The 144,179-nt window shown below is 43.3% G+C and overlaps 3 protein-coding genes and 1 pseudogene across 6 annotated transcripts in view; 1 reads left to right on the top strand and 3 right to left on the bottom strand.

Annotated features, from left to right (window-relative positions):
* LOC135548735 (teneurin-2-like) overlaps window positions 1–30,855 on the top strand; it is a 217,506-nt gene extending 186,651 nt beyond the window's left edge. The window contains exons 9-31 of the mRNA XM_064978616.1: window positions 59–264; window positions 548–743; window positions 2,514–2,615; window positions 2,929–3,123; window positions 9,306–9,506; window positions 9,829–10,014; window positions 13,403–13,549; window positions 15,381–15,591; window positions 16,087–16,206; window positions 16,388–16,649; window positions 16,992–17,259; window positions 17,771–17,914; window positions 18,573–18,825; window positions 18,938–18,958; window positions 21,405–21,637; window positions 22,243–22,397; window positions 22,817–23,691; window positions 24,047–24,222; window positions 25,283–25,518; window positions 25,885–26,181; window positions 26,353–27,973; window positions 28,092–28,222; window positions 28,355–30,855. Of these exons, the coding sequence (XP_064834688.1) occupies window positions 59–264; window positions 548–743; window positions 2,514–2,615; window positions 2,929–3,123; window positions 9,306–9,506; window positions 9,829–10,014; window positions 13,403–13,549; window positions 15,381–15,591; window positions 16,087–16,206; window positions 16,388–16,649; window positions 16,992–17,259; window positions 17,771–17,914; window positions 18,573–18,825; window positions 18,938–18,958; window positions 21,405–21,637; window positions 22,243–22,397; window positions 22,817–23,691; window positions 24,047–24,222; window positions 25,283–25,518; window positions 25,885–26,181; window positions 26,353–27,973; window positions 28,092–28,222; window positions 28,355–29,092 (6,974 nt within the window). The 3' untranslated portion in view covers window positions 29,093–30,855. The remainder of the gene's footprint in view (window positions 1–58; window positions 265–547; window positions 744–2,513; window positions 2,616–2,928; window positions 3,124–9,305; window positions 9,507–9,828; window positions 10,015–13,402; window positions 13,550–15,380; window positions 15,592–16,086; window positions 16,207–16,387; window positions 16,650–16,991; window positions 17,260–17,770; window positions 17,915–18,572; window positions 18,826–18,937; window positions 18,959–21,404; window positions 21,638–22,242; window positions 22,398–22,816; window positions 23,692–24,046; window positions 24,223–25,282; window positions 25,519–25,884; window positions 26,182–26,352; window positions 27,974–28,091; window positions 28,223–28,354) is intronic.
* Window positions 30,856–31,936: 1,081 nt separating this feature from the next.
* Window positions 31,937–40,899, bottom strand: LOC135547987 (cysteine-rich and transmembrane domain-containing protein 1-like). The gene is made up of 3 exons (XM_064977186.1): window positions 40,702–40,899; window positions 39,685–40,036; window positions 31,937–33,098 (listed from the first exon to the last, which is right to left on the bottom strand). Exons 2-3 carry the CDS (start codon window positions 40,010–40,012, stop codon window positions 32,986–32,988), a joined length of 441 nt encoding a protein of 146 aa, XP_064833258.1. The 5' UTR covers window positions 40,013–40,036; window positions 40,702–40,899; the 3' UTR covers window positions 31,937–32,985.
* Window positions 40,900–69,454: 28,555 nt separating this feature from the next.
* On the bottom strand, window positions 69,455–75,428 carry LOC135547986 (eukaryotic translation initiation factor 4E-binding protein 3-like; annotated as a pseudogene).
* A 953-nt stretch (window positions 75,429–76,381) lies between these two features.
* LOC135548734 (ankyrin repeat and KH domain-containing protein 1-like) lies at window positions 76,382–129,937 on the bottom strand. 4 transcript variants are annotated; one of them, XM_064978612.1, is made up of 34 exons: window positions 129,505–129,937; window positions 118,145–118,298; window positions 115,131–115,287; window positions 114,530–114,692; window positions 110,642–110,789; window positions 109,473–109,706; window positions 109,188–109,282; window positions 108,837–109,074; window positions 107,530–107,721; window positions 107,282–107,391; window positions 106,919–107,006; window positions 106,620–106,747; window positions 106,250–106,393; window positions 106,026–106,128; window positions 104,946–105,839; window positions 103,671–103,801; window positions 103,461–103,572; window positions 103,154–103,299; window positions 102,713–102,855; window positions 100,195–100,408; window positions 99,893–100,068; window positions 99,633–99,795; window positions 99,301–99,396; window positions 99,057–99,173; window positions 83,250–83,415; window positions 81,837–82,347; window positions 81,465–81,620; window positions 80,779–80,928; window positions 79,061–80,670; window positions 78,224–78,397; window positions 77,723–77,977; window positions 77,340–77,539; window positions 77,058–77,222; window positions 76,382–76,960 (listed from the first exon to the last, which is right to left on the bottom strand). In XM_064978612.1, exons 1-34 carry the CDS (start codon window positions 129,769–129,771, stop codon window positions 76,901–76,903), a joined length of 7,860 nt encoding a protein of 2,619 aa, XP_064834684.1. In that variant the 5' UTR covers window positions 129,772–129,937; the 3' UTR covers window positions 76,382–76,900. The 4 variants fall into 4 exon arrangements, with proteins under 4 accessions (XP_064834684.1, XP_064834685.1, XP_064834686.1 ...); XM_064978613.1 differs by having other exon boundaries at window positions 103,671–103,798; XM_064978614.1 differs by having other exon boundaries at window positions 114,530–114,677.
* Between the last annotated feature and the right edge of the window lie 14,242 nt (window positions 129,938–144,179).

Here is a 144,179-nt window from a genome sequence, read left to right as displayed (position 1 = left end):
CTTTCTCTCTCTCTCTTTCTCTCTCCCATCCCCATTCCCTCCTCCGTCTCTCTTTCAGGACCATGGGTGTACAGGAACAGTAGTATAAGTACAGGTGAGCTGGAGGTAGGTCGGCGGGTGAGCCAGGACATCCCCCCAGGAGTGTTTTGGCGCTCCTTACTACACCTCCGCCAGCCCCTGTTCCTCAAGTTCAACATCTCCCTGGGCAAAGATGCACTCTTTGGGGTGTACATCCGCAAGGGTCTGCCCCCCTCCCATGCACAGGTACCCAGCAATGGCCGTCTATATTGTTTTAGACCTAGATAGGTCATGTTTTAGACCTGGATAGGTCATGTTTTAGACCTGGATAGCTCATGTTTTAGACCTGGATAGGTCATATTCTAGACCTGGATATAGCTATCATAGAAGTATATTACATATGTCACAGATATGTTATAGACCTTGACATTAATTCCACCTGAATTTAATAAACCGGGTTTATTAAGCAGAATTGACTACTTCCTGCCGTGCCCCTTCCTTCCTGACTAACCCTGTTCTCTCTGTTCAGTATGACTACATGGAGCGTCTGGACGGGAAGGAGAAGTGGAGTGTGGTGGAGTCTCCTCGGGAACGCCGCAGCATCCACACGGTGGTTCTGAACGAGGCCATCTTTGTTCAATACCTGGACCCTGGCACCTGGCATCTGGCCTTCTACAATGACGGCAAGGACAAGGAGTCTGTCTCCTTCAGCACCGTGGCTCTAGGTGGGTGCTGTTATTGTATTTCCCTGCTCTATATCTCTGTTTTCTCTTCGTAAAGGCAGGGAAACCATTTTTGGATTCTGGTAGCGAGTAACACCTCTGAGTGAGTTCTACAAATGCACCATTCCAGGTTTGCAGTCCTGTTGGCCAGTTTGGGTTAGACTGATATTAGTAGTGAACTCTGAATGTGTTGGCAAGGTTGAGTGGGAGAGATTGAGTTGTAAAAGATGTATGCCTGTGGAGTTCTATCCGTCTGTAAGCTGCATTTAAAAAATCTATAATCAAGTCAGTGAAGAACAAATTCTTATTTACAATGACTGCCTACCAAGGAACAGTGGGTTAACTGCCTTGTTCAGGGGGAGAATGACAAATTTCTACCATGTCAGCTCGGGGATTTGATCCAGCAACCTTTCGGTTACTGGCCCAACGCTCTAACCACTAAGCTACCTGCCGCAGCTGTCACACAGTTCACCATCGCTTAACAGTAAACAAGCGTGCAACAGCTGAGAACAAAACAAGAAAAGAAAAAAACAAATTATTTTCGCACTTGCTTTGGTTTTGAAGTTTTCATGACTGTCAGGAGCTCCCCCAAAGGAAAAACACTATCTCTACACAGCACACAGGCAGGCTCTGCTGCAGTAAAGGCATGAAACAACATCTCTTGATTTAGAGATGAGTTGAAATGATAACCAGTGATGAGAAAGACTGGTCTGAAGGATGATGCTACTGAAAGGAGAACAAAGGGCAACAGAACAGGGCGGGGGCTTAAACTTGACTAAAAGGGAGGGGAACGGGAGCTGAGACGAATGGGTTGGCTTGGCTACTGGCTACATTGATATGCACAAGGTCAAAGTGGAGCTTTTGTCTTCAACAGTAGACTCTCTTAGTACATGAATACACATCTGCTCATTATTCATTTGCCTTATATGCTTCCATGAACCTCTAATCCTCCGTGGGGAGGCACACAGGACATGCAACAGTGGCAGCAACATACAGTGGTGGAGTATCCTCTGCCACTGGCGTACTGCCGTAGGGACACTGAGTGATTGAGGCAATTATATTACAGTAATTGTACTTAACTGAGCAGTGGGGATGAGTAATGTTGTAATGGGGGAGGTTTTTACTTGTGGCAGGGGGTGGGGGGGGTGGAGGAGGGAGGGTTGTTTGAGGACATTTGGGGTGTGCTAAAAAATAGTTTTGGCGCTGAATCGTTTGAATAATGCGTTAAGACGTCGCGCCACAGAGGCGTTTTTGATTGATCTGCTGATGGATATTTACAGAGATTTCTTTTCATAAGAAATGACCGACTCGCAAAAGCTCATCTGTCTTCACCTGTCCTCTTACTACTGAGCTGTAGTCTTTGCATGACGCTGTACAGTATACGTTGCCATGCCCCCAGGAGCTGCCCCCTTTTCTCGAGTAATGTCAATGTGTTCGCACCATTCTAGGTGCTTCGTTGTATTCTTCCATCAAACACTTGACGTTCTGCATTCAACTCTTATTGGCACAGACTATTATATTAGCTATAGAAAGAGTCGCAGGTTCACAGCCACCAGTGGAACGTTAATGACTGTTAATTATTTAGACGCATCTAATTATGAATGGTAAGGAGGGAAGAGGTGATGAGGGAGGAGGTCTGCCTAATCAAAACAGGAGAGGGATCAAACAGAGGGAGGTGAGAGGAGTGAGAACAATCGCATCCTGTATCATATCATATCTCATATTTTGGTTGTAATTACTTGTCTGTTTTCAATGATTTCTGTTCGATCATAGATTCAGTGCAAGAATGCCCGCAGAATTGCCATGGAAACGGAGAGTGCATGTCGGGCGTGTGCCACTGCTTTCCAGGATTCCATGGCATGGATTGTGCCAAAGGTATGTACTTTGGTATCACTGCGCTCGGCTGTCAAGTTGTGTATTCTGTAGGTATATTTCACCCCTATCTTGAAAATCGTCATCGTTTTGAGACATGATATATTAAAATGAAGCATCACTCAAATGTATATTGTGGAATATTTTACCCCTACCTTGATCCTCGTAACAAGAGCCACCATGACTTGTTTGAGTCTAATCTCAACATAAGTTATTATCTACTGAAATAAAATGGAGCATGACTCAAATAGGACCTAAAGCCCATGTCTTTCACCTTGTCTCCCTTGCTGTATCTCATTCCTCCCACGTTGTCTAGCTGCCTGCCCGGTCCTGTGTAGTGGCAATGGCCAGTATGACAAGGGCTCGTGTATCTGCTACAGCGGATGGAAGGGTTCAGAGTGTGACGTTCCAGTGGGCCAGTGTATTGACCCAGTTTGTAACGGCCGTGGCACCTGCTCCGAGGGCTCCTGCACGTGCTCTGCAGGTTACCGCGGCGACACCTGCGAGGAAGGTAGGGTGTACAGCGCTGTAGATCACGCGCACACTTGTTCACTCTCAGACAAACACACGCACACACACACACACCTGCCTTCAGGGAGATTCACAATATTAGGTTTCAAAAAGTATGAGACTGCAGTGATATACACTGAGTGGACAAACCATTAGGAACACTTGCTCATTCCGTGACATAGACTGACCAGCAGAATCCAGGTGAAAGATATAATGCCTTAATGATGTCACTTGTTAAATCCACTTCAGTCCGTGTAGATGAAGGGGAGGAGACAGGTTGAAGAAGGATTTTTAAACTTTGAGACAATTGGGGTGGCAGGGTAGTCTAGTGGTTAGAGCGGTGCAACCGGAAGGTTGCAAGTTCAAATCCCTGAGCGGACAAGTTACAAATCTGTCGTTCTGCCCCTGAACAGGTAGTTCACCCACTGTTCCTAGGCTGTCATTGAAAATAAGAATTTGTTTGTAACTGACTTACCTCGTTAAATAAAGGTAAAATAAAAAAATAAACAAGGATTGTGTATGTGTGCCATTCAGAGGGTGAATGGACAAGACTAAATATTTAAGTGCCTTTGAACGGGTTATCACTAGGTTCCTGGCGCACCGGTTTGAGTGTGTCAAGAACGGCAACACTGCTGGGTTTTTCACGCTCAACAGTTTCCTGTGTGTATTACATTTACATTTACATTTAAGTCATTTAGCAGACGCTCTTATCCAGAGCGACTTACAAATTGGTGAATTCACCTTCTGACATCCAGTGGAACAGCCACTTTACAATAGTGCATCTAAATCATTAAGGGGGGGGGTGAGAAGGATTACTTATCTTATCCTAGGTATTCCTTGAAGAGGTGGGGTTTCAGGTGTCTCCGGAAGGTGGTGATTGACTCCGCTGTCCTGGCGTCGTGAGGGAGTTTGTTCCATTGGGGGGCCAGAGCAGCGAACAGTTTTGACTGGGCTGAGCGGGAACTGTACTTCCTCAATGGTAGGGAGGCGAGCAGGCCAGAGGTGGATGAACGCAGTGCCCTTGCTTGGGTGTAGGGCCTGATCAGAGCCTGGAGGTACTGCGGTGCCGTTCCCCTCACAGCTCCGTAGGCAAGCACCATGGTCTTGTAGCGGATGCGAGCTTCAACTGGAAGCCAGTGGAGAGAGCGGAGGAGCGGGGTGACGTGAGAGAACTTGGGAAGGTTGAACACCAGACGGGCTGCGGCGTTCTGGATGAGTTGTAGGGGTTTAATGGCACAGGCAGGGAGCCCAGCCAACAGCGAGTTGCAGTAATCCAGACGGGAGATGACAAGTGCCTGGATTAGGACCTGCGCCGCTTCCTGTGTGAGGCAGGGTCATACTCTGCGGATGTTGTAGAGCATGAACCTACAGGAACGGGCCACCGCCATGATGTTGGTTGAGAACGACAGGGTGTTGTCCAGGATCACGCCAAGGTTCTTAGCGCTCTGGGAGGAGGACACAATGGAGTTGTCAACCGTGATGGCGAGATCATGGAACGGGCAGTCCTTCCCCGGGAGGAAGAGCAGCTCCGTCTTGCCGAGGTTCAGCTTGAGGTGGTGATCCGTCATCCACACTGATATGTCTGCCAGACATGCAGAGATGCGATTCGCCACCTGGTCATCAGAAAGGGGAAAGGAGAAGATTAATTGTGTGTCGTCTGCATAGCAATGATAGGAGAGACCATGTGAGGTTATGACAGAGCCAAGTGACTTGGTGTATAGCGAGAATAGGAGAGGGCCTAGAACAGAGCCCTGGGGGACACCAGTGGTGAGAGCGCGTGGCGAGGAGACAGATTCTCGCCACGCCACCTGGTAGGAGCGACCTGTCAGGTAGGACGCAATCCAAGCGTGGGCCGCGCCGGAGATGCCCAACTCGGAGAGGGTGGAGAGGAGGATCTGATGGTTCACAGTATCGAAGGCAGCCGATAGGTCTAGAAGGATGAGAGCAGAGGAGAGAGAGTTAGCTTTAGCAGTGCGGAGCGCCTCCGTGATACAGAGAAGAGCAGTCTCAGTTGAATGACTAGTCTTGAAACCTGACTGATTTGGATCAAGAAGGTCATTCTGAGAGAGATAGTGGGAGAGCTGGCCAAGGACGGCACGTTCAAGAGTTTTGGAGAGAAAAGAAAGAAGGGATACTGGTCTGTAGTTGTTGACATCGGAGGGATCGAGTGTAGGTTTTTTCAGAAGGGGTGCAACTCTCGCTCTCTTGAAGACGGAAGGGACGTAGCCAGCGGTCAGGGATGAGTTGATGAGCGAGGTGAGGTAAGGAGAAGGTCCCCGGAAATGGTCTGGAGAAGAGAGGAGGGGATAGGGTCAAGCGGGCAGGTTGTTGGGCGGCCGGCCGTCACAAGAAGCGAGATTTCATCTGGAGAGAGAGGGGAGAAAGAGGTCAGAGCACAGGGTAGGGCAGTGTGAGCAGAACCAGCGGTGTCGTTTGACTTAGCAAACGAGGATCGGATGTCGTCGACCTTCTTTTCAAAATGGTTGACGAAGTCATCTGCAGAGAGGGAGGAGGGGGGGGGGAGGAGGATTCAGGAGGGAGGAGAAGGTGGCAAAGAGCTTCCTAGGGTTAGAGGCAGATGCTTGGAATTTAGAGTGGTAGAAAGTGGCTTTAGCAGCAGAGACAGAGGAGGAAAATGTAGAGAGGAGGGAGTGAAAGGATGCCAGGTCCGCAGGGAGGCGAGTTTTCCTCCATTTCCGCTCGGCTGCCCGGAGCTCTGTTCTGTGAGCTCGCAATGAGTCATCGAGCCACGGAGCGGGAGGGGAGGACCGAGCCGGCCTGGAGGATAGGGGACATAGAGAGTCAAAGGATGCAGAAAGGGAAGAGAGGAGGGTTGAGGAGGCAGACTCAGGAGAAAGGTTGGAGAAGGTATGAGCAGAGGGAAGAGATGATAGGATGGAAGAGGAGAGAGTAGCGGGGGAGAGAGAGCGAAGGTTGGGACGGCGCGATACCATCCGAGTAGGGGCAGTGTGGGAAGTGTTGGATGAGAGCGAGAGGGAAAAGGATACAAGGTAGTGGTCGGAGACTTGGAGGGGAGTTGCAATGAGGTTAGTGGAAGAACAGCATCTAGTAAAGATGAGGTCGAGCGTATTGCCTGCCTTGTGAGTAGGGGGGAAGGTGAGAGGGTGAGGTCAAAAGAGGAGAGGAGTGGAAAGAAGGAGGCAGAGAGGAATGAGTCAAAGGTAGACGTGGGGAGGTTAAAGTCGCCCAGGACTGTGAGAGGTGAGCCGTCCTCAGGAAAGGAGCTTATCAAGGCATCAAGCTCATTGATGAACTCTCCGAGGGAACCTGGAGGGCGATAAATGATAAGGATGTTAAGCTTGAAAGGGCTGGTAACTGTGACAGCATGGAATTCAAAGGAGGCGATAGATAGATGGGTAAGGGGAGAGAGAGAGAATGACCACTTGGGAGAGATGAGGATCCCGGTGCCACCACCCCGCTGACCAGAAGCTCTCGGGGTGTGCGAGAACACGTGGGCGGACGAAGAGAGAGCAGTAGGAGTAGCAGTGTTATCTGTGGTGATCCATGTTTCCGTCAGTGCCAGGAAGTCGAGGGACTGGAGGGAGGCATAGGCTGAGATGAACTCTGCCTTGTTGGCCGCAGATCGGCAGTTCCAGAGGCTACCGGAGACCAGGAACTCCACGTGGGTCGTGCGCGCTGGGACCACCAGATTAGGGTGGCCGCGGCCACGCGGTGTGGAGCGTTTGTATGGTCTGTGCAGAGAGGAGAGAACAGGGATAGATAGACACATAGTTGACAGGGTACAGAAGAGGCTACGCTAATGCAAAGGAGATTGGAATGACAAGTGGACTACACGTCTCGAATGTTCAGAAAGTTAAGCTTACGTAGCAAGAATCTTATAGACTAAAATGATTGAAATGATACAGTACTGCTGGAGTAGGCTAGCTGGTAGTGGCTGCGATGTAGCTAACCTAGAAAATCGCTCTAGGCTAAACAATTGACTTAGATACAAAGACGGCTGTGTAGCTAGCTAGGATCAAACAAAACAAACCGTTGTACTGTAATAGTTACTACAGTGCTGCTATTCGGGGGCTAGCTGGCTAGCTACGTTAAGAGAACGACAATAGCTGGCCAGCTAACCTAGAAAATCGCTCTAGGCTACACAATTGTCTTAGATACAAAGACGGCTATGTAGCTACGATCAAACAAAACAAACCGTTGTACTGTAATAGTTACTACAGTGCTGCTATTCGGGGGCTAGCTGGCTAGCTACGTTGAAAGACCGACAATAGCTGGCCAGCTAACCTAGAAAATCGCTCTAGACTACACAATTGTCTTAGATACAAAGACGGCTATGTAGCTGGCTAGCTACGATCAAACAAATCAAATCGTTGTACAGTAATGAAGTGAAATGAAAAATGTGATACTACCTGTGGAGCGACGGAATGTTGACCGGGTAGTTGGAGTTCAATTCGGTAGAGGTTGGCTAGCTGTTGGCTAGCTAGCTAGCAGCATTTCCTACGTTAAGGACGACAAATAGCTGGCTAGCTAACCTCGGTAAATTAAGATAATCACTCTAAGTCTACACACTCTAAACTGCACAATTATCTTGGATACGAAGACAGCGAAGACAACTATGTAGCTAGCTGACACTATGCTAATCGAGTCGTTCAGTTGAGTGTAATAGTTTCTACAGTGCTAGTGGACAGTGGATGTTAGCTAGCTGCTTAGCTAGCTGCTGGGTAGATACGTTAGGACGACGAAATACGATGATATGCAATTGTCGTTGATACAAAGACGGCTATGTAGCTAGCTAAGAAGAAATTGCTAAGATAAGACAAATCAAACCGTTGTACTATAACGAAATGTAATGAAATGTAATGAAAAGTTATACTACCTGCGGACCGAAGTGTAGATGTGTAGATGCGACCGCTCGCTCCACCATCCAAAGGACATCCACCCAACTGTGGGAAGCATTTGGGTCAAAAATGGGCCAGCATCCCTGTGGAACACGTTTGACACCTTGTAGAGTACACTCTCTGACAAATTGAGGCTGCTCTGAGGGCAAAGGGGATGCAACTCAAGATTAGGAAGGTGTTCCTAATGTTTTGTGCACTCAGTGTACACAGTGGGGTCTGAAATGATTGACACCCTTGATAATGATGAGCAAGTATTGTCTGTATAAAATAAATAGTTCAAATACAGTAGCTTTTTGTAATCATGTCATCAGACCAAAGCTCCAGTTCTAATCCAAGAGCTCTTTGGCCATGTACACCAGGGGTGGGTTTGGCGTCCAAATGAGAACACATGATCAGAAAATAATATTTGATGATATGGGGCTATTTTGCTGCCGCTGGTCTTTGGGGGGCTCTTATTAAGGTCAACGGCATCATGAACTTCATGTACCAGGATATTTTAGTCAAAAACCTTCAAAAAGGAAATGGTTAATTGGCGGACTTGAAAGCCATTAAAAACCTGCTGTTTTGAATTGAACAGGGCAGTTCGAAGGATATCGGTGATCTAGAATTCTGGATTCTGTGGGATTCTGTATGGAGGAATGGTCAAGGGTCGCTCCCGGTGTGTTCTCCAATCTCATAAAACATTTTAGAAAAAGACACTTTTATCCTCACCACCTGAAGTGTTGAAAACAGGTTGTGTCAATCATTTTGACCCCCTACCTTTTTGAGAATTGTTTTGAAATGAGTTGTTCAACAAAAACCTCTTTCTCTGAGCAGTTCTGTTCGTATAAAAATAATATAATATACTTTGCATACAATATAGCTCAGTATTTAAATGATTTATTTTACACGGTCATTTTTGCTCAACTTTGTCACGGTCGTCAATCATTTCAGACCCCCCCCCCCCCACTGTACATCAGAAAGGTTATTACGGGAATGGAATCTCTTCTATTGATCCCGCTTTTAAATAATTGCCCTGGAGCTGATTCATTCACTTATGTTCTGATGGGTTTTCTGCTCATCTGGGATGAAGTGGAGTTGGAGCCAAAAGTAGGGTAAGTAGAGAAGCGAGATGTGTGATGGCAGAGTAGAGAGAGTTCTAGTTATACGAAGGGACTGAGAATACATCAGAAATGGCCATTTTGCCTCCTTTCTTTCAGAATATTTCCTACTTTAAGTATATTCACTATTCACTACTACTGCTACTACGTTTTTGTTAGGTGCATTGACGTCATGCCTCTGTTTCTCTCTATCTGTGTATCAGTGGACTGTCTTGACCCAGGCTGCTCTGACCATGGTACCTGTGTGAGTGGGCAGTGCCACTGTAAGCCAGGCTGGACCGGGCCGCTCTGTGAGCATCCCAGGGCCCAGTGCCCAGACCAGTGCCACGGACACGGTGCCTTCATACCCGACACAGGCATCTGTAGCTGCGACCCAAACTGGATGGGACCAGACTGCTCCATGGGTAGGTAATACCACACACACCTTCCCCTCTGTAAGCTCAGTTGGTAGCGCATGGTGCTTGCAATGCCAAGATGGTGGGTTCAATACCCGGGACCACGCATGCATGTCTGTTGCTTTGGATAGAACGTCTGCTAAATGGCATATATTATACTACTTCTCTCACTAGTCTCTACAACTTAGAAAGACACTCAACACACGCCATGGCCACATCTCTTTGTGACTACCTCCTCTGTGAAACCCATCCATTTCCCTGTGTCCGTCTACTGTACTGCTTTCATCTCCTGTTACTGTGCTCATGTGCCTACATGTGTGTTTCTCCACAGAGGTGTGCTCGTCGGACTGTGGCGCCCACGGCCTGTGTGTTGGCGGTGTGTGTCGCTGTGAGGAGGGCTGGACAGGCGCCGGGTGTGACCAGCGTGTCTGCAACCCGCTGTGTGTGAAGCACGGGACATGCCGGGATGGGAAGTGTCAGTGCCAACAGGGCTGGAACGGAGAGCACTGCACCATCGGTATGCATCCGGCCAGCCAGCCAGCCAATCAGCCAACACCCTGGCACGCTAACACACACAGCGGTATCATGCTTCTATGTTCCCACCATACTAACTCTCAGCCAAAGAGTGGAACTGTCACTACCCCCACATGTTTAAAAGTTGCATCCTTTATGCTGTCTTAACCATATACCTTGGTTGGATTATGAGGAGGTACCGGCAGTCCATAGCCGCGGGAAATAAAAACATATATATATATATATATATATATACTTTTTTCTGTTATAATTTTTTTATTAGTGAACTCGGCCTTTATTAATTCTGTATGAGCGGGGAAAAATACTTGTCAGCAGAGCGGAGAAAAATACTCCTCAGCACCAAACCCTAACCCCTCGACAGCACCCCTAACACAAAACATCTTCCCGTGGCCATGTCCAATGTGTCTCTTTCTATGATTATATAAAGAGCATTCTAAACTGGGTGGTTCGAGTCCTGAATGCGATGTTGTTTGGTGCTTGAGAACAGCCCTTAGCGGTGGTATATTGGCCGTATACCACACACCCCTCTGGCCTTATTGCTGAAGTATAGCACTCAGCAGCAGATACTTCCACCAATGCTGATGAGTGCCCTCCTTTCCTGCTCTGCTCCTTCATGCCATTAAGAAGCTCTCCCATTCATTTGGAATGGTTTCTCCACTACAGTGCAAATGTTTCATCCATGACCAAAGCCACATCTATTTGCAGCCTCGCCCCTCCAGCCTAGTCACCCACTCTCCGGTGGAGAAGGCTGGGCAGCAGGCCTCCTGGTGCTCCCTTAAGGCGTCTGCATGCTTTCCATCCAAACCAGTTCGGAACAGATTGTGCATTTTTGTGACGTTTTTGTTCTTTTTGGTCTTCGTCAAGGGTTTTTCCTGCTTCGTGCGCACTTTTCTTTTGGCTCAAGGCAAGCCCAATTTTGGTAGCTGAAGTCTACGCCCCTTCGTCGGTCATTGGTCAACAGTAGGGATTCTTCCATGAAGGGTTTATTGTCATTCTACGATAGATTATTATTTTTCATGCACATTTTTTCACTTGAGAAATACTGCACCAGACATCTTAGTTTGATGTTAAATGCCGGGACTAAGAGTTAATCAACAAGAACATCAAAATGAATGACAGATTTCATGAGTTATCTTAGATTAATTCGGACTATTTTGAGGACGTGTATACTGGCTACGGCTTCTCAAGATGGACAAACAGTACTATTGCATCTTTTTTTCTTGTTTTTCAAGCAAACGTCTTTTAAGGGAGTATGCCAGCACACTCATTTGATTTGCCTAGCCTAGTTCGGCTAGGTGCCAGCCGAACTGAAGCATGTGGAAGCCTTAAGACCCACTCAGCCTCCCTGGGAGCCAACAGAGAGGGACAGCCACTCTGCCCCCTCATTCTCCCCCAGAGTGCTCTTGAGTGCCAGAGGGCTTTATTTTCCTATTTTCCTCTCTTTATCTTCCTCCCATCTGATGAGAAAAACACCTCCCTGGGGCTCCACTGTGGGCTGTGTTGTTAGAGCTGTGCTAGCTCCCATTCTCTGTTCATTATGTGTCTCTCTCTTAGTGTTGGACAGTTGAGTTTGAAGGAGATTTATCTCTCCTATTTACCTGTGATGAACCACGCCATGTTAAGAATCCCACTTTGTCCTCCACACATGAGTAACGTATCAAACCTGCCTATTTTGGTTTCTTGCAGACTTTTGGGAAAGCTTGGAACAAGGTATTGTATTTGGACAAGAGGTGATCTGATGTGTGCAGTTAGTTCCTCACACCTCAAACAGACCACTCTCTTGTGTAGAAGAGGGATGTAGAGGGTTCCTTTAGTATTGTGAAGTGTTGAGTAGTGTTTGTATTCAATGTCTTAGTGGTAGCTGGTGTTTTAGAGTTCCAGTAGAGTGATGCAAACTCCCTAGTATCCCCAATCCCTATTGGTCCCTCATATTGGGATATTCAGCTAGTGCACCCTTTCTACCACTTCCTAATATTGGTTAACCCAGATGGTCAGATGGTACCATTTATATGTTTAACTAGTCTGTCCACTACAGATGAACCAAAACCTCATAGACTTAACATTTGGATCCATTACCTTGATTTCTCTCTTGTGCTTTGTTAAGCATAGGACTATTGTGTGTCAGTTTGTTCCTCCTGTGTTAGTTTGCGACTGTCGGCCTGTCAGTCCATCTATCTGTCTATCAACGTCTTGTTGTAGACACACAGTTAGCTGGAAGTGTACGTTAGCGTTGCTACTCCATGTTAAGTGGGCTCAATGGAGACCGATCGGCAGCTATTTCTGCTGCAGCAGTCTACTCCCTCCATGGGAATATTAATGGCCTTGGCCTTCTAGCTGCATCTGCCCAGCAGTAGGTAGAATACTAATAGATGAGTTGGACCAGTGAAGCTGCATGCTCATCCCTGCTGGGAGAATACTAATGACTGTGCTGCTCCACATCGGGACAGGACGGCGGACATGTTGTTAGGAGGCTGGCTTAAATGAAAGGTTAATATGGTTTAATGAGATTTTAGTCTGTTCGGGGGGAGTCTTAATGTTAATCTTGACGTTTCCTAATTTGACGAAAGTGTCTGATTTTCTAAATGCAGTTTATGGATTCATATTTATCACTTCTTCATATATATATTTTTTTTCAGTGAGGTTTGCTCTTTTGGTGATGGTAATTCGTGGGTACACCATCGGCGAGTTTACAGTCCAATACCTCCGACTGCCAGGTCCCATACGTCTGGTCTCCTGTACAGACTGTACTACACCACTGAGACAGATGTCCCAGCAGCATTCATCATGTCCTCTTCATTAACCTAGCCTGGGAGAATATTACATCTGCTGAGGAGGACTGCAGTCATCAGTGATGTGTAGCATCTCTCCTGTTGCATCCCTCCCTGTTTTCAAAGTCTAGGTGGCTTGTAATCTCATCAGTTTTGCCTAATCAAATTCTCTCATGAGGCAGCATTACAACCCAGCCAGCCACCAGAGGCAAATCAACCACTGCAAATGAATTGGCTGTGAACTTGTGTACTTTCTTTTATTGAATACTTTTAGCTATGAATGGATATTGAACAAAACAATTTACCGCATGCCAAAACCCTCCCTTTTGCCTCTAGGGTATATATTGTAGCAGTATGAAATCCACATCCACAAGAAGAGAATTGTTGTGATGAGATGCAATCCCCTTGCCATGTAATCAATCGTTTAAAAAAATATTTGTATGCCCTTGTTGTGTGATGCAATGGTAGACAGAGACTAAATATATGAAGTTGGTGTGCTGCTCTCCCTTAGCTGGCACAAGTTACTATGTCACTATTACTGATCAGTCCTCTCCTCGGGTCCCTGTCCACTCCTCCTCTATTTCCCTCCTCCCTCTCTCTCAGACGGGTGCCCGGGCCTCTGTAACGGGAATGGCCAATGCACCCTGGGACAGAACAACTGGCACTGTGAATGCCACACTGGCTGGAGAGGACCTGGCTGCAGCGTTGCCATGGAGATCTCCTGTGCTGACAACAAGGACAACGAAGGAGGTGAGTGTGTTGAAGAGGTGAAGGATCCAAGCACAGGATGGCAGGCTGAGCTTTGTAGATTTGCCTATGAAAAATTATACCCTGATTTTGAACCAGCTGTGGCGGAGTTACAGTATTTGTGCAACTGTACTGTTGATTTGGTCTAGATTTTGAGTCAGTTTATTTCCTAATAATAGCAGTGTCTCTCAGGCGTGACAATTACTTGATTCTCCCTGATGAGCAGCAGTCAGCCAGACAGCCAGACGCCTGCCCAGGTTTCTCTGAGAGGTTTCCTCCCAGTGAGTGTTTTTAGCGGATCAAAGAGGTGTGATTGCGGGGCTAGTGCTATCAGGTCTGAATGGCCCCATTATGGCATCCTTCTGTCGGTGTGAGCTAGCACTGAGAGGGCTGGGGAGAGAGGAGAGGCTGGTTGAATCAATGCCTCCTCCTCCTCCTAAGAGCATGTGGGGATCAGTGACCTAGAGTTTGCTGAGATGGATGCCCATATTATTTCCTCTCCCTCCCTCCCTGGTGGGAGATGGAGTGACCCCCTCCTGTGACCATTTGTGAGAGGATCAAAGAGGCCTCGGCAATAGATGCTTTTCACAGGGCAAGCAGCAGCTCTGAGCAGTCAGCCCGTCAGCCTCAGTCAGCATGTCAGGGCAGGGTTATCTAACATGAAAATGATACCCAGGTGTATTTTCCCTTGATTAACGGCTAAGTAGTTTGCAGAGGCCAGAGCTGTGTCAATTTTAAAGAGCGCTTTCTCTGTGGCATGTCATGCAATTGAGGATGCCTGTCGCCAAGGAAACGGGTGGTGATTGAACAGGTGTCTTAATGCAGCCCCTGGAAGCCTTTAATCTTTCATCTCCCCCGTCTGCGTCTGAGCAATAAGGTCATGGGCTCCGAGGACAATGGGTTTTTAAACATGGCTCACTTGAACAGCCCTCCATTACCAGACTGGCTCAGTGCATGTTTCAATGTGTGACTGGCTGGCTGCCTGGCTGCCTAATTGGCTGGCTGAGATGGTTAATCCAATCGTCTTCCTTCTTCCATGGAGATGTTGTGTCATACTTCCAAGTCGCGTCCTTAATCCGTAACACTCTCGCTGTGTATGTATGTCTGTCTGTGTGTTTGTCAGTCTCCCTCCCTCTCTATTTGTCTCTGTCTGGGTTTTATTTCACCAAATAATACCTGAAAGATCAAACGGAAAATGTGTACAAAGTCTCTGAAAGTAGTTGGCAGTGTTTGTTTTGGCAGGTCTGAAGCGGATGGGAGGTGAAAGGGAGGGAAGGAAAATAGAGGCGGGTGAGTGCACGCGCGTGCTTGTGTCGGGCGCGTAAAGAGAGATGAAAAAGAGGAGACTCCCCCCCACAGGGTTGTGCGTTATGTCCCGTTTGACTTTGATGCCAGTGTTATTGGGTTTGATTAAAAGGAGGACATGCAGGCACTGTGCCGGGGAGCAGGCTGCAGAGCACCACTTCTAAAGGAGAACCTGGAGAAAATACAACACCACACAACCGTCCTAATGAAAATAGAGCGTTAGATGAAGAGCTCAATTATAACTGTCTCATGAAACAATCAGGAGAAGAATGGAAAGGGATTATACATTTTGAATCATGCACACGTTGTGGTTCACATGGACACAGTGTAGAGGGCACCCCGAATGCTAAACATGCGTGCCATGTCTTTGAATATTACATTCCATTTCGACTGTCGTTTCTTCGTGGCACTGTTTTATCAGCTCTGCTCCTGCGTGAGCAATCATCTTGTTCTGTTCTGCCCAACTACAAGAGGAACAATTTGACATAAATAATGCCAGATGATATTTCTGTGTGTTTCCTCCTTGCAGACGGACTGACAGACTGCATGGATCCCGACTGCTGCACTCAGAGTCTGTGCCTGACCAATCCACTGTGTCTGGGAGCAAGGGATCCACTGCAGATCATCCATCAAAGTCAATCACCATCCCTGAAAGTCCAGTCATTCTATGACAGGGTCAAGCTACTGGTGGGGAGGGATGGCACCCACATCATCCCTGGAAACAACCCCTTCAACTCAAGGTAGTGTACCCATCTGTCCATTTCACTTCCTTTGATGGAACCAACTAGCTATGCAATAGATATCAGCATTTGTAAACTGGGTGGTTCGAGCCCTGAATTCTAATTGGCTGACAGCCGTAGTATATCAGACCGTGTACCACGGGTATGACGAAACATTTATTTGAACTGCTCTAATTACGTTCTGCTGCTGTAGTGAAGTGGTATCATATTCTGCTGCTGTAGTGAAGTGGTATCATATTGTCACTCTCCCAAATTGGATTTTCAAACAACAAAAAGTGTTGGAAACACATATACCACACCCACCCCGGGTCTTATTGCTTAAATATATATGAGAGTTTCAAATATATCCAAAAGTGTATTTTTCTGTCACTAAGTAATTACCACTGACTTTGACAGCAATTCATTGAGATTTTAGGATCACTTGCTGTTACATCATCTTCATGCCTTGGCAGTCAGTTAGGAAGCAACTGTATCTTCTTTCACCTCCTCTTGCAGCCTGGCATCGTTGATCAGAGGCCAGGTCCTGACCACGGACGGGACTCCCCTGGTAGGGGTCAACGTGACGTTTGTCAAGTACCCTCACTATGGTTACACCCTGACTCGACAGGACGGCACGTGAGTGACCGTTTGGGTTTTGAATATGACAATAACTCCCATTTTTGTTCTTTTTTTGTTGTTGTATTAATGGATTTACTGTATGTCCCTTAGTTCCCCCATGAATTACAAACATCTTAGAGTGAAAGGAGGACCGTGTGGATCAATGTCTTTATAACACCCTGTCTTTGTTCCTCTGTAGATTTGACCTGGTGGCCAATGGGGGTGCGTCTCTGACCCTGCACTTCGAGCGAGCGCCGTTCTTGAGCCAAGAGCGCACGGTTTGGCTGCCCTGGAACCGGTTCTATGCCATGGACACGCTGGTACTGAAGACGGAGGAGAACACCATCCCAGCCTGTGACCTCAGTGGCTACGTCCACCCTGACCCCGTGGTGGTGGCCTCACCCCTCTCCTCCTTCTTCAGCTCCCATCCTGCAGAGAGGCACATCATCCCTGAGACTCAGGTACTTACTGTACCTACATTCAGTAGCTCTCCCTCTAGCTGTCTCTGTCTGTTACTTTCTTCTCGCTCTCTTTCTCTGTCTCTCTCTCTCTCTCTGCTTACAACTTTCCACCTGAGAACAGGGAAGAATCCCTGCTTCCAACCTTGCCACTGTTTCTAGTATTTGCCTGTCTCCCTATCTCATGTCATTACTGTCTGAATAAAGTATCAAACCACAATTTAAAAAATATATATATATATATTAGCATACTCTCTCTCTCTCTCTCCCTCCCTCTAGCTGTCTTTGTCTGTTACTTTCTTCTCTCTCTCTTCCACTAACTCCCTCTCTCCCTCCTCCTCCTAGGTGGTTCATGAGCAGCTAGAGATCCCAGGTACAGGTCTGAAGCTGTGCTACCTGAGCTCTCGTGCTTCGGGGTACCACGCCCTGCTGAAGGTGACCATGACTCAGACCCTGGTGCCCCTCTCCCTGATCAAGGTGCACCTGATGGTGGCCGTGGAGGGACACCTCTTCCAGAAGTGGTTCCACGCCTCTCCTAACCTGGCCTACTCCTACATCTGGGACAAGACGGACGCCTACAGGCAGAGGGTCTATGGGCTGACCCAGGCTGCTGGTGAGTGGCAGTGTGAGATTCTGTAGCGTTTGGATTATGTTTTGTCGGTTATGTTAGATGTCACTGTGTATCTCTATCTGTCAAGACACAGGACCGTGCCATCTATTACCGCAACAGGCTGGCCAAACTTCTGTTGTGGCTTCCTGACAAAAGAAAGCCACAACACAAGCGTTTAAGTTGACACCTACACAGTAAGATACTGTGTGGTGCTGTGTAGGTGTGAACCATGCATTGACAGAAACACTATGTGATCACACAGCATACGTTTCTCCCTACGTCCACGTCTCATTAAATCTCACTCGCTTGATTAACATTCTTGTGGAAGCAGGCTCAACCTGATGCGTTCGTCCACACGTATGTGTATTGCATTTGATGCCTGTGGTCATTGAGAGTACATTTAATGCATTCAGTGACTGTACGCGCTATGTAGTGTGATGACGCCATGTGTAACTTTGAGATGGTGCTAAAGTGTGGATGGGGAGGAAAAGTTATATTCTCTATTTTTCTACAGTGTCAGTGGGGTTTGAGTATGAGACGTGTCCCAGTCTGATCCTATGGGAGAAGAGGACAGCGTCGCTGCAGGGTTACGAGCTGCTACCGTCCAACCTGGGGGGCTGGTCCCTGGACAAACACCACGCCCTCAACATTGCCAGTGGTACGACCTACAGCCTTTTAAAACGCACTTAGAACATTTTAGAACGAACCTCACTCACAGCAGGACAGATCATTTACAGGTGTGTGTGTAATCTTTTGTTAGTGTAGAGAAATGTTTTTTTTTCTTTTTTAAAGGTATAACTACATTAAATGGTCACTGAAACCAGACAACGTCTTGGAAAGCATGAATGAATGTTCAACATCCAAGTAGTCGTATCTTTTTCTTGTCTCGCATCTGTATGTCAATGCAGTGCCACTGAGGATCTCCTAAAACAGTGTTCTTTCGCCTCCATGTTTGACAGCACCCCGTTTCCACTCAATGGAATAGTCCTGTCCCCAGGCAGTGACAGACAGGGGGACAAGCAGGGGGTCAATAAGATGAAAAGCACTAATAGTATACCTCTTTGACTCTCACACCTTCACACTCACTCAGTTTCTATAGCAACAGTTTGAACAGTATTATTGGATTACTTTATTGTTTTATTTTTAGGTACACAGGGAATTGAAAAGTCTAAAATGATAAGTAAGTCAATATTAAGATAGAGGCTGATTAAAAAGTGACACCGGGTCTTTGTTCCCTAGCTCTCTTCACGGCGTAGATGTAAAGTTTAGGATCTAAAAGGATATTGTTTTGAATCGGAATGCCTCTACTGTTTCAGGGATCCTGCATAAGGGCAGTGGGGAGAACGTGTTTGTATCAGAGCAGCAGCCTCCAGTCATCAACAGCATCATGGGGAATGGGCGCAGGCGCAGTATCTCTTGCCCCAGCTGCAGTGGTTTGGCTGAAGGCAACAAGCTGCTGGCCCCCATGGCGCTGGCCTGTGGGGGGGACGGCAGCCTGTATGTGGGAGACCTCAACTTCGTCCGCCGGGTCTACCCCACTCTGAACACCACAGCCGTGCTGGAGCTCAGGTAGGTTGGCAGACATGACGGATGGACAGAGGCTATCATTGGGGGAGGGGATGAGTAACATGATAGGTGGAAACTAACAAGGTTGTTTTCTTTTGTTTTTGTTTTTCTCCAGAAATAAAGACTTGAGGCATGGGTAAGTTATGTTTGTGTGTCCTCTAGGGCTGACCCCATTTAGTCGACTGGTCGATTGTTTGGTCGATAGGCTGTTGGTCAACCGAGATTTCTTTAGTCGGACAGCAGCAAACAAAAATAAAAAAAATTATGTCGTACAAGACACCTGTCTGAGTGGACTAATCTATTGTGGAGGCCGCGGGGATGACACAGTCCATCACTCTAAGACATGTGCTGCTGAAAATATATATGGTTGTATTAAGTAAGAACAATGTTGCAACACTAATAAAAATGATATTATTTTATAACAATTCTCCGGCTTGGGTAGCGGTCGCTGTCCGCGGTTCTGAAATACATCACTGCGCTGTTGAATTGGTGCCTTTTCCTAGACCATGTTGCTATGTGTGAACAATAGCAAAGTTAACCAGCATATTGGTGTTGAGAACAATGGGCGGAGACAGCAGGGGAGTTAGGAGAGGAGAAAACAGCCCTTGCCTTTGTTGTCTAACGTGAGAGGAAACCCCAACTTTATTAGGTCTATAATCAATAGCGTAACTGTTAAATGTGCCTAGCTTTATAAATCATCAATATATTGTACATTTTTACAGTGAATTCGGTAAGTATTCAGACCCCTTAACCTTTTCCACATTTAGTTATGTTACAGCCTTTATTCTAAAATTGATTGAAGAAACATATTTCCTCATCAGTCTACACACCCCCCCCCCCCAAAAAAAAAATTGAGCTCAGGTGCATCCTGTTTCCATTGATCATCCTTGAGATGTTTCTACAACCTGATTGGAGTCCACCTGTGAGAAATTCAATTGACTGGACACGATTTGGAAATGTGATGCATGTCAGAGCAAAACCCAAGCCATGAGGTCGACGGAATTGTCCTTAGACCTCAGAGAAAAGATTGTAGATGCACAGAACTGGGGAAGGCTACCAACAAATTTCTGCAACATTGAACGTCCCCAAAAATATAGTGGCCTCCATCATTCTTAAATGGAAGAAGTTAGGAACCACCAAGACTCTCCCGAGAGCTGGCTGCTTGGCCAAACTGAGCAATTGGGATTGAAGGGCCTTGGTCAGGGAGGTGACCAATTTACTTATGTAAATGTGATATTTTATTTTTTTATTTAAAAAATTTCTCAACCTGTTTTTGCTTCGTCATTATGGGGTATTGTGTGTAGATTGATGAGTGAAAAAAACGATTTAATCAATTTTAGAATAAGGCTGCATTTTTTGCAAAGTAAAAAAAAACATGACATGTTTTTCAACAAAAGTTGACACCTACTCATTCAAGGGCTTGTCTTTATTTTTACTATTTTCACCATTGTAGAATAATAGTGAAGACATCAACACTATGGATTAACACATATGGAATCATGGAACCAAAAAGTGTTAAACAAATAAAAAATATATTATAGATTCTTCAAAGTAGCCACCCTTTGCCTTGATAACAGCTTTGCACACTCTTTGCATACTCTCAACTATCTTCATGAGGTAGTCACCTGGAATGCATTTCAATTAACAGGTGTGCCTTGTCAAAAGTTATTTTGTGGAATTTCTTTCCTTCTTGATGCTTCTGAGCCAGTTGTGTTGTGACAAGGTAGTGGTGGTATACAGAAGATAGCCCTATTTGGTCAAATACCAAGTCCATATTATGGAAAGAACAACTCAAATAAGCAAAGAGAAACGACAGTCCATCATTACTTTAAGACATGAAGGTCAGTCAATCCGGACAATTTCAACATTTCAAGAACTTTAAAAGTTTCCACTCGGGAGCCGCAGACGTCGTCTGCAGAGTGAAGAAAAAGCTGCCAACAAGTGCTCAGCATAATATGCTGAGCACTTGTTGGTTGCTCTGTTCCACTTGTTAGCTGCTTTTTCTTCACTCTGCGGTCAAACTAATCCCAAACAACCTCAACTGGGTTGAGGTCGGGTGTGTGCCTTATGTGTGTAACCAGCAAAGCACCCCCACACCATCACATACATGTGAGAACTTTTTCAAGACTGTTGGAAATGCATTCCAGGTGACTACATCATGAAGCTGGTTGAGAGAATGCCAAGAATGTGCAAAGCTGTCATCAAGGCAAAGGGTGGCTACTTTGAAGAATCTATAATATTTTTTATTTGTTTAACACTTTTTGGGTTACTACATGATTCCATATGTGTTAATCCATAGTGTTGATGTCTTCACTATTATTCTACAATAGTGAAAATAGTAAAAATAAAGACAAACCCTTGAATGAGTAGGTGTGTCCAAACCTGGTACTGTAAGTACTCAGACCCTTTACTCAGTACTTTGTTGAAGCACTTTTGGTATCCTCCAGCTTGGTAACATTGCCTGACATACAGCTTTAGCAAAAGTGATGGTTACCTGTATGTCATCTCTCTTGTATTCCTATAGTCTCAGTCCTTTGAGGGATTATCTATCTAGAATATTCTCTAATTTCCTACCTACCTAGGAACAACCCAACACACAAGTACTACCTAGCGGTGGACCCGCTGTCTGGGTCGGTCTTTCTCTCGGACACCAACTCTCGACAGATCTACCGCGTGCGCTCACTGACCGGCGGGCGGCAGTTGTTGGACAATGCCCAGGTGGTGGCTGGGACCGGCGAGCAATGTGTCCCCTTCGACGAGGCCCGCTGTGGGGACGGGGGCAAGGCGGCGGAGGCCACACTCATGAGCCCTAGGGGTGAGTTCTAGGGGCATAGTGTATCAACTCTTACTGTGGAGGTGACAGTGACTGAAGCCTTTCCTTATTTTAGGGATGCTCTGCTCCACACATTCCATATAAAATCAGATCCACACATCTAATTTCCATCAGGATTATTTAGTTATATCTGACTGTTACCCACAGTCTGTCACTTATACCCCCTTGTAGGAAACACTCATATTGTGTGATTTTACACATGTTCACCTGCTATTCTTTTGGGGTCTTTAGCTGTCACTCAGTATCTATCTAGTGGTGTCCTCAGGAGGGAGGTTGTATGTAAACGAGTGATTTGCAATCTGTTTGTTCAGAGCAGTGTCCTGGAACAGAAACAGCGGGTCTTCGTGACACCAAACTGCCAGGCGGAGTGTTAACACTGTCACTTGGTGTCACAGCAGAGGTGACACTCTAACAAAGAGACATTCTGATGTCAGGATGAGGTTACAACCCTGCAGAATGCCTGATGAGCCCAACTTTGACAGTGTTTTGACTGTTTGTGTTAGCAGCCCCAGATGTAAAGTAGAACTGGTTTTGATATGTCAGAATGTTATGATTTCTAACTCTGTCTCCATCTTTCTGTCTGTCAGGGATCGCGGTGGATAAGAACGGCCTAATGTACTTTGTTGACGCCACCATGATCCGTAGGGTGGACCAAAACGGCATCATCTCTACCGTGATCAAGACCAATGACCTCACAGCGGTCCGTCCACTCAGCTGTGACTCCAGCATGGACGTCAGTCAGGTGGGGAGAAAAACTGGGGGACAAAAGAATTGTCCTTTGGGTCAGGAAACCTGTGTAGTGCTGAGGCTATATGTTTTTCTTAATAGCCAGGTGGGAAGAGAGTCTGCAGTCGAAATGATATCCCCATCTGTCCTATTTTTTTCCCCCTCTGCCTTATGGCCAAATACGCTAAGCATGGACCACTACAGAGACTTTTCTTTAGAGGGATATATCTACTACTGTCCAACATAAGAGGGCTGCCTCTTTGCTGTCATCAATTGACAGTATTTATACCCACCTATCCAAGCTATCCTAGCTGTGCTCTCTTCTGAATAGTGTGTGAGAGAGAGGAATTTGGGTAAAGACTTGGAGATCTAAAGAGCACTGGGGAGTTCCAGTGGATTTGTGATTACTCATGTGTTGTGTAACTGTTCATCCAGGTGCGTCTGGAGTGGCCCACAGACCTGGCGGTGAACCCCACAGACAACTCCCTGTACGTGCTAGAGAACAACGTGATCCTCCGCATCACAGAGAACCACCAGGTCAGCATCGTCGCTGGGAGGCCCATGCACTGCCAGGTCCCGGGCATCGACTACTCCCTGAGCAAGCTCGCCATCCACTCTGCCCTGGAGAGCGCCACGGCCATCGCCATCTCCCACACCGGTGTGCTCTACATCGCCGAGACGGACGAGAAGAAGATCAACCGCGTGCGGCAGGTCAGCGCCTCCGGAGAGACCTCTCTGCTGGCCGGCGCAACCTCCGAGTGCGACTGCAAGAATGACGTCAACTGCCAGTGCTTCTCTGGCGACGAGGGCTACGCCACGGACGCCGGGCTCAACGCCCCCACCTCGCTCGCTGTTTCTCCCGATGGCACGCTGTTCATCGCTGACCTCAACAACATCCGTGTGCGGGCAGTGCGGTGCGACAGGCCCGTGGCCACGCCAGTGGGGCTATATGAGGTGGGGTCACCCCGGGAGCAGGAGCTGTATGTGTTCAGTAGAGATGGGCTCCACAGACAGACAGTCAGTCTGATCACCGGGGAACCTCTCTATAACTTCACCTACGGGCCGGACATGGAGCTGGCTGCTGTTGCTGATAACTGTAACAACACCCTGAGGGTGAGGAGAGACGGATCTGGCCAGCTGAGGCTGGTGCTGTTGCCTGAGAACCAGGTGGTCACCCTGGGGTTGGACCCTGCAGGTGGCCTGCGCTCCGTATCTGCCCTCAACCAGGAGGTGGCGGTGATGAGCTATGCTGCGAACACGGGCCTGCTGGCCTCCAAGGCTGATGAGACTGGATGGACCAACTTTTATGAGTATGTGGGAATTAACTAGTGTATGTGTGACTGTAAATTAGCCTAACGTATTCAGTGGTATAGCTCACAGTGCAGTGTATTAATATTAGGTGAAGAAGAGGAGCAATAGCCATTTATTGGTGTGGAAGTAATGCATTAGTCAGAGAGAAAAAGAAGTCTGGATTCCGTCAGGCCACTCGGAGTCAAATCAACAGTATGTGTCATGTCATATTGTCACCATCTGGTGTCTGACCCTGGTACTGCTCTGAGTGCTAGACGACATCTGTTGGTCTCACGTTTGACAAACATTCCAGCACATGTAGGATTTTTCCTCCATGGCCCCTCGACTCAGCTCCATCCTACTCTTCCCATGCAGGTATGACAGTGAGGGGCGTCTGACTAACGTCACCTACCCCACGGGAGTGGTGACCAGCCTGCACCGGGAGATAGACCTGTCAATCAACATTGCCATGGAGAGCTCCAACAGGGATGGTGATGTCACCGTCATCACCAACCTGTCCTCTGCGGAGGCGTCCTACACTGTGGTGCAAGGTAGCAAACATGTCACCTAAAAGGATCCTTCTCATATATAAACTACAGTACTATAATCCCCTACCCAGCTCGCTCTCTGTCTCCCCAACTCTGTAACACCCTAGGGTACCTGACACTTGTTACAGTCCTATGACAAATGCGATTAAGGAGAAATTCATTACCTAGGACACAGTAAATCTTCATCTGTGTCTGTGGGCGCCATAGGAGGTGGCTGCTGCCCAACAAGAAGGCCCCTGATCCCAGAGCTTATTTCAGCTGTTTAACAGTGTGGAGGAAAGAGCAGGAGAGAGTATAGATTTCCCTACTGACCCATGGGGGTGTGACAGAAAATAAATGCAATCTCATCTGTACGTCTGGAAACTACTGGAGCCGCGAGAATAAGAATTGAAGAGATTTATATGAAAGTGTGCCCTGGGGGGCTCATAAAAGAGGGAAAGCGACTTGGCTACCTTAAACTGCACACTTTATTTCAATCTAATGCGGGAGTTCTGACTGAAATGGACTCTACAAAGTAAATCTGTCTATAAAGGCTTCCAAAGTTTGCTTCTACTGTTTCAGGGAGATAAATTGAGTTTGAAAGCCGTTAAAAGCTGGTTTTGAGTACTCTAGTCTGGTTAGACGTGTTCGGGAAGTTTCCTTCGCATTAAGCTCCATGGATTATTTTGCTTCCAGGTACCTTTCCTCCTCAAATGTAGTACATGATCTCATTACTGCATGTAAAATGGAATAAAAAGCTTGTGTTCTGCATTTTGCTGAAAGACTTAAAACCCTCTTATCTTTGGTCATGTCATTATGAGAGAGGATACTTGTTATTGTCTGGTAGAAAAGTACACAGATCCAGCCCCAGAGACTGCATTTCCCCTAATGCAGAGCATTCAATCAGATCAAATGTAATGTCTTCTCTGTAATAAAACGTGCCCTCAGTTTCTCACTTCTAATCCAACCTGTGTGTGTGTGTGTGTGTGTGTGTGTGTGTGTGTGTGTGTGTGTGTGTGTGTGTGTGTGTGTGTGTGTGTGTGTGTGTGTGTGTGTGTGCCTGTGTCTGCTGCTCCCCCTGCAGACCAAGTACGGAACAACTACCAGTTCTGTTACAATGGTACTCTAAGAGTATCGTATGCCAATGGCATGGGCCTCAGCTTCCACACAGAGCCCCATATTCTAGCCGGCTCAGTCAGCCCTACCATTGGTCAGCGCAACATCAGCCTACCCACTGACAGCGGGCTGAACTCTATCGAGTGGAGGATGAGGAAGGAACTCATCAAGAGCAAAGTGACCGTCTATGGCAGGAAGCTGAGAGTAAGCTGGACACAATGCACTTAAAGTGCTCAGTCTCTAATGTCAATCCATTTCTGGAGGGTTTTTAATCAATGCAGCTTGCTCTCTGTCAAACTGAAGTCCCTCTCTATCACTGAGAAGGACAATAGAGCTACAATATAGGATTTGTAGAGTAATGTTGTGTTTAACTATATATGATACACAGCCAGCTCTGAGCAAAAGAGAGAAAATGTAGTTTTTGACCCATAAAAACATTTGATTTTATCAGAATGCAGATGATTATACAGGCTTAGGATGTCTTCCTCTCATGTTTCATGTACAGTCAGGTGCCAATAATTTTTGACCTAGCTATGACTAATGAAATGTCCTCCCTCACACTCTGCACAGGCCCATGGCAGGAACCTCCTCTCCATTGATTTTGACCGCAACACTCGCACAGAGAAGATCTATGACGACCACCGTAAGTTCACACTGAGGATCATGTATGACCAGCAGGGCCGTCCAGCCACCTGGCTTCCCAGCAGCAGCCTGGCTGTGGTCAACGTGTCCTACTCCCCCACTGGACGCCTAGTGGGCCTGCAGAGAGGCAGCATGAGCCAGAGGAGCGAGTTTGACACCTTCGGACGCATCCTCTCACGCACCTTTGTGGACGGCAAGGTGTGGAGCTTCAGCTATCTGGACAGGGTGAGGCATTCTGATACACTACTGGATGTGACTGTCTGCCTGTCTGCCTGTCTGCCTGTCTGCCTGTCTGCCTTGCGTGCTGTAAGCTGCAAGGGAACAGTGTTTTTACTCTTGCCTGTCCCTGAATACAAATGGATGTACCTTTTTTGTTTTCTCTATCTTCCTCCCCAGTCCATGGTGCTGCACCTCCAGCAGAGTCAGAGGCAGTATGTGTTTGAGTTTGACACCTCGGGGCGTATCATCTCTGTCACCATGCCCAGCATGGCCAGACACACCATGTCCACCCACGTGTCCATCGGCTACATCCGCAACATCTACAACCCTCCCGAGAGCAACGCCACAGTCATCCACGACTTCAGCGAAGACGGGCGACCCCGCGCCACCTTTTACCTAGGCACGGGTCGACGCGTCATCTATAAGTATGGCAAGTTGGCCAAGCTGTCTGAGGTTCTGTACGACGCCACAGCTGTGACGTTCGGCTACGACGAGACAGCCGGAGTGTTGAAGATGGTTAACCTGCAGAGTGGGGGATTCTCCTGCACCATCCGCTACCGTAAAGTTGGCCCCCTAGTGGACAAACAGATGTACCGCTTCTCTGAGGAGGGCATGGTTAACGCCCGCTTTGATTACACCTACCACGACAACAGCTTCCGTGTGGCCAGCATCAAGCCTGTGATCGGCGAGACGCCCCTGCCCGTGGACCTCTACCGCTACGATGAGATCTCAGGCAAGGTGGAGCACTTTGGCAAGTTTGGCATTATCTACTATGACGTCAACCAGATAATCACAACGGCAGTGATGACCCTCAGTAAGCACTTTGACGCCCACGGCCGCATCAAAGAGGTGCAGTACGAGATCTTCCGCTCGCTCATGTACTGGATGACGGTACAGTATGACAGCATGGGCCGGGTCATTAAGAGAGAGCTGAAGATCGGGCCATATGCTAACACGACACAGTACCGCTATGAATATGACGGTGACGGCCAGCTTGTCGGGGTCAAAGTCAACGACTGGTCCACCTGGCGTTACAGTTACGACCTGAACGGCAACTTGCACCTGCTGAACCCTGGGAACAGCGCGCGCCTGCTACCGCTGCGCTACGACCTGCGCGACCGCATCACCCGCCTGGGCGACATGCAGTACCGCGTGGATGAGGACGGCGTCCTGAGCCAGCGCGGCGCTGACGTCTTCCTCTACAACTCCAACGGGCTGCTGGAGCAGGCGTACAGCCGTACGCCCAGGGGGTGGAACGTACGTTACCGCTATGATGGCCTGGGCCGCCGCATCTCCAGGAAGACCAATGAGGGAGAGCACCTGCAGTTCTTCTACGCAGATCTCAACTACCCCGGCAGGATAACCCACGTGTACAACCACTCTGGAGGGGAGATCACCTCTTTCTACTACGACCTGCAGGGCCATCTGTTTGCCATGGAGGTGACCGGCGGGGAGGAGTATTACATCGCCTCGGACAACACGGGCACGCCGCTCGCCGTGTTCAGCAGCAACGGACAGATGGTCAAGCAGCTCCAGTACACTGCCTACGGGGAGGTGTACCACGACTCCAACCCTGACTTCAACATGGCGGTGGGCTTCCACGGAGGGCTCTACGACCCCCTCACTAAGCTGGTGCACTTTGGCCAGAGAGACTACGATGTGCTGGCAGGCAGATGGACTGCTCCAGACCATAAACTCCTACCTAAGATTGGCAAGGAGCCATCCCCGTTCAATCTGTACATGTTCAAGAACAACAACCCACTCAGTGACATGATAGACGTCAAGAGCTATGTGACAGGTGAGGATGATTTGAGTTTGCTTTTTCTTATGGAAAAAGATCCATCAAGTGTGCTAAGTATGTTGTTATGACATATTGACATGTTTTAATTCATTAATACTCTTGCCCTATTTTGTAGATGTGAAGAGCTGGCTGGTGATGTTCGGTTTCCAGCTCAGTAACATCATACCAGGCTTCCCCAGACACCCCATGTATTTTGTTGAGCCGCCTTATGAACTACTAGCAAGCCAGGACTGTGAGACTGCTCAGGTGAGTTATGTATCAAATACATATTTGAGCTACTGATTACTGAGACTACACAGGCAAATCTCCATGTTTTTTATGTTTATTAACTTAAACAAAATAATCAAGTGACTGGCCGACCCTCCGCTCTGTCTCCAGCGGATCACAGGGGTGCAGCATGCAGCGGAGCGCTATAACCAGGCCTTCATGGCCCTGGAGGGGAGGTTGCTCAACAAGGAGCACCGGACCAAACGGGACAAGCCTGGGTACTGGTTCGGCACCAAGATCCCCATCGTGGGCCGGGGCATGATGCTAGCCATCAAGGAGGGCCATGTGGTGACGGGAGTGTCCGGCCTGGCCAGCGAGGACAGCCGTAAGGTGGCCCAAGTCCTGAACAACGCCATCTATCTGGAGGGAACCCACTACACCGTAGACGGGAAGGACTGCCACTTCTTTGTGAAGCTGGGCCTGGCTGACAGTGACCTGCTGTCTCTAGGACTGAGCAGCGGGAGGAAAGCCCTGGAGAATGGCGTCAACGTGACCGTAAGCGGCCGCTCTCGTCGGGGCGTCACCGTGGAGATCCACACGGTAGCGTTGTCCCTGAGTGTACGTTACGGCCTGGCGGCTGACGTGCTGGAGAAGGAACGGGGTCGCCTGCTAGAGCAGGCCCACCAGAGGGCCCTGTCGGGGGCCTGGATGAGGGAGCAGCAGTGTCTGAGAGAAAGCAGAGAGGGTGGGAGGCTGTGGGCAGAGGGAGAGAGGCAGCAGCTCCTAGCAGCAGGGAAGGTGCCAGGTTACGATGGGTACTATGTGCTGCCTGTGGAGCAGTACCCAGAACTGGCAGACAGCAGCAGCAACATCCAGTTCCTCAGACAGAAGGAGATGGGCAAGAGGTAACAGAGTACAATACAACACAGCCCCTCTGACACTTCATCTCCTAGGGAGAGTAAACATGGGGTTTGCCTGGCAGTGCTGCAGGGGCATCTGAGAGGACACAATCTCACAAAACAGATGTCTTGCTGAAGGCAAAAACAACGCCTGAATGAGTTCAGACTATGAATTAAAAAAGCACCCTTAACTACTGATGATATGAACTGTACAGACTTTTTTATGTGGAAAAAAAATTGAAAATATTTTTCACTCTTTTTTTGAGGGACTGGTATTGATGCCAGTGAGGTTAACTGCTATTCCAACAGCTTATCAGACGTATCCGACCCAACGCAGACAATGACAACACAGTCGAGGCTTTTATTTCTGGCTAAAGAACTCTTGAACTGTCTCAGGCCACCATCTGAAGAACATAGAGCCATCACTTGCCAACATCATCATAACCATGAGCAATGTTTAAGGACGCTCAATTGTTCTTCATTCAGAGTACATCGTAAACTATGGTTTAATTTAACAACAACCGAGATTGAGGATATGACATATATGTAGATTTGTATGTTCCTGTGCTGTAGACTTTGAAACAAGACATTCACTTGGGCACTCCTGTTGACTTATCCAAGATATGTCAGGATAACTCTTCTCACAATTTCAAGAAAAATACAAATGGAATCACAGGATAGTTGTTTTTTTCTTGCTCTTTTTGTTTGCACTATATGACAATCATGAAGAATTTGTATTGAGGATGAAATACATGTCTTTTAAAAAATATATATATATATATATATATTAAAGTTTTCTCAATACATATTTGAATTTGCAGCCCAAGACCATGCTACAGATCAAATATGGTAACACTTGATAGCCAGAATCATAACACGTTATTACACGGTCAGAACCATGTCATAACATCTGACATAACGTGTCACAACCCATTATAATATGGTCATAACACTGTCATGACACATATATTTAGACCTGTTGTGACATAAGGTGCATTATTCTATGGCTGGTTATGACACCTACATAAGTGTCAAAACCCACCAAACATACCACACAAGGCAAAACATTCCATTACACCATAGCCTATGTGTCAACAGTATGCTTGTTATATAAAAATACAAAAAATGAATTGACCATATTAAATTATCATTGTAATTGTGCACACGTTGATGTCAGACATGCACCTACGCTAGTGCTCTGTTGCTGATGACTGGGAATGCAGGAGCAGGACAAGACACATGACAGTGTTATGACCATATTATGACAGGTTATAACCGTGTCAATGTGTTATGACACTGGGTGTCAAGTAAAGGTCTACCTAAATGATGGTGTATGTTGTGTTTTTATATTGTTTACTTTTTTTGTCTTTACAACTGTGAAACATGTTTCCCTATACATTACCAATTAAATGTGTACATTCACATTCATTCAGCAACAGAGATCCATGTCCTGAAAGCTGTCTAATTTGTAAATTTCTCAAAGGTGGTTTAACTATAGTTCTGTGAAGATCCATAGAAAAGGGGTTTACATACTGATATTTGACTGATTTGATTGCCAAAACTCAAACATCCCCTTTAAACTGGAGATTTTAATTCATTTTTTACCTAGTGGTTTCTCTGTAACCAACCATATCTGTAAAAAGTATCTTTTCACTGTGAAGAACCACAGTACGGATGTCAATATGTACATGAATAGGTATCATGAAACATTCTTTACACTAGGACGAGGATTATGTGGAAGGTTTATCAGAATAAACGTGTTTTTTCATGTTGCATGAAGTTCTTTTTCCACTTTCAGCAAGCAGCTGTGGATCGACGTGCTTTCCTGAGGGTCATTTGGGAGACTATTAACTACCTACCCTCAACTTCCATTGAGCACTTACAGTATTTTTGTCATTAGCGTAAAATTAGCAAATTGTGAATAAATCAAAGCAATTTAATCTGTCAAATACTGATTGACAGGTCAAATTGGCTTACTTTGTACTACTGAGGTAAATGTATATTAAAAGCAGGTATTGTATCATTCAAATTGAGATCATTGGAGGCAAACCTCTTCCTGTCAGCTGCAGTGGATTCTCATGGCTCCCAGGTTATTTTTACCATTTTAATTAGCACCTGCCAGAAGCATCTTTGACCCCCGGCACTAACGTATATGAAAGACTGGAGTACTGCAGTGAAGTGTGAGGTTGGGACTCCAAGCTAACAAGCAGATTTAATCATTAACATCTCAATTGACATACAGTAGGACTGAGCCCCCTCCATGCCGTAGAATCATCTACCTTTATAGAACAGCGGTAAGCAGAGATACTCAGCAGTCAGGACAGTTCTGAACGAGTTGCAGCTATTTTGCAGATCAAACTCACTGCACCCTGTCCAAAGCCCTGTTTATACCCTGGTGCGATGTGTCCTGATCTTGTTCACATTCTGATTGGGCCCAGATTTTTAGACAGGTGTAGATGATTAAAATAACTGATGGTGATTCGAATGTGGACAAGATCCGTACGTAAACATGTTAGCACCAGGTATAAACAGGGCTTAAATCTTGACCTTTCCGAAATAGAATCAGAGACCTCCCTGGCCCCACACTCAACCCACATGAGAGCTTTAAGCCAGAGGGGTGAGAAGCACTGCCCAAAATAAGTTGTGCAAATATAGTCACCTGACTAAGACACACAGCTAAAATGTGCATATTTAAATGTGAATAGCTCTAGCTGTAAACCATTGGAGGCTGCTGATGGGAGGACGGCTCTTAATAATGTCTGGAACGGAATGAATGGAATGGTATCAAACACTTGGAAACCAATTTCAACAATTTTACTGAGTTACAGTTCAAATAAGGAAATCAGTCAATTGAAATAAATTCATTAGGCCTTAATCTATGGATTTCACATGACTGGGCAGGGGCGCACTGGGGATCCAGGCCCAGCCAATCAGAATGAGTTTTTCCCCACAAAAGTGCTTTATTACAGACAGAAATACTCAGTTTCATCAGCTGTCTGGGTGGCTGGTCTCAGATGATCCTGCAGGTGAAGAAACCAGATGTGGAGGTCCTGGGCTGCAGTGATTACACGTGGTCTGTGGTTGTGAGGCCAGTCGGACATACTGCCAAATTCTCTAAAACAATGTTGGGATGAGGTTTATGGTAGAGAAATGAATCAGTTCTCTGGCAACAGCTCTGGTTGACAAAACTTGAGACATCTGTGGCATTGTGTTGTGTGACAAAACTGTACATTTTAGAGTGGCCTTTTATTGTCCCCAGCACAAGGTGCAGCTGTGTAATGATCAGGCTGTTTAATCATCTTCTTGATATGCCACAACTGTCAGGTGGATGGATTATCTTGGCCAGGATATAAACACATTTGTGGACAAAATTTGAGAAATAAGCTTTTTGTGTGTATGGAAAATTTTTGGGATATTTTATTTCAGCTCATGAAACATGGGACCAACACTTTACATGTTGCGTTTATATTTTTGTTCAGTCTAGTTTTCTTTACCATAAAAAGCAAATATTTAAAGGTGGTGATGAAAGATAAAAGTATGTTTCCAACGTCTCTAATATGAAAAAAACTAAAAATATAATTAAATATAAACTGTTAATTATTAAGACCGATTATTCAACATTGATTTATATATTTCTCTTCGGTGAAGATGTGTCAATATTTCTATATTTTAAAAAAGTTAGCTTTAGTACTTTGAGTGTTCAGGCTAGGTTTTTAGTTGCCGTATGATGTACAAAGTCACATGTGCAACAATTTAGCGAGCATAATAAAGTTACAACAAATAAGACAAAGAGACAGGAAGTAAAAGATCAGTTAACTTCCTGACGGTTTTACACCGTGGTAGATTTCTCTGGGGAGGACATGGTGAGGTAACAGTGAGGTCTCGTCTCGCCATGTTCAGTGATCAGGTCATCATGTCCCACAAACAGCAGCAGCAAAGGGCCGTCCAACAGGCTGTGAGACAGACGTGCTCCCCTCCGCCTCCGCCATCTCGACTCCTGTCCTCCACCACATACACTGATAGAGACAAAGACAAAGAGAAGTTATTCAATGCTGTATTCCCAGTCCCTCTTATCTACACACATCACGGGAGGTTGGTGGCACCTTAATTGGGGAGGACGGGCTCGTGGTAATGACTGGAGCGGAATCGGTGGAAAGGTATTAAATACATCAAACCCATTCCATTAATTCCATTCCAGCCATTATTATGAGCCTTCCTCCCCTCAGCAGCCTCCACTGACACACATGCATGTTGATAATATTGGAAAAATAAAAGGCTTGTATCCATTATTTAGACACATATACTAGTAATTGGCCAAAGCTAGGCCACTCCATGTTACGACACTCGTTAGCTATCAGGCATTAATTCGCATTACTAGTAATGTCAATGTGTGCTAAGGGAATGAGGGCAGATTCACAAAACCTCACTTCCGGCAAGAGCAAGATGGGTTTAGACTGGGAGCTGGAATTGGATGCCCCTGGGGTCTGATCAGACTCTCACTGAGTGGAACTCCATTGATTAGGTGTGACCACTGTCAGAAGCAGGGACCGAAGGAAAGTGGATCAAGCCAGCAGTTCTGCCATTAGTGTCATGTCTCTTCAATGGGTAGCGAGGTTAAGTTGAATTTCATTCCTATGAGCGTTCAAATCCATTTAATCACTTTGGCCTCGTCACAGAGCCAGAGATTGCCTGGCCCAGACTGTCTCCATGCTGGGAAAATTATATATTAGTGTTCATTGAGTTGTACTGGCCTACTCTACAAATATCACTGACAATTCTGCACCTCAACTAGTCATCAAGAATCCTTTCTATAAAAAGGTAAAATAGTTGATTTATGCATATACTGTATGTACAGGCAGTGGTTAAGTTGTGCCTCAGCTTCACAGAACCTGGCTCCTGCACCTTGGGTCAAAGACAGGGTTTTTCTGCATGGAAAAGTATTGGGCAGGCTGCCAATATTTATTTTATGGGCCACCAAAATCCAAACATTCAAAAAAAGACTAGAAATTATTTAATATTTTTCAGGATGGAAAAACTTTTCAGTGTAAACTTAAACTAAAATAAAAATATACACGGAATATACCAAACATTAGGAACACCTTCCTAATATTGAGATGCACCCCCTTTTTCCCTCAGAACAGGCTCAATTCGTCGGGGCATGGACTCTACAAGATGTCGAAAGCATGTTGACTCCAATGCTTCCAACAGTTGTGTCAAATTGGCTGGATGTCCTTTGGGTGGTGAACCATTCTTGATACACAGGGGAAACTGTTGAGAGTGAAAAACCCAGCAGCGTTGCAGTTCTTGGCACAAACCAGTGCATCTGGCACCTACTACCATACCATGTTGAAAGACACTTACAATTCATCCTCTGAACAGTACAATTGTGGGCAAACGTTTTGAGAATGACACAAATATTAATTTTCACAAAATTTGCTGCTTTAGAGTCTAGATATTTTTGTCAGACTTTGGAATACTGAAGTATAATTACAAGCATTTCATAAGTGTCAAAGGCTTTTATTGACAATTACATGAAGTTGATGCAAAGAGTCAATATTTGCAGTGTTGACCCTTCTTTTTCAAGACTTCTGCAATCCGCCCTGGCATGCTGTCAATTCACTTCTGGGCCCTGACTGATGGCTGCCCATTCCTGCATAATCTATGCATGGAGTTTGTCAGAATTAGTTGGTTTTTGTTTGCCCACCCGCCTCTTGAGGATTGACCACAAGTTCTCAATGGGATTAAGGTCTGGGGAGTTTCCTGGCCATGGACCCAAAATATCGATGTTTTGTTCCCCGAGCCACTTAGTTATCCCTTTTGCATTATGGCAAGGTGCGCCATCATGCTGGAAAATGCATTGTTCCGTCACCAAACTGTTCCTGGATGGTTGGGAGAAGTTGCTCTCGGGGGATGTGTTGGTACCATTCTTTATTCATGGCTGCGTTCTTCGGCAAAATTGTGAGTGAGCCCACTCCCTTGGCTGAGAAGCAGCCCCACACATGAATGGTCTCAGGATGCTTTACTGTTGGCATGACACAGGACTTATGGTAGCGCTCACCTTGTCTTCTCCGGACAAGCTTTTTCCAGATGCCCCAAACAATCGGAACAATTCATCCGAGAAAATGACTTTACCCCAGTCCTCAGCAGTCCAATCCCTGTACCTTTTGCAGAATATCAGTCTGTCCCTGATGTTTTTCCTGGAGAGAAGTGGATTCTTTGCTGCCCTTCTTGACACCAGGCCATCCTCCAAAAGTCTTTGCCTCACTGTGCGTGCAGATGCACTCACACCTGCCTGCTGCCATTCCTGAGCAAGCTATGTACTGGTGGTGCCCCAATCCCGCAGCTGAATCAACTTTAGGAGATGGTCCTGGCACTTGCTGGACTTTCTTGGGCGCCATGAAGCCTTCTTCACAATAATTGAACCGCTCTCCTTGAAGTTCTTGATGATCCGATAATGGTTGATTTAAGTGCAATCTTAGTGGCAGCAATATCCTTGCCTGTGAAGCTCTTTTTGTGCAAAGCAATGATGACGGCACGTGTTTCCTTGCAGGTAACCATGGTTGACAGAGGAAGAACAATGATTCCAAGCACCACCCTCATTTTGAAGCTTCCAGTCTGTTATTCGAACTGAATCAGCATGACAGAGTGATCTCCAGCCTTCCTCACACCGGTGTTAACGAGAGAATCACTGACATGATGTCAGCTGGTCCTTTTGTGGCAGGGCTGAAATGCAGTTTATGCAAATTGCCATCATACAAACTGAGGCCGCAGACTTTGTGAAACATTCAAAACTTTTGGCCATGACTGTACACACACACACACAATCCATGTCTCGCTTGTCTTTTAAGGCTTAAAAATCATTCTTTAACCTGGCTCCTCCCTTTCATCTACTCTGATTGAAGTGGATACTACACTGATTAACAAGTGACATCAATAAGGGAGCATAGCTTTCACCTGAATTCACCTGGTCTGTCTCTGTCATGGAAAGACCAGGTGTTCCTAATGTTTTGTACACTCAGTGTAAAGTATGTAGAGAAGATTATGAGCCTATATACTTTTTTTATGACCAAAATCACCAAATTCACTAACAATCACCAAAATAAAAGCTAGACAGTCTAACATTTCCAAACATCATGCATTCAGGATCATTTTTGTCATGGTATGGGCCCCGGGAGCTGATGAGTTGGACGTCGATAAAGTCAGCTCCCACACCAATCTGATTCAGAGGGGTTGGGTTAAATGCGGAAGAAACATTTGGTTGAATGCATTCAGTTGTGCAATTGACGAGGTATACCCTTTCCCTTTATTGATTTTGTTATCATGTTTGAGTCACTCAGATAGCATAAATCATGGAAAAATGTGTAAAATGTAAGGAAATTACACTAAATGACCAAATGTATGTGGACACCTGCTCGTCGAACATCTCATTCCAAAATCATGAGCATTAACATAGAGTTGGTCCCCCCATTGATGCTACAACAGCCTCTTCTGGGAAGGCTTTCCACTAGATATTGGAACATTGCTGAGGGGACTTGCTTCCATTCAGCCACAAGAGCATTAGTGAGGTTGGGCACTGATGTTGAGCGATTAAGCTTAGCTCGCAGTCAGCTTTCCAAATCATCCCAAAGGTGTTCGATGGAGTTGAGGTCAGGTCTCTTTGCAGCCAAGTCAAGTTCTTCCACACTGATCTCGACAAACCATTTCTGTATGGACCTTGCTTTGTGCATGGGGGCATTGTCTTGCTGAAACAGGAAAGAGCCTTCCCCAAACTGTTGCCACAAAGTTGAAAGCACAGAATTGTCTAGAATGTCATTGTATGCTGTAGTGATTAAGATTTGCCTTCACTTGAAGTTAGGAGCCCGAACCATGAAAAACAGCCCCAGACCATTGTTACTCCTCCACTACAATTTACATTCGGCACTATGCATTCGGGCAGATAGCGTTTTCCTGGCATCCGTTAAACCCAGATTTGTTTGTCGGACTGCCAGATGATGAAGCGTGATTCACCACTCCAGAGAACTGCTCCAGAGTCCAATGGTGGCGACCTTTACACCACTCCAGCCGACGCTTGGCATTGCGCATGGTGATCTTAGGCTTGTGTGTAGCTGTTCAGCCATGGAAACCCATTTCATGAAGCTCCTGACGAACAGTTCTTGTGCTGTCGTTGCTTCCAGAGGCAGTTTGGATCTCGGTAGTGAGTGTTGCAACCAAGGACAGACCATTTTTACGCACTTCAGCACTTGCCAGTCCCGTTCTGTGAGCTTGTGTGGCCTACCACTTCGCAGATGAGTCATTGTTGCTCACTTCACAATAACAGTTGACCGGGGCAGCTCGAGCAGGGAAGAAATTTGACAAACTGACTTGTTGGAACGGTGGCATCCTATGACGGTGTCACATTGAAAGTCACTGAGCTCTTCAGTAAGGCCATTCTACTGCCAATGTTTTTCTATGGTGACTGCATGGCTGTGTGCTTGATTTTATACACCGGTCAGCAACGGGTGTGGCTGAAATAGCCGAATCCACTAATTTGAAGTGGTATCCACATACTTTTGTAAATATAATGTTGGTTTAAAACTTCAAATGTTCTCTCAGCCCCATGGAAAGCTGTGTGGAATTACAGGAAATTAGCTTTAAAACTGTACTTTCAAAAAATCTCAGACCCCATTGTAAAATGTATAGAATTGCAGGAAATTAGCTTTACAACAGCAATATTTGGTCACTGTGGCCAACAGGAGGGCCTCAAACATTTTTGGTTGGAGGTGATGCCATTGGCCACGCCCACTGTCACACCCACCACCATTTTGATTCAGAAAAAAGCTCCAGCACCCTAAGCGGTCCAAATAGAAATGTAGAATAAGATATTTTTTTTAAAGGTTAGGGTTAAACTAACCCTTGTATCCACCACAGGATGCAACAGAATATAATTACCCAACAGGATAAGAAATAATTTCAACTGTGATATACAACTGTATCTACAAGCAAGCTGAAAGCTACAACTTACAACATGAGGCTTCAATTGGGTGCAACAGCACCAAGAGTGGAAGGTCTCTGTTTCGAACATCCATCTCACTGATGGTTGATAGGTATGTACAAGGTTCACGGTATGCTCACTTACTGTATCTGGGTTGAGAGAGTGTTTCCCCATAACACACAAAAAGCTGATCTGTTTACTAACAGTTCTTGTTACAGCAAGATAGGCACTCAATGCCCTAACTGGGCAAAGTGTATGCAACTCACGACTCTCCTGTGAGGAGTAGGGAGGCAGGTGAAATGCTGCTATGATTAAGGGCTGGTTAACATGTGATGATGGAAGGACCTTAGGTAAGAATGTTGAATTTGGCCAAAGCACTGCCGTAGATCCATCTTCAGCTAAAGTGAGGCATGAATGTTGGGTAAAAAGCGCATGTACTGTAATTCTCTAACACGCTTGGCTGAAACCATAGCCAATAGAATGGCAGTCTTGACTGAGAGCTCCCATAGCTCAAGTGAAGACAGTGGCTCAAATGGTGGAGTCATAAATGATCGTAGGACAACATCTAACTCCCATGAGGGTACTGAAGGAGCCTTGGGTGGCCGTAGTCTGAGGGCATGAATGGTGATACTAGAGGGTGTGCCCGTAGTAATGCATCCACAATCTGGTCATGACCCATAGAGATGGCTGCCATACACACTTTCAATGGAGATGGAACTTCCCTGCAGCCATAAGCTCCTAGAGGAAAGCTAATCAAATGGCTACCCAGACTATTTGCATTGACACCCCCCTTTTTACACTGCTGCTACTCACTGTTTATTATCTATGCATAGTCACTTTACCCCTACCTACATGTACATATTACCTCAATTGCCTCGACTAACCTGGACCCCCGCACATTGACTCGGTACTGGTACCCCCTGTATATAGATCCTCGTTATTGTTATTTTATTTGTTGCTCCTTTATTTTTTTACTTTCGTTTATTTAGTTAATATTTTCTTAACTCTTATTTTTCTTCAAACTGCATTGCTGGTTAAGGGCTTGTCAAGCATTTCATGGTAAGGTCTACACCTGTCGTATTTGGCACATGTGACAAATAAAATGTTCTTTGATTTGACTAGATGAACATCAACTACTCACAGCACCTCCGAATTGTTGAAGAATTGTAATTCCGTAAGGAAGTAATCCTAAAGGGATTAATAGCAATCTCGTAATGTAAAACACAAACGTGAGTGAAGAAAGACAGAATGTCACACCGCACTGCCTTTTATAGTGACAGGTCACGTGGGTACAGTAAGGGTGTGGCGTGACTGCAAACATCTTTGATATTAAGTATCTCAATCACATCGCGTGAAGGGGAAAGAGTTATCAGAGGTCATTTGGCAATCCATTACGAAGACTAAAAAGAACCCTAACACCAATTTTGGCCTATTATCTATCTCTAACCCTTAGTCTTAAAGTCAACCCTGGCTTAACCTAACCCGGCCAAAATAGGGCTCCTCCACCTCTGAATTCCACATTTAACCCCTGTATACAATAATCTATTCAGATACACAGCCAGACAAAAGTGGGTCAGTGGGTTATTCTATGTATTAATTTCCATAGCTGCTTCATAATTCCAAGATCTCACCTGTGTTCTTAGGGGCTTCTCCATACATTTGTGCACCAGGGGGTGTATCCTGCCATCCTAACTGTGGCTGAGGCGGAATCTGGTAACCCTGGTAACCTGGCTGCCCTTGGTATAAACCTGGGGGTCCTGGGGGGAAGTTAGGGTCGGATGGATATGTGGGTGGATAACCCGTAGCAGGGTATCCCTGGGCTGGATATCCCTGATCTGGGAACCCTTGGGGTTGGTACACAGGGGCCATGGGGGTTGGATACCCAGGTGCTGTAGGGGCAGGGTATCCTGGGGCAGAGGGGCCAGGGCCCCCATAAGGAGGCGGCTGATCAAAATTCATCTGTGGACAGCAAGACGAATCCGCCTGGGAATGTGGGTAATCACAAAACAACAAAAGCATAAATATGGCATGTGACAAGTAATGTCTCTGACCAAATGTCAGAAACAGAATGAGAAAGACACGACAATTGACTGTCAGAATCCCTTGTCTTGTAATTGGAGTGGAGAATGTGCATGTTGCTTAAGTTGAACTGAAAACAGTCCAACCTAGTGAATGAGAGCTTTGTTGCCTTGCTGCTGCATCGAGTGGGGTGATGTCAGCCCTGTGACTGACTGTGAAAGACTGACTCAGTCTGAGAGGTGACATTCCACTCTGGAGGCACAACTATTTTAACAGTGTAATGATAATGAGTGAACAAGGCCAGGGTCTGAATTTAATTATAGGCAATACTTTCCACTTCCACAGTTAATCAGAAGAAGTATGTGGATCATATGGCCAAGAGCCCATTCAGTAGCTGGCTATTCCAATCCATAAAATACTATTCTAGGGTAATTTGTTCAGTTATTGACGTTTAAGAAAAGTTCAACTATAGTGTAGGCAGCTTTAGCACCAAAGTTATATTCAAACTTTCCTTAGTTTACTTAGACAGATTCTAGACATTCAAGAATAAATCAATCATGCAGACCATTTCTACTCTTCCCTTGTTAAAATGACCTATAATATGTCTGAGTGAATAATGTCAGTATTACCTCGGGTTGAATGAACTGTAATCTGTAATGTGCTTTCTTTCTCTCTTCTTGGTTCGGATTGGCATCAACACAGCCTTTTTCTTGATTTACTTTGTATAATCCATTGAGTGTTGCTTGCTGGTGCGCTCCTCCGTTTTCACTGGCAGCAACTAGCTGATGGGTGCCTTGATGTCTTAGAGACAGCTGAGCCGGTCGGCTGATTTTGGCCTACTATCATCTGACTCGGTTATCCCCCCACCTCTTATAACCTTACGTCACATCCATGAGTAATTTCACGCTGCTGATCACACTCACATTTGAACTTTACATTGGTGGCATTTCATTGTAATACTACTAGGGTAGTAGGGGGTAACTAGCCCCCTGGGGTAATACATATAAAGACCACAAGATGTCAACAAATTCTTTTTCCAACACTTTTTCTAGCTGCATTTGCTCTGCTCAACAAAACATGTCCAATGTGTCATCACAACTTTTGGAGATATTTCAACAAAATGATTTTGTGGTAAGTTGTAGATATATTCCAATGAAGTTAGATCTATAATTGTTTAAAAAATATATAAAAGTAAATAATCCACTTGTTTAGAGAGGAAAATGTAGATACTTTTTTTGTAAAGTAGTATAGTTAGCTAACGCTCTTTTTGTACATTGCGCTGTAACGTACAATTGAACTTATTTTAGCACCCAAAAAACGTAATACTCCCAGGTCAACTGGAATATGAACACCATTGTAAAGCACAATTTCTCCCCTTTCCAGCAAAATCAATGACAAGGCCTTCATGCTGCCTGTCTCTGCATAATTGAAGAAGGCAATGATCTCCGTCTGGTCTTTTTAAAAATGGCAGGTGGGGAAGCGAAACCTACTGCCTGATAGGGAAAGGGGGAGATAAGCCGTGTGGGGAAACTGCTTTTTTCACTCGATCTGTCCAACTTGTCACCTCTAAAATATAAATAAAACACTATAAAGAGTTTATAGAATATGTCATTACATACCTATTTGAAGGTTTGTGTCGAATTTGAATCGGGTTATTAGGGCGGCGCTAAAGTCATCTTCAGAAGTAAACAGCGGCTGTAGCGGATTTTGAGAGTCATGCATTCAGTTTTACAATTGACTAGGTATCCCCTTTACCCTGTCCCTTCCTTGTTTTTAATCTCTGAGAGAAGTGCAACACCTGACACAGAATGAGTTGCATTATGTGTGCTGTACGTTCCGTCATGACACATCACAATTTAACATACAGTTTCAAAGGGGTCAGTTTTTTTTACTTTCCTCCAATACTATTGGGCCATTGCCATGTGCCAAAGCTTGAATAGAAAAGTAGTTCACACGTGCCAACACAGTCGCTACAGTCCCATTCGTTTTCATTGCAGCCTTGTTTGAATGTCGCGGTTGCGCAAATTTGTACGGAATGGGGTGAGTCAACAGTAATATGTTGGATGAGTGTGTTGGGGGCAACTCGCCCCCACACTAAGGGGTAGCTGGCCCCTGGGGGCTAAGTTATCCCTTTGTTGTTGTGTTTCTACCTATCATTTAGACAATGACGAGCCCAGTTAGCGCTAGTTTATGCTAACTTGCCGGCTAGCATAAGCTGCTAGCAACCTTACTACCAGATCATCTGAGGTAAAACACATTAAAATGGTAACTTAATTGTTTTCACTAGTGACTGAAATTTTTACAGTTAATGTCACTTTATAGCCTTTTAGCTATTTTACACAGCATTTTATGTTATTTTGCTGGATAGATAGCTACGGCAGAGTAGCCTAGTGTTTGTTCTTAACTGACTTACCTGGTTAAAAACAAAAAAGTTTCTAAGGGATAACTTTTCAATTGGCATCTCTCCTCATGTTTTTAGTCACAGGTGTGGTGTGAGCGGTGCAGGTGGGCTCATAAATTGTGCTCCAATTTTACTGGGGATAGCTTTATTTGTGACCTATGTACAAATTAGAATTGTGCAATAGCAGAGCATAAGAGATCTGCCATATCAAGTTAATTAGTTAAGTTATTAAATGTTATATTCCTATGTTTTTTAGTGTTATTAGATATACAATGCTTTCAGAAAGAATTTAGACCCGTTGACTTTTTCCACATTTTGTTACATTACAGCCTTATTCTAAAATTTATTAAATTGTTTTTTTCCCTTCATCAAATCAACACACAATACACCATAAAACAAGGTAAAAACTTTTTTTATTTTTATTCTTTTATTAATGTAAAAAAAAAACGGAAAAATCACATTTAGATTAGTATTCAGCCTCTTTACTCAGTACTTTGTTGAAGCACCTTTGGCAGCGATTACAGCCTTGAGTCATCTTGGGTATGATGCTACAAGCTTAGCACACCTGTACTTGGGGAGTTTCTCCCATTCTCCTCTGCAGATCCTCTCAAGCTCTGTCAGGTTGCATGGGCAGTGTCGCTGAACAGCTATTTTCAGGTCTCTCCAGAGATTTTCGATCGGGTTCAAGTCCGGGCTCTCTGGCTGTGCCACTCAAGGACATTCAGAGACTTGTACCGAAGCCACTCCAGCATTGTCTTTGCTGGGTGCTTAGGGTCATTGTCCTGTTGGAAGGTGAACCTTCATCCCAGTCTGAGGTCCTGAGAGCTCTGGAGCAGGTTTTCATGAAGGATCTCTGTGTATGTTGCTCCGTTCATCTTTCCCTAGATCCTGACTAGTCTCCCTGTCCCTGCCGCTGAAAAACTTCGCCACGGCATGATGCTGCCTCCACCATACTTCACCGTAGGGATGGTGCCAGGTTTCCTCCAGACGTGATGCTTGGCATTCAGGCCAAAGTGTTCAATCTTGATTGCAGCAGACCAGAGAATCTTGTTGTTCATGGGCTGAGAGTTCTTTAGGTGCCATTTGGCAAACTCCAAGCGGGCAATCATGGGCCTTTTACTGAAGAGTGGCTTCCGTCTGGCCACTCTACCATAAAGGCCTGATTGGTGGAGTGCTGCAGAGATAGTTGTCCTTCTGGAAGGTTCTCCCATCTCCACCACTGAACTTTTGAACTCTGTCAGTGACCAACAGGTTCTTGGTCACCTCCCTGACCAAGGCCCTTCTGTCCCGATTGCTCAGTTTGGCCGGACGGCCAGCTCTAGGAAGAGTCTTGGTGGTTCCAAACTTCTTCCATTTAAGAATGGAGGCCACTGTGTTCTTGGGGACTTTTTTTGTACCCTTCTTTAAATCTGTGCCTCAACACAATCCTGTCTCAGAACTCTAAGGACAATTCCTTCGACCTCATGGCTTGGTTTTTGCTCTGACATGCACTGTCAACTGTGGGACCTTTATACAGACAGGTTTGTGCCTTTCCAAATCATTTACCACAGGTGGACTCCAATCAAGTAGACACATCTCAAGGATGATCAATGGAAAATGGATGCACCTGAGCTCAATTTCAGGTCTGAATACCTTGTGTAAACAAGGTATTTCTGTTTTTTATTTCTACAAAACCTGTTTTCGCTTTGTCATTATGGGGTATTGTGTGTAGATTGATGAGGGGAACAATGTGTTGAATCAATTTTAGAATGAGGCTGTAACGTAACAAAATGTGGAAAAAGGGAAGGGTCTGAACTTTCAAATGCACTTTATTCTATTCCAATATTTATATTCCAATTAATATATTTTTTGTTACTCCGGTACATTAAAAAAACACCCCTTTTTCATGAAACAACATTTCATGAAATAACTAAAAAAAAGTGTCAACTGTAGCCATTTATTTCCCTTTATAGTTTATTCACTTAAGCATGACCTTCATCCACATACTATTTTTGTTCCCAGACATTGCTTTTTTTGTACAGTTGTGGTCAATTGCCCTTCATTGCCCTTATACCTAAAACAAATGCAATATAGACAAATAACAATTCAATTAAATAGCCATATAAATAGCTATTCATGTTTATTTTTCCCCATTAAAATCCCTCTTACATATCTGTCTAGGTTGGAATAGTTGCTGTTAAAATACAATAAATCATTTGAATTCGGAACTGGAATAAACTGATTTAAGCAAGATGCTTTTTGAGGCATCACACAAAACACACACACACAGTCCTAATGAGAGGTGTGTGACTGACTGGTTGAAGTTTTCAACAAGTAGGTCTATTCTGGGCTCAGCTTTTGACAGTGCAACCCTGAGGTCATGCTCAGCATGGAGTCTGTTTCTGTACTTGTTGAGAACCCTAACTCACATAGGTACACTATTTTTTACTATTTTCTACATTGTAGAAGACATCAAAACTCTGAAATGTAGTAACCAAAAAAGTGTTAAACAAATCTAAATATATTTTATATTTGAGATTCTTTAAATAGCCACCCTTTGCCTTAATGACAGCTTTGAACACTCTAGGCATTCTCTTAACCAGCTTCACCTAGAATACTTTTCCAACAGTCTTGAAAGAGTTCCCACATATTCTGAGCACTTGTTGACTGCTTTTCCTTCACTCTGTGGTCCAACTCATCCCAAACCATTTCAACTTGGTTGAGGTCAGGTCAGGTCATCTGACGCAGCACTCCATCACTCTCCTTCTTGGTCAAATAGCCCTTACACAACCTGGAGGTGTGTTGGGTCATTGTCCTGTTGAAAAACAAATGATAGTCCCACTAAGCCCAACCCAGATGGGATGGCGTATCGATGCAGAATGTTGTGGTAGCCATGCTGGTTAAGTGTGCCTTGAATTCTAAATAAATCAGACATTGTCACCAGCAAAGCACCCCCACACCTCCTCCTCCATGCTTTACGGTGGGTAATACACATGCGGCAATCATCCGTTCACCTACACCACGTCTCACAAAGACACAGCGGTTGGAAGCTGGTTGAGAGAATGCCAAGAGTGTGCAAAGCTGTCATCAAGGCAAAGGGTGGCTATTTGAAGAATCTCAAATATAAACTATATTTTGATTACTACATGATTCCATATGTCTCCACTATTATTTTACAACAGAACATAGTACAAATAAAGAAAAACCCTTGAATAAGTAGCTGTTCTAAAACTTTTGACTAGTGGTGTATGTTGTGACAAACTGGATCAGAACATCTAGTGCTTTCTCAGGCAGGAAGGAGGCTGCTTCCTGCTGTAGATAAGAAACCCATAACTTTGTGTTTGCCTCAAAACGCATCTTGCTTCGGTTTATTCCAGTTCAGAATAAAAAAACATTACTTGTATTTTAACAGCAACAGTTCCAACCTAGACACCAACCTAATTTCTACAGTAAGATGTACAGTAGGCCTGATCATGTTTCAACTTCATATGTACTGTTACTTATGCCTGTTGCACTATCAGTAGCTAGCTTGCTTTGGCTAACGTGAGCTAGCTAGCTATTAGCTGTGTACACGGGGATTGTTTGAAAGAGAAACACACCGACGACTACGATAGAAAGTAACGTTACTCCCTTATTTATGCTTATCATCACCTGTTATAAAATGACAACAATGTCTTGCTAGCAGACTCACTCTTCCACTGTCGAAGCACTGTTACTTGAAACATTCTAAAGCTGTTCTGAAATAACTGACTGGGTTTCCCGTCATGCTGTGGATGTTTTGTCGTGTCGTTTCTAATTTGTTCCGTGAGAGACTTATTAAACACTAACCCACACAAAACACATTGCGGGCGTTCCTCGTTATTGCTCTAAGTGTTTATTAAACCAAGACAGAGAAACCCATCGCTGTTTTTGCGTTTCATGACAACTGGACTCGACAATTGAGCTCAACAACATTGCTTGTTGCAAGCTTCAGTCCATTCGGTGACAGCGGTGAGTGATGGCGAGTGGGAATGACACGTCAGCTGCCGCGTTCAAAATAACTGGGAACTCGGAAATCTCCCACTTACGGATTCAGTATGTTCAAAATACCTGGGAACTCTAAAAGAAAACGTGCTCCGACTCCGTAACATATATTTGAACTCTCTTCCGACTCGGACTCTTTCTATAGCTCCGACTTTCCGATCCCTGAAGTCATGATTAGATCTCGTATTTTTCCGAGTTCCCAGTTGTCATGAACGCGGCAATTGGCTCACCGCGCAACATCATCCAGCAGCATGTGGGTTGTGGAGTGATCAGTGATGCCAATTTTGCAATTTTGTTGCAAGATTTAGCAACTTTTCATAGTACCCTGGCAACTTTTTTTTTTAAACAGCACCTAGCAACAAATTTAGCTACTTTTAAAAATGTATTTGGAACTTTTAGCAACTTTTGAAAAGTGACTCAGACGTTAAAATGCACGCATTTTCACTCTAAATTACACAAAAACGTTTTTCTCTGTCACACACTCAGCTCGTGCACAGGCAGCAGCAGGCCAGCAACAATTTCAGCAAATTGCAAATCATTGTTGGCTGACAGCAGCAGTAGTACGGGTTCGACGAGTGAATATAGTTGGTCACGAATGTTTGATCTTGAACAAAACGTACAACATCAATCAACACTTCTCAATCAAAAGTGTACAGCCAGAAGTACAGAAAAGAGTGGGAGTCTGTACCTGAACAAATGTCAAATCATATTTTTTGCTGAGATGGCCAGTCAATGTGAGTAACGTTATTGTGTATTATACATAATGACGCAGTTTTACGTTATCATGCAATGACATTACAACGTCATTGAGCAACAAATCAACCTGCCTCTAGCTATTTACCCTGAAAATTAAGTTAGCAACACTGGGAATGATCTTCAAGAAAATATCAGGTAAACCTCGAAGCACACAGGCATCTCCCACCCACTCGCGCAGCTGACAAACTGCAAAGTACTTAAGTAAAAATACTTTAAATTACTACTTCAGTCGCTTTGGGGGGTACCTATGCTTTACTATTTATATTTTTGACAACTTTTACATTCCTCAAGAAAATAATGTACTTTTTACTCCATACATTTTGAATGCTTATCAGGACAGATAAATGGTCCAATGTATGCACTTATCAAGATGACATCCCTACTGCTTCTGATCTGGCAGACTCACTAAACACTTGCTTCATTTGCAAATTATGTCTGAGTGTGGTAGTTTGCCCCTGGCTATCTGTACATTTTAAAAACTAGAAAACGGAGCTGTCTAGTTTGCTTAATTTAAGGAACTTGAAATGATTTATGCTTATACTTTTACTTTCGATACTTAAGAATATTTTAGCTGGGTGACTTTCACCTTTACTTGAGTCATTTTTTATTAAGGTATCTTTACTCTTACTCAAGTATGACAATCAATGGCGACCCGTCATTCAGGGCAGGTGTTCTCTTTTTGGTGGTCTCTTTTTTTGGTATTCTTTAATGAGGCAGCTCCAAAATGCAGGTGTTTCAGCCTAACTCAGTGCTTTCTGTGGTGGTGGGGCGAGCCAGCAGAAAATAGGAACATTGCACCATGATCAAATCAAATTGTATTAGTAACATGCCTCGAATACAACAGGTGTAGTAGACCTTACAGTGAAATGCTTACTTATGAGCCCCTAACCAACAATGCAGTTTAATAAAAAATATATAATACGAATAAAAATAAGAAAAAAAGTTGCAAATAATTAAAGAGCAGCAGTAAAATAACAATAGCCAGACTATATACAGAGGGTTACCGGTACAGAGTCAATGTGTGGGGCACCGGTTAGTTGGGGTAATTGCGGTAATATGTACATGTAGGTAGAGTTATTAAAGTGATTACAACAGAGAGTAGCAGCGGTGTAATGGGGGGGGGGGCAATGGGGGGGGGGGGGGCAATGCAAATAGTCTGGGTTGATTAGATCTTCAGGAGACTTATGGCTTGGGGTAGAAGCTGTATGCCTCTTGGACCTAGACTTGGGGCTCCAGTACCGCAGGACCTCCCCCCATATGCTGTCTCGTCATTGTCGGTGATCAGGCCTACCACTGTTGTGTCATCGGCAAACTTAATGATTGTGTTGGAGTCAGGCCTGGCCTTGAACAGGGACTACCACCCTTACCACCTGGGAGTGGCCCGTCAGTAAGTCCAGGATCCAGTTGCCGAGCGAGGTGTTTAGTCCCAGGGTCCTTAGCTTATTAATGAGCTTTGTATGCGTCTCTGTGAGTGGTGTGATTGGCTCAGTGTTCTGTCACTCATGGGCCACTACGTCATCGCCAAGTTTAGGTCCTATGTAAGGTTAGACATCCAATATTTCAGCCCTTAGAGTTATATTGCAAGTGCCCTTCCAAGAAGGCTCAAGGTCATTGGCCACAGATAAAATGTTGTCAAATCATGTTATATGTACAGCTTTGATTGGACTGTTCATGTCAACATCTTCAAAGTCTAGCTAGCAGTCATCATCATGAATGAAGTCGACAATCTACTGGCAAATAATTTTTAATCCGTGTCATATGAAGATAAATAATGAAGAGAAATTATAGATAAAACATATCGGTGCTCATCTGCCATTGGACATAAAGATTACACAACAAGTTGAAAATTGCAAATTCAACAATGGTGGTTTGGAATCAGTGGCTAACTGCAAACGTTACAAAGCATCCTCTAGCTTGCTATTTTTTCTTGCTTTTTTTCTGAGTTCCCCACCATAAATCCAGAGAATGCCAGACTTTGATGAAAGTTTGATGACAAAATTTGCCCACAAAGGACCACCTTCACAAAGTGAGTCCAAAAATGTATTTTATGCTGCTGCATAAATGATTTATTATGCAAGGGAGATATTTATACTGTAGCTAAGAAAGTAATACTAAATGTATGTTGTGTAGTAAGCTGTTCGTAGCCATGTGCCTCACCCTAAAATTTTATCTAATTTCACCATCGTGGTATTATAAACACATCTTTTGTGGCCGGTGTGTGCTTGTTTGCAAACTTTATTTGTACAGCTTTGACAGTGCTACTGATAGTAGTGGTGGTGCTTGGCTTGCACTTGCAAATTCAGCGCACACAACATTCTATAATAGCATTGTGTTATTTGACATGTCAAATTAAAAGCTTACATGTATCTTTTTTGACATGTAAAATCCCAAGCGCATTCAATGTGCCTCACCCTAATAATTTGGTTTATTTTCACCTCTTAATTTCACCTACTGTTTTAAATTGGTGGTGAACATGTAGCCTATAACCGGTTTTATAGAAATGTAATCATCGAATACTGTAAGAGTTTTCATTGTTTGTTTATATGCCCCCTTTATTTATCCTACGGTAATAAATTGTTGTACAGGGAGTATACTGTAAGAACGGCCTGTGTTCTGAATTCTGTCGCTGTACATTTCAAAAGTGCTGAACAAATAGTTATATTGACTACGTCCGTCGTCGCTCGCTCATTAATGTCTTAATCGAAATTACGGATTGCCTCTTATGCACTTGTCGTCCTCTTATGTCAGTTTGTACATCTCAATTATCAGTAGAAACCACATTTTGTTTAAGCAAGTCAGCCATATCAGCTATGTTTTTTAAAAGGCAGTATGAACTGTTTCGCTGCCAGACAAGGCTCCGCTGATAGCCAGGTGTATTAGTGGTAAGGATTCACTTCATGGTGCTGAAAAAAAGCTCTGCTGTTGGGACAGTTTTATGTGGCCCTAACAGTTTATGGGCACCATTTGTCACCGTTATAGTGCAAGTCTTGTTTAATGTTGTGAAGTGGCTTTGTGGCATGCATCTAAAAATAAAAAATGTTAGTTTGCCCCACCAAGATTTACATGCGAAAATCGCCACTGCATTACCCAAAAATTATACAAAACAATTTACAAATATCACACATGACAAAATATCTCCAAAAATATAATAAATAAATCCAGAGAGACAAAGTTACATTCACAAATACTCTAGACACTTCTGATAATTTGGTATTTATATATTTTATGTATTTCATTTTATGGATGAAACATTTACCCAATACAATGAACCAATTCACAATGTATTGTCAGTTACTGTGTGTGCATGTAAAATATCTAAATAATATTAAATGCAGTAATGCTTATAGGTTTACCCATCTTATCTCTAATATATATTTTCATACCTGTCCAAAATATTTAGCTAAGCAAACAATCAAAATAAATTCTCTAGTCTCATTTTCCAATTCACAAAATCCACTTTCATTTTCTACATTAATATTTAGAAATACGACTATTACAAGGATAACATCTGTGAAGGATCTTCTAAGAAATTTGTTTTACTTTATTAGTTCTCAAATATTTATGTGGATTAGTCCACGCACTCTGCCATTTCACATCAAATGAAGATTGAAAAATTGCAGCAGGGTTAAAATTCCTGTTAATTTCTCTGACACAATTGTTGTTACATTTATTATCTAATATATTGATGCCATTAATTTTGACACTAATCACCACTATTAAAACCCTAACTACTGTAGTTGGGATACCAAGCTAGCAGTAGCCCTACAGTACGCTCTGCATTTATAGGGCTAGCTAGCAGGTGCATTCACACATTTGTAGCAAAACTAACCTAGGTAAAATCTGGCTAAAATTGTTGCACTAGTTAGCAGGCTTCCGTCATTAGCTAGCTAACTTAAGCAATGGCATAGGCTAGCTTGTTAAATCGTCCCACCTCACTATGTTGTCTCGTCACGTAAACCCTTTGCCTTTACCTCATAATCACTGTATTTATATCCCAGCATTTCACCCCACAAAAACTACAACTCAATCAATTACCACAAATTTTAAACATCGGGATTGGAAACAGAAATTCATAAAGGGGAAGTTTTGTATTGGCTATTTACGCCTAGCAACCCATAGCTACCACTAAATGGCAGTTCTATATCACATTATGATTTCACTGGTCATTAATGATGTCATGATAGCCAACAGTACTAATTCAGCATTATGATACAAGACACAAACTATTTGCATATGTGGTATAGGCTAAAAGTGGGCTTTCTGGTTTTACTATCAATTTTAGCATGAGTCTCATATTTAGGAGAGTCAACAGAGTGGTGGGGGTGTCACAATCCTTCGAGCAGGCTTCCCCAATTGGCGGCCTGTGGCCGAATTTGGCCCGCGGGTGATTTTCTTTGGCCCCCAAGTTTGAGCAAAAATTATTATTTTTTTTTTTTTTTTAATCGTACTTGACTGTCAAAACACCAGCTAATCAGGTCCAAGTTATTTTAACTTTGGAAATCTGTTCCAAAGTATTCTTACGCATAGAGATATTGGATCGTATGCAAATGTAAGCAAGGTGTGATTTGATTTAGCCCAAGATGTACTCTTAAGGAGCTTAACGTTACAGTTACTCCTCAAGGAGCTTATGTTATTTTCAGCCAAAGCAAAACAGCCAATTACTCCATCTAAATGTGAATTGATTCTGAATTGCGATACGGTTCTTGAAACGTAAAGTTCTTTACTTTCAAATCAAAATAATTTCACAAATACAAATTGCACACTTTGCCAGCAGCATTCCACCCTGCATACCACTGCTGGCTTGCTTATGAAGCTAAGCAGGGTTGGTCCTGGTCAGTCCCTGGATGGGAGACCAGATGCTGCTGGAAGTGTTGTTGGAGGGCCAGTTGGAGGCACTCTTTCCTCTGGTCTAAAAAAAAATATCCCAATGCCCCAGGGCAGTGATTGGGGACATTGCCCTGTGTAGGGTGCCGTCTTTCGGATGGGACGTTAAAACGGGTGTCCTGACTCTCTGAGGTCATTAAAGATCCCATGGCACTTATCGTAAGAGTAGGGGTGTTAACCCCGGTGTCCTGGCTAAATTCCCAATCTGACCCTCAAACCATAACGGTCACCTAATAATCCCCAGTTTACAATTGGCTCATTCATCCCCCTCCTCTCCCCTGTAACTATTCCCCAGGTCGTTGCTGCAAATGAGAATGTGTTCTCAGTCAACTTACCTGGTAAAATAACGGATAAATAAAAAATAAAAATAACACTTTACTGTATACTGTTTTAACCAGCTTTATCAGAGTTGCTGCCTACAATTCTTCTCAGTAACAACACTTTTCTGCCGGCCTTCTTCCATTACACACAGGTGTTCAGTGCAGCCAATATAGCTAATTAGCACAGGTGGTTCTCCTCTGTCTTCCGTCCGTCTTCCGTTAACACTCCTTCTGTGGCCTCCAACTGCTCTTAAACGCTAGTAAAACTAAATGCATGCTTTTCAACTGTTCGCTGCCTGCACCCGCCCGCCCGACCATCATCACCACCCTGGATGGTTCCGACCACACTCACGCCGCCAAACTTACCCTAGTAGAACTGGCTATCTTACCGATCTTCGACTTTGGCGATGTCATCTACAAAATAGCTTCCAATACTCTACTCAGCAAACTGGATGCAGTTTATCACTGTGCCATCCGTTTTGTTACTAAAGCACCTTATACCACCCACCACTGCGACCTGTATGCTCTAGTCGGCTGGCCCTCGCTACATATTCGTCGCCAGACCCACTGGCTCCAGGTCAACTACAAGTCCATGCTAGGTAAAGCTCCGCCTTATCTCAGTTCACTGGTCACGATGGAAACGCCCACCCGTAGCACGCGCTCCAGCAGGTGTATCTCACTGATCATCCCTAAAGCCAACACCTCATTTGGCCGCCTTTCCTTCCAGTTCTCTGCTGCCTGTGACTGGAACGAATTGCAAAAATCGCTGAAGTTGGAGACTTATCTCCCTCACCAACTTTAAACATCTGCTATCTGAGCAGCTAACCGATCGCTGCAGCTGTACATAGTCCATCGGTAAATAGCCCACCCAATTTACCTACCTCATCCCCATACTGTTTATTTTTATTTACTTTTCTGCTCTTTTGCACACCAGTATCTCTACCTGCACATGACCATCTGATAATTTATCACTCCAGTGTTAATCTGCAAAATTGCAACTATCCGCCTACCTCCTCATGCCTTTTGCACACAATGTATATAGACTCCTTATTTCTTTCTACTGTGTTATTGACTTGTTTATTGTTTACTCCATGTGTAAATGTGTTATTGTCTGTTCACACTACTATGCTTTATCTTGGCCAGGTCGCAGTTGTAAATGAGAACTTGTTCTCAACTAGCCTACTTGGTTAAATGAAGATGGAAAAAAACAAAACAAAAAAACACGAGCTGTAACATGGAGATATGGCTGTGTGGGAACACAAACCCTAACCCTATAAAGGTTTGTATCAATTTGTTTTGCTTTTTAAAAATAGTTGAAGATAAGGTCCTTATGCTTCCAAAACGGTAATGCAAGCGATGTGTGTTAATGTTCAGACCAAGTGCCAAGGCTCTTAAACGTACAGAAGACGCCTTTGTCCGATAATTCATGTAATGGAATGGAATAATTCAATTATTATGTTTTAGTTATATTATATCTGTTTGGGCTTCTTGCGATCAATTTGCAGTCTACAAACTATTTGTAATTTTGTTCCGGCCTGACCATTTGCTCAAGAATAAAATCTTCCCGCGGCTGAATCAAGTTGATAATCTCTGCCTTAGAGTGACATCCTGACACATTTGAGTCTGTTGTGCACACTTGGAATGGTCACTTCAAAGATGCACTTTTATCTGTTCTCGCAATAACAGAGATGCATGGGCAATTTGTCTTTACTTGTACTTCAAATATTCTGATTGATCTTTTAAACAATCTCTCTGTTATCTAGAATAACGTCAAACTGATGACAAAGTGGACAAGGCACATGAGTTATTGACACTTGTGGTGGTGGAGAAGGGTGGCAGATAAAGTAACAGGTGATCAGCCAGTATCGCATGTAGCTCCCTTCCATCTACAATTACTCAAGGAAACAACAATATTACCTTTAAAAAATGAATGGAACGGCAGGGACACACAAACACACACTAACATACACATTATTTTTAATTGTATTGTTTGTTTGTTGGTATTTCGTTGTATTTTAAATTTGTGGGAATGTCCTTATGTATCTGTATTTTGTTACTGGACCCCAAGGAGAGTGTCTGCTGCTTCTGCAAAAGCTAATTGGGATCCAAATAAACAATAATTAGAATGTCAATACCTCCTCCCCCCTGTATGGTATAGCTCCCACATGTCTGGCTGTTACACAGTATGTCATTAAAACATACATTTCCATAGAAACCTGAAAGAAGATTGTATATCAGCTCAATAAATACTAAAGAATATTGGGCAAAAATGAACTATACAAGGGTAGGGAAAAGGTCAAGCTAGAAAACACTCAATTTACGAACAGATGACCAATTAATTGGCAGAAAGGTTAGCTAAGTATGGCAGCAGTCCTCTCGGTTTCCCACCGGGGTAGGTCAAGCGGGAGGACTGAGTGACAGGGTTATTACACCAATCCAGAGGCTGTGCCTCTCATTATCAGCAGAAACCCAGTGAATTTACTGGTAGCGTGTTTGATGTTGTTTCTTAGGGCTATACTTTAACAAACCTAACGCAATGGTCAATCTAAGCGCTAGCGCTATACATAAGGGAGAGGGAAAGGGGGATACCTAGTCAGTTGAACAACTGAATGCATTCACCTGAAATGTGTCTTCTGCATTTTAAGTTCGACGGTCTCTTACAGTCTTATGTATTGCTCTGGAATCAACAACAATTCCAATGTTAGTTCGTTAATGTTTGTTTAAAAAAAAAAAAAAAACTTTTTTTTTTTTTTAGGCCTATCCCATCTTTCCTAAACAGGTTAAATTGAACCTGTTTGCAGTCCATACAGTTCTAAGTAATTGCGTTTAGGGTGGACATGTGTCCTGGATTGTGCGGGAAAGTTACATTTTCCCCTTTGTCCCGCAACGAAACAATCATGTCCAGCATTTTATCAACAAATTCAAGCAACACTAATTTAGAAAAAAAGGTTGATTTGTCCCTTATTTTAATCAGACATTCCAACCTATATCTTGCAGTCATGCTGCACTTGTGAAAATATATATATCATAATGATGTGGTAGCCTAAATTTACTGGTGACTAAACACTTTTGGAATCTGGTATTCTGCGCAACGCAAATCGTCATAGGCCTATTGTCAACCAATTATATTTCTCAAATCCCTTCGTCCTAAATTCCAGGTAAACTTGAAGAGAACAATAGGCCAAACTAATTACAAACAGCGTGCTTCTCTGGTGAAGAGCTACAAAAGTAAGTAAATAGCCATATAAAACTGAAAGATAAAGGTAATTTTGTCAAACTTGTAGGGCTCTCCATGCTCATTAGTTGCTGCTACTTCACTCAATCCCGTTTTAAAAGACTCCCTAACTGTTTTACATTCCCTGAGACCAACCAGAAATGTTTCCTTTGCCAAATATTCCCCGATTTGGCCACACGTGGTCTCTCATTTCTGCCTCACAAAATGTTGTATGAGGCATAAAGGGTAAACTAGGTGGCTTCAATTGCTTGTTCGTGCAGCAGAGAGCGGATTACTGAGTATTCTACCAGAAGCGTTCAGTGCCTTTTTAAGATGAGGGAGGTGTGAGGATTCTGTGTTATGCACTATAGCCCGTTACCATATATGTGATTGAATATTATCTGCTGTTGGCTTGTGTGGATGTATGTGTTATGTAACATAGCTGACTTGAGACATTATCAACAGTTTCAGGGCCATGGGCCTTTCTCGTGATGGAAAAAGACGGACACATACAGAACGTAGTGTAGGGAACAAATGGTCTTTTGTTAGATAACAGGAGCCAGGTGCGTGATAACTACATCGAGCATGGGCGCATAGATATTCTACACAACTACAACGACTGACCGCTGAAGCGCCTAGGGGGCTGGGACCAGCTCGGAAGCCAACAATCAACGATAGGCTGAGTGAGTTTAAACCACGCCCAGTCTCTACTCTGACATGCCGGCTCGGAAGCAGGAACTACTTCTGTCAGAGTATATTAAAATATCTTTGTTAGGAACAAGTCGGTTTTCTGTTTGCCCTGCGAGGTGTGACAGAGAGCCCGTATATACGAAAATTGCATTTACCACTTATTGCTTAGCTAATAAAAAATACATAGCATACAATCGGTGACTCAGTGTCATACTTATCAGGATACCAGATTCGAGTGACGCAACCCTAACAGAGGACAACATATTGTTTTATTAGTATGGCCTTCTATTACAGCATATTGGATGACTGCAATTCATATTCCATTCACCCAGCTCAATGTGAAACCAATAGGTTTAGGTTACTACATGATACTCTAATTTTCCCTATACCCATCATAAGGTTGCTACCTCCTAGCCTATGAATGAAAGTTTGCAAAGTAAGCTAGGTGCACAGGTTGAGAGACATATTTATAATCAAGGTGACAGACATTGGCACATTCAATACCGCCTTACACACTCTTGCCTGCATCTGGGTATTCTCGGGTGTAATCATTAGTCCAACAGTTGCAAACGAGAGTTTCTCAAGGACAAATTAATGTATGTTTTATCCCCATTTTGTTCCGTTTGCTTCTGTTTGAAAAAACATTTTCACAGAATCTGCGGAATGAATACACGAAAGACACAGTTCACTTTCATAACAGCCACATACATACACAATACAGTACAATCGCTTTGATCATTATAATTTCTTCTCGCATCTACGCTCTCTCATCCTCTCACCTTTTCCCTTCACTTGTGGACTTCAGTGCACAACAAAATCAGCTGTCTGTGACCAGGCAAAAAATCCTTTCCAAGCCAAATCTTCATATCATAACCGCTACACCACCTACATCGTTGTCAACATACTATATTGTCTTAGTCAACATAGCTACTAGAACTAACGCATTAGTAAACCCGCTAATAATCATTCAGTACAGTCAGTACAGTCAGCAGGAGTTTAGCAGTTACACTGGTGGGCCTTGGTGTCAAAACATTAATAAAACCAAAAGCTTACCTTCACTTTGAAGAATTCCAGTATTAGATAGTCATAGCCAGCTACCTAACAGAGCACCCCTCTCTGTTTGAGTGTTTGAGTAGGCTAAACTAGCTAGCTGCATTTGCTAGCTAAGTAAGTGAAAAAATATATATTTTGCTAGCGCTCTCTCTCCCTTCTCCTTCATTTTTGAAGAAATTAATTTGTTCGAAACTGTTAAGCTATTGTCATTCTGAGTCAACTACTCACCACATTTTATGCACTGAAGTTCTAGCTAGCTGTAGTTTATGCTTTCAGTACTAGATTCATTATCTGATCCTTTGATTGAGTGGAAAACGTCAGTTCATGCTGCAAGAGCTCTGATAGGATGTTCTCTGGATGTTGTAATAATCACTGTGTAAGTCTATGGAAGTTGGTGAGAACCAGGAGCCTCCTAAGTTTGATATTGAAGTCAATGTACCCAGAGGAGGATGGAAACTAGCTGTCCTCCATCTAGATCATGGTGCTATCCTAGAGGAGTACTGTTGATGTTACTGTAGACCTTAATTGATTAAAACACACTGTTTTGCAATAATTTGGTGACATTAATATATTTAGTATAGTTTTATCTAAAAAGGATAACCTTTTAAATGTTTCACAATTTTAAAAAATGTTGTTTTTTTCACTGAGGATAGTCCTCCCCTGCCTCCTATGAGGAGCCCCCACTGTATTCTACATAACATAACCAAATGTAATAGCGTATAACGTTACTGTGTTACACCAAAAACAGCACCTCATTTCTTATTTCTTATGAGATTTTAGGACATTTAGTGGGGGGGCTGCCAAATGTTTGTATTCATGTAGGCTACACTACCCCGCAAAATAATCCTGTTGTCCCGTATTTGGGTATTTTAAATGTGGTCACCCAAATTGCATGGCTTCAATGTGGAAATATATACATAGTATTTGCACTGATATAGGGGCTAGGCCTACTGTAAATGCATTATGGCTGAGCATGAATTTACCAAATGTTGTCAATAAGAAAGATTAAATTCAAAAAGAGAGCGAATAATTCAAATCAAATTCTAAACCAAACAACTTGTTTTAAATACACTATATACAATAACTTCTTCCCGTGTGCATATCATAGTAAAACCAGGCAGACTATTTATGCACATCCAAACTTTTCACAGTAGCCGGAAAAAGATCCAAAATAAAGACAAATGGAGAATATCCACTCACCGTTCTACTGCTTCCAAATATAATATTTTATATACATATTGGAACCATCTTACAGATCGCCTTAACACTTCTCCAGAAGTTGCATTGCATGCTTTCCACAGACGTGCTCACCCTAAAACCAGGACATTGAATCATTCTAATAAGTTTGGTTTTAAGAAAACTCAACGAAAAAGGAATGTAATTATATCATAAAATTGGGTAGCATAAAAAAAAGACAACGCTTTGCTGTTGAAACAGCCTTCATTATACTAGGCCTAGGGTAAGGGTAGTCTACGGAGGGCTTGGGTTTTATGAATATGAAACGGAAGACAATTGTTACAGTATAATAACTTCTAAATATAAGGTTCACCTGTATTCACAAAGGTTATAATCTCTCGTGTTATGATGGGCATGGCCACATCTAGCTTACACCATGGAGGGGGTTTTATGGACGTCCAAAGAATGTGTAAAATAATGTAGGCCTGCCTACAATGCATAGATAAAGAGAGAATGTCAGCTCCCTGTTTTGCTCCTCTCAAACTTGATATTTTAATACAGCTTTGGTGATTCAGATGTATTTCCAAGCGATCTCACGAGCTAAACACTTTATAAAAGGTCTTGACCAGACTACTTGATTACATTTTGGTATTTGGTATTTTATTAGGGTCCCCATTAGCTGTTGCAAAAGCAACAGCTACTCTTCCTAAACATGAAACATAATACAGAATGACATAATAAAGAACATCATTAGACAAGAACAGCTCAAGGACAGAAATACATACATACATTTGTTAAAAGGCACACGTAACCTACATATTAATGCATACACACAAAATATCTAGGTCAATAGGGGAGAGGCGTTGTGCCACGAGGTGTTGCTTTATCTGTTTTTTTGAAACCAAGTTTGCTGTTTATTTCCATGTAATAAGGGCTCTATATAAAATGCTGTACGTTTTCTTGAATTTGTTCTGGATTTGGGGACTCTGAAAAGACCCCTGGTGGCATGTCTGGTGGGATAAGTGTGTGTCAGAGCTATGTGTAAGTTGACTATGCAAACAATTTGGGATTTTCAACACATTGTTTCTTATCAAAAGAAGAAGTGATGCAGTCAGTCTCTCCTCAACTCTTAGCCAAGAGAGACTGGTGTGTATAGTATTTATATCAGCCCTCTGGTCACAATGAAGAGCAAAATGTGTCGCTCTGTTCTGGGCCAGCTGTAGATTAACTAGGTATTTTCTTGCAGCAGTGGACCACACGACTGGACAATAATCAAGATGAGACCAAACTTGAGCCTGCTGGACTTGCTTTTTGGAGTGTAGTGTCAAAAAAGCAGAGCATCTCTTTATTATGGCTAGACCTCTCCCCATCTTTGCAACCATTGAATCTATATCTTTTGACCATGACAGTTTACAATCTAAGGGAATGCCAAGTAATTTAGTCTCTACTTGTTGAACTGCCACACCATACACTCCCAGATTCATCTGAGGTCTAGCACTTAAGGAATGATTTGTACCAAATACAATGCTCTTAGTTTTAGAGATGTTCAGGACCAGTTTATTTCTGTCCACCCATTCCAAAACAGACTGCAACTCTTTGTTAATGGTTTCAGTGACTTCATTAGCTGTGGTTGCTGATGCATATATGGTTGAATCATCAGCATACATGGACACACATGCTTTGTTTAATGCCAGTGGCAGGTCATTGGTAAAAAAATAGAAAAGAGTAGAGGGCCTAGAGAGCTGCCCTGTGGTTCACCACACTTTACATGTTTGACATTAAGAGGTGCTTCCATTAAAGAAAACTCTTGAGTTCTATTAGATAAACAGCTCTGAATCCAGGATATGGCAGAGGTTGAAAAGCCATAGCACTTAAGTTTACTAACAGTACAGCTCCCACAATCGTCTTATTATCAATTTCTTTCAATCAATCATCAGTCATGTGTGTCAGTGCAGTATATGTTGAGTGCCATTCTCTATAAGCATGCTGAAAGTCTGTTAATTTGTTTACAGAGAAGTATCATTGTATTTGGTCAAACACATTTTTTTCCCAACAGTTTGCTAAGAGCTGGCAGCAAGCTTATAGGTCTGCTGTTAGAACCAGTGAAGGCTGCTTTACCACTCTTGGGTAGCGGAATTACTTTGGCTTCCTTCCTGGCCTGAGGACAAAGACTTTCCTCTAGGCTCAGATTAAAAGTATGACAAATAGGAGTGGCTGTCGAGTAACTAAATTGGGCAGGACAAAAAAGAAAACAGGCGAGGGAGACGAAGGGAGGCTATGCTTGGTTTTTAATAAAATAAAACGAAATGGGGAAAATACATTAGTGTTTGTCTCTAAATATGAAGTATACAGGCACCAAATCACATCTTGTTCCATATGGGCAGTGTGCGTCATGGCTGGATAGGCTGCATTTCCGCTGTCAAAATGCATGCCATAACCAACTGTTAAAGCCCGATTTTGGTTGGTCTTAAATATCCCTACCGGCTCTTTAAATAGCACTTTGGATCATGTTTTTAAATACACGCCTCAAATATTTCCACCTGTTCTATCTGAGCGGAATCATGCTGATGTTAGACAGGTAAATTGCTGAACCTGGTGTTAGGGCCATTTTTGCATGACGAAATTGTAAACTAACTGGGCATGTACACTAGTAAGCGGTAAATTGCCTCGTGCAGCTTAGGCCGCCCATTGTGACTCGCTTGTGGGCGTGCTGGCAGCAGCCCCAACTGTCAAAGTGAGAGAGTAGGCTATTCTGGTAGGGCAGGTACTTGTGTAGTTCCAGTCCCTAGAGGTGAAGCCAGAGATAATAGTAACATAATATTCAGTGTGGTGTAATTTGAGTATAATGAAGTCTGTTTCTTGTGAGGTTTTCTGTCCTCTAATAAAGAGTGCTATGAAAGCCGGTCTACAGATGAAGAGGTCCCAATGAAGAGCAGTGGTTCTCAGTCCTGGTCCTGGGGATTCAAAGGGGTGCATATTTTTATTTTTGCCTCGGCACTGCACAAATGATTCAAATGATCAACTCATCATCAAGCTTCAAGTAGTATTTATGTATTCATTTGTGATGCTATCCTTGATATAAAATTCCTGCTATCATCTTTTTTAAATATACTTTTTTTTAAATGTTACCTCTTTTTTCTCCCCAAATTTGTGGTATCCAGTTGTTTTTTATTAGCTACTATCTTGTCTCATCACTACAACTCCCGTACAGGCTCGGGAGAGACGAAGGTTGAAAGTCATGCGTCCTCCGATACACAACCTAACCAAGCCGCACTGCTTCTTAGCACAGCGTGCCTCCAACCCGGAAGCCAGCCGCAATAATGTGTCGGAGGAAACACCTTGCACATGGCAACCTTGGTTAGCGCGCACTGCGCCCGGCCCGCCACAGGAGTCGCTGGTGCGCGATAAGACAAGGATATCCCTACCGGCCAAACCCTCCTTAACCCGGACAACGCTAGGCCAATTGTGCGTCGCTCCACGGACCTCCCGGTCGCGGCCGGTTACGACAGAGCCTGGGCGCGAACCCAGAGTCTCTGATGGCACAGCTGGCACTGCAGTACAGCGCCCTTAACCACTGCGCCAACAATTACCTGGTGATGTAAATGTCTAATAATGACAATATATTCCATATTCCTACAGATACCTTGTAACTGGAGATTCTTTCAAAACAATTACCTACAGTTATCGTGTAGTGAACTGCAAGGTTGGGTGACCAGGGCCATATGGGACTGCGTCCTGGAGGATTTCAGACATATGAAGGACATAGGTAGCCTTCACAACTTCATGAGAATGGACGAGGACCAGGAGGGGATCTGCAGCTCGCTGCTGTGTGCCAGAGGAGAAGTCTGTTGCTCTGCAGGATGTTTCAAGGATGGGGTCCGACAACACATCAAGAGAGGCAATCCGTGTGCGTAAGTTCTTCACCTCCTGCTTTTTTGAAGAGGGTGCTGTTCCCTGGCAACACCATAGACTACACTATGCACGACCAAAGGCTCTTAAGAGCCATCCACATTGCAATATGAGTATTCTTCCATTTACTTAGCAATGTCAACTGCAGTTATTCAATTCTCAGTTTCTCGCCTACTTCTCAGGTAAGGGTGCTGTTTAGGTAAGGGTGTGATGTATAGTCGTGGCCAAAAGTTTTGAGAATGACACAAATGTTAATTTTCACAGTCTGGTGCCTCAGTTTGTGTGATGGCAATTTGCATATATTCTAGAATGTTATGAAGAGTGATCAGATGAATTGCAAAGTCCCTCTTTGCCATGCAAATGAACTGAATCCCCCAAATACATTTCCACTGCATTTCAGCCCTGCCACAAAAGGACCAGCAGACATCATGTCAGTGATTCTCTCATTAGCACAGGTGTGAGTATTGACGAGGATAAGCCTGGAGATCACTCTGTCATGCTGATTGAGTTTTGAATAACAGACTGGGAGCTTCAAAAGGAGGGTGGTGCTTGGACTCATTGTTCTTCCTCTGTCAACCATGGTTACCTGCAAGGAAACACGTGCCGTCATCATTGCTTTGCACAAAAAGAGCTTCACAGGCAAGGACATTGCACCTAAATCAACCATTTATCGGATCAAGAACTTCAAGGAGAGCGGTTCAATTGTTGTGAAGAAGGCTTCAGGGCACCCAAGAAAGTCAGCAAGCGCCAGGACCGTCTCCTAAAGTTGATTCAGCTGCAGGATCGGGGCACCACCAGTACAGAGCTTGCTCAGTAAATGGCAGCAGGCAGGTGTGAGTGCATCTGCACGCACAGCGAGGCAAAGACTTTTGGAAGATGGCCTGGTGTCAAGAAGCGCAGCAAAGAATCCACTTCTCTCCAGGAAAAACATCAGGGACTGACTGATATTCTGCAAAAGGTACAGGGATTGGACTGCGGAGGACTGAGGAAAGTCATTTTCTCTGATGAATCCCCTTTCCGATTGTTTGGGGCCTCCGGAAAAAGCTTGTCCGGAAAAGACAAAGTGAGCGCTTCCATCAGTCCTGTGTCATGACAACAGTAAAGCATCCTGAGACCATTCATGTGTGGGGTTGCTTCTCAACCAAGGGTAGTGGGCTCACACAAAAATGATTAAAGAACAGTGCCAACACATCCTCTGAGAGCAACTTCTCCCAACAATCCAGGAACAATGCCTTGGGGAACAAAACATCGACATTTTGGGTCCATGGCCAGGAAACTCCCCAGACCTTAATCCCATTGAGAACTTGTGGTCAATCCTCAAGAGGCGGGTGGACAAACAAAACCCACAAATTCTGACAAACTCAAAGTATTGATTATGCAAGAATGGGCAGCCATCAGTCAGGATGTGGCCCAGAAGTGAATTGACAGCATGCCAGGGCAGATTGCAGAGGTCTTGAAAAAGAAGGGTCAACACTGAAAATATTGACTCTTTGCATCAACTTCATATAATTGTCAATTAAAGCCTTTGACACTTATGAAATGCTTGTAATTACAGTGGGGCAAAAAAGTATTTAGTCAGCCACCAATTGTGCAAGTTCTCCCACTTAAAATGAGGAGGCCTGTAATTTTCATCATAGGTACACTTCAACTATGACAGACACAATGAGCGGAAAAAAATCCAGAAAATCACATTGTAGGAATTTTTATGAATTTATTTGCAAATTATGGTGGAAAATAAGTATTTGGTCACCTACAAACAAGCAAGATTTCTGGCTCTCACAGACCTGTAACTTCTTTCAGAGACTCCTCTGTCCTCCACTCGTTACCTGTATTAATGGCACCTGTTTGAACTTGTTATCAGTATTAAAGACACCTGTCCATAACCTCAAACAGTCACACTCCAAACTCCACTATGGCCAAGACCAAAGAGCTGTCAAATGACACCAGAAACAAAATTGTAGACCTACACCAGGCTGGGAAGACTGAATCTGCAATAGGTAAGCAGCTTGGTTTGAAGAAATCAACTGTGGGAGCAATTATTAGGAAATGGAAGACATACAAGACCACTGATAATCTCCCTCAATCTAGGGCTCCACGCAAGATCTCACCTAGTGGGGTCGAAATGATCATAAGAATGCTGAGCAAAAATCCCACAACCACACAGGGGGACCTAGTGAATGACCTGCAGAGAGCTGGGACCAAAGTAACAAAGCCTACCATCAGCAAGGGCATTGAAGATGAAACGTGGCTGGGTCTTTCAGCATGAAAATGATCCCGAACACACCGCCCGAGCAAACGAAGGAGTGGCTTCGTAAGGAGCATTTCAAGGTCCTGGAGTGGCCTAGCCAATCTCCAGATCTCAACCCCATAGAAAATCTTTGGAGTGAGTTGAAAGTCTGTGTTGCCCAGCAACAGCCCCAAAACATCACTGCTCCAGTAGGAGATCTGCATGGAGGAATGGGCCAAAATACCAGCAACAGTGTGTGAAAACCGTGTGAAGACTTACAGAAAACGTTTGACCTCTGTCATTGCCAACAAAGGGTATATAACAAAGTATCGAAATAAACTTTTGTTATTGACAAAATACTTATTTTCCACCATAATTTGCAAATAAATTCATAATAAATCCTACAATGTGATTTTCTGGATTTTTTTCTAATTTTGTCTGTCATAATTGAAGTGTACCTATGATGAAAATTACAGGCCTCTCATCTTTTTAAGTGGGAGAACTTGCGGGGTTGGCTGACTAAATACTTTTTTTGCCCCACTGTATACTTAAGTATTCCATAGTAACATTTGACATAAATATCTAAAGACACTGAAGCAGCAAACTTTGTGGAAATCAATATACGTGTCATTCTCAACTTTTGGCCACGACTGTATGTACAAAAACAGGCTATTTTAAGTCACCCATATTGAAAAAATGTAGAACAATTAGACATCCTATAACCCACACCTACGCACTTATGTAACAATCTGGTTGATGGATTGTGTTGTGCAGTAAGCAGGCTCAGGTGTATAACTGGCTGCTTCCACCTTCAAAGAATAGGCAAGAGGGCCAACCATGGAGAACAGTAAGAGACTTAATTATTTCTATGACTACGCTATATTGTTTGTCCTTGTGTCCGTTCATGTTTTTCAGCATAGAGTACTCTGCAGCCACTTAGTGTGGACACCAGGTGAGGCCACACACACAGATTCATGTTGAACACACTCTTTAACTACCTTATTTTCTTAATAACAGTCTCTCTCTTTCACTTCATCCCTTTCTCCCTAAATCCTCTAGGTTATACCAGCTGTGTTGGTGAATCCCTCCCGTGTCTGAACTGGCTACATAAGAGGGCACAGCATGATCAGAGGTGAGAGGTCACTTGGTCAGGTCAACAGGAAGTATTATTAAAGAGATGCGTTACATTGAAATACAGAGAGCTGCAGTAATCCCAGAGTTAATGATCCAAGGTCCGTTTCGCATTTCACCTCCTGATGATTGATGACGGACAGTGTTAGAAATTATTTTAAAAAACATGCTCTCTCTCCATCCGTCTCTCGTCTGCAGGTATGTTTTGATGTGAGAGAGGATGCCAACCCCCAGTTCCGTCATCGCCACCTCACCCACTCTTAAGATAAACTTCGGGCTGACTGGGAGCCCAAGGCGGTGTTATGAAACACCACAAGAGACACTTAAGTAATTGTGATGAACTGAGAGAATATTAGGGTATCGCTGTGATTCATTAATCACATGCTGCCTTCCCTGCTCCTACTGTATGTTCTTATCTCTTTCCCTTTTACACCTCTCTCGCCACCTCTGTCTGATTTATAATGCACAACAGATACGCATTGAAGTAAAGATTGAACTTCTATTTATATTACAATTATAATATTTATTACACTTGGATAATTAACTTCTTTCAATAAAGCATTTCACATTCTCTTCTGGTTGAAATTAAGTCTCATTTGATGAAATACTACACCTATCCTTGGTTTATTAGATCAATGCAGATGAAGGAAATTAACCGGTTTTAGAGTATTTACATGATGCATAGGAATTGTAGTGTACTGTTTAAAACAAATATATATTTCTGTATATATAAATTAGCCTTTAACTAGTTAAATCATGTTTCTAGTCTATTGCATAGTTAGTGTAACCATTGATGTCCCAGGACCAGGATTGGTAAACACTGTTGAAGTGTATAAATGTAATACATCCATGCAGATACAGCATCAAAGATTGTTATTGGATATGACTGAAAAATAATCTCAGACATTCATACCTGAACTGCATTTTTATTTGTCAAGGATGAGTACATGATCAGTTAATATATTAAATGTACAGGCTACAATGTGGAGATATCATGCATGGTAATTATACAACTTGCATCCTTGGCACAAAATTATATTCTACTCAATCGAAAGGCTTCATTAATGTCATTCAGACTGTTTTGAAGTTGATACAACTGGCTATGATAGCTGAGGTTCATAGCCAGGTTCTGAACTAATATGTCTACCAGACATTTTAGGGTCCATACACAGATCGGCGACATAGCTAGCTACACATCCATAGGCTTACAGGTATTTTATCCTCCACTGCACAATAAGCAAGAAAATAGTTAGCTAGCTACATTATTTCATCTGCATTGCATGGCAAATATCAGCAAGGTAAGCTTACACAATTGTAGTATTTAAAAAAATATATAAATACATTAAACCTTTATTTAACCAGATAGGCTATTTGAAAACAAGTTCTCATTTACCACTGCGACCTGGCCATGATAAAGCAAAGCAGTGCGACAAAAACAACAGAGTTACACATGGAACAAACATACATACACAATAGAGAAAAGTTTACATACACTGTGTACAAATGAGGTAAGGGAGGTAGGCAATAAATAGGCCATGCTGGTGAAATAATTACAATTTAGCAATTAAACACTGGAGTGATAGATGTGCAAAAGATGAATGTGCAAGTAAGATACTGGTGTGCAAAGGAGGTGTGGGGGTGCTTTGCTGGTGACACTGTCTGTAATTTATTTTGAATTCAAGGCACACTTAACCAGCATGGCTACCACAGCATTCTGCAGCGATACGCCATCCCATTTGGTTTGCTCTTAGTGGGACTATCATTTTGTTTTTCAGCAGGACAAATGACCCAAAACACACCTCCAGGCTGTGTAAGGGCTATTTGACCAGGAAGGAAAGTGATGGAGTGCTGAATCAGATGACCTGGCCTCACAATCACCTGACATCAACCCAATTGAGATGGTTTGGGATGAGTTGGACCGCAGAGTGAAGGACAATCCTCCAACAAGTGCTTAGCATATGTGGGTACTCCTTCATGAAGCTGGTTGAGAGAATGCCAAGAGTGTGCAACGCTCATGTTTTTTGGCTCAAGCAAGTCTCCTCTTCTTATTGGTGTCCTTTAGTAGTGGTTTCTTTGCAGCAATTCGACCATGAAGGCCTGATTCACGAAGTCTTCTCTGAACAGTTGATGTTGAGATGTGTCTGTTACTTGAACTCTGAAGCATTTATTTGGGCGATAATCTGACATGCAGTTAAAGCTAATGAATTTATCCTCTGAGTCTTCTTTTCCTGTGGCGGTCCTCATGAGAACCAGTTTCATCATAGCGCTTGATGGTTTTTGCAACTGCACTTGAAGAAACTTTGAAATGTACCGTATTAACTGACCTTCATGTCTTAAAGTAATGATGGACTGTCATTTGGCGTATTTGAGCTGTTCTTGCCATACTATGGACTTGGTCTTTTACCAAATAGGGCTAACTTCTGTATACCACCCCTACCTTGTCACAACACAACTGATAGGCTCAAACACATTAAGACATTTCACAAATTAACTTTTAAGGCACACATGTTAATTCAAATGCATTCCAGATGACTACCTCATGAAGCTGGTTGAGAGAATGTCAAGAGTATGCAAAGTTGTCCCTCAATGCAAAGGGTGGCTACTTTGAAGTATCTAAAATATTTAGATTTTTTTAACACTTTTTTGGTTACGACATGATTCCATATGTGTTATTTCATAGTTGATGTCTTCACTATTATACTACAATGTAGAAAAGTCAAAATAAAGAAAAACCTTTGAATGAGTAGGTGTATCCAAACTTTTGATTGGTACTGTATATATATTATATTTGTTTTGTTGGACATAAGACTAAAAACACCTGCATATCAGCTGCAAGTGATTTTAATTTTGAAAATCTGTTTCAAAGTATTCCCGCCCATAATAGAGAGATATGTGATGGTATACAAATGTAAGCAAGGTTTGATTAATTATTACATTTTTGTAAAATAGTTCTGTTTGTGGGAACAAAATTGTCCCGCAGCCGAATCTAGTTGATCCCTACTCTAAAGTAATTCTCTATACATTGGCAATGAGTTACTTCAAAGCATACCACATAAACGCCACCCTTCTCGGGCCATTGCCATGTCTTTTCAAACAATTAGATGACTAAAAACACACAAAGCACCCTTAACTTTTTCCTTTCTTTCAGTTCTTTCATTTTTTTTTGCAGCTGAACAGCACACACTGTCAAAGAGCCCAGAGATTAATTGAAGAAATCTCTAGAACACCTCATACTTGGCTGCCTACCCATACACCACATATAAAAATGCAACTTGAAATATTTGTTTCCATGAACAAAACTAATTATACATGAATTAATCCTGTAAAAACATAAAGTACCTAGTGTACAGAATAAAAAAGTACATCAGATAAAATCAGCAGAACAATGAGTTAACCTCTTTGGCACAGTTAGCAGACTGAATACAGCCACCCTTAAAATTTACCCAGAATTCTTCCTCTAGCCTCAGGTCAACTGAGCCTTTAACGGTTCTTGAATCATCCACCAGGATTAAACAGAAGGGAATATAAAGTGAGTGTTCTGTCCACTGACCAGTAGAGACCACCCAGTGGTCTGAACGGAATACAATTTCTCCAACAGAGCTGGTCTGGATGAGTAGGTTCAGATGTCAATTACAAACTGGACACCATCAGCTGTAGGAACAGAAGAGAGAACACAAGTCAGCTTTGGGGACATTTCCTTTCCTGAACTTCCAAGAAGCTATGCGCACTGATAGAGCCCTTTCTGGTGCATGAAACCTAAATGGAGTGGTCACAAGATATGCAGCACAAGGCTTGGCCAGCAGCTTGACATGTGTTTGCTTTTCTCATGGAGCGGTTCACCTTGAAACTTGGTCTTATGCTGGTACAAATCTATTGTATTTTTTTAAACACAAACTGACTGGTTTGCACACTAGGTGAGAGTATGGCCATTTGCCACCTCATACACACTGCACTGATGACAACAGGCCTAAGTAGCCTGCTTCCTTATCTGAAATATAGTACTTATTGACATCGGCCTGAACCAAGCCACCTGTCCGCTCCCTTTTATTAGTGAAATTTAAGGAGACAGTAAAATGAGGCAAGTTAGGAAGGCGAGACATCAGAACATATAACATGTGACAATGACAAGGTGATACTGTATTTTTATATTAGGATATAAACAAATGCACCATGAAACAAATGTATGCAATTGCAGAATGAGTGCAATTACTTAATTTACTGTCCCTGCACCACTTCTAAGAACAAAACAAGAGAGAACCTGTTCCAAGCACATACTATATCTGCTTCAAAGCCATGTGGGCAAGGAGTCAGGTGTTTGGAAGAGCAGGTGACCAAGAGGCCAGGCTAGGGCAAGAGGCTAGTGGGTCTCATGGGACATTCAGTAGTCACTGTCAGTATAAGGGCTTACCTGAGATGTCTTTGTTCTCATCCATCTCCTTCAGCTTGCCCAGAGGGTGCAGGGCCAACACCGTGACCCCGGTGATATGGGGGAAGCAGCATGGGGGGGGTGTGTGCGATTGGTATATTCCGACACTCCAGCAGGAACTTTGTCAGATGATCCTGGTTTCTGCGATAACAACCAAGGGCATAAAGTGTCTGTCTCAGAGTAAAAACACGGACAGTAGTACCAGGAGACTCGACAAAAGTCACAAGGTGCATCAGTGTGTCTAGACCATGAGGTATTCTTGTGCACAATAGTTGTCCAAGGTGGGTTAGTGCAGGCTACTTAGAAAAGTGCGAGGTCTGTACTTTTCCCATTTTGCACTTTTATTTTTTATTTCACCTTTATTTAACCAGGTAGGCTATTTATTTATTTATTTTAGCTTTATTTTACTAGGCAAGTCAGTTAAGAACAAATTCTTATTTTCAATGACGGCCTAGGAACAGTGGGTTAACTGCCTGTTCAGGGGCAGAACGACAGATTTGTACCTGGTCAGCTCGGGGGTTTGAACTTGCAACCTTCCGGGGTTACTAGTCCAACGCTCTAACCACTAGGCTACCCTGCCGCCCCTGCCGAACAAGTTCTCATTTGCAACTGCGGCCTGGCCAAGATAAAGCAAAGCAGTTCGACACATACAACATAGAGTTACACAAGGAATAAACAAACATACAGTAGAAAAAGTCTAAATACAGTATGTGCAAATAAGGTAGGATAAGGGAGGTAAGACAATAAATAGGCCATGCTGGCGAAGTAATTACAATATAGCAATTAAAACACTGGAATGGTAGAGTGCAGAAGATGAATGTGCAAGTCGAGATACTGGGGTGCAAAGGAGCAAGATAAGTAAATAAATAGAGTATGGGGATGAGGTAGTTGAATGGGCTATTTACAGATGGGCTATGTACAGATGCAGTGATCTGAGCTGCTCTGACATCTAGTGCTTAAAAGCTAGTGCGGGACATATAAGTCTCCAGCTTCAGTGACTTTTGCAGTTCATTCCAGTCATTGGCAGCAGAGAACTGGAAGGAAAGGCGACCAAAGGAAAAATTGGCTTTGCGGGTGACCAGTGAGATATACCTGCTATGGTGACCAGTGAGCTGAGATAAGGCGGGGCTTTACCGAGCAGAGACTTGTTGATGACCTGGAGCCAGTGGGTTTGGCGACGAGTAATGAAGTGAGGGCCAGCCAATGAGAGCATACAGGTCACAGTGGTGGGTAGTATATGGGACTTTGGTTACAAAACAAATGGCACTGTGATAGACTGCATCCAATTTGTTGAGTAGGGTGTTGGAGGCTATTTTGCAAATGACATCGCCGAAGTCGAGGATCGGTAGGATGGTCAGATTTACGAGGGGATGTTTGGCAGCATGAGTGAAGGATGCTTTGTTGCGAAATAGGAAGCCGATTGTAGATTTAATTTTGGATTGGCAATGCTTAATATGAGTCTGGAAGGAGAGTTTACAGTCTAACCAGACACCTAGGTATTTGTAGTTGTCCACATATTCTAAGTCAGAACCGTCAGAGTAAGTGATGCTAGACAGGTGGGCACGTGCGGGCAGCGATCGGTTGAAGAGCATGCATTCAGTTTTACTTGTAGTTGGAGACCACACGGAAGGAGAGTTGTATGGCATTGAAGCTTGTCTGGAGGTTTGTTAACAGTGTCCAAAGAAGGGCCAGAGGTATACAGAATGGTGTCGTCTGCGTAGAGGTCGATCAGAGAATCACCAGCAGCAAGAGCGACATCATTGATGTATACAGAGAAGAGAGTCTGCCCAAGAATTGAACAATGTGGCACCCCCATAGAGACTGCCAGAGGTCCGGACAGCAGACCCTCCGATTTGACACACTGAACTCTATCAGAGAAGTAGTTGATGAACCAGGCGAGGCAATCATTTGAGAAACCAAGGCTGTTGAGTCTGCCGATAAGAATGTGGTGATTGACAGAGTTAAAAGCCTTGGCCAGGTCGATAAATACGGCTGCACAGTAATGTCTCTTATCGATGGCGGTTATGATATCATTTAGGACCTTGAGCGTGGCTGAGGTGCACCCATGACCAGCTTTGAAACCAGATTGCATAGCGGAGAAGGTACGGTTGGATTCGAAATGGTCGGTAATCTGTTTGTTAACTTGGCTTTCGAAGACCTAAGAAAAGCGGGTAGGATATAAGTCTGTAGCAGTTTGGGTCTCAAGTGTCTCCCCCTTTGAAGAGGGGGATGACCGCGGCAGCTTCCCAATCTTTGGGAATCATAAGACGATATGAAAGAGGTTGAACAGGTTAGTAATAGGGGTTGCCAACAATTTCAGCAGATCATTTTAGAAAGAGAGGGTCCAGATTGTCTAGCCCGGCTGAGTTGTAGGGGTCCAGATTTTGCAGCCACGTGGAAAGCATGGCCTGCCGTAGAAAAATGCTTACTGCAATTCTCAATTATGGTGGATTTATCGGTGGTGACGGTGTTTCCTAGCCTCAGTGGAGTGGGCAGCTGGGAGGAGACGCTCTTATTGTCCATGGCCTTTACAGTGTCCCAGAACCTTTTTGTGTTAGTGCTACAGGAAACAAGTTTCTGCTTGAAAAAGCTAGCCTTAGCTTTCCTAACTGCCTGTGTATATTGGTTCCTAACTTCCCTGAAAAGTTGCATGTCACGGGGGCTATTCTATGCTAATGCAGAACGCCACAGGATGTTTTTGTGAAGGTCAATTGCAGTCAGGTCTGGAGAGAACTTAGGGCTATATCTGTTCCTGGTTCTAAATTTTTGAATGGGGCATGCTTATTTAAGATGTTGAGGAAATAACCAGGCATCCTCTACTGACGGGATGAGGTCAATATCCTTCCAGGATACCCGGGCTAGGTCGATTAGAAAGGCCTGCTCGCTGAAGTGTATTAGGGAGCGCTTGACAGTGATGTGGGGTGATCGTTTGACCGCAGACCCATTACGGATGCAGGCTATAAGGCAGTGATCGCTGAAATCTTGGTGGTTAACAGCAGAGGTGTATTTGAAGGGCAAGTTGGTTAGGATGATATCCATGAGGGTGCCCGTGTTTACAGATTTGGGATTGTCCCTGGTGGGTTCATTGATTCATCATACATTGATAATTTGTGCGAGATTGAGGGCATCAAGCTTAGATTGTAGGATGGCCGGGGTGTTAAGCATGTCCCAGTTTAGGTCACTTAGCAGCACGAGCTCTGAAGATAGATGGGGGGCAATCAATTCACATATGGTGTCCAGGGCACAGCTGGGGGCAGAGGGTGGTCTATAGCAAACGGAAACAGTTAGCGACTTGTTTCTGGAGAGGTGGATTTTTTAAAGTAGAAACTCAAATTGTTTGGGTAGTAAGACAGAACTCTGCAGACTCTCTCTGCAGTAGATTGCAATACCGCCCCCTTTGGCAGGTCTATCTTGTCGGAAAATATTATAGTTTGGGATGGAAATTTCAGGGATTTTGGTGGTCTTTTTGGTGGTCTTCCTAAGCCAGGATTCAGACACGGGTAGGACATCCGGGTTGGCAGAGTGGGCTAAAGCAGTCAATAAAACAAGGATTTTACAGTTACAGAAGTAAACAAATGAAAGCACCTGGGGAGTAGGAATGGAGCTAGGCACAGCAGGGCCTGAATTGACCTCTACATCACCAGAGGAACAGGAGGAGTAGGATAAGGCTATAAGAACAGGTCGTCTAGTACGTTCGGAACAGAGAGTAAAAGGAGCAGGTTTTTTGGGCGCGATAGAATAGGTTCAAGGCACTGACTGTATCTGGTCATAAAAGGCAGGGAAAGGGAGTAGACAACATATACCTGTTATCATACAGTTAATTCCCTCAGAAAGGCTGCCGACTGATTTATCCTCCTCACACGCATGGCCCCAGATCATTGCTGTAAATGAGAACGTGTTCTCAGTCAACACACCAGTTAAAAATAAATACAAATAACATGTACACTCCCACAGTTGACATATCGGATCAACTCATCTTGACAGAGATAAAATTCTGTTTTTGCTTGATCCATACAATAAGGATGCTGCTAAAATTATGGAAACAGGTAAAAGTGCATTTAATGCAATAGGACTGTAAGTACTGTTCATAAGTTCCTAAAAAAAAGACAGAATCAGCACTGTGTTCCTGAGGTCTATATTCAGGCACTGGTGCACAAGGCACTTTATTCTCCAAACTAGTAGCTTCAGTACATTCCAGTGTGTTTCTCAATATCTGAGAAATCATGCCCCCTCAGATCTGTCCCGTTTAAACAAACGTTGTTTCTCTGTAATACTACTTGCCACATAGCAATTTTAGGAAGATGGCTTGAACGAGCCCAGATAACTATACTGAACAAAAATATAAAACAACATACAACAATTTGAAATATTTTACGGAGTTATAATTCATATAAGGAAATCAGTCAATTGAAATAAATAAACTAGGCCCTAATCTATGGATTTCACATAAATGGGCAGGGGTGCGGCCATGGGTGGACCTTGGAGGGCATATAGGTCCGCCCACATGACAGCCAGGCCCCCCCACTGGGGAGCCAGGGCAGCCAATCAGAATGAGTTTTCCCCACAAAAGGGCTTTATCGCAGACAGGTGAAGAAGCCAGACGTGGAGGTCCTGGGCTGGTGAAATTACACGTGGTCTGCGGATGTGAGGCTGGTTGGATGTGACATTGGATAGAGCTTATGGTAGAGAAATTTAGAAAAGCAAGCAATAATTATAACACACGTTCAATCTTTGACTCAGATTTTAGCAGAAAAGCATATTTCGTTTATTTTAAAATAGAACCACCAATCATATATAGTTGAAGAGGTATGATTAGATATGCAGAAAGATATTAACATAAAATTAAGCATATGATTATGTCCGTTTCAGGTGTTGGGAAAATGTTTAGGGAAAAAAAACCTCCAAAAGCCCCCCCCCCCCCCAGCCATCTTTACCTACTTTGTGCCCCCCTTGGATTTTTGTGGTGCATGACGCCCCTGTTCTATATGACAGTTATTTGGCAGAATTCCGTTATTTTTGCATAACTTACCTCCAGGAGTCGTGGAGAACAGAGTGCCTCCGGGCGTCTGATGGTAGGTGTCGGCAGCTGAGACCAGTCTTTCGACTGCTCAAAGCTACTGGGAATAGAGCAGTTAAGACCTATACTGCGGTTACAATTAGAAGACATTGCAGAAAGTCGATGAATAAACAAATAAGTTATATAAAAGGAATTAAAAGTTCCAAAACAAAAACAGCCTGGCCAAATTATTGCAGATCAATGTCAACTCTGGCCTTTAGTCAACTAATGCTGCGCCAACTCGAAAGTATGTTTGGAAACACGGGACCGCTGGGAGACACACACCACTTCAAGATTGATATACTCAATATGCGCCGAGAGCCACGTGCAGGTGTGTATGATACAACAGAGCTAAAACATATTTTACAGCTCACAATAACATTGTTGACTCAGTATGAATGGAAATGAACCAAGTCCCATGATTTAATTGTACTGTGTAGATGAGGACTAGGAAATAAAGTTAGACAAATAAATAGGTGACATCAGTCAATGTGACATCGTGACAATGTTATTCAAAGTGTTATATCATCCAAGACGGCTTTATTTTCTCAGATTGCGTGACAGTGGTCGCTCATTAAAATGCCATTCCCAGTCAATCTTGGTTGTTTTGAAGAAGAAGAAAAAAAAGTTACTCAAACATCTTCCGCCTTACTTGTTTACAATCAAAATACATGTTATTCCAAAACAAGGCAGATGAGCTATAATCCATTTAAACAGGATAATGAGATAATGTAGTAATCTGTCAAAACATACTGAGCTTTTGGGTGTTATCTGGGTAGACAATTTATTGCTGGTGGGGCTCTATTGAATGTAAAATAATTGTCAGATTGCAGTCTCTTGTGGAAACTTCTTGATGCATGCAAGACAGTTGCAAGATGATAAACAGAACCCCCTGCCAGAACATGCAGTCAGTGAGTGATGACATCATCAATGAGTAAACATGACACTATAGTCTACTACTTAAATACAGACAGACCAAGGGCACTTCAAATCAACAAGTGTATGGAGAATCATGAGGTGTATGTCATGACGTTAATGCAATAAGAATAGAAAGGCGAAGATGGTACAGTTCCGTCTTTTTTATTGAATATTAAGGTAAATATTTCACATTAATACAGGCTACATAAAGTAGAGCCACTATACGACATGAAATGTACTCTCATTTGAACCCTTTTTAGTATGTAAACAATTATACATGTATTTACCACTCTAAAAGGTCTGATTTCTCTCTTTATGTTATCACCTAATTCTTGGGCTGAGTATAAATAGCGTACAGTCCTGTAGAGCCCTGCAGACCAAGAACAATTCATGTGGGGCTTTTAAAGTCAAAATAATGGCTATACTACGCAGAGAATGGATCCTGTTGAACAGGCAAATCGGTTTGTTCATAGACATTGGTAAACACATTACAGCCCACACTGGATTTGTCTTTTTAGTTAGGCACATCAAAATGGTGTCCAACCATCCAATTCCTCCTTTCTGGACACTCCCTAGGTTAATATCGTTGAATATTATGTAATTATCTGGTTCTCTTAAACGTGTATGAGTCTTGTTACTGGTCCTATGCTTTGATGGCCGCGTGTTTAGTTGACATGATTCAGGTGCACATTCCCAACGTGCGGGGCCCAAGTCCCAGGCCAGACCTAAAACGACAAGTTTTCCTCACTTAGCTACAAAACCACAACAGTGAGGACTGAGTAATGGTGAAAATAAGTGAAAAATGTTAATGAGAGTGCTTACCTGCTGGGGATCTGAGTTATCTGCAGAGTTAGTAACCACCTTCATTATGGGGTTCCAGGCAGGGTCAGCGTTATGGAGCCCGTTGTACACGGGGCCCCCGGGGGCCTCTCCCATAGGAGGGTGGGGAGGAATCATCGTCCCACCATACATTGATATTGGCAAACCCTCAAAAGGACAATAAGAGAGAGAGAGAAGTGGTAAACATTTTGTTTTTGTGATAGATCTCATAGGATCACTCGCACCAGGAGATCTTTGCACCAACTACTTAGCTGTGTCCGTTACCTTTGGGAAGTCCATAAAGTTGGTGGGCATGGGCTGATGGAAAGTGTTGGAGGGGTTCACGATGCCCGTGTCGTCCCGCTCCATGGCCTGATGCTGGGAGAAAGCACTCTGCTCCTGCATCTGCTGGTGCATCACGTGACCGCCCATCAGGGGCTGAGACCAGCCCGACATCGCCTCTGGTGGAGGGTAAGAGGGGAGGACTGAGATTTGGGATGGTGTGAGAGTTAATTGTCATGTTTAAAAAAAACATTTACACAGAAGACATTCACAATATATTACAAAACCTTACAAGAAACATCTTAAAACACTCTGAAGTTAAGACGATCAGGTCTACATCTATCCATTGTGCACTAACCCCATCCACCTTCCCCCTGAACACTCACCAGAAGAACTGCCCACTCCAAAGGACCAGATGCCCCCCTGTCCCACAGGCGGTGTGTAGCTGGCAGTGAGCATGGCGTGGTTGACGGAGCCCGTCTGGCGGATACGTGCCAGGCGCTCTGTGCCGATTGGAGGGGGCACCTTGCGGTCTTGCTGGCTATTGCTGCTGGGCTTAGCCTGAATCAGAGCCGGGGTCACCATGGACGCACAGAGGGGGGACGAGCCCCCGGACGACACAGAGGGCACTGGGGACTCACCTGAGGGAGTCGCAAAGGCTTGGCTTGTTAGATTAATCAAATACTTCGGATAAAATCACATTAAATCATTTGATTTGGCTTCATTTACTTTCATTATCTTACCAAGTGACTGTCTCAGTGTCCCCACCTTGACAGTAGACAACGAAGCTAATGTACTGTGTTTACAAAACAACAAAAAACAGGGGGGTGGCACAGAACATCTATGAAGCAACGGCCCTGTTCCCGCTCCCTGTGTTGTGTTCTTACAGGAGGTGGAGGCGCTCCAGGGGTGAGGAGAGAAGTGCTGGCGGCTGAAGGAGGGCGTGCCCACGGAGGCTGGACCCTGCAGGTACACTGGACTGCAAGAGATACTGGTGGCGAAGCTAGTCAGCGCAGCAGACGAAGAGATGGAGTTTCCCGACGGGTCCATTGGGTGCATTCCTGAAACAAAGAGTTCAACTGACCCGGTAAAATTATGTAGGCACAAATCACTGTAATAAACTGAACTAGTCTGTCAATATACAGGTAACTGCCAAAATAAAGGAAGCAGTTGAGTAAATAAATTAGGGTTCTGGTTCCTATGGTGTTGGGTGAATTTTCCTTCCATGGGTTAGGTCCACTCAACCCCTCAAAGGGCAAGGTAAATGACAATGCAACCATCCACAGGGCACAAGTGGTCACTGAATGGTTTGATGAGCATGAAAATTATGTAAACCTTACTTCGAGATTCTGGAGCAGCGCCTGAGACAGTATTTACCACTACCATCAACAAAATAACAAATTATTATTTATTGTGGAAGAATGGTGTCACATCCCTCCAATAGAGTTCCAGACGCTTGTAGAATTTATGCCAGGACTCATTGAAGATGTTCTGGTGGCTTGTGGTGGTCCAACGCCCTATTAAGACACTTTAATGTCGGCGTTTCCTTTGTTTTGTCAGTTCCTGTATGCATGTATGTATGCATGTATGTATGTGAAGAGTACTGCTTTGTGGAATCAGTTGATTTTTTGTTTCTATGAAACAAAAGTTTTGTCTTGGAGCTATGGGTTAAGACTGTGTGTGTGTGTGTGTGTGGTGGAGTCTTTATGGTCCTTGTTGCTTACCGATTGGACTGGTGACAATCCTCTGGGTGTTACAGCGGTACCCTGGTGCCTTGGAGCCATCAGGAGGGGGCACCATGTTCTCCATCTGTCCCATGCCCCCTATATAGGCCGGTGGAGCGGTGTAGGGCTGCTCAGGAGGGGTCCGTGCAGGCAGGTGACATGCTCCCCACACCTGGTTGTTGCCCACCTGGTTGCTGTCAAACATGCTGCTGAAATGGTTGAAGAGGGCTGTGGGGCCGTAGTTGGGGGGCAGCTGCTGGGCCTTGCCCCCGTGGATGTGCATCTGGGAGCCGTTCATCATGCCCATGTTGGAGGACATCTGCTGCTGCATGGAGGGGGTTGTCATGCTCTGGCTGGCATGCTGCTGCTGTGATTTCTGACGTTGCTCCTGAGATGCTCCAGAGGGTACAAATACAGACTGGTGCTCCTGTAGAGATGCCCCAGCTGCCATGGGGTAGAACTGGGCCGAGGGCTGCATGCGTGAGTGAGCAGGCGATGCGTAGTGAGGTAAAGTGCTGCTGGTGTGTGTGACTGTGCTGCCCCCTGCTGGTGCAGAGCGAGACGTGGGCAGGAGGGAGCAGGGAGGCTGGGCGGGCCGGAGGCTGGGCTCTGTGCTGGAGGAGGAGGGGAGGGACAGCTGCTGCTGTCGGCTATCTGGCTGCTGTGAGGGCAGTGGTGGTGGAGCAGTGGGAGCTGTGAAGTGCATGGGGCCGGTGGAGTCGGAGCCTTCAGATGCTCCACCTTGGACAGGTGCCGCTGAGTCTGGAGGGGACTTCTCTTTACCAGGCATGGCGCAGCCAGCAGGCTCTAGCTTGGAAATGGGTAGCTGCTGTGCAGGTGGGGCGATAGGAGCAGGAGGGGAGGGTGTGGTAGAGGGCATGGTGGGGGGTGCAGCGCCCACCTGTGTAGCGGGCGCACCACTCAAGGTCGAGGTGACCACTGCCATGCTGGCCTTCTTTGATTCGCCAGAAAAGATCTGCTTCCTGACGGCGGAGGGCATGGGGGTTCCAGAGGGTGCAGATCTGGAGGGAGAGGCGGTGGCTGCAGGGCCTGCTATAAAGGTAGGGGCTGTGTACTCTGGATGGGCAGTGGAGGCAGGCAAGGGCCGGGGAGCAGTGGTCCCGTTGTGCTTGGGAGAGCTGTTAGTGCTGGCGGGGCTGATGGGACGCACCGGGAAGGGGCCCCAGGTGTTGGGCGACGGAGAGAAGGTGCCACCGAACTGTGCCATGGGCAGGCGCGGATGTCTGATGTGGTGCATGGTCTGGGCGGCCAGCAGGGCCAGGTGGGGGTTGGAGTACGCCAGAGGAAGTGAAACAAAAGGGGGCCTCACTCCGGGAGACAGGTTCTTCCCCATCTTCCCTCCCTGTTGAGAGACAGAGGACGACTGGAAGGACACAGCGGACGACGGCAACACTGATGCCAGGCCCTTGGAGCCGGACGCCGTAGTGTTGGTGGCCCCTGTGGAGGTGGTGTAGGTGGAGCCAATCTTGGTGCTGGTGCCAGGTGCGCGGATGTGGTTTCTGGGGATCAGGTCCTCCAGCTCCTTGGCTGGGTCCTGGATCAGGGCACTGATCAGCTGCACGGCGTGTCGAGTCGACTCTGTGCCACCTCTGAAAGACCAGAAGGAAGAAAAGCAGGTGTGTGTCAGACAGTAAAAATGACTATGATATACTGACAGACTGTTCTGTGAAAGCAGTAGACAAATTGGCTGGTCTAACCTGATGGTGATCATCCTCTCTCCATTCTTGTCCTTCTGTTTGTCCACGTCGATGTGAGCACCGGTCACATCCTGAATGGCAGTGATATTACAGCCACCTCTGCCCATGATCCGAGACACCACAGAGGCAGGCACCGACAGCTTCTTTGACCTGAGAATACACACAAAAGCAATTCAATTAATATATATGTGTCATACAGTGGGGCAAAAAAGTATTTAGTCAGCCAGCAATTGTGCAAGTTCCCCCACTTAAAAAGATGAGGCCTGTAATTTTCATCATAGGTACACTTCAACTATAACGGACAAAATGAGAAGAAAAAAAATCCAGAAAATCACATTGGGGGATTTTTTATGAATTTATTTGCAAATTATGGTCCGATTTTTTTCCCTCATTTTGTCTGTCATAGTTGAAGTGTACCTACGATAAAAATTACAGGCCTCTCTCATCTTTTTAAGTGGGAGAACTTGCACAATTGATGGCTGACTAAATAATTTTTTGCCCCACTGTATGTCTTTACGTTCCACAACTATGTAGTAGATACAAGTGGCAGTTGATTGTTATACATTACAAACTAAAGCACCGGAGATGCTAAACAGGGATATACTGTACTCCTACTGTCTTTATGCATAACAGTAACAACAGTAGCGACTGTTTGATTTGAGGCACATTCCTGTGAGCCAACTCACCTTCGCACCACCTCCTTCCAGCCTTCTTCTCTCTTCTGGCCCCTCTTGGGGCTGGTGAGGTTCATCTTGCTGATGGGAGAGATGACTGGCAGTGAAATAGTTCTGAACGAGGAGGGAAGGGAACTGGGCGTGAAGTCGTTTATGTGGTCATGGATTCTGAGAAGAAAGAATACGGAATAATAAACTTAAGAGAACCCTGCGGTGTACCTAAAACAATTCAGATGGAAGAATCCTGCATGTGTCCTTTCTACATTTTGCACTAAAGCCAGAGAAAACAAACCACTACAGCAGTATAATAGTTAAAGGACCAACAAAAGGTTATATTTTTAGTTTGGATACATAGCAGTTGAGCAAAAAAGACTAGCCACTTACTTATGGTGTGGTTTGGAGATGGACACAGTGATCTTGTCGTCTCGGGAGCTGTGTAGTGATGTGCACTGCCTCTTCTCAGGGACCGGCTGGGGCTGCTGGCTCACTACCGAGGGAGCAGACGATGAAGAGCAGGAGGAAGACGAAGAGGGCAGGTCCGGTAGGTAGTTGAGCTCCTGGCTCTTGCCTCCGCTGCTGCTCTCGCTGTTGCAGTCGGTGCTGTCCAAGTTGTCCGAGTCGCTTCCACCTGGCACCCCTCCACCCCTGGGCTCCCCGTGGATCTTGTTTTTGTTAACCTTCTGCTGAGCCAGTGCCACCTGGGGGTCTTGCAGGATGATGGGCTCGCTGGGGGAGTCCTTGGTCTTGTTCTTCTTGTTCTTGCGGTTGGTGCTGGGCGTGGTCGTCACATTGGCTCGTTTCTTGCCGAAGGCGTTGGTGAAGGTGCTAGAGGTGGCAGAGATGCCAATGGTGGTGGTTGTAGTAGCACTGGGCGGGTCAATAGGGACATCGCCATCTACACAGACCATGAGACAAGGAAGGAAAAGGTTATTCACCCTTATTTTACAATTGTAAATTAACAGAAATTCTTTTTAAAAAGATGCTGGATGGCTGCTTCTCAGTTGAGATGTACACTGAACAAAACAAACGCAACATGTAAAGTGTTGGTCCCATGTATCATGAGCTAAAAAAAAATATATTGTCCTGCTGGCTGCAGGAATGTCCATCAGAGCTATTGCCAGAGAACTGAATGTTAATTTTTCTACCACAAGCCTCCAACATTGTTATAGAGAATTTTGGCAGTACGTCCAACCAGCCTCACTACCACAGACCATGTGTATGGCGTTGTGTGGGCGAGCAGTTCGCTGATGTCAACATTGTGAACAGGGTGCCCTATGGTGGTGGTGGGGTTAAGGTATGGGCAGGCATAAGCTACGGACAACGAACACAATTGCATTTCATCTATGGCAATTTGAATGCACAGAAATACCCTGTGACGGGATCCTGAGAACCATTGCGAGGCCCATTTTTTAAAGGTATCTGTGACCAAAAGATGCATATGTGTATTCCCAGGCATGTGAAATCCATTGTTTAGGGCCCAATGAAATCAGTTAAAATTGACTGGTTTCCTCACATGAACTGTAACTCAGTAAAAAATATATTTCAAATTGTTGCATGTTGCATTTATATACATGTTCAGTACATTCTTCTTTCAGTTTACATAATAGGGAAACAAAACAGGCTGTAAATAAGTGAGTAGCTTGTTTAATTGTGACTTCAATATCCCTTCAGTCACGCAGACAGAGACATAGTTTATCTAGGAAAAAGGTCATCTTAAACAGCAATACAATGCTGATATCAGTATCTGGATTAGGCTATTAGAGGCTGTAAAGGTTGAGCTGGTAAATAGGTGCTCACCCTCGGAGGAGTCTTGATCCTGGTCCTGTAACTCCAGGTCCTCCTCCTTTACTTTGGCCTCTTCCTCCTCCAGCTTCCTCTTCTGCTCTTCCTTCTTCTTCTTGCGTTTCTCCTTACGCTTCTCACGCTTAGCAGCCAGGGCTTGCTTCTTACTTTCCTCCCTGGACTGTACACCCCAAGCAAAAACAGATGATTACAATATCTACAGAGACCTGTAAATCCATACAGACAAATGAGGAGCAGAAGGTTCGTGTCCCAAATGACACCCTATTGACCAGGGCCCATAAGTAGTGGATCATTCTACATAACTGTTGCAAATTGAGGTGGGACATTTTTGAAAAAACATTCAACATGCATGTCTTCAACATATGTCAGGTAGATATCCAGTGCCTTCAGAAAGTATTCATACCCCTTGACTTATTCCACACTTTGTGTTACAGTCAATTCAAAATGGATTAAATATTATTTTTAACCTCTCAAATCTTCAACACACAATACCCAAATGACAAAGTGAAAACATGTTTAGACATTTTTGCTCACTGAAAATTAAATACAGAAATATATCTAAAAATACCCCCCGAGTTAATACTTACTAGAAGCACCTACGGCAGCGATTACAGCGTTGAGTCTTTCTGGGTAAGTCTCTAAGAGCTTTCCACACCTGGATTGTGCAACATTTGCCCATTGTTATTTTCGAAAATTCTTAAACATCTTAAATGGTTGTTGATCTTCAAGTAGATTTAAGTCAAAACTGTAACTAGGCCATTCAGGAACATTCATTGTCTTCTTGGTAAGCAACGAGTGTAAATTTGGCCTGGTTTTAAATTGTCCTGCTGAATGGTGAATTAATCTTCCAGTGTCTGGTGGAAAGCAGACAGACAAGCTTTCCCCCTGCCTGTGCATAGCACCACTCCATTTTCTTTTTCAAATCCTGAAAATTCTCCCATCCTTAACCACTCATTATAAGCATACCCATAACATGATGTAGCCACCACTATGCTTGAAAATATGGAGATTGGTACTCAGTAATGGGTTGTATTGGCCTCAATCATAACACATGTATTCAGGACAAAAAAAGGTAATTGCTTTGCCACATTTTTTGCAGTATTACTTACATGCCTGGTTGTAAACAGGATGCATGTTTTGGAATATTGTTATTCTGTACAGGCATCCTTTTCACGCTGTCAATTAGGTTGGTATTGTGGAGTAACTACACTGCTGTTGATACATCCTCAGTTCTCTCGAAAAACAGCCATTAAACTGTTTTAAAGTCAACATTGGCCTCATGGTGAGATTAGGAAGGGCACCTGTATCTTTATAGTGACTGGGTGTATTGACATCATCCCAAGTATAATTAATAACTTCACCATGCTCTATGGGATATTCAATGTCTGCTTTTAAAAAATATATATCCATCTACCAAATAGGTGACCTTTGTGAGGCATTGGAAAACATCCATGATCTTTGTGGTTGAATCTGTGTTTTAAATTCACTGCTCGACTGAGGGACCTTACAGATACAGTTGAAGTCAGAAGTTTACATACACCTTAGCCAAATACATTTTAACTTAGTTTTTCACAACTCCTGACATTTAATCATAGTAAAAATTCCCTGTCTTAGATCAGATAGGATCACCACTTTGTTTTAAGAATGTGAAAAGTCAGAACAATAGTAGAGAATTATTTATTTCAGCTTTTATTTCTTTCATCACATTCCCAGTGGGTCAGAAGTTTACATACACTCAAGTAATATTTAGTAGCATTGCCTTTAAATTGTTTATCTTGGGTCAAACATTTTGGGTAGCCTTCCACAATAAGTTGGGTGAATTTTGGGCCATTCCTCCTGAGAGCTGGTGTCACTGAGTCAGGTTTGTTGGTCTCCTTGCTCGCACACGCTTTTTCAGTTCTGCCCACAAATATTCTATGGGATTGAGGTCAGGGCGTTGATGTCCTTAGGCCATTTTGCCACAACTTTGGAAGTATGCTTGGGGGTCATTGTCCATTTGGAAGACTCATTTGCGACCAAGCTTTAGCTTCCTGACTGATGTCTTGAGATGTTGATTCAATATATCCACAATTTTCCTTCCTCGTAATTCCATCTATTTTGTGAAGTGCACCAGTCCCTCCTGCAGCAAAGCAACCCCACAACATGATGCTGCCACCCCCGTGCTTCACGGTTCGGATGGTGTTCTTCGGCTTGCAAGCCTCCCCCTTTTTCCTCCTAACATAATGATGGTCATTATAGCCAAACAGTTCTATTTTTCTTTCATCAGACCAGAGGACATTTCTCCAAAAAGTACCATCTTTGTTCCCATGTGCAGTTGCAAACCATAGTCTGGCTTTTTAATGGTAGTTTTGGAGCAGTGGCTTCTTCCTTGCTGAGCGGCCTTTCAGGTTACGTTGATATAGGACTCGTTTTACTGTAGATATTGATACTTTTGTTACCGTTTCCTCAAGCACCTTCACAAGGTCCTTTGCTGCTGTTCTGGGATTGATTTGCACTTTTCGCACCAAAGTAAGTTCATGTCTAGGAGACAAAACGCGTCTCCTTCCTGAGCGGTATGACGGCTGCATGGTCCCATGGTGTTTATACTTGCATACTATTGTTTGTACAGAACAACGTGGTACCTTCGGGAATTTGGAAATTGCTCCCAAGGATGAACCAGAACCAGTCTACCATTTTTTCTGGGGTCTTGGCTGATTTCTTTTGATCTTCCCATGATGTCAAGCAAAGAGGCACTGAGTTTGAAGGTAGGACTCGAAATACATCCACAGGTACACCTCCAATTGACTCAAATAAGCTTCTAAAGCCATGACATCCCTTTCTGGAATTTTCCAAGCTGTTTAAAGGCACAGTCAACTTAGTGTATGTAAACTTCTGACCCACTGGAATTGTGATACAGTGAATTATAAGTGAAATAATCCGTCTGTAAACCATTTTTGGAAAAATTATTTGTGCCATGCACAAAGTAGTTGTCCTAGCCGACTTGCCAAAACTATTTTTTGTTAACAAGAAATTTGTGGAGTGGTTGAAAAATGAGTTTTAATTACTCCAACATAAGAGTATGTAAAGTTCTGACTTCAACTGTAATTGTATGTGTGGGGTACAGAGATGAGGTAGTCATTTAAAAATATCATATTCAACACTGTTGCTACAAACAGAGAATCCATTTAACTTTATTTTATTTAACGAGGCAAGTTAACCTGTTAAATCTATAGGGGCGCTATTTCATTTTTGGATAAAAAGACGTGCCCGTTTTAAGCGCAATATTTTGTCACAAAAAGATGCTCGACTATGCATATAATTAATAGCTTTGGAAAGAAAACACTGACGTTTCCAGAACTGCAAAGATATTGTCTGTGAGTGCCCCAGAACAGAAGCTACAGGCAAAACCAAGATGAAACTGCAACCAGGAAATGAGCAGGATTTGAGGCTCTGTTTTTCATTGTCTCCTTATATGGCTGTGAATGCGACAGGAATGAGCCTGCCCCATCTATCGTTTCCCCAAGGTGTCTGCAGCATTGTGACGTATTTGTAGGCATATCATTGGAAGATTGACCATAAGAGACTACATTTGCCAGGTGTCCGCCCGGTGTCTTCCGTCGAAATTGGTGCGTCATCTTCAACTGCACTTCTTTTTCCAAGCGATTCACCGGAGAAAGGAGACTACCACGAACGATATATCAATGAAGAGATATGTGAAAAACACATTGAGTATTGATTCTAAACAGCGTTTGCCCTGTTTCAGTCGATATTATGGAGTTAATTTGGAAAACAGTTCGCCGTTTTGATGACTGAATTTTCGTTGTTTTTTTTGGTACCCAAACGTGATGTACAAAACGGAGCGATTTCTCCTACACAAAGAATCTTTCAGGAAAAACTGAACATTTGCTATGTAACTGAGAGTCTCCTCATTGAAAACATCCGAAGTTCTTCAAATGTAAATGATTTTATTTGAATCCTTTTCTGGTTTTTGTGCAAATGTTGCCCGCTAAATGCTACGCTAAATGCTACGCTAGCTATCACAAATGCTTGTTTTGCTATGGTTCAAAAGCATATTTTGAAAATCTGAGATGACAGTGTTGTTAAGAAAAGGCTAAGCTTGAGAGCTAGCACATTCATTTCATTTGCGATTTTCATAAATAGTTAACGTTACGTTATGCTAATGAGCTTGAGGCTATAACTGGATACAGGTTTTTTTCATAGCCAAACGTGAACAAAACGGAGCGATTTGAGCTTGAGGCTATAAATAGAATCCCGGATCCGGGATTGCTCGACGCAAGAAGTTAATAAGATCAAATTCTATGACGGCCAACCAAAAGGCAAAAGGCCTGCTGCGGGGACTGGGATTAAAAATTAAAATATAGGACAACACGACAAGAGACACCTAAGACAACAACACAGCATGGAAGGAACACAAAATGACAACATGATAGCAGCACAACAACATGGCAGCAGCACAACATGGTAACAGCCCAAAACAGGGTCAAACATTATTGGGCACAGACAATAGCACAAAGGGCAAGAAGGTATAGACAACAATACATCACACAAAGCAGCCACAACTGTCAGTAACAGTGTCCATGATTTTGTCTTTGAATGAAGTGATTGAGATAAAACTGTCCAGTTTGAGTGTTTGTTGCAGCTTGTTCCAGTTGCTAGCTTCAGCGAACTGAAAAGACGAGCGAACCAAGGATTTGTGTGCTTTAGGGACCTATAACAGAATTTGACTGGCAGAGCGGGTGTTGTATGTGGAGGATGAGGGCTGCAGTAGATATCTCAGATGGGGGGGGGCTCCGAGTGTTTTATAAATGAGCATCAACCAGTTTACAGAGGAGTATAGAGCTCAGTTTTGTGTCCTACAAGCAGCATTGGTGGCAAATCTGATGGCTGAATGGTAAAGAGCACCCTTACCTGCCGATCTATAAATTACGTCTCTGTAATCTAGCATCTGAATCAGGGTTCGTTTGGCAGCTGGGGTGAAAGAGGAGCGATTACGATAGAGGAGACCAAGTCTAGATTTAACTTTAGCCTGCAGCTTTCATGTGTGCTGAGAGAAGGACAGTGTACAGTCTAGCCATACTCCCACATACTTGTATGAGGTGACTACGTCAAGCTCTAAACCCTTAAAGGTAGTAATCAGACCTGTGGGGGAGAGGGGCATTCTTCTAACCAAACCACATGACCTTTGTTTTGGAGGTGTTCAGAACAAGGTTAAGGGCAGGGAAAGCTTGTTGGACACTAAAAAAGCTTTGTTGTAGAGCGTTTAACACAAAATCTGGGAGGGAGCAGCTGAGTATAAGACTATCAGATTATAACCTGAAAGGTTATCAGTATTCAAAACACTCTTCCTTAACCACATCTCAGTAATGACCAACACATCTGGATTGGAGTGGTGAACCTACACTTTCAATTGAACCATTTTAGGTAATAAGCTTCTTGTGTTAATGTGCATAAAACCCAGGCCTTTACGGGAACAGAAGTCAGTGAAGCAGATATCAGGGCACAAGTCAGAATTGGTGATAGCAACAGTAGATGGGCCAGGATGTACATGCACATTTCCAGATATCATCAACAGTAATACAATCAAGGCATGGCATAGGACAGGGAGAGCTCTGCAGTTCTGATTTATGACATTAGAATGTGCATTAGACTGGCAACAAGATCATTTTGTACAACAAGTTCCTCAGGTAACATGAATACAAAGCCGACTTCAGGAGGTTAGAATAGGGTGGGGACCAAAAGTCAGTGTAACCAATAGAGAGTCTGGGTTCCGAGTGTGGGAACAGTCTGTCCCATGGTTGGGTAAACAATAAAAAGCTCATAGTGAACAAAGCATGCAGGAGTCATGAGGCAAATCTCAAAATGCACAAAAAAAAAAAAACTTGGGGCTAGCCATTGTAAGTTCAGAGTCAATCGAACCAACAGTGCCTGTGTGCTGGAGGCGAGCGAAAGCTCGGGAGAGAGGTGGGAGTGTGGTGCGGGTACCTGTACAAGACATGGGGCGACAAGCCAGGGCAGACGGTGAACAGATCACCAGGTGGTTTCCAAGCAGCAGTGCAGCAGGAGTTATTTATGCTTGCCATAACAAAGGGGTTGAATACTTATTGACTCAAGACAATTCAGCGTTTCATTTTTTATTAATTTGTCCCCCAAAAATTTTGTTTTTAAATAAACATAATTCCACTAACATTATGGGGTATTATGTTCAGGACAGAGAATCATTTTTTTGTAAAATTCAGGTTGTAACACAAAATGTGGAAAAAGTCATGTGGAACACTAGCTGACTTGTGATGGCTCTACATAAGACAGTCTTATGTCCGTAGAGCCATCACCATGCGCAACATGAGTGTCATGCTCATACAAAACATACATTTCTAAAAGCTTACCCAAAAAATTCCCAATTAAAATTTGACTGCAATGAAAGCATACCTGGTAGAATGAAATCATTATGTTTTGTTTCAAATGTGTAAAAGGATGAAACAAAACAGACATGAGATATCCCTCACTGATAGTATCCTAAAAATGAGGAATATTTCAAGCAGAGGGAGATGGCAGCAGCGGAAAAATATATATAATGTCAGTGCTTCCCAGAGAATGCGGAAGTTGAGAGCAAAGCCGAGAGAAAAAGCAGAGTGTGTCAAGATAATCAAATGTTAGAATACAACAGGTACAACCTTAGAGTGAAATTCTTAATGAGCCCTTTTCTTGAACTGCATTGTTGGTTAAGAAAATATTTACCAAATAAAAAAACTAAAATTAAAAGTAACAAGAACATAATAATGAGCTATATACAGGGGTTACCGGTAACCGAGTCAATGTGCGGGGTTACAGGAAAGTGACTATGCATACCGTAGATTTATTTATTTATTTTACCTTTATTTTACTAGGCAAGTCAGTTAAGAACAAATTCTTATTTTCAATGACAGCCTAGGAACAGTGGGTTAACTGCCTGTTCAGGGGCAGAACGACAGATTTGTATCTTGTCAGCTTGTGGATTTGAACTTGCTACCTTCCGGTTACTAGTCCAACCACTAGGCTACCCTGCCGCCCCAAGATAATTAAAGCAGTGTAAAAACTAGGTAAAATAGTCCGGTTGGCCATTTGATTAATTGTTCAGCAGTCTTACGGCTTGGGGGTTGAAGCTGTTAAGGAGCCGTTTGGACCAGTACCACTTTCCATGCGATAGCAGAGGGAACAGTCTATGTCTTGGATGACTGGAGTCCGACATTTTTTTTTTGGCTTCCTCTGACACGCATAGTATATAGGTCCTGAATGTCAGGAAACTTGGACCCAGTAAAGTACTGGGCCGTACGCACTACCCTCTGTAGTGCCTTATGGTCAGATGCTGCGCAGTTGCCATACCAGGCTGTGATGCAACTGGTCAGGATGCTCTTGATGGTTTAGTTGTAGAACTTTGAGGAACTGGGGACCCATGCCAAATCTTTTCAATCACCTGAGGAGGAATAGGCGTTATCGTGCCCTCTTCACAACTGTCTCAGTGTGTTTGGACCATGATAGTTCGTTGGTGATGTGAACACCAAGGAACTTGAAACTCGACCCGCTGCACTTCAGCCGTCGATGTTAAATGGGGGCCTGATTGGCCATCCTTTTCCTATAGTCCACAATCAGCTCCTTTGACTTGCTCACATTGAGCGAAAGGTTCTTGTCCTGGCACCACACTGCCAGGTCTCTGACCTCCTCCCTATAGGCTGTCTCATCGTTGACGGTGATCAGGCCTACCACTGTTGTGTCGTCTGCAAACTTAATGATGGTGTTGGAGTTGTCCTTGGCCACGCAGTCGTAGGTGAACAGAGAGTATAGGAGGGGACTAAGCATGCACCGCTGAGAATCACCGTGGCAGATGTGTAGTTACCTACCCTTACCACCTTTAGCTTGTTCCTTGAAAGCGTCAGTTGAAACCTCAAGCTCGGCGCAGATGTTGCCTGTAATACCTGGCTTCTTGTTGGGATATGTATGTACGGTCACTGTAGGGACGACGTCGTCGATGCACATTGATGAAGCCGGTGACAGGTGGAATACTCCTCAATGCCATTTGATGAATCCCAGAACATATTCCAGTCTGTGTTAGCAGTCCTGTAGCGTAGCATTCACGTTATCTTACCACTTCCGTATTGAGCGAGTAACTGGTACTTCCTGCTTTAGGTTTTGCTTGTAAGCGTGAATCAGGAGGATATTATGGTCAGATTTGCCAAATGGAGGGCGAGGGAGAGCTTTGTATGCTTCTCTGTGTGTGGAGTAAAGGTGGTCTAGAGTTTTTTCCCCCCTCTGGTTACACATGTGACATGCTGGTAGAAATGAGGTAAAATAGATTTGTTTGCCTGCATTAAAGTCCACAGCCACTAAAAGCACTACTTTTGGATGGGCATTTTCTTGTTTGCTTATGGCCTTAAATAGCTCGTTGAGTGCAGTCTTCGATGGAGCTGCACTGTTCTGCCAATGCACGGAAAAAACAGTAACGAACAGAATTACAGAAAAAGGCAAAGCTGTCTTTAAAAAAAACTTGAACAGAGAGCAGCTAGGTCAAAAGAGGAGCATGAAAGAAAACTGTGGAAAAATATTGTCAGGACAACAAAAAGACAAAGCGGGTTTAAAGCACAACAGAAATTGGAGGCAAAGAGAATTAATCTCAAGGAACTAGAGGATAAATTAGAATAACAGAGAAAGCAACTTGACCATTCTAAAAGAGCCTTGCTGACAGCAGTGCGAGATGAAGGGCTTCCATCTGCCAGAAGAAGGAACTTTAAAAAGGCTAAAGCCCGTATGCCAAAACAGGCAGCACAGTATGTCACTGCTACCATGGACTTCATTGACAAGGCCTCACCGAGCCATTTTCCGTCAGAAGATCAAAAACACAGACGGGAATTTGGAAGTGGCAGGCCTATGAAAAGTCCAGACAATCTGCAACTAGGAAGGCTTTGGCTTGTTCACTGAATAAGAAATAAACTATGGGAACAGTTTGCAAAAAGATTTGGGGTCAGCAGAAAACTTAAGGCAAGCAACAACAAAAAACCCAGAAGGTCAACATAGATCAGTGGTCACCAACCGGTCAATCGCGATCCACTGGTTGATCTCCAAGGCATTCCTAGATGATCAGCAAACATTTCTGTAAAAAAAAATGAACGATAAGCCTTGAGTTCCTATTTTGTTTTTTTCATTGTCTCGTGCAGTTGGTGCACCCGATTCAGCTGCCATGCGTGATTTTATATGTCTGGAGGTACAAACTCTGCCTTCCCAGGGGGAGCAAATCAAGTGCACTATAGACCTACCACTGGCCAATCGTATGGCTCAGATTGCTGTGTCTGCAGTAACGTAACAGGCATAACAGAAAGCTACAGCAAATTTGAAACTGAGATTTTTAAAGCATGGCTAGAGAGAGACTGTCAACGAATAGGGCAAAGAACTGCTGTTATGAGTGAGTTCATGTTGAAATTCTTACTCAGCACTGTCAACACTTCAATAAACCATTAAATGTGGGTTCTCCCTTCTTCCACTTGCTCTACAACCAGCACTGCAGCTGCAACGAATAAGTAGGGAAGTATCGATAGGCTTGCGTTATTATTAGCGGCTTGTGTCTTTTTTAATATTAAACTTTCTCTGTTCATAGGAGTAAAATGAATTTGTGCATGAATCAGAAAATGCTGTGCAACTCGAGTTGCCATCAGCTGGAAGACTGTGCCCCTTTTTGGTCAGTCAGCGCAGGAAAGGGATTGATGTTAAGAGGAGGACCCTCAGTATGCTGCCCTCTCCCTCCACTGAGACTGACCATCAGATGCAAGCTCCACCAGCCCAGTAAAATCAAAAGCAAATGATTAAAACGCATGCTCACTCAGCTGTGCCTCATGTAGGGGATCTCCCCAACTCAAAAAAAATATTTGTAGAGCAAAAGTAGTCTGTTCTTTCAATCGATTGGTCTAAAAAAATGTTAAGGTGTATTTTTCCATATTAAGACACCCTGTGTGTTTTAATAAAATCAGCTATACGCAATGAGCTTTTCTGATGCTTAAAAGCTAACAGTTTGATGTCAATGCGGAGCTATACAGAGCCCTCCGCATTGTTACAACATTTGGGAGGCGCATGGAGATGCGGTACAGAGCTCGATTTGGCCTCTGCGTGCCTCTGGAGGCTCCGCAATTGCGTCACACCCTCCATATGGAGCCTCCCACCACATTTTCAAATCAAGCTTAAATTGGATTTTAGTCTAGGCCTCCAAAATGGATTAGTTCACTGAGATGGGTGCAAATATACATACAGTACCAGTCAAATGTTTGGACACCTCTACTCATTCCAGGGATTTTTTATTTTGACTATTTTCTACATTGTAGAATAACAGTGAAGACATCAAAACTATGAAAACACATGTAGTAGCCAAAAAAGTGATAAACAAATCAAAATATACTTGAGATTCTTCAAAGTAGCCACTCTTTGCCTTGATGACAGCTTTGCACACTCTTGGCATTCTCTCAACCAGCTTCATGAGGTAGTCACCTGGAATGTATTTCAATTAACAGGTGTGCCTTGTTCATTTGTGGAATTTCTTTCTCTGTTAATGCATTTCAGACAATCAGTTGTGTTGTGACAAGGTAGGGGTGGTATTCAGAAGATGGTATTTTACCAAATAGGGCTAAGTCCATATTATGGCAAGAACAGCTCAAATAAGCAAAGAGAAACGACAGTCCATCAATACTTTAAGATAAGGTCAGTCAATCTGGAAAATTTCAAGAACTTTCAAACTGCAGTCGCAAAAACCATCAAGCTCTATGATGAAACTTGCTCTCATGAGGCCAGCTACAGGAATGGAAGACCCAGAGTTAACTCTGCTGCAGAGGATAAGTTCATTAGAGTTAACTGCAGCCCAAATAAATGGTTCAGAGTTCAAGTATCAGACACATCTCACCATCAACTGTTCATAGGAGACTGCTTAAAATCAGGCCATCATGGTTGAATTGCTGCAAAAAAAACGATACTAAAGATCACCAATAATAAGAAGAGACTTGCTTGGGCCAAGAAACACAAACAGCGAACATTAGACCGGTGGGAATCTGTCCTTTGGTCTGATTAGTCCAAATGTGAGATTTTTTGTTCCAACTGCCACAGAATAGGTGAACGGATGAGCTCTGCATGTTTGGTTCCCACCGTGAAGCATGTTGGAGGTGGTGTAATGGTGCATTGCTGGTGACACTGCAGTTTATTTAGAATTCAAGCCACACTTAACTAGCATGGCTACCATAGCACTCTGCAATGTAGAAAATATTAAAAACAAAGAAAAACCCTTGAAAAAAAATACATATTTTTGTTACTGCTCGACTAAAATAACCTCGGACGACCAGCAGCCTAACGACCAAACAATCGACCAGTCGACTAATTGGGTTCAGCCCTTACTCACAAGTAATACAACAACTGATCTATTACCGGTGTGATTATATAGTCTACATCAAATGTTGAAATACATTTTTTAAAGCAGTCTGAAAATAACAATGCATTGGCAGGGCAATTCAAGCTAAATCAATAGGTGGTGATAATGTTTTGGGCCTATAGCCTAATGCATAAACCTCATTACTACGGTACTGTTTTTAATAGGTTAATGTTGCATAAGCGTACAATTTTTAAAGTCATGTAAAAAAGAATATCCGAAAGGTAGATCTTGGCTTGGATTTTGACTGAGAAAGTGATTGACTCAAAAGGGTGGTGACCACTGACATAGATTGAGGTAATCTACAGTCTCAGCAGTGGAAAAATATGAGGCAGTCTCTCTCAAAGTGCCAAATAAGGAAAAGGTGAGCAAGAAGACTGGGAGCGCAGCCAGCGTCCGAGAGCACTCCATTGCTCAGCTGTACCAAGAACTTCTCAAAGCCAACCCTTGTAACTCAATAGGAGCTGCTATGTTTTACAGAAAAAAAGAGCAAGAACCATTAAACCACAGAAAAGTGCTAAACATGTGGGTTGCTTGCCTCTACAAATACTTTGAAATTATCAAAACAGAAATTACACAGTGAACGGCCACCTGATGAGCAAATATTCACCAACCATAAAAGGTGTGCATGCATTCAACAGTTGCACTATGCAAGAGAAAGGATGGTGGAAATCCCCTGTAGTTAAGTGTCAAACGGCAGTGCAAGGATTGGTGTCCATATACAAGATCCATTTATTGCCCCCCTCCTCAACAACATAAAAGGACACTGATGGGAGATTGTCAGACAAAAAAAAGTAACAAAATGGGAAACAAGAGTACGCCAAAAAGAAAAAAAATGTATCACTGGTCTGTAAGCGTGAATCTATGGAGATGCTTACTGATGAACAAGAAGTTCAAGCTTATTCCGAACACATATTCATCATGGACTGGCAGAACAACCAACTTGCAAAAGTGAAAGCCAACCTTCCAGAACACACAGCACTGGGCATCCTGGACTTTGCAGAAAACTACACTTGCAGGTCCCAGCATGAGGCCCAGGGGGCTTACTGTACACAAGAGAGTGCTACACTGCACCCCTTGGTCATGTACTACAAATATGGAAAATGCCCCATGACCATCACAGAAAGTTGTATAATGATATCAGTTGACCTCAAACATGACTACAATGCGGTCGACGCATTTCAAACTGCAGCTATTGATCACCTGAAAAACCAAAGAAATCTGAAGCTCAACAAGTTGTAAAGATACTCTGACAGCTGTGGTGCACACTACACATCACAAGGAACTATATCTGATGTTAGCTATGCTGTGTCTGATTTTGGTTTCCCCATACAACGTAACTATTCTGGCTGCAGACACAGTAAAGGTGCCAGTGATGGGGAAAGTGCAGTAATCAAGAGTCTTGCAACCACAGCAGTGAAGGATGGCCAAGCCCTGATCAGAAACGCAAAGGAGCTCTACAACTACAGCATTGCATCAAAAACAACAGGGTAGTGGCAACCAGAAACCTCAGCTGCTTCTGTGATTGCCTCCATGGGATTGCAGTTTGTGAGAATATATGTTGAGCAATGGAGAGAGGTGAAACTTCAGAGTCTGCATGGTAAGTAACACATTGCTTACATTACGGCGGCAGGGTAGCCTAGTGGTTAGAGCGTTGGACTAGTAACCGAAAGGTTGCAAGTTCAAACCCCCGAGCTGACAAGGTACAAATCTGTTGTTGTGCCCCTGAACAGGCAGTTCACCCACTGTTCCTAGGCCGTCATTGAAAATAAGAATTTGTTCTTAACTGACTTGCCTAGTAAAATAAAAGGTAAAATATATATATATTTTTTTAAATTACATAAATCTTGTTTCATATTAAATTACTAATTTCAATAACCTCATGTAATTCTTTGTTTCCATACCAGAACTTTGAAAGATAGCCAAGACCAGATGGATGACATCACACACACACACACAGTTCTGGAGGTGTATTGATGGTAGTGGTGAATAAGAGATCTAATGTCATAAATCCAGAGAACATGCTGCAAGTGAAAATAGGGTATACAGTTTAAGAGACACTGCTTGAATAGTGTACCGATTTACTGAAATTCATTGATTATTATCAATAATTTTCTTGACAGAGCCCATTGTATTGTATTATTATATCAACTACAATGGCAAGATAAAGTATGTGAACCCTTTGGCATTAACTGGATTTCTGAATAAATTGGTCATCAAATGGATTTCTGCATAAATTGGTCAATAAATTTAATCTGATTTTCATCTAAGTCACAACAATAGACAGTGTGCTGAAACTAATAACACACAAATTGTATTTTTCTTGTCTATAATGAATACATAATTAAAAACTTTACAGTGTAGGTTGGGGAAAGTATGTGAACCCCTTGGCAAGTGTCTTCTCCAATAGCTAATTGGAGTCCAATCAATTAGACGAGATTGGAGATGTTGGTTAGAGCTGCCTTGCCCTATACAAAAAAATCAAAATGTAAGTTTGCTAATCACAAGAAGCATTGCCTGATGTGAGCCATGCCTCGAACAAAAGAGGTCTCAGAAGACCTAAGATTAAGAATTGTTGACTTGCATAAAGCTGGAAAGAGTTTTAAAAAGTATCTCTAAAAGCCTTAATGTTCATCAGTCCACGGTAAGACAAATTGTCTATAAATGGAGAAAGTTCAGCACTGTTGCTACTCTCCCTAGGAGTGGCCATCCTGCAAAGATGACTGCAAGAGCACAGTGCATTATGCTCAATGAGGTTAATAAGAATCCTAGTGTCAGCTAAAGACTTACAGAAATCTCTGGAACATGCTAACATCTCTGTTGACAATTCTACAATACGTAAAACACTAAACAAGAATGGTGTTCATGGGAGGACACCACAGAAGATTCCACTGCTGAAGTTTGCAAAACTGCACCTGTATGTTCCACTGCACTACTGGCAAAATATTATGTTTACAGATGATACTACAGTTGAGTTGTTAGGAAGGAACACACAACAAAAAGGCACATCACACCAACATCAAAACCTCATCCCAACTGTAAAGTATGGTGGAGGGAACATCATGATTTGGGGCTGCTTGCTTTCATTGCCGGAAAAATTCATTCCCAAGTTTATCAAGACATTTTGCAGGAGAATGTAAGGCTATCTGTCCACCAATTGAAGCGCAACAGAAGTTGGGGATTGCAACAGGAGAACGATCCAAAACACAGAAGTAAAATCATCATCAGAATGGCTTCAACAGAAGAAAATATGCCTTCTGGAGTGGCCCAGTCAGAGTCCAGACCTCAACCCGATTGAGATGCTGTGGCATGACCCCAAAGAGAGCAGTTCACCCCAGACATCCCAAGAATATTGTTGAACTGAAACAGTTTTGTAAAGAGGAATGGTCTAAATTTCGTCCTGACCATTGTGCAGGTCTGATCCGCAACTACATTTGGTTGTGGTTATTGCTGCCAAAGGAGGGTCAACTAGTTATTAAATCCAAGGGTTCAACATACTTTTTTCCACCCGGCACTGTGAATGTTTACATGGTGTGTTCAATAAAGACATGAAAATGTATAATTGTGTGTGTGTTATTAGTTTAAGCAGACTGTGTTTGTCTATTGTTGTGACCTAGATGAAGATCAGATCAAATTGTATGACCAATTTATGCAGAAATCCAGGTACTCCCAAAGGGTTCACATAATTTCTATATTCAGTGGCAAGAAAAAGTATGTTTATTTTTTTCCATTCTTCAGGAATGGTTAGCATTGCTATAAATGATCGGGAAATTAACTAAAGCACAAAAAGACTTGGCTACAAATAAACATGCGGTGTCCATGTTTCACGTGACATTTTGACTGACATGTAGATGTTTTGTGGTTGCAAGGTGGCTTTCTGGTCTCATTGTGGACATCTATACTTTTGCTCCTGTAACTACACAAAATCATATTGAAATATATATTTTTTTAAAGTAAATGTTTACTCTGTCACACCTTGGCCCCTTTATTTATAGAAAGGCCCATATAATACACACACCTTTGTATTGCATATTTGACATACTTACCTGAATTCCTTACCACCCCACTAAAGGTATCTGCAAATAAATTCATTAAAAATCCTACAATGTGATTTTCTGGATTTTTTTTCTTCTCATTCTGTCTGTCATAGTTGAAGTGTACCTATGATGAAAATTACAGGCCTCATCTTTTTAAGTGGGAGAACTTGCACAATTGGTGACTGACTAAATACTTTTTTGCCCCACTGTATATATATAATTTTCTGGGGTGGGACTACAAATAGCACCACTTCTGTATAATCATAAATATAGGGAATAGGGTGGCATTTGGGATGCAAAAGCTTTTGTTTGATAAAAAAGGTCAAAGTTACTCACCTTCTCCAAGTCCAGCTCCTTCAGCAGAATGCTGGCGTTCTTGTTGGCTTCTGCTGCCTGCTGATCTTTGGCTTTGACAATGGTCTCCATGCACTGGTGACATTTCTTCAGCAGGTCCTAGGAGGAGTATAAAACAAGCTTTGCCGTTGGGAGTTCACCCACACTTTGAGCGTCATAGTGTTTTACCCATGTTGATATTTTTCTAATTTTCAATTAATTTATTGCCTTGTCTGTTTTATCTTACCTTGTCTGCGATGGTGGCAATGTATCTCATGCACTCGATGTCCGAGGGGAACTGGTTGACCTCCTTCACCAGGTACTGCACCACCTTCACATGGCCCTGTAAGACAGAGGTCAGAGCTCAACCTCCCAGGATTCTTCTTCCATTTGCGCACCACCAGGGTCAATATCTAGGTGCAGGAAAGGGGAGCACATCCTAGAGTGCCAAAGTGTCAGATATGAGATATTCAACTATAAGTCAATATCAGAGCATATTTACAAAAAGGAGCATGTCACACGAGTGTTTAATCACAGTATAGTTTCATTTAGGTAGTGGTGGGGGGGTCAGTAATGTACCTTGCGAAAAGCAGCCATGAGCGGTGTGATCTTGCGGTTGTCTGCTGCATCGACATCGGCCCCGGCCTGCACCAGAAGCTGCACCACGTCAAAATGCCCACCGTTGGCTGCCAGCCACAAGGGTGTGTTCCCCTTCTTATTACGCACGTCGATGTGAGCACCTCTGAGGATGAAGATGACAGGGTGAGTAGACTAATGATATTCTGACAAATGCCATGCTCAATCTCATATTACAGTCATAGGACTGTATCAGTAATTACCTGTTGATGAGGAGCTCACAGAACTTGTAGTGGCCCTTGTCTGCAGCAATGGTGAGCGCCGTGTCTCTGGAGGAGGGGACAGGTGGGGCGTTGACGTCAGCACTCTTGTCCAGCAGCACGCGTCCCACCTCAGCATAGCCACCCGACGCAGCCTCCATGAGGGGAGTCAGACCAGTCTAATAGAGAATGTAGGAGTCAGTGACATACTCCACCAAATAGACACCACACTAACACCAAACCTAATGTCTGACTCCAGCTCACATAACGACATGTCATGTTTAGCCGATAGCAGCTGCTCGCACCTTGGCGCGGTGCTCCACGTTGGCCTTGCGGTCCAGCAGCAGACTGACTACCTCCGCCCGTCCCTGGAAGCAGGCCAGGGTCAATGCCGTGTTGCGGTTGGTCTCGATCTGAGCGTTGATGTCCGAGCCCATGTCTAACAGCAGCTTGACCGCAGGGACATGGCCGTTCATGGCCGCCAGCATCAGAGGAGAGATACCGAGCTTACTCCCAGTCCTGAAGGAAACAGATACGCAATGAGAGAAACAGACAGGGAGCGGGGAAAGCAAAGATAACATAAACAGTTCAAGTGGAACTGTTTTAACTACCTTGCAGATATGAAACAAACAATCATAATATCAGTCAAAAATATACTTCAAAACCAGAGTTGAGGTTTTAAAAATAGGTTATTATTGACTATTTAATGAAGCTGCCAGTTGAGGACTTGTCAAACTAGACAATCTAATGTACTTGTCCTCTTGCTCAGTTGTTTACCGGGGCCCCCCACGTCTCTTTCTAGTCTGGTTAGACACAGTTTGCGCTGTTCTGTGAAGGGAGTAGTACACAGCGTTGTACGAGATCTTCAGTTTCTTGCCAATTTCTCACATGGAATAGCCTTCATTTCTCAGAACAAGAATAGGCTGACGAGTTTCAGAATTAAGTTCTTTGTTTCTGGCCATTTTGAGCCTGTAATCGAACCCACAAATGTTGATGCTCCAGATACTCAACTAGTCTAAAGAAGGACAGTTTTAATGTTTCTTTAAATCAGAACAGTAGTTTCGGCTGTGCTAACATAATTGCAAAAGGGTTTTCTAATGATCAATTGGCCTTTTAAAATGATAAACCTGGATTAGCTCACACAGCGTGCCATTGGAACACAGGAGTGATGGTTGCTGATAAATGGGCCTCTGTACGCCTATGTAGATATTCCATAAAAAACAAAAAATCTGCCTTTTCCAGCTACAATAGTCATTTACAACATTAATGTCTACAATGTATTTCTGATCAATTTGATGTTATTTTAAATATTGACTTAAAAAAAATGGCTTCTCTTTCAAAAACAAGGACATTTGTAAGTAACTCCAAACTTTTGAATTGGAAGTGTATATATATTTTAAGTTTAAATGTTACAACAACCTATAGCTACATTTTTGTTATTTGGAGTACTTTTTGATTAGGGTTGCAGCATATTACGCACATCTGCAAGTATAGCAGTAAAGGCAGGACAAATATTTATCTTTTGTTTTAATATGTTAAAACGCTATATACATCAGCAGACATAGAAAGGGCCATGTTTTTTCTAATAAAACAATGGCTAGTTTGGGTCAAATCAAATAGGCTATGTCAGGCCAGCAAAATGTTTTTTCAATATTGTCCGTGCGCTGATTGAGTTTAACACCTGGGCTAGCGTATCTATTTATGTAGCTAGCTATTTATTTAGCGAGCTAATAACACGGCACCTAACGTTAGCTAGCTAGCTAGGATGCCATGTCATTGGAGGAGTGGTTGAGTGACTGACTTTTCCCCCTTATCCTTTTTCAGTGGCTTCAGCTCGAGATGAAGCATGTGTCATTTGGTTAGCTAGCAAGAAACGTGAATCACTTTGGTAGCTAGCTATACTGAACTTTAACGACTTATTCACAGTTAGCATATCTCAGTTGTCAAATCAAATATATTTGGCATTGATCAAACATGCGGGCGGGCAGGCAGGCAAGTTCACATTTATGTCAAAGCATGGGTTGGGACAAGCATGCAATGACAGGCAAGCTGCAGAAGGACAAGAAGGCTACTATTACCCATTATTTATGAGTGCAATTTTGACAGACAACTAGGTGAAAAAGTTGAGGGTTTATCAAATGTTCGCTTGTTAGATTTTAGCTCATCTTGCTCTGGATAGCATTAGTTGTTGATCTTGTTGTTGATATGCAAAGGCCACTGAGGGAACGAAAACCTTTTCATGGTTGTTTGATCAATAGGATTGTGCAGTTCCAAACTGTTAAACTCTCAAGTTATTTTCATATTTGCAGAACTCCATTCAGGACTTTGTGGCTTTTAGTGAATGCGTTCTAAAGATCTAAAGCCACGCTATTGTTACTGCCTGTATAACACACAGTCCAGTTCCAAGTGAATGACGGCAGGCCTGTGTGGGAAATGGCTTATTTGCATATAGGCCTACTGTAGCTCTGATTGGCTATGGCGCACCAGTGTGCGTAGAATCCAGTCCTGGACAGTTATTTGGTTTTATTTACTGCAGTGTCTATTAATTGTCCAAAAGCACGACTGCTAACAAATGCCTTACTATACGTAATTCCCAAACATTCTATGAATTTATAAAAACATGAAAATGACCATTTAAGTGCTCGCTTGTCATAAACTGTAAAGGAAAGGTGTCATATTCTTTCTGGGGGTATGATTCAACTGATTTTAATAAGATTTCATGTTGCTAAAATGCTGTCCGTTCCACTTTGATATTGGGATAAAGGCAGAGGTGCAGCCTGCACATGGAAACAAACTGTGGCAATGAGGGCTGGTTGTAGATACCTGGAGTTAATTTCAGCACCAGCGTTGAGGAGGATCTTGATTATGTTGACGTAGCCTCCTGAGGCGGCTAGGCTGAGAGGAGTGTAGTCTGAAACGTTACGGTGCTCCTTGTTGGCCCCGCGCAGCAGCAACAGCTCTACCACCTGAAAGGAATGGACCACAAGTTATTCAATCCACAGAACACATTGTTTTTCTAAATGTATGGAGTGTTAAACTGGTCAAGACAGGAAGTTGGTGTCAAATCGGGGTGTCAATGGTCTGAAAGATGCCAGGTCTGATCACACTACTGAACACTTCTGAACTTGATTTCATCCAGCAGCTCCCTTGTATTAGTTTAACAACCAGCAGTTTGGGCCAGTTAAGAGCCCATAGTTCAGCCATTTTACTTGGTCTCTGATCCTATAACAAGTCACTGATGTGGTGTTGAACGCAGAGCAGCACCTCTTGTCTTCCTCCAGAGCAGGCCAGGGAGAGAGGTGTGTCTTTGGTTCTCTCTGACTGGGCTTCGATGTCCCCGCCTTTATCCAGCAGGATCTCCACCACGCCAACATGACCCGCTGTAGCAGACAGGATCAGAGGGGTGAAACCTGGGGACAGACAGAGGGACAGACACTTAGATTACTCTCCAACATCATACACAGATATGGACTCCCACTTCTACAGACAAATGATTGTTCTCGTAAAATTGACACATTTACAAAACTAAAGCTACAACTAACATATAAAAGACAAAGTATGGAGTGTGTACCCTTCTTATCCCGGTGCTCGATGTTAGCCCCGCGAGCAATGAGCACCGACACCAGCTCCTCATGGCCGCCTGCACAGGCCAGCGTCAGAGCGGTGTCATGATTGCTCTCCGTCTGAGAAGAGATAGTCAGCGTTATTTTCCTGATCAGAAACAAGACGTACTACTATTAGCTTAAGCAGTGTGTATTAGCAGATAAGTTGTGTGACGTACGTGTGCGTCAATGTCCACAGAGGGGTAGAGGGGGAGCATGGAGGGTGGGGACTCTCCGTCGATTGGCGTCTGTGCTGTGGGTGTGGGTGAGGTTGTAGTGTTCAACATAGGCACTCTGCTGCTCACTGCTGCTGAGGGAGAGAGTTGTTAAAACCTCTTGAGCTGACAGCCCTTTTGCACTGTTTTGCTATGGTATGCATCAAACTAGCAAGAGGGCAATATTTTCAATAATGTTGTAGTGTCCACCCCCCTCCATGACATTTGAATGAATAAGCCTTTTTATTCTTTATATGTCCATATGTGGTTACAATTAGTTTTAGAAACACCTACCCAAAATATTTCACTTTCTTTATTACTTCACCAAACATATCAAGACATTAGTAATCTTGAAAATGTGTTACATTTGTGAACATCTTAACATGTTGGCCATTTAAACAGCATACGTCCTCCGTATCAACAACGGGAGAAGCCCAGTGACAAGGGATTTTTCTTCGTTCCTAGCATATGTTTTGGGTTTGCCGCCGACGTAACGAAACTTTTGACTTCCACACAAAATGACTTCTGTCACTATTTTAGGTTTAAGGAAGTCTGTAGGTTTCATTCTTTATCGTAGAGCTACACAAGTTACATATACAGTTGTGTGTGCTCAAGACGAATGCAACGAGCGCTCTCCTATCACTCTGCGATGGACCAGAATTTTCCAATGCCTTGATCACATCTACAGCGCCGTTGCGCAAAATGGTACGCAGCATCATCTGGATATGCGTGCAACAAAAGTTCGACATTCACCTTTCGCTACCATTTCTGTCAGGCCCGTCTACGCGTATAGTTTCACGGATACGTTCGATGAATCCAACGTATGCACCACACAGGTCACACTGCAAACTGCCTCTGCAACGAAACGCTGCAAAGCAAACGCAGCGTTCCATTGGAAATGGATGTACTTCTGGTGTACCAAAATGCAATATAGCTATCGGTGTGATCGAGGCGTAAGCACTCCTCAATAATATAAACATAATATCAGCCATTCTTGTGCCTGATTTCAGGCACTGCAGTCTTAAGAGGTTTTAATAAGACAAAACTTTCAAATTATAACCAAATCGTATTACATTAGAATTTAAGGATCAAGACCATTTGTGAATTCTGTTTAAAATGTACTGAAACCGTGTTGAGTATTAAGGAAATGGATGGGGGAGGGAACACTGTCACTACTTATAGTTATTAGAAGAACTAAGGAAAGCAATGAACCAGAGTCTACGGTAACTGCTCACACACCTGCCATGATATCGTCCAACGTGTCTGTGAGCGTCTGTGCTGGTGTGGCTACCATAAGTCCATCAGGGGCCTGGGCGAGAAGGCCCGGTCCCAGGCCTGTCAAGTGCTGCCCCAGCATCTGCTGCTGGCTCACCATCGCCCTCTGCAGGTCAGGGCTGTCGAGGTAGTCTGCTGTGCTGAAGTCTGTGGATTGTTGGAGGGCCAGGGACTGGACGGGTACGAAGTTGGCCTGCAGGCCTTGGGTCTGAGGAGGAGAGGTTGTCGGGTGCTGTTGGGCCTCTCTGTACAGGATGGTGTCCACCTCGGGAAGCTTGGCATAGTCCACCTCTTCATCCTCCTCGTCCTCATCATCTTCATCATCATCGTCATCCTCCTGTTCCTCGTCGGCGGAATGGAGCTGCCCATCGTGGTGGTGGTTGCCCTCCCCGTCCCCCTCAGTGTTGAAGCCCGGCTGTGCAGCCTGCATTGGCAGGGGGGTGCCGAGCTTCTCCACCCCTGCCGCCTGACCCGGCTGCCCCGGGTCGTCCTTCAGGCCTTTGGCCTCCAGGTACTCTTTGGTGAACTGCTGCTGCGTCTTCAGCTGCAGCTGGCGCTCCACCTTCTGCAGCTCCTTGAGGATCTTCTTCTTCTTCTGCACCTGCTCCTCGCGGCTCTTCTTCAGCTCCTCGATCTTGTCTTTGGTGAGCGGCTCTCCCTGGATCAGCTCTAGAGACTGCAGCTGGGCCTTCTCTATGGCGGAGATCCTCTGGCCCAGCTCGTTCAGCTTGCCCTCCGTCTCCTCCACAATGCATTCCAGGGGCTGGTATGGGTGGAAGGGGGGCAGCAGATCCGCATCTGGACTGCCTGCAGCGACAGGGCTACCCAGGTGGGGGCTCAGCCTCTGCTTAGAGCTGCCTGAGACAGTCGCACAGGACAACACAACCAGTTAGCTACAAGGTTGTACCATTCAGTATTACAGTAATCATTACCTGTAACATTTTAATGCCTTGTGCAGTCAACTGGTGTCTAGTGGGCTTCTTGGCCAGGGAATGAACAAAGTTAGACATGTATTTGCTGTTAACACACGTCGTATGAACTGACCTTTTGTGATGACCGGTGGAGGCGTTGTGATGTTGGAGGGGACCCTGTCTGGCTCTTGAGGAGGCACCACCATGGCCAGGGCTTGGAATGGAACTCGTGGATCCTGTTTGGGTAAGGTAAAGTGTAAGATAACATAAAAGTATAATTTGGTATCAACACGTCATCCAGACAAATAACATGTTTGTAGAAGTAGATGTTTGTCTATAGGCAAGTCAGCAGTCTACCTGAGAGGTGTCATGAGAGGTGGGTGTGAGCTGAGACATGTCAGGCGTGGGGACCGATAGGATGTTGTTGGGGTAGTCGAGGAGGTAGGACACCACGATGGTGTGTCCACCCTTAGCAGCTTCAATCAGCATGGTGGAGCCATCCTATGTGAAACATGTACAAAACACACATTACCATTAGTCTCAGGTTCTTGGGAGAAGTTACAATTTATCTCAAGACAACTGAAAAAGAAACAATTGTGTTCATAGGAGTTACAGAAAGGTTAGTCTTTACAGGAGTCCATTAGAATGCTTGCCGTGCTTGCACTCTTAACATTAGATTTCTTTCCTGAGACCTTTCCGCCCAGGAGCTTGGGACAGGCAAACTCACCTTCAGTCTGTGTGTGGGGTCGGCCCCGTGGGCCAGCAGCAGCTCCACCACGGCCAGGTGACCCCCAGCGCAGGACAGAGACACCACAGTGTGATCATTGTTGGCCGTCGCCCTGTTAACATTAGCACCTGGTGGAGGGAGGGAGACAAAGGACAGGGTCAACCTAAGCACACCTGCAAAAAGTAGCAACACTACGACGTGTTAAGATGAATGTATCGTTGTGTCTGTCCGCGGCTCAAGTTCAAATGTGTCAGATGTCTGGTGTGTGCTTGTTATACAGGGAGGAGGTAGAGGCACACCTTTGCTGATTAGGAACTGTACAGTACACAGGTGTCCCGCTCTGGCTGCTTTCATCAGAGGGGTCCTGCCCCCCTCCGATTCATGTTCCTGCAAGACAAACAGAAAGACAGAAGTGAGTCACGTGGGCACACAGAAACACATGAGCCTATTCAAGCAGCAATGTATACAGCATCTTAAAAACACCCAGGCTGCATCCCAAATGGTACCCGATTCCCTATGAAGGGAATATTTTAGGATGCAATTCGGGAAGCACACCCACACTTATGCAAACGTGTAAACAACTCGTACAAAAACGCTATGTATTGACATGAACTGTTCCCCCATAGATGAGGGCAGGACAGAGGGTTGGGGAGAGGTCTCACCAGGTCAGCCCCCGTCTGCAGCAGCACATCAGCCACGTCTGTGTGTCCGTTCTCACAGGCGTACGTCAGCGCCGTGTCTCCCGTCGCCGTGGTGGCGTGGACATTTGCGCCTGAAGACAAGAGTACAAGTGTCAAATTCACACACTGAGGGTTGTTGTTTTTATAGCCAAGTCAATTTCAATAAATGAGGTTGGTAGAGTTGGGTTTGAGAGAGACAGGCTGTCCTCCTTAGGAGAGGTTCTGCTCACCTGCAGCCAGCAGGTATTTGACCAGCTCCAGGTGTCCCTCTTGAGCAGCCTCCATGAGAGGCGTGGAGCAGCCCAGCTCGATGTCGGCCCCGGCCTTGATGAGGAAGTCAGCCACCTCCAGGAAGCCCCCACAGCAGGCGAGCGTCAAGGCCGTTTCCTGGGTCTCCTCTGTCTGAGCGTTGATGTTGGCACCTGCAGACAACACAGACAACATAGACAGAGGGACAAGGATTCAGATGATTTGGCCTGGAACCCATTTTAAAGGAGTACTAATCTATGCCTGTTGGACCCCAGAATGATTTTCCCCAATTTGTTTTAGAAAAGCCAGCTTGTCCCTTTTGCATTAACTCAGAAAGAAAATAATCTTAAAACTGTAACTGAACATCATTTTATTTCCAAAAGAGGACTTCTGCATTTTGCCTCAACACTAAGCTTGGATGGACAATATACCGGTGTTGGATCTTAATTTGACCTACACAGAGTCCACAAAACATAAGGAACATCTTCCCAATCTTGAGTCGCACTCCCTTTTGCCCTTAGAACAGCCTCAAATCGTTGGGGCATGGACTCTACAAGGTGTCGAAAGCATTCCACAGGGATCCTGGCCCATGTTTACTCCAATGCTTTCCAGTTGTGTCAAGTTGGCTGGATGTCCTTTGGGTGGTGGACCATTCTTGATACACAGGGGAAACATTGGAAACTGCAACGTTGCGTGAAAAACGCAGCAACGGTGCCGTTCTTGACACTCAAACCAGTGTGTCTGGCACTTACTAACATACCCAGTTCGAAGCCATTTAAACTTGCCTTTGCCCATTCACCCTCAATGGCACAAGTACACAATCCATGTTGCAAATGTCTCATGGCTTATAAATCCTTCTTCAACCTGTCATCTACACTGATTGAAAAGGATTTAACAAGTGACATCAATAACAGAGCATAGCTTCACCGGGTCAGTTTCATGGAAAGAGCAGGTGTTCCTAATGTTCTGTACACTCAGTATATTGTCACAGAACATTTTCCTACAGCAACAGGATTTAAACGTTTAAGTCCATAATGTTGCTTCACCTGTGTTTAGGCTATTAGCTGGCCAAAAGAAGGATACCTAAAACTGCAATAGCGTTAACATAACTATGCTAGTGTGGGTTTTCAGGTGATTTATGTAAATCACAAAGCTCATCTGCATTTCCTGCAGTGTTGGAAAATTCTCAGCAACAAAAGGATGATCAAATAAAGATCCTACATCTGTAGTAAGGAACAAATCTCTAAACCGAAGCACTCGTTTGTTTCAAATGGAGAGAAGTCCATACCTTGTGCCAAAAGCAGCGCTACCATCTCCTCGTGGCCCTCTCGTGCAGCCTCCATGAGTGGAGTGTATCCCTCATCATTAACCTCCTCCAGGTTGGCGCCCCTCTCGATCAGCAGGGCAGCTAGCTCTACATGCCCCCCACAGGCCGCCAGCGTCAGCGGCGACTCAAACGAGTCAGCAGGCATGTTGACCTGCGCCCCGCTGTCCAACAGCAGCCGCGCCACCTCCACATGCCCATCCTGAAGAGAGGCAGAGACAACAGGGCTCACCAACGTGCACAGCCATACTGCACCTTGTCCAATTTCATCGTGCTGCACAAACTAAATGAGTTCCTGTGTCTGTGTTTATTCACCATACAAGCCTCCATGAGTGCTGTGTGCATCTCGTCTGTCTTGTGCTCTTGGTCAGCCCCAGCCTCTAACAAGAAGCGCACCATGTCCAGGTGCCCTGTGTGTGGGAACAAGAGGAACAATGATAAACAATGCTCTGGGTGCTTCTTTCCTACAATTACAATTCCTGTTTAACATTCATACTTTTTCAACATACGTGACAACATTAGATCACTTCAGTCACGGATATCTAGACAAAGACCGATCGCTCTGATGCATGGGTAAGGGGTTCATTGTCCAGGACGTACCTTTATAGCAGGCCAGCGTAAGAGCACTTTCCTTGAACTCGTTGGAGTGCGTGTTGATTCCAGCACCGTACTCCAGGAGGACCCGGGCAACCTCCACGTGTCCCGCGCTGGCCGCCTCCATCAGGGGGGTGTGGCCGTTTTCATTGTGGTCCTCGATGTTGGCGCCTTCCTTCAGCAGCACCTTCACCACATCCAGGAAGCCGCCCGCACAAGCATACGTCAGCGCTGTGTTACCTGACAAGAACAAGGACAGAGTGTTAAGTGTTTGTGGACATTCACAGCAGATGTATATAACTGCATGTGGTGGGGAAGTATGACATGGAACCCAAACCGGCTGCGTGCGAACCCCTTCGTGCATAAATGTATTTTGTCCCCCTACACCAAACATGATGACGACACACAGGTTAAAATATCAAAACAAACTCTGAACCAATTACATTAATTTGGGGACAGGTCGAAAAACATGTATGGCAATTTAGCTTGCACTTGCTAGCTGATTTGTCCTAAGATAAACATTAAGTTGTTACTTCACCTGAAATGCACAAGGTCCTCTACTCTGACAATTAATCCACACATAAAACTGTCAACCGAAACATATCTAGTCATCTCTCCTCCTTTCAGGCTTTTTCATCTTTGAACTTATATGGTGATTGGCATCTAAACTTTCATAGTATTACCACAACGACCGGCAACACTGGGTATAACCAATTTGAAAAAAACAATTTTTTACCTTAATTTTACTAGGCAAGTCAGTTAAGAACAAATTCTTATTTTCAATGACGGCCTAGGAACAGTGGGTTAACTGCCTGAACGACAGATTTGTACCTTGTCAGCTCGGGGATTCGAACTTGCAACCTTTCGGTTACTAGTCCAACGCTCTAACCACTAGGCTACCCTGCCAATGACGAGATGGCAAGTGAATACCTGCTTCTATAAACCAAAGAGGAGATGGGAGAGGCAGGACTTGCAGCGCGATCTGCGTTAGAAATAGAAAGGACTTCTATTTTAGCCATTGGCAACGCAGACGCTCGTTGACACGCGTGAGCAGTGTGGGTGCAATAATTGTAGAACATACATTTCTACATTTATTTTGCAGCGCACGCGACTCGAGAGGTGTAGTCAGGGTATGAGACTGTCTGGATTGAGCGAATGTGACTTGTTGTATTTACCTGTGGAGGATTGTGCGTTGACATCAGCCCCATGTACCAGGAGCAGTTTGACAATGTCTACGTAGCCGCCGCTGGCTGCTGCCATGAGGGGCGTGATGTCGCCCTTGATGCCCCGATCTTCAACGTTAGCGTGCATAGCCAGCAAGACCTGCAGGAGAACAGACAACATCAGTGCTTGCAACAGATACCCAGGCACAACCACAAAGCCCCAGGTTGGCAGTAGAACATTTTAATGATCTATTCTGTTCTTTCAACCAATCGATTGTAATTTTCCATACACAGACACCATATATGTTTGAATAAAATCCACTACATTCATTGAGCTTGTCTGAAGCATTAAGCGCACTGTTTTATGAAATAAGACAAATGACTCAAGAGGGAGACAGAGATCAAGATAACCGGAAAAAACAAAACCTGTCCCAACCATCCTCCTTGGCTCCTACTTGCTTCCAGAGATTCTGATATTACTCTCCTGAAGTGACCGGTAATAGGCTACACGAGAACTCAGCAAACTATCATGTGGAATGCCAATTTATCTCGCCATTTCTACCGATCTGAGTGCCAGTTAGTTTTCATATGCACATTTGAGGAAGAGTTTAATTTAATTCATAACAAGTCATCTAAAAATCATTGTCACGTGGTTAATCAAAATTTGGACACCTGCTCATTCAAGGGATTTTATCTGTACTATTTTCTACATTGTAGAGTAAGACATCAAAACTAGAACACATATGGAATCATGTAGTAATCAAAAAAATTGACCGTAATGTCTTAAAAGTAATAATGGACTGTCGTTTCTCTTTGCTTATTTGAGCTGTTCTTGCCATAATATGGACTTGGTCTTTTACCAAATAGGGCTATCTTCTGCATACCACCCCTACCTTGTCACAACACAACTGATTGGCTTAAACACATTAAGGAAAGAAATTCCACAAATTAACTTTTAACAAGGCACACCTGTTAATTGAAATGCATTCCAGATGACTTCCTCATGAAGCTGGTTGAAATAATGCTAAGAGTGTGCAAAGCTGTCATCACAGCAAAGGGTGGCTGCTTTGAAGAATCTCAAATATAACTTTTTGATTTGTTGAAAACTTCTCTTTCTTGGTTACAATGTTAGAGGTTCACCTAGGGGTCATGATTGGGGCTGTACCAAATGACTGATGTATTAGAATAATTGATTATGCTGATGTTGTATTAATAGAAGGGGAGGGGTTATAAGACTCCTTCCTCCTTATATTTATAGGGTCCTAGACTACAAATTAACAATATATATACACACACACACACACATTATGAGGTTTTAATTTCGTTCCAAAGTTGTTTTCTAGTTCTCTCTGAGAAATGTGTGACTGAGACAGAACTCTGCAGGGGAGTGTCGGAGACAAGAAAAGTCAGACATTCCACTATAACCGACTCTCTTCTCTATATACATCAATGATGTCGCGCTTGCTGCTGGTGAGTCTCTGATCCACCTCTTCGCAGACGACACCATTCTGTATACTTCTGGCCCTTCTTTGGACACTGTTAACAACCCTCCAGGCAAGCTTCAATGCCATACAACTCTTTCCGTGGCCTCCAATTGCTCTTAAATACAAGTAAAACTAAATGCATGCTCTTCAACTGATCTCTACCCGCACCTGCCCGCCTGTCCAACATCACTACTCTGGACGGCTCTGACTTAGAATACGTGGACAACTACAAATACTTAGGTGTCTGGTTAGACTGTAAACTCTCCTTCCAGACCCATATCAAACATCTCCAATCCAAAGTTAAATCTAGAATTGGCTTCCTATTTCGCAACAAAGCATCCTTCACTCATGCTGCCAAACATACCCTTGTAAAACTGACCATCCTACCAATCCTCGACGATATCATTTACAAAATCGCCTCCAATACCCTCCTCAACAAATTGGATGCAGTCTATCACAGTGCAATCCGTTTTGTCACCAAAGCCCCATATACTACCCACCATTGCAAACTGTACGCTCTCGTTGGCTGGCCCTCGCTTCATACTCGTCGCCAAACCCACTGGCTCCATGTCATCTACAAGACCCTGCTAGGTAAAGTCCCCCCTTATCTCAGCTCGCTGGTCACCATAGCATCTCCCACCTGTCGCACACGCTCCAGCAGGTATATCTCTCGAGTCACCCCCAAAACCAATTCTTTCTTTGGCCGCCTCTCCTTCCAGTTCTCTGCTGCCAATGACTGGAACGAACTACAAAAATCTCTGAAACTGGAAACACTTATATCCCTCACTAGCTTTAAGCACCAACTGTCAGAGCAGCTCACAGATTACTGCACCTGTACATAGCCCATCTATAATTTAGCCCAAACAACTACCTCTTTCCCTACTGTATTTATTTTATTTATTTATTTATTTATTTTACTCCTTTGGACCCCATTATTTTTTATTTCTACTTTGCGCATTCTTCCACTGCAAATCTACCATTCCAGTGTTTTACTTGCTATATTGTATTTACTTTGCCACCATGGCCTTTTTTTGCCTTTACCTCCCTTATCTCACCTCATTTGCTCACATCGTATATAGACTTGTTTATACTGTATTATTGACTGTATGTTTGTTTTACTCCATGTGTAACTCTGTGTCGTTGTGAGTGTCGAACTGCTTTGCTTTATCTTGGCCAGGTCGCAATTGTAAATGAGAACTTGTTCTCAACTTGCCTACCTGGTTAAATAAAGGTGAAATAAATAAAATAAATACATAAACCAACTTGGACATTTACTGCTAAGCTTTTAGATAACACACTAAAAGCCTTGTTAATATAGCTGTGTAGGCATGGTTTTGGTCTCATGAGTAAAAGATAATGACGTAGGCCGTGACATCACTAGGGCTGGACTTCGGGTTTGATAAAATAACACGGGACCTTTCCTTTGATTCAGAACTTACTCGGAAGCATGCGTGCTGTGATCCTGATTGTCAACTTCTGTCTGCAATTGCATTAATACAGGTTTTTGAATTATTTAATTAAAGAGTCATAATGCTAATTTCACCAATGAGCCAATGATTGACAAGGACCAAGGAACGAACCCTAACAACAACATGATTCCATATGTGTTATTTCATAGTTTTGATGTCTTCACTATTATTCTACAATGAAGAAAATAGTAAAAATAAAAAAACCTGAATGAGTAGGTGTGTTCAAACTTTGACTGGTACTAAATATTTATCCTTGCTTATTTGTGCTTTTCTTGGTCACTACTGCCTTACGGATGCATGCAATGCATACATACATACATGTATATATATACGCACACACACCACAACAGCCTAACAACCAAACAGTCGAATAATTGGGGTCAGCCCTAATTTGAATACAACTGTATTGGATTTCAGAACTAGATGGAACTACGGATTAAAAGCAAGGCTGGGCAATGCTAGCAGTATTACATGAGTAGTTAAAAATACAAAGATGAGAGAGTGTGTTGTGTGTCAGAGGAGCCTGGTTTGATGTTGATGATAATGTGTTTTCTTGTATGCCGAATGAGCCAGAGATTGTTGCTGTGGGGGAGGCGCTGATTCTGGAAGTGGGCTGCTCATTCGACTGTTAGATAGGAGCAGGCTTTTGCAGACATGCTCCTAAAATACCAGCCTCTCATATCCCTCCTACACAACCTGGGATAAAGATGCAGGTTGGTGGCACTGATATTTGGCAGTCTCAGCAACGTACGTAGGCTTACTGTACATGGTCTCCAGACTGCAGGCCTTCCTAAGACCAGAGCAAGGCAGTTGCCTCAGTACTGCTCTGTTTTGGCGGTTACGGGCAGCCTAGCTATGTGGAGGAGGAGAAGGTTCTTTTTGTTCCTGTCTTGTGTCAACGGCCCTTGAAATAAAGTATTTAAAGTGTGTGTGTGTGTTTACTCTACCTGTGCGAGTTCATAGTATCCGGCGGAGCAGGCGAGGCAGAGCAGACTCTCTCCCTCCTCCGTGTGTTCGTTGACGCTCCGCCCCTCATCCAGCAGCTTCCTCACGGCATTGACATCCCCGTCCGAGCACGCCTCCGCCAAGCTACGGCTGAAAATAACCAGACTGCTACAATTACTGGGACTGTGGCTGCACAGGGCAAATCAACAGCAGGTCAGAAAACAAGGTAACAGAGCGCTGTCACAATTCACACCTAATACGAAGTTGAAAACAAAAAGTCCTCACTCAGAGCTGTACATGCATTTTATGAACTGCATTTGGCTCAATATGGTGCCTTAAAGTGTTTCAGTAAAACAGTATAAGATTGATTTAATTTGTGAGAACAAGGTAACGTCTATGAATCAATGTGAGCTATTCAGAGTCCGAGCACAGTTACGTATTCATCTAAGGAATTGTCAACTGTTCATGAGGAGGGAAAACGCTAACTTGAAGAAAGCACAAAGGAAACATATGGCCTAGACAAGAACATCTTTCTACTGATGTGAGAATAAGGTGTGATGCACCTTTGTGGTATGAGACTACTAGAGCAGAAGAGATACATACTTGTCTGCCTGGCTGGTGTTGAGTGTGTTTTCAGCCCTCATGCGTGTGAGAGCAGCCGCAGCCTCATCCAGCGCACAGCTCACGGACGACGTCAAGCGGCGTAGCACCTCTGGATCTGCAAAGGCTTTACCATCGGCAGTGGACAGTTTACCAATGCCTTCATAGGCACAGGGCCGTGCATCGAGGGTCACCAGCATTCACAGCACAGCCGCAGTGACCACAAACGCATCCACAGTTAGTGCCGGGCCAAATAAAAACACACACAAAACGGGCATAGGTTAGCCCATGTTCCAACCATGCAACATGTTCAAAGACACAGTGCAAAGAACACATTCTGTCTGTATTATCAAGTGCTGAACAGTGTTGAGGAAACAGAGTTTTTAAACCTAGAGTCGCGAGACTTCCAGGAACGCTTGCGAAACAAACAAAGCAGATCAGGCCAGGGTTTGAGAAGTCAATTAGAAGTGAAACATTATTCCTTAGTTGTTCATTTTCTCGAAATCTAAAAGGCACAACCTAGATTTGAGCCAATGTCTTTAGTGGAACATGTTATGTTTCATTCTCATCAAAAACAGCTTTGTATCGAAGGTGTGCCTTTGATTTGATGGCCTGCATATCTGCAGTTCGGAGTGAGATGACCGTTAGACCCAATGACGTGTTTCTGCGCGTGAGCTTAGCTTGCCAACATCGACATGACATCGCCTACAAGTGTGATCTGGGATTTCTATTGGAGAAATAGCTTCTGATAATATCAATTGGGGAAACTGAACACATGACTCAGAGTGTGCATACACTGAATCAACGGAACAGAGCCTGGTGATCAGCCAACATTGAGGCTTAACAGAAGAATGAGCCCAATATTGCCTATGGTATGCAAAAACCACTGCACGTGCCACGTGGTTGGTTACACAGATGTGCAGCAGTTCAGACACGCACACCACACAGAGAGGAACTGACAAAAACACAGGAACAAACAATCACTAAGACACATACACACAGACACAAAGATAGACAGGAGACAGACACACGGACGGAAACAACAGAGTCTACTAAAGGCCAGTGCTGAGTCATGATGGGAGCTGTTGCTGCTGTATGGAAATCCATTGTTCATGTTAATCTCCCCCGTGGTGTCCCAGAGAGCCTAGCTACCTCCCATCTCATTTCATGGGCTGGGCTAGCCTGTACCAGCTCGCCATGCACTGACTGACTGGCTGGCTTGCTGGGGACCAGCTAATGTGCTAACCGTCTGCACACCACGACGTGCCATCCACAGGTTCATGCACATCAAATCAGACCAATTAACGTCTTTAATTGTTTCAGAAAGCTTTTCTTTCTCTAAAGAGGCTGCAATGACTATGGCTCTATACAGACAGACCAAGGTTTAGTGCGTCGATGGTCTGATTCAGCTTAGCTCAACTGAGGCCAGAGAGAGACAGTTGTGACCGGTCTGATAATTACCTTGTGACACTTAGCCTGTGAGCACCCTGCAGTCAACTTTTATTTATTTATTTTTATTTTAGGCATTTCAGTTAAATAACAAATTCTTATTCACAATGATGGCATAGGAACAGTGGGTTAACTGCCTTGTTCAGGGGCACAACGACAGGTTTTTACCTTGTCAGCTCAGGGATTCGATCCAGCAACTTTTCGGTTAATGGCCCAACGCTCTAACCACTAGGCTACCTGCCGCCCCAACTTTACTTATTACTGTAATTGATCATATCATTTTGATTTTTTTTCCAAGGTGAACTACAGAACCCACAACACAACCGGATGCAAAGCACAGTAAAAAAGAAGACGCAGGGGTTTATGTTGTAGCAGAGAATCATGTTTTGGTGTTCAGCACTTGCGTTTGTGATGTTGGTATTTATCCCTGGCAGCGTGCCAACTCCACACACCTACAGGGTCATGTCCCAACACAGTGGCAGGAACAGAAACACGAGCACCAGACACAGGCCTACTAACTAAATTGCAGCAAAATTGTAGGCTTAAATTTATACTCTATTGGGCAGAGATTCAAGCGGGTTTCGGCATTCAAACAATCAAAAAAGACCAGCAGTCCTATTCAATAACAAGAATATGACTGGGCAGCCTTACCATGCAACAGTTTTGTAATTCAACATGACTTCAAATGCATAGTGGGCATGGCAGAGGGCGAAATGTGGGCAGGTCTGAAAACAGGGTATTCATAAAACTAGGTGAAGGAGTCAGATCGTGGTGCTACTATGCCAGGGTTTCCGTTAGGAAAATGCGGCACCGGACAATGTGCCCGGAAGGATTTTAATTTACTGGCCATTTGAGAAATTTACCGGACCCATATGCATTGGGTGCGTAACCCATTACGACGTCCAACCACAGTGCTCTGAATGACAGAAATCACATTAAGATCATGGTAATTCATCTTAACAGAACATGCAACTCCTGTAATGAAGCAGCCAAATAAAACGTCATGCAATTAGCGGGAAATAACGGTTCTAAACAGCACACCTGATACGAGCGGTTCCATATGTGACAGACGAAAATCTCTGTTAGAAACGAGGGGGAATCTAAAGATGCAACAACTAGGATGGGTTGTTAATATGACTAGGATTAGGCCTTTGGTTTCTGGACAGAAAAAGACAGCTGATATGAAACAGCGTAAATAGCAATTGCTTTAATAACTGTTGAGCAATGACTTGGGATGTATAAATGCTATTTTCACTCCAGCTGCAGCTTTAGCGCTATCTGACAAGTGATATTCCACTCAAATTAGGCTCTGTATGCTGTGCGATGATTGAGATACATGACCTCTACCGAATACACACAGCCCAATTTAATTCCACAAAATTTTGAAAATGAACCTATAGACCGATAAGCATTGGCGGTCAAATGCATTTACATCGACTGATATTTCCATCAATGAAATAAAAGCATTCTTTTGCAAAGGGATTGTTTTTTTATCCCGGTCAATTCGCTAATTTGCTTTTCCGTTTGGGGGGGGTCAAAAGCCAGCAATTGCCCTGTACTATACGTACCGGCTGCTTCTAACAGAGCCTCCAGTCTGGCTTGTGTTTCTGGGTCCACTGTTCTGAGGTCAGCTCCTTCAGCAGCGCTGGACAGGAGCAGCTCCGACGCAGTCTTTAGCATGGGGTTGTCCAGGTCTTCCTGGTCTAATATGAAGGACTCCACCTAGAGACAAGGAGAAACACAAGAGATAGTCAGGACAGGAGGGATGGCTGATGCTCATTTTGCCCTATACAGTTGCTGGGAGAAACCCATCGCCTCAATTAAAAATAGTTATTACAATAGTGATTCCTATCATACAGTATTGTATGATCTTATGACCACTGGAAATAAAATTTTAAAAAATGCTTCTGCATATTCTGAGGAAGGTATGGGCAGGTCCATTTCATGATTACACAGGCAGGTATAGTCAAGTAATTGGCATGAGGGCACCAGTAAAAAGAATCCCCAAGCTCCACCCCCTCGAGCATGTTGCCTGGAGACAGAGCAGTACAGTGCTTAGGACCTGAGCCTTGGTGGAATTACATGAACTGATCAGCGTGTTTCCTCTCCCCTCCCTGCGACCTTGACCTCCATACACCTGCCTAACGGCCATCAGGGCAGGACGTCCTGCACTGGACAGGACACCCAGCAGGCTGGCTCTGTCCATCTGTCATTTCATGGTCTACAGGGGAGGGCAGAGCCAACACATCCCAGCCATCACGGTCACCATTCAGTGACACAGCTGTGTGTTGGATCACGCGAATACCAGCAGACTGAAAGCCGCTCATGTAGCACAATCGGTTTACTCACACAAACACACCCAATCGTACACTATCCCTACAATGTTCTTTACAGACTGGACAACCGACAACTCCATGATATACTGCATGATATCAACAAGCATCCCTGGTGCAAAGGGACCTGAAAAGCAGAGGTCAAAAGAACTGGCCCAATGAACGGAACCGAGTTGGAAGGAGAGAAGGTTCACATTTTTCTTTCACGAATGTTGCTCTAAGAGAAAAATGATCAAACTGGTGAATATAATTGAAACCATACTGGTGTATTTCTCACTGCTGAGGCTGTGGTACAGCTGGAACAGTTGTGCTCTGTGCTTCAACTCAGGGAAGCATCTGTCTCAGGGGGTGTGTCTGAACAAGAGCACAGGACAAGAGACCACGTCCAAAAAAGTGACTCATTACCTCGTCCATGCATGTCTGTCTGCGCAAGTGTGTAAGAGAGAGACACACTGATGCAGGGAGCAGCAGAGAGATGGAGCCTGTAAATGATTACGTTACGTTATCTTATATTACACTTAGTCTGCAAGGAAATTGCGGGTAATGGGTGCTGGTAAGGAGAAACTCAATCACAGAATGCTGAGTTAAATAGAAGACGATTAATAATGATCAAGAAACATGACATCATTGCTCCCAACAATCTGGCTAAGCTTCCTTAGTCAAATCCCTCTTCTGCAAAATTATCCTGCACTTCTGAGAACCTCTCTCAGCCGGAGCACAATGAGGAAAAACAACATTGTCACATTCAATGACATTCCAACAATAAACTCATGTTTGCTAAGGTTATTAATTACAATACTTTCTAAGATGGTAGAACAACAAAAAAAGGTCTAAATATTGGCATCATTCCCACACAATCAATCTATTGGGTACACAAATGCATAATGTCAAGCTCGAGCATTAACCGGTACTTACATATGCCATCTAATATCTGACTTGCCACCATGTGAACCTTATGACAATGAAAAACAACAAGTACTGCGTACAAGAGATTGCCTGCAAGTCAGTGGCCACAAAAACGTACACATAACTTGTAGTGACTTGTAGCCTATAGTGATAACCTAGTTGTACACAATACTGGTCCTTTCTGTAATTAAACGTTTCCTGTCCAATAGTCTAGTCGACCCCTGAGCATCAGACACACACTGACAATACAGTACAGTGCTGAGCTGCTACAGTACTCAAAGTAAGTAGCCTTGCACGAGTGGTGGCTTTTGCGAGCCGCAGCAGCTCATAGGAGCAGGAGCCTGACCAGAACTGGTGCAGACCATAGCAGTAGTTGCAGTCAGTAGTCAGTTTCTGTAGCGTGAGTCAGCTTGAAGTACACCCCCTGGAAAGGACAAAAGAATGGAGTAAAAGCCCTGCGACAAACTATCTTGTTAATGCCAAGTAGAGAGACGCTCGCACTGGGTGCCATATTTACTGTCTTTGGTAAGACTCGGCCAGGGATCTAAGTCCCAACCTTCAAATCTCAGGGCGGACATCAACACGGTCCAGTACTCGAAAATTCAACGCGAATCAAATAAAAATGTATTTGTCACAGACATAGTTAGCAGATGATAATGCGAGTGTAGCGAAATGCTTGTGCTTCTAGTGTCTTCTAAATATGTGTGCATACTTATTTTCCACCATAATTTGCAAATAAATTCATTAAAAATCCTAGAATGTGATTTTCTGGATTTTCTTTCTCATTTTGTCTGTCATAGTTTAAGTGTACCTATGATGAAAATTACAGGCCTCATCTTTTTAAGTGGGAGAACTTGCACAATTGGTGGCTGACTAAATACTTTTAAGCCACACTGTATATTTCAGTTTAACCACAATATTTGTTGTAATATTTGTTCTGTCTTTTCTGGTGGACTAAACTGAAACTGCAACCAACGTTCGATGGCATGTTCCACAAATAACGATATTTTGGAGATTAAATGTTCAAATAACCGAAAGTGAACAGTTGAAAAGTGAAAAAGGCCATTCGTGAACATGGAGTGAGACATTTTACTAATCTGGAAGAGAACCAATTCAGATTTAAGTATAACTTCTGTATGACTGACACATTTTAGTGAGAGGTCTAATGCTTTAAAATGTAATAATTTCTGCCCTCCAAATTCATATTCATTATATAAATAGGCATGTCTAAATTTTGTCTTGCTGTTCCAAATTAAATTGAATATTTTTGGCTCGTATAATAAAAAAATAAAATAAAAACAGTAGCTAGGTGTAGACAGGACCATAAGCAAATAGGTAAACTGGGATATGACTAAAGAGTTAACTTCTTATGGCTGGGGGCAGTATTGAGTAGCTTGGATGAATAAGTTGCCCAAACTAAATGGCCTGCTCCTCAGTCGCTAATATATGCATATTATTATAAGTATTGGATAGAAAACACTCTAAAGTTTCCAAAACTGTCCAAATATTGTCTGTGAGTATAACAGAACTGATATTGCAGGCAAAACCCTGAGGGAAATCAAACCAGTAAGTGGCTTCAATTTTGAAAATTCCATGTTCCATAGCCTGCCTTTGCTCCATTTAAAGGGATATCAACCAGATTCCTTTTCCTATCGCTTCGTCAAGGTGTCAGTCTTGAGACATAGTTTCAGGCTTTTATTTGACATGTTTCTGTCAACATTATGGATACTATTTGGACCGCTCTTCGTGACCTCTCTTTCCTGTGGATTTCTGAACATAACGCGCCAAACAAACGGAGGTATTTTGGATATAAAAATTATCTTTATGGAACAAAAGGAACATTTATTGTGTAACTGGGAGTCTCGTGAGTGAAAACATCTGAAGATCAATCAAAGGTAAATGATTCATTTGATTGCTTTTCCGATTTTCGTGACCAAGCTACTTGATGCTAGGTGTACATAATGTTTTGTCGAGCGATCGATAAACCTACAAACGATTGGATTGCTTTCGCTGTAAAGCATATTTTCAAAATCTGACATGACAGGTGGATTAACAAAATGCTAAGCTGTGTTTTGCTATTTTGCACTTGTGATTTCATGAATATAAATCTTTTTGGTAATATTATTTGATTGTGGCGCTATGCATTTCAGCGGATGTTGATGACAATTATCCCGTTAACGGGGTGGCAGCCATAATAATTTAATCAGGGTGACTTAATCCACAAATAGACAGGTATTTTCCTTTCCATGATAGCTTTCTGCTAACTTTCTATTAAAGTTTATTTGGACTGAGAATTTCTTTGTTTCGCGATACGTTTACTAGAGGTCGACCAATTAATTAGGGCCGATTTCACATTTTCATAACAGTCGGTAATCGGCATTTTTGGACACCGATTATGGCCGATTACATTGCACTCCACGAGGAGACTGCGTGGCAGGTTGACTACCTGTGCAGCAAGGAGCCAAGTTAAGTTGCTAGCTAGCATTAAACTTATTTTAAAAAACAATCAATCAAAAAAAAATACAAAAAAAATATATGTTTTATGATGAACAACTTATGGTGTAATTGAGATAAGGACTTGAGTTCCTGTGTGTTTTGTTCACCTGACCTAGAATACCTCAATCAAATCCCAACTGTATTACCTCCCAAGAGAATTCTCTTGGGTTATAGTCACATGAGACTGAAAAACAGCTTCTATCTCAAGGCCATCAGACTGTTAAAAGGCCATAACCAGCACATTAGAGCAGCTATCCTATATACAGACTTGGAATCACTGGCCACTTTAATAATGTTTACATATTTTGCATTACTCATCTCATATGTATATACTGTATCTAAGTCTATGCTACTGACATTGCTCTCCCACAATGTATATATTCTTAATTCCATTCCTTTAGGTGTGTGTATTGTTGTGAAATTGTTAGATATTACTGCACTGTTAGAGCTAGAAACACAAGCATTTCGCTACACCCGCAATAACATCTAAGTACGTGTATGTGACAAGATTTGATTTAGTAAAAGACCATATTATGGCAAGAACAGCTCAAATAAGCAAAGAGAAACGACAGTGTGTAAATGGGTGAGAAAAATACATTTTGAAATCAGGCTGTAACACAACATATGGAATAAGTCAAGGGGTATGAATACTTTGCACTATATAGGCCTACTGCTGCATTGGCCTATAGGCTATGAGTTCCATGCGCTCTTTTCTTTAGTCGCCAATGGATCCCAGTATATCAATGTGTCCATATGGCAGAGACTGGTGATCTAACATTAGTTGATTATAATTTTGATAAAGTTATTATTCAAATGAAACTTTCCACAAAAATGCGCATATAAAAATCATAACTGTGTAGAAATGGCAGGATTTCCCAAACTTGAAACTCACGTGCCGACTATGAAGTCATAAAATAAATGACTGTTTCCATGGTCGGATTCTGCGAATAGGCTACTTTGAAGCAAGGTAAGACATGACTCATAATATGAAATAAAACATTCAGGTTTCAAACAATTAAGTATGGTTTCAAATTGCATACTGCCTCCAGCTCACATTGTAAAGTTTTTAACGGCGATTGCATTTAGAATTGTTGCACAATAAATTGGCTTATAAAATCACATTTTACTCCAGCAGCAATCAGCTGAGGTTTGAGCGGGAGAAATACTGCTCAAAACAGGATCTGTATGCTGAGAGCGTGCGACAGTTGTGTTGGATAACTAGCGAAAATGCACACAAAATAAAAATTATGCAAATTATAAAATATAGTCCGATAAGCATGACAGTCAAATGCATTTCCATCAACTGGTATTTACATCAATGACAAAAAAAACATTATTTTGCAACAGAATTTTATTTTCTCCTGGTCATTTTGGCCAGCAACAGTCTTATTTTGCGGCTTTCCTTTCCTTTTTTTATTTTTTATTTATTATAACAAAAGTCAAGACTAGTCATTCAACTGAGACTGCTCTTCTCTGTATCACGGAGGCGCTCCGCACTGCTAAAGCTAACTCTCTCTCCTCTGCTCTCATCCTTCTAGACCTATCGGCTGCCTTCGATACTGTGAACCATCAGATCCTCCTCTCCACCCTCTCCGAGTTGGGCATCTCCGGCGCGGCCCACGCTTGGATTGCGTCCTACCTGACAGGTCGCTCCTACCAGGTGGCGTGGCGAGAATCTGTCTCCTCGCCACGCGCTCTCACCACTGGTGTCCCCCAGGGCTCTGTTCTAGGCCCTCTCCTATTCTCGCTATACACCAAGTCACTTGGCTCTGTCATAACCTCACATGGTCTCTCCTATCATTGCTATGCAGACGACACACAATTAATCTTCTCCTTTCCCCCTTCTGATGACCAGGTGGCGAATCGCATCTCTGCATGTCTGGCAGACATATCAGTGTGGATGACGGATCACCACCTCAAGCTTAACCTCGGCAAGACGGAGCTGCTCTTCCTCCCGGGGAAGGACTGCCCGTTCCATGATCTCGCCATCACGGTTGACAACTCCATTGTGTCCTCCTCCCAGAGCGCTAAGAACCTTGGCGTGATCCTGGACAACACCCTGTCGTTCTCAACCAACATCATGGCGGTGGCCCGTTCCTGTAGGTTCATGCTCTACAACATCCGCAGAGTACGACCCTGCCTCACACAGGAGGCGGCGCAGGTCCTAATCCAGGCACTTGTCATCTCCCGTCTGGATTACTGCAACTCGCTGTTGGCTGGGCTCCCTGCCTGTGCCATTAAACCCCTACAACTCATCCAGAACGCCGCAGCCCGTCTGGTGTTCAACCTTCCCAAGTTCTCTCACGTCACCCCGCTCCTCCGCTCTCTCCACTGGCTTCCAGTTGAAGCTCGCATCCGCTACAAGACCATGGTGCTTGCCTACGGAGCTGTGAGGGGAACGGCACCGCAGTACCTCCAGGCTCTGATCAGGCCCTACACCCAAGCAAGGGCACTGCGTTCATCCACCTCTGGCCTGCTCGCCTCCCTACCATTGAGGAAGTACAGTTCCCGCTCAGCCCAGTCAAAACTGTTCGCTGCTCTGGCCCCCCAATGGTGGAACAAACTCCCTCACGACGCCAGGACAGCGGAGTCAATCACCACCTTCCGGAGACACCTGAAACCTCACCTCTTCAAGGAATACCTAGGATAGGATAAGTAATCCTTCTCACCCCCCCTTAATGATTTAGATGCATTATTGTAAAGTGGCTGTTCCACTGGATGTCAGAAGGTGAATTCACCAATTTGTAAGTCGCTCTGGATAAGAGCGTCTGCTAAATGACTTAAATGTAAATGTAATGTAAATGTCAGCAATTGCCAGCTAACAGAAACCCTGATGTGTAACCTGTTCTGACATCACTTATTTTCATACATTATGTCAATTATTGATAGAAACCATTTAACAGCTGACTAAAAAAAGAAATCTCAAAATGTTTTCCCTGACTACAAGTCAATGAACTTGCATGAAATATCAAAATACAGAAAAGGAAAATGAGTAAAGTAATTTTGGGTATAAAGTGAGGTCCAAAAATATTTGGACAATGACATTTTTGTTCTTTTGGCTCTGTACTCCAGCACTGGATTTGAAATGAAACAATGAATGAGCAGGGTCTGACATTATTGATGCCCCGCTGACCTGGGGCCAGTAAAACCATGTGTTGGGCTAGTGGATCTCGTCTGTCACTGTCCCGACCAGGCCAGCACTCAGCCCATTTTGACGTATCAGTTTGACATTTACCTGCTCTATTGCAGTCTGCCATTGAAGACTACACGCAGAAAAGTCATGCTATTTGTACTTGAGCAGTATGATTGACCGTTAATTCAACCACTCTCATCGCAACTCACATCTTTAGTACTCGAGCAGTACATGAATTGATGCATTCACACAGCCCACATGAGCTATCTAGAGTAAAAAGAAGCACTCAATCCACTTGCTGAGCTTATTTATTATAGGGAAAGTGACTTACAAAAATAAACATTCAATTCTGAACATACTGTTGCCCATAGCCAGATTGATATCTCTTTTGAAATAAACTTTTCAACAACCTATTTTGTGATGTTCAAAAAATTTGACATACCTCAGAAACAAAAGTTAATTGAATGCAATTAATATAATTACATTTGAAAGAATAATGGTCTTATATTGCTAAATTATATTACACGTCTTTTTAATACATACCATAACCAAACAGCATATATATACACACTGCTCAAAAAAATAAACACTAAAATAACACATCCTAGATCTGAATGAATGAAATATTCTTATTAAATACTTTTTTCTTTACATAGTTGAATGTGCTGACATCAAAATCACACAAAAATTATCAATGGAAATCAAATTTAACAACCCATAGAGGTCTGGATTTGGAGTCACACTCAAAATTAAATTGGAAAACCACACTACAGGCTGATCCAACTTTGATGTAATGTCCTTAAAACAAGTCAAAATGAGGCTCAGTAGTGTGTGTGGCCTCCACGTGCCTGTACGACCCTCCCTACAACGCCTGGGCATGCTCCTGATGAGGTGGCGGATGGTCTCCTGAGGGATCTCCTCCCAGACCTGGACTAAAGCATCCGCCAACACATGGACAGTCTGTGGTGCTGGTGGATGGAGCGAGACATGATGTCTCAGATGTGCTCAATTGGATTCAGGTCTGGGGAACGGGCGGGCCAGTCCATAGCATCAATGCCTTCCTCTTTCAGGAACTGCTGACACACTCCAGCCACATGAGGTCTAGCATTGTCTTGCATTAGGGGGAACCCAGGGCCAACCGTACCAGCATATGGTCTCACCAGGGGTCTGAGGATCTCATCTCGGTACCGAATGGCAGTCAGGCTACCTCTGGCGAGCACATGGGGGGCTGTGCGCCCCCCAAAGACATGCCACCCCACACCATGACTGAGCCACCGCCAAACCGGTCATGCTGGAGGATGTTGCAGGCAGCAGAACGTTCTCCACGGCGTCTCCAGACTCTGTCACATGTGCTCAGTGTGAACCTGCTTTCATCTGTGAAGACCACAGGGCGCCAGTGGCGAATTTGCCAATCTTGGTGTTCTCTGGCAAATGCCAAGTGTCTTGCACAGTGTTGGGCTGTAAGCACAACCCCCACCTGTGGACATCGGGCCCTGCGGAGGTAGCGGTCCTGCTGCTGGGTTGTTGCCCTCCTACGGCCTCCTCCACGTCTCCTGATGTACTGGCCTGTCTCCTGGTAGCGCCTCCATGCTCTGGACACTACGCTGACAGACACAGCAAACCTTCTTGCCACAGCTCGCATTGATGTGCCATCCTGAATGAGCTGCACTACCTGAGCCACTTGTGTGGGTTGTATACTCAGTCTCATGCTACCACTAGAGTGAAAGCACCGCCAGCATTCAAAAGTGACTAAAACATCAGCCAGGAAGCATAGGAACTGAGAAGTGGTCTGTGGTCCCCACCTGCAGAACCACTCCTTTATTGGGGATGTCTTGCTACTTGCCTATAATTTCCACCGGTTGTCTATTCCATTTGCACAACAGCAAGTGAAATGTATTGTCAATCATTGTTGCTTCCTAAGTGGACAGTGTGATTTCACAGAAGTGTGATAGATTTGGAGTTACATTGTGTTTGTGTAAGTGTTCCCTTTTTTTTGAGCAGTGTGTAAAGCATGTAAACCTAGGCCCTGCATGACCCTAATGCATTTACAAATTACCCCATGTAGAATTTCTGATCCGGCCAGAACATTTTTGGCCAGCTGGCCTGAATGGGCCAGTGAGAAAAAAAAAAGTTACCATTGGACCCTGCTATGAGGTTAAAGTGCAGACTGTCAACTTTCATTTGAGAGCATTCATATGGGGTAAACCTTTTAGAAATCAAAGCACTTTTTGTACATAGTCCCTGCCATTATAGGGAACCAAAAGTATTTGGACAAATGAACTTGAAGGCCTGTGTATTAAAGTAGTCAAATGTTTAGCATTTGGTCATATATTTCTACCACACAATGACTAAATAAAGCTTGTGACTACAAACTTGCTGGATGCATTTGCTGATTGTTTTGGTGGTGTTTCAAATTATTTTGTACCCAATAGAAATTAATGGTAAATAATGTACTGTCATTTTTGAGTCACTTTTATATGAATATAATATGTTTCTAAATTCTTCTACGTTAAAGTGGCTGCTACCATGATTATGGATTATCCTGAATTAATTGAGAATAAGGATGAGTGACAAAGTTAGAGGCAAAAAGACCATACCCGCAAGATGCTTACTCCTCACCATTACCAATAACAGGAGCAGTTAGCATTTCATGTGCCCTTGAGCAAGGTTCTGACTTGAGGGAGTACAGCTACGACCAGAAGTTACTTTTTCGTAGCAGGTTAGGACAATTTACGCAGCATGTTAGGATAATTAACGTGGCAGGTTAGGAAAACAGTTTAGGTTAGCTAAAATGCTCTCCTAACATGCTATGAGAAGCCACTTCCAGTCGTAGCTGTACTCCCTCAAGTCACAACCCTTGAGCAAGTAACTTAACCCTAATTGCTCCAGGATCACCGTTGATAATGGCTGACCCTGGCTGTGACCCCACTCTTCGAGGGTGTCTCATGAAGATTTGGGATATGCAACAAACAAACAAAAAAATCAAATTAACACATGCGTATAACACACGTGTACAAGTGTGAAATAGGTCAAATAAACAGACAAAAGTATTATTAAGTGTACACAAATCAAATCTTGCAATTCTGTAGTTCATTTTTGCTCATAACATGAAAAGGTACCCACATTCCAATGTGCGAGTGTGTTGCATTGAACATTCAAATAAATATGTTTTACATTAATTGATCATACATATGAGATTCGTTATTTTAATTACAAAACCTAAACAATAACATGAAAATGGTTAGAGACCAGAATAGGTAGAAAAAATAATTTGCTAACTCTAAAATGTCCCGTTTGATTTGATCACTGGGACATTTCTAACCCTTGAAGTTACTGGATGAGATGTTGCATCACCACCACTCGCGTTAACATCTTCACTGACAGCTCAACATCAAGCTTGTAGCAAACCTATCAGGCTGTGTTGAGTTTGGCAAGTGTGCCATCAACCATAGCGAAGTACCTGTAAAAATGTATAAAACTACGTGTTAAGTCATGAGGACTTGTTACTGTAACTACTTAGCGTGCTATTCTGAGAGGAGGGAAAATGTGCATAGCCAGCTAACGTTAGAACTAAATAGACAACTGGGGTGACAGTGAATAAGCGGATGTACGATTGCATGTCAGTTATATCTAACAGGAGCTAGAACGACTTGTCTTCACCTACCTGTTCAAAACAATTGGCTAGTTTGACAAACAGACTAACAAACGTGTACCTGATCTTAGCTAGTTACATTTCAATCATTTGCTAGCTAGTTAGCTAGCAGTTGATGGCGCTGTGTGTGTACTGCCACAGTACTACGTTAGGCCTAGATCGAAGCCTCCGCCAAAATATTGCTCATATCATGTCAAAAAACAAAACATGTCGCAAGCTTGCTAGCCAATAGACTTTGCAAACTATCAGCCAACATACAATAAATCTGACTGATACTATTTTAGTTGATAGAAGAAATGAAGGAGGGTTAAAAATATCGTCGAAACGAACAGGCTTTTCGTAGGGAACGTTGACTAACATGAATCTTCTTGCCCAGTTTCGCTGGGTTAGCTAGCATGAGTGGCTTACCTCAGACACTTCATCGTCGCTGCCAGATCCGGGGCCGGAGGAAAGCACGGCGGCCGCAGCGAGTTTGAAATCAAGCCTGTCAGCTGCAGGCCCACCAGCCTCTCCAAACAAGCGGACTTTCTTTCCACCAACACCAATCCCTAGGCCCCCGAGTCTGGCTCCTGGTGTGGTTCCAAGCCCCATTCCAGAGGATCGCGGAGTCACCGAGTCAATCTCGTCCTCGAAGCCGTCCGTCAGCATTGCCGCCGCGGCTACTGCATCCTGCATACTTCCCTTAGTATTTTGTATTCTAATTAACTCAATATTGTCTTAAACTTTCTTTGGGGTTGTTGCTATTTTAGTAATTATGTTAATACTTCAGAAAAATCCAGCAACTCCTGAATCGAGAAGAGAATCTCTTTCCCCCTAGCCATTAACTTTCTAACAACCTAACTACTTTGCTCAAGTTGTTTCTTACCCCGCCTCTATTCAGAATCATGCATATTATTGGTCAGGAAAATATACTACCGACATATGGTTGGATAGAATATGGTTAGATACGGTTTGTCAGAGTAACGCACGCGACGTCAAGGTAGGTTTACGAAAAGGCTTTGCCATTTAACGCCTTAAAACGGAATATTTGGGAGATGATTGGACCCTAGCACTGTATTAAAAAGTCCAACTTTCGTGATACGCCAATCATTGCACCTATCAATAATAATAAGTGGTTACTTTGTTCCATTTTCATGTCAGTCACTGCTACCAATTAATGCATTTGTCTGTCCACTGTTAATTCAAACTCTCTGAAGCATGACACTTTTAATAGACCATAAAAGCAAGCCCTTTTCCCAAGCCTCCGGTGAGGTTGGCATATGGGTCGCGGCTGAGGCTTGTGAGGCAGGAAAAGATCAAACGGGATATTCCATACAACATTCTTTCATGGAACAAACGTTGGTGACTAAGCATATGCAGAATATGTGTCACGGGTATGCATTATCATCTGTGCTGGATGGGCACTATTTCACAAATACCTGCTTTAACAAGGTCAAAGAGGTCTCTTTCAGAATGAGCCATAAGTATTACCCTGCCAATCATTACCTGAAGAAACTCAAAAAAGACATTAACATTAACTGTACTTTTTGTGTTGAGCATCCAGAAACTGTTTTGCATTTATTTTGGCATTGTCTACATGTAAAGAAATTATGGCAAGATATTTATAGTTTTATAATTGTTAATATTCTTGATGACTTTTGTTTATTATAAGGAGAACGTGCTGCTCGGTTTCCTTAACTATAATAATGATCAAGAAAAAATGTTCACCTCATCAATCAAATTGTGCTAATGGAAAAATGTCATATTCATAAATGAAAATTCACTAATAGAAAAAGACTCTTCCATGTTTTCTGTAAGGAATTTGAGCAGTACATTAAGACCATTCTACATTCTTTCCATGACAAAGCTGTTAAAACAATCAATACGTGTGTATCTTTTATGGTCTTTGTATAATCTGTAATTTGTTGTACCCCTAGCATATGTTATCATTCTCTGTTATAATACTTATTGTATGTATACTGGTGTTTCTGCAATAAAAAAAATTAAAAGACATTAAAAAAAATGGATGGGGACTATTGAGTATTCTCAGTCAAGCCACTCCCCCCGAAAACACCAGTCAGTGCCATGGTTTCAGGCTTTCCTCTACCACAAGCCCCTTTTCAACCATACTTGAGGCTGATATTTTTTTCAAAGAGGGCCATATGAATAGCATTCACAATCATGTTTGACCATTTATTTCAGGAACAAATATGTAACTGCCATTAATGTAACTTATATTAATTGTAAGTAAGTGGTATATTTCGTCACAGCAATGTTATTTCTCTACATTACACCAAAAAAAACGTAATGCAAAGGAAACAGATTTGATCGAACAATTTTGAATGTAACTCATGGTTTATTTGAGAATCTCCTTTGAAATAACATTTAAGGACTAGCCTTAATCTGTCCTGCAAACCATGTGCTTACACAAGATAAGCATGTGTAAAAAATATGTAAGTGCCAAAATATAAATACGTACAAGTCTGTAAACTGATTACATTAAAAACAAACACAGAGCATACTTTACACACGCTACTTTTAAAATATACACATATTCAAATTTCACTAGGAATTCAGAAGATCTACCCCCCTCCACCTAAATCTGGCAACCCTAAAATATATATTTTTTTAGTATACTGACTGTCATTAGCAGGTAAATACATGTACAATCCCTGTTAATCTCTGGACATGCACGTTATGGTGCCAATAGTCTGAATGACACAAGAGGACAAGTGAGCTGGTGTAGACTCATGCAGAGGTCTCCGACTTCAGTCCTAAAGAGCTACTGTGGAATGCAGGCTTTTGTTCCACCCCAGAACTGATTGTCTTCAGTTTCTAGAACCTCAATATTGGAATCAGGGGTACCGAGTGGTGCAGCGGTCTAAGGCACTGCATTTCAGTGCTAGAGGCGTCACTACAGACCCTGGTTAGATTCCAGGCTGTATCACAACTGGCCGTGACTGCAATTCCAATAGGGCGGTGCACAATTGGCCCAACGTCATCCAGATTAGGGTTATGCCGGGGTAGGCTGTCATTGAATTTGTTCTTAACTGACTTGCCTGGTTAAAAAAAAAAGGTGCTAACAGACATGAAATATTAACAGACATGAAATATTTTGGTCAGTTACTTTGTCAGGCAGAAATATACAGACCAATTAAGCGGCACAATAAATGCCTGAAAATGACATTTTCAAGCTCTGAACACATTTTTATTGTTTTGAAAACTTGATTGATGGCATGAAAAACATTTTGGGACTGTATCAACAGAGGACTAATTTTAAAAAATACCTAAAGATAGTTTGAGTGGATTATTCCTTTATGTTCCAAATGCTTCCAAAAACGTATTGCAAGCCAGGATTATTAACTTCTGTACACGTTCAAAGCGACTGCAGACTAGGCTCTGTTTTTTCCTAGCAGAACTTGGCTTGGCGTAAGCGTAGGACCGTGCTCGCATACTCCATAGTTCAAATCAGGGGTTGGAACTGGTTCAGGGAACATAACCGAAAACTGAAAATACAATTTTTCAAGGAACAGAAACTGAACCTGGAATGAAAGTGATCCCTACTGTTCTGGAACAGTAACATTATTTTAAAAGCATGGGAACCGGTTAATAACGTTATTTTATGTTCCAGGCATTTTCTTCTAGTCCCACGACAAAACATGAAATGCTCACTGTCACTCAGAAACTTAGTAGTGTCTGCCTGCAAAATCTTTGCCTGTGAATGTGCGTGTTTAGGCGACCTGCCCCTCCCTCCTACGAAGCATAGGCTACTGTACTGATGTTACAAGCTTGATTGAGAAGATGGGGGAGAGATTTTTTATTAACTAGAAAAGAATGGATAAACTTTTTCAATGCTAGATAAGGATTCTATAGGCCTAGTTTCAAGTTGTATTCATCAACTACAAAAAAATAAGACGTGTTTTTATTTCTGGTGAAGCTCTGCACAGATGCTTGTTAGCTAGGAGCTCAAAGGACATTCAAAGAAGATCCATAGAAGCCGCTCCTCCCAGGTTTAATTCTGTGGGCCTAATTCAGATAATACATGTCGTAACAAGATGCTCAGTGCTTTAAGCCTCCTCCTAAAGCCTTTCTCTCCCCAACCGCAAAATGTCAGTCATGCCTTCCGAATGGTGCAGTGGTCTAAGGCACTGAATCGCAGTGCTAGCTGTGCCACTGGAGTTTCTGGGATTGAGTCCAGGCTCTGTCGATGCCGGCCGTGACCGGGAGACCCATGGGGCGGCTTACAATTGGCCCAGCGTCGTCCGGGTTAGGGAAGGGTTTGGCCGGCAGGGATGTCCTTGTCCCATCACACACTAGCGACTCCTGTGGCGGGCCGAGCGCAGTGCACTCTGACACGGTCGCCAGGTATACAATGTTTCATCCAACACATTGGTGCAGCTGGCTTCCAAGTTAAGTGGGCATTGTGTCAATAAGCAGTGCGGCTTGGTTGGGTTGTGTTTCAGGAGATGCACGGCTCTTGGCCTTCGCCTCTCCCGAATCCATACCTGAATTGCAGCGATGAGACAAGACTGTAACTAACAATTGGATACCACGAAATTGGGGAGGAAAAAAGGGGGGAAAATACATTAAAAAATTGTCAGTCACACTTGTCTGTATATCACGCATGTAAACAACAAGCTTGCTTGCTCTAGCTGCACTGATTGGTAAAATAATTAAAGAGCTAAATGTAAACAACTGTTGGTTTCACGGGTTAAAAAAGGAACAGAAAGGAACAATATAAACTGTGCTTCATTTTGGTTAGAACCGGTTCATAACTTTATTTTACTGGTCGGAACAGTGGAATGAAACAAAAAAAATAGTGATCCAACCCCTGGAATGTGTCACATGCTTCGTTGGCAACAATTGTAGACTAACGGTAAAATGTTTACTTATTTCCAAACAAGGCAGAGAGCAAGAATATCGAGAAATAATAGAAAAGTAATAACACGTAATAATAAAAGTACAAATAAATACACAATGACTAACAATAACTTGGCTATTTACATGAGGTACCAGTAACGGTGTCTGTGGACCATGATAGATCCTTAGTGATGTGGGCCCACTCCACTACAACACCGTTGATGTGAATGGGGGTGTGCTCTGCCCTTGTTGCCCCATCAGAGCTTTTCAAAGTCAGGAGTCGTGGTCAGGAGCGCACCTCATCGCTGATGTCACGTCCAACTTGGATCGATATTTGGTTTTAATGCAGACGAGAGCACTGAATCCAGCTTCACAAAGATACAGATCTGGTGAAGGGTAAAATTAGTTTTCTGGTGCTTTAAAGACAACTGGGAAACTCAGAGGAATATGAGGTCAAATCATGACGTCAGTGATCTTTAGGTCGGAAAGTCGTGGCTCTGGAATGAGGCCTGAGTACCCGAGCTGGAATTCCGAGTTGGATGACCGTTCTAAACTATTCTTCCCAGTCAAAGCTAGTTTTTCCACACTTCCCAGTTATCTTGAACTAATTGATGTTGGAGACTTCAGAGTTCCCAGTTCCGAGTTCCCAGTTGTTATGAACGCGACATTAATGTTCAGAGGGAGATGGAAGGGTATTCCCTTTGAGTCAGGAACCAAAACTCCTCCGTAGTGACCCGTGAATATATTCAGTCACATGACAGCTTGATCAGCTCTTCTGTTTCACTTACCCGCCGCATGCCAACTGTGCCAGGATCACAATCAAATGGATTGAGAAATAGGTCCCAAAGTGCTCTTCCAAGTGATGGACATGAGCAGTCATCACTCATGTGGGACAGTTAGTGATGCGGTTTTCTGTTAGAAATATATACAGCCAAGGGAAGCTTAAAAAAATTATTTCCCATAAGAATTATTTAGTCTGAATCCACTGATTCGGTCACTCATCTGTAGAATGTTTTTGTATTTCCACTGCATGCTTGCATTCAGATTGTTCAGTTTCCCAAAAACTGTGTGTCTGTTACATAGGCAAGGAGACGCATTTTTATTACACCGAAAGTCAACCAAAAAAAAATCATCCATTGTGAATGTCAACAGTTCCTCTCTGGAAGCAAAAAATCTTTCCAACACTCCCCCTCGTTAACCACCAAGCCACTTGCGCGCAGTGGATGTGGTTTTATGTAGTTTACAATCAAAGTTACCTGCAGCAGTATATCTCAGAGTTCTGTGCTCAACTCTTTTGCCACCAGTTGCTCTCTGTGTATCATACAATGTGTCCATATGGCATAGGGAGACACATTCATAACTAGCACAGAGGCCTGCCAACCATTCCACCATAGATGGAGCCCCATCTGTGCCAAAGCCCACCATTCGATTCCATGGAATCTGTTTTCCGTTTCATGCGCGGGAATCGTGACACAGAACAATATGTCCATGTGAATAGCATCCCCCGATATGTATAGAAAACAAAAGTCAATGTATGGGCATCTCGCCCCTCACAGCGAATGTCCATTTGGAGAGCATTAGCTGGGGAGTTTGAGTCCTTCAGTCAGAGTTTCCTCTTGATTGCTAGCAATAGCATACATTCTTTGTTTAATAGTGTTATCTGACAAATGTGTTGACGTGAGTTTCTGTGCCTCTGCCTTCCCACACATTGTTTTCACCATATTAATTGCGGCCGGTAAGATCAAGGTCTGCTATAGTGTGTGGTTTCATAGCATAGCGAGCCTTACCATTCACAGTGGGAATGATTCAAGAGCAACGGTCATTGTGCAGCCTTTTCACATGATCTAAGGGCACGCTGGTTAAATTTTATCAATTAGATATGATTCATTGTCATTTAGATTTTTAAGGTTGATAAAATCAATAAAAGCTGAAATAAATCATTCTCTCTACTATTATTCTGACATTTCACATTCTTAAAATGAAGTGGTGATCCTAACTGACCTAAGACAGGGAATTTTTTATCTGATTAAATGTCAGGAATTGTGAAAAACTGAGTTTAAATGTATTTGGCTAAGGTGTACGTAGACCTCCGACTTCAGCTGTCAGTATCAAAAATAAATTAAATTCCTAAAATATACTTAAATATCAAAAGTAAAAGTATTATTAATTTCACATTCCTAATACAATAGTCATTTACAACATTAACAATGTCTACACTGTATTTCTGATCAATTTGATGTTATTTTAATAGACCAAAAATGAGCTTTTCTTTCAAAAACAAGGACATTTCTAAGTGACCTCAAACTTTTGAAAGTAGTGTATATCTTTCAACTATGCTGTGATGTTTAACGTACAATTTCAGTCTATGTAATCATTTGTAATAGAATCCACAGATTGCGAGTTGAAGATAAAAACCTTTACTAAGAGTATTAGTATATTAGCGATCGACTGACCTGGTCTCTCCATATTTCCTAACATTACTGTTTCTAGGGTCAGTAAGATCAATGCTATGCATTTTCATCCATTCCTGAACCTGAGACCAGAAACAGGCTCGCTGAAGGCAATACCAAAATAAATTGTCTAATGATTCTGTATCCTCACAACAAAATCTGCAGAGCTTTGAGAATGTTATGACCCAAATATTCAACAGTTTGTTGGTGGCAAGAATTCTATATAATAATTTTCACTGAAAAGCATGAAGTCTTGAATCTCTTTTCAGGGGGGTGAAATTTAAATTGTAGCCAGCTCTGCAATGCTAGTTTGAAAAAGAGAGTTACTTTGAAAAATGTTTCATTTGCAATTAATCAAAAATGAGACATGGCAATCTGCACAAAAGCAAAAAGACCATTTTTAAACAATGGGTGGGGTTTTCTTAGTAATCTACTTGAGAACCATTTAGGGTTCAAGTAAAACTTTTGAATAAGTGAAGCTTTTAGAGAAAGGTTTAGTGCTTTTATATTTAATAATCTCAACCCACCCAATTCATATTCATTATATAGATGTGCATGGTTTATTTTGTCTGGTTTAGCATCCCAGATAAAGTACAATATTTTTTGCTCATATTTTATTTATTTATTTCATCTTTATTTAACCAGGTAGGTGTCACGTTCTGACCTATATTTCCTTTGTTTTGTATTTATTTAGTATGGTCAGGGCGTGAGTTGGGTGGGCAGTCTATGTTTGTTTTTCTATGTTTTGGGGTATTTCTATGTTTCGGCTTAGTATGGTTCTCAATCAGAGGCAGGTGTCATTAGTTGTCTCTGATTGAGAATCATACTTAGGTAGCTTGGGTTTCACTGTGTGTTTGTGGGTGATTGTTCCTGTCTCTGTGTTTTGCACCAGATAGGGCTGTTGTTGGTTTTCCACGTTTATTGTTTTGTAGTGTTCATGTTTATCTGTTTTTATTAAACATGAATCAATATAACGACGCTGCGTTTTGGTCCTCCTCTACTTAACCACAGGAAAACCCTGACAGTAGGCAAGTTGAGAACAAGTTCTCATTTACAATTGCAACCTGGCCAAGATAAAGCAAAGCAGTTGGACACATACAACAACACAGAGTTACACATAGAGTAAAACAAACATACAGTCAATAATACAGTAGAAACAAGTCGATATACAATGTGAGCAAATGAGGTGAGATAAGGGAGGTTAAGGCAAAAAAAGGCCATGGTGGCAAAGTAAATACAACATAGCAAGTAAAACACTGGAATGGTAGATTTGCAGTGGAAGAATGTGCAAAGTAGAAATAAAAAATAATGGGGTCCAAAGGAGTAAAATAAATTAATTAATAAAATAAAATAAATACAGTAGAGAAAGAGGTAGTTGTTTGGGCTAAATTATAGATAGGTTATGTTCAGGTGCAGTAATCTGTGAGCTGCTCTGACAGCTGGTGCTTAAAGCTAGTGAGGGAAATAAGTGTTTCCAGTTTCAGAGATTTTTGTAGTTTGTTCCAGTCATTGGCAGCAGAGAACTGGAAGGAGAGGCGGCCAAAGAAAGAATTGGTTTTGGTTTTGATTTGAACAACGAATCATCAGGAGTAGGTAGCGCCATAAGTAAGTGAGTAAACTGAGATATGACTAAGGAGTTAATCAGGGCAAATTTCTCCATAAATAGACAGGTATTTACCTCTCCATGGTTGCAGGATCTTGTCTATTTTTTTACAAGTTTTCTATTGAAATTCATTGTGGAGAGCTTATTTAAATCTTTTATGGTATGAATACAAAGTATGTCTACTTCACCATCAGCCCATTTTACAAGTAAACTGCAGGGTATTGTACATTTTTAAGATCCAATACATAATATTGTACACTTTATTTAGGTTTAAGTCCAGAGAGTACAGAAAAGCTATCTAGATCTTCAATGAGACATTGCAGGGATCTAGCTTGCAGACTTAATATAAAATTTGAGTCATCGGCATACATGGACACCATTGTTTTAAGCCTTGGATTTCTAATCCTCAAATGTTGTTATTGGATCTTATTTTAATAGCTAGCGTTTCAATGGCCATAATGAATAGATATGGTGAAAATGGACACCCTTGATAACTCCTCTTGACAATTCAAAACTCTCTAAGAAGTAGCCTTTATTTACTATTTTACAACTGGGATTGCTTTACATAATTTATAAATAAAATCCAGTCTTTATCAAATGCCTTTTCAAAATCCGCTATATATACCAGGCCTGGCTTCTTAGATGTTTCATGATGTTCTGTTATTTCTAGTAGTTGTCATATATTATCTCCAATGCATCGTCCATGTAAAAAACCTGTCTGATACCTGGTAAAACCCTTTTAATTCTGAGTGCTATGCATTTCGCTAGTATTTTTGTATCTCAACATTGAAGTGTAAGGGTTCTCCAGTTTTTTAGATAGACTGGTTTTTATATTTGCCATCTGGGTCTTGTTTTAATATTAGAGAAATCAGACCTTCCTGCTGAGGACCTGACAGACTACCATTTCTACAGGAGTAGTTAAAACAATCTAACAATGGAGCTTTTAGTATATCAAAAAAGGCTTGATATACCTCTACCGTTATGCCATCAAGCCCTGGGGTTTTTCCAGACTGAAATGATTTAATAGCCTCAAAATGTTCTTCCTCTGTAATTTGGCCTTCGCACCGATCTTTCTGTACTTTCTTTTAAAATATAATTTGGAGAATCATAGATGACTCCATCTTCAGTAACGAGTTTCTGCTAAATCTTTTTGTTAGTGTTCCTGTATTGGAGATCCAGGAAGAATTTTGTGCATTTTTCTCCATTTTCCATCCAGTTTGCTTTATTTATGTAATAGATTACATTAGATTGTTCTAGAATAAGTTCCTCAAGTTCTTTTTGCATTTCCTCTAACTTATTTTGTATCTCTGTAGTATCGTTTTTAATTGCTATCTACCTGTACTATTAGTTCATTTATTTCCCTTGTTAGTCTTGTGTCTTTAGCCAGCAACTGCGTTTTTATTATTATTATTATTTTTATTTTTTTATTTTACCCCGTTTTCTCCCCAATTTCGTGGTATCCAATTGTTTTTTAGTAGCTACCAACTTGTCTCATTGCTGCAACTCCCGTACGGGCTTGGGAGAGACGAAGGTTGAAAGTCATGCGTCCTCCGATACACCACCCAACCAAGCCGCACTGCTTCTCAACACAGCGCGCATCCAACCCGGAAGCCAGCCTCCCCTATGTGTCAGAGGAAACACCGTGCACCTGGCAACCTTGGTTAGCGGGCACTGCGCCCGGCCCGCCACAGGAGTCTCTGGTGTGCGATGAGACAAGGATATCCCTACCGGCCAACCCCTCCATAACCCTGACGTCGGGTTTCTAGGCCAATTGTGCGTTGCTCCACGGACCTCCCGGTCACGGCCGGTTACGACAGAGCCTGGGCGCGAACCCAGAGTCTCTGGTGGCACAGCTGGCGCTGCAGTACAGCACCCTTAACCACCCGGGAGGGCCGCTTTTTTATTATTGATAAATATTGAATTTAATGACCGCTGAAGGTACATTTAAAGGTATCCCAAACAATAAGGGGATTTGCTGAACCTATATTATACTGGAAAAATTCAGTTATAAATTATTTTGTCTAAGTTAAAAATAAGTTGTCCTCCAGTAAACTTCGATAAAATTTCCAATATCCCCGCCCACCTGGAAATTCTATAAGAGTTATGTGAAGGCCAATTAAATGATGATCCGATCGCATTCAGTCTCCTATTAAAACTTAAAAAGTCGTCAAGATGACTTGCTTGATTAAGTCTCCTCCATGCATATCTCACTAGGTCAAGGTTTTTTAGTCTCCTAATATCCACTATTTCTAATTTGTCCATAATATTTGTGATTTCCTTAAGGGCATGGTGATGTTAGTTTGTAGAGTGATTTCCTTTACGGTCCATTGAGGTACTTCCAGGTACACATCCCAGCATTTCCATAGGAATTGACGTTTCACATGATCATGAAAGAGACCTTGCATTACTATAGAGACGGCTTCACTACAGTACAAATGTATTTGTACAATATGTTATTATTCATCAATGCCTCTATTCTGATATCTTCACCTTGCTTGTTGTAAACATATATAAACAAATAGACAAATACATAAAAAAGATAGACAAACAAGAAACATTAAATTATAAAACAGTTCTCGACAATAGAGGTGAGCGAGAAGAGAAGAGAGAGTGAGAGAAAAGAGTGAGATCAGGTGTGTATGTGTATACAGTGCCTTGCGAAAGTATTCGGCCCCCTTGAACTTTGCAACCTTTTGCCACATTTCAGGCTTCAAACATAAAGATATAAACTGTATTTTTTTGTGAAGAATCAACAACAAGTGGGACACAATCATGAACTGGAACGACATTTATTGGATATTTCAAACTTTTTTAACAAATCAAAAACTGAAAAATTGGGCGTGCAAAATTATTCAGCCCCCTTAAGTTAATACTTTGTAGTGCCACCTTTTGCTGCGATTACAGCTGTAAGTCGCTTGGGGTATGTCTCTATCAGTTTTGCACATCGAGAGAATGAAATTTCTCCCCATTCCTCCTTGCAAAACAGCTCGAGCTCAGTGAGGTTGGATGGAGAGCATTTGTGAACAGCAGTTTTCAGTTCTTTCCACAGATTCTCGATTGGATTCAGGTCTGGACTTTGACTTGGCCATTCTAACACCTGGATATGTTTATTTTTGAACCATTCCATTATAGATTTTGTTTTATGTTTTGGATCATTTGTCTTGTTGGAAGACAAATCTCCGTCCCAGTCTCAGGTCTTTTGCAGACTCCATCAGGTTTTCTTCCAGAATGGTCCTGTATTTGGCTCCATCCATCTTCCCATCAATTTTAACCATCTTCCCTGTCCCTGCTGAAGAAAATCAGGCCCAAACCATAATGCTGCCACCACCATGTTTGACAGTGGGTATGGTGTGTTCAGGGTGATGAGCTGTGTTGCTTTTACGCCAAACATAACGTTTTGCATTGTTGCCAAAAGTTCAATTTTGGTTTCATCTGACCAGAGCACCTTATTCCACATGTTTGGTGTGTCTCCCAGGTGGCTTGTGGCAAACTTTAAACAACACTTTTTATGGATATCTTTAAGAAATGGCTTTCTTCTTGCCACTCTTCCATAAAGGCCAGATTTGTGCAATATACGACTGATTGTTGTCCTATGGACAGAGTCTCCCACCTCAGCTGTAGATCTCTGCAGTTCATCCAGAGTGATCATGGGCCTCTTGGCTGCATCTCTGATCAGTCTTCTCCTTGTATGAGCTGAAAGTTTAGAGGGACGGCCAGGTCTTGGTAGACTTGCAGTGGTCTGTTACTCCTTCCATTTCAATATTATCGCTTGCACAGTGCTCCTTGGGATGTTTAAAGCTTGGGAAATCTTTTTGTATCCAAATCCGGCTTTAAACTTCTTCACAACAGTATCTTGGACCTGCATGGTGTGTTCCTTGTTCTTCATGATGCTCTCTGCGCTTTTAACGGACCTCTTAGACTATCACAGTGCAGGTGCATTTATACGGAGACTTGATTACACACAGGTGGATTGTATTTATCATCATTAGTCATTTAGGTCAACATTGGATCATTCAGAGATCCTCACTGAACTTCTGGAGCGAGTTTGCTGCACTGAAAGTAAAGGGGCTGAATAATTTTGCACGCCCAATTTTTCAGTTTTTGATTTGTTAAAAAAGTTTGAAATATCCAATAAATGTCGTTCCACTTCATGATTGTGTCCCACTTGTTGTTGATTCTTCACAAAAAAATACAGTTTTATATCTTTATGTTTGAAGCCTGAAATGTGGCAAAAGGTCGCAAAGTTCAAGGGGGCCGGATACTTTCGCAAGGCACTGTATAATGACAATGTCCCAGTGATGGGTATACCTGGCTTTATAGGAAGGATGAGTCCAGAGGATGGGGGCACTAGACCCGGGCTTGGGAAGACACTGTAATTTATGATGCAGAGATATGTTGTAACCTTGTGTGTGTAATCTGACAAAAGCTAAAGGGTTCCCCTGGAAGTCTGATAGTATGACCTGTCCAGCTGGTCTGGAATCAGCTCAGGTATCTGCCACTATAAAGATATAACACAGAGACAGACACACAACTGTTAAGTTAGCTATATCTCATCATTAGAATATGTCATGACGCCATGCATAAATTACAGTATTGTGATAATCAGATACTCTGTGAGATTAAATTATTCCCCAGATTAATTATTTCTCTCTCTCTCATACCCGTAACTAGTATGAGAGGGAGAGGGGAGCACAATGTTTAACTACAGCCCAGACTGCTATGGAATACTTGGTCTTGGAGCATTTCAAATTATTCTCTTGGCAAATCCTAGACATTCCACTTAGTATATGTTACGTTTTGTACGGTATGTTTCGTAAGATATGTTACAAATGACAATTTGTATTATATATTAAGAATTTGCAAAACGTGCAATATGTTACAAATTTTCCAAACGTATGATATGTCACAGGGGATGACGCTGGAGAGGCGAAGCAGATACGGAGAGGAAAACATTTAATATGGAATGGACATGGAATGAGACAGGAACAGTGTAATACAGACAAAGACAAGTAATACAGACAAATAACAAACAGCAGCGGGGGACAGAGCTGGGGAACTGACAAATGTAGGGGAGGTAATAAACATGTGATTGAGTGAGTCCAGGTGAGTCCAATAGCGCTGATGCGAGTGACGAGGGAAGGCTGGTATGCGTAATTGATGACAGGGGTGCGTGATACAGGGCAGCCTGTTGCCTTCGAGCGCCAGGGGCTGAATAGGGGGAGCAGACGTGATATGATATGTTACTAATTCTAGCTAGATGGCTAATGTTAGCTAGCTGACTATCGTTAACTAGGCTAGGGGTTAGGTTTAGGAGTTAGGTTAAAGGGTTGAGGTCAAAGGGTTGAGGTCAGGGTTAGCTAAAATAGTTACGGTTGGGGTTAGGGGAAGGGTTAGCTACCATGCTAAGTAGTTGCAAAGTAGCTCAAAAGTAGTAAGTATTTGAAAACTGGATAATAAGCTATAATGCTTAAGTTGTCCATGATGAGATTCGAACTCACAACCTTTGGGTTGCTAGATGTTCATGTTATAAGCCAACTGTAACCTTCTGGTTTATGTAACCATACCAAACTTAACATACCATACTAATTTCAGTGTCCCAGTTTTAAGTTGACTATGTTAAATCTAGTCTATGAGACCAGGTTGCTATGGAAGTTTGCATGGATGGTGGTGCAGCAAAGATTCTGATGGCTTGAGTTTGAAGTGGAGGGAATACAAGGCTTAGCATGTCTATCGAGGAGGCTAAAAAGAGATTTTGGCTTGGGAAAGTTGAATATTTTCAGGAGTCGAGTGATTGGTTAAGGGAGGATGATATGAGGAAACAGGAGGCTGAAAAGACCAAGGGAGGCAGAGGATGGGTTTGAATCTGTTGAAGCGAGCAATAACAAGAGAGGGTATGTTCGAGGAAGATTGGTGTCAAGTTCAAACATAGTGAGCCGGATGCTAGTTCGAGCTCTGGAGGTGAACTGAATGGGTAGACGGTGTTGTGAGGAGCTAAGAGCACAAGCCTTGCGTTGATGGACATGGTTCTGATAATGATATGTTTGGTCCAGTGGGAGTGAGAAGAAGAGGGTGGAACCAGGCCGCTTGGCTGATCCATGGGTGGTTTCAGGTTGGGTGAAAAAGATTGTGGGTGCTGTTGAGTCAGTAAAGGTAACCTGAAGTGGAATTGTGATGTTTGTTTGCTTCTTCAG

Source organism: Oncorhynchus masou, chromosome 11 (genome assembly GCF_036934945.1).
Source record: "Oncorhynchus masou masou isolate Uvic2021 chromosome 11, UVic_Omas_1.1, whole genome shotgun sequence".
NCBI classification, from domain to species: Eukaryota; Metazoa; Chordata; class Actinopteri; order Salmoniformes; family Salmonidae; genus Oncorhynchus; species Oncorhynchus masou.
This window is presented reverse-complemented; position numbering and strand designations above follow the sequence as displayed.

Excerpts from the sequence above, each read along its gene's own strand:
- LOC135547987 (XM_064977186.1), bottom strand. The coding sequence starts at position 40,012 with ATGAATTTTGATCAGCCGCCTCCTTATGGGGGCCCTGGCCCCTCTGCC. Across the intron at positions 33,099-39,684 it reads AGAAGCCCCTAAGAACACAG|TGTATGTGGTGGAGGACAGG; the intron begins GTGAGATCTTGG and ends TGTCTCTATCAG.
- LOC135548734 (XM_064978612.1), bottom strand. The coding sequence starts at position 129,771 with ATGCAGGATGCAGTAGCCGCGGCGGCAATGCTGACGGACGGCTTCGAG. Across the intron at positions 107,007-107,281 it reads TGCAGACGGGGGCTGACCTG|GAACATGAATCGGAGGGGGG; the intron begins GTGAGACCTCTC and ends TTTGTCTTGCAG. Across the intron at positions 102,856-103,153 it reads GCTCTGGAGGAAGACAAGAG|GTGGTAGAGCTGTTGCTGCT; the intron begins GTGCTGCTCTGC and ends CATTCCTTTCAG.